The 144,179-nt window shown below is 43.9% G+C and overlaps 4 protein-coding genes across 10 annotated transcripts in view; all 4 read right to left on the reverse strand.

Moving 5' to 3' along the window:
• Positions 1 to 10,338, reverse strand: part of LOC106590075 (transcription activator BRG1) — a 33,174-nt gene extending 22,836 nt beyond the window's left edge. Inside the window, 4 exon segments of the mRNA XM_045707924.1 lie at positions 1 to 306; positions 533 to 845; positions 4,317 to 4,604; positions 10,079 to 10,338. The exon segment at positions 1 to 306 is cut by the window's left edge and continues 5 nt beyond it. Of these exon segments, the coding sequence (XP_045563880.1) occupies positions 1 to 306; positions 533 to 845; positions 4,317 to 4,541 (844 nt within the window). The 5' untranslated portion in view covers positions 4,542 to 4,604; positions 10,079 to 10,338.
• LOC106590125 (cysteine protease ATG4D) lies at positions 8,457 to 17,574 on the reverse strand. 2 transcript variants are annotated; one of them, XM_014180743.2, is made up of 11 exons: positions 17,477 to 17,574; positions 15,204 to 15,567; positions 14,775 to 14,858; positions 14,452 to 14,625; positions 13,713 to 14,076; positions 13,147 to 13,211; positions 12,699 to 12,856; positions 12,505 to 12,583; positions 12,328 to 12,404; positions 12,018 to 12,137; positions 8,457 to 10,779 (listed from the first exon to the last, which is right to left on the reverse strand). In XM_014180743.2, exons 2-11 carry the CDS (start codon positions 15,517 to 15,519, stop codon positions 10,585 to 10,587), a joined length of 1,632 nt encoding a protein of 543 aa, XP_014036218.2. In that variant the 5' UTR covers positions 15,520 to 15,567; positions 17,477 to 17,574; the 3' UTR covers positions 8,457 to 10,584. The 2 variants fall into 2 exon arrangements, with proteins under 2 accessions (XP_014036218.2, XP_014036209.2); XM_014180734.2 differs by having other exon boundaries at positions 17,152 to 17,566.
• A 7,303-nt stretch (positions 17,575 to 24,877) lies between these two features.
• On the reverse strand, positions 24,878 to 114,764 carry LOC106589837 (microtubule-associated serine/threonine-protein kinase 1). 4 transcript variants are annotated; one of them, XM_045707909.1, is made up of 28 exons: positions 113,491 to 114,764; positions 97,333 to 97,361; positions 70,845 to 70,933; positions 70,299 to 70,374; positions 69,181 to 69,253; positions 63,576 to 63,736; positions 62,410 to 62,485; positions 61,184 to 61,393; positions 60,858 to 60,959; positions 51,425 to 51,557; positions 45,963 to 46,033; positions 45,384 to 45,460; positions 44,908 to 45,116; positions 40,644 to 40,782; positions 40,181 to 40,313; positions 38,363 to 38,528; positions 37,867 to 37,968; positions 36,874 to 36,996; positions 36,284 to 36,396; positions 31,603 to 31,763; positions 30,969 to 31,219; positions 29,730 to 29,990; positions 29,148 to 29,392; positions 28,913 to 29,035; positions 28,460 to 28,596; positions 28,046 to 28,236; positions 27,054 to 27,484; positions 24,878 to 26,760 (listed from the first exon to the last, which is right to left on the reverse strand). In XM_045707909.1, the coding sequence occupies exons 1-28, from the start codon at positions 113,527 to 113,529 to the stop codon at positions 25,264 to 25,266; spliced, it is 5,418 nt and encodes a 1,805-aa protein (XP_045563865.1). In that variant the 5' UTR covers positions 113,530 to 114,764; the 3' UTR covers positions 24,878 to 25,263. The 4 variants fall into 4 exon arrangements, with proteins under 4 accessions (XP_045563865.1, XP_045563859.1, XP_045563872.1 ...); XM_045707903.1 differs by having other exon boundaries at positions 97,333 to 97,364; XM_045707916.1 differs by lacking the exons at positions 97,333 to 97,361; positions 113,491 to 114,764 and adding an exon at positions 88,988 to 89,269.
• A 15,368-nt stretch (positions 114,765 to 130,132) lies between these two features.
• LOC123730715 (ribonuclease H2 subunit A) lies at positions 130,133 to 137,972 on the reverse strand. 3 transcript variants are annotated; one of them, XM_045707925.1, is made up of 9 exons: positions 137,871 to 137,972; positions 133,480 to 133,646; positions 133,289 to 133,360; positions 132,952 to 133,078; positions 132,673 to 132,760; positions 132,097 to 132,234; positions 131,712 to 131,799; positions 131,249 to 131,372; positions 130,133 to 130,979 (listed from the first exon to the last, which is right to left on the reverse strand). In XM_045707925.1, exons 2-9 carry the CDS (start codon positions 133,604 to 133,606, stop codon positions 130,814 to 130,816), a joined length of 930 nt encoding a protein of 309 aa, XP_045563881.1. In that variant the 5' UTR covers positions 133,607 to 133,646; positions 137,871 to 137,972; the 3' UTR covers positions 130,133 to 130,813. The 3 variants fall into 3 exon arrangements, with proteins under 3 accessions (XP_045563881.1, XP_045563882.1, XP_045563884.1); XM_045707926.1 differs by having other exon boundaries at positions 137,798 to 137,872; XM_045707928.1 differs by lacking the exon at positions 137,871 to 137,972 and adding an exon at positions 137,671 to 137,805.
• Positions 137,973 to 144,179: the final 6,207 nt, after the last annotated feature.

Raw genomic sequence — 144,179 nt, forward strand, 5'->3', positions numbered from 1 at the left:
AGGCCATAATCTGGGCCCGCAGCTGGTGAAGCTGGTTCTGGTTGAAAGGAGTAGGGCCTCCTCCGGGGCCACCAGGGGTGGTGGGGCCAGGGCTGGGGCCATGAGGGCCAGGGCCGGAGACACTTTGCTGGGGCCCACCGGGCCGGTTCTGCTGCTGGTTCTGGCCCCCCAGGGTTTGGGAGTCCGGGTTGGAGGAGGTGTCTGAGGGGTTTGGACCAGCGCTAGAGGGTTGGAGAGGGCCAGAGGGGGGCCCGTTGGAAGGGACAGGGCTGGAGTGGTCAGAGCCGCCGAGTGGGGAGTGGTAGCCTGGTGAAGAGAGAGGGAGACGGAAAGAGAGAGAGAGAGAGAGAGAGAGATAGAGAAAGGGGATATTTAGTGAGGTGAAACATTACATAAAAATGAATAGATCTGACACAATATCCAATTCTACCATAATAGATAATCATATAGGTTCTATACAATACAGTTAATTCTGAACATTGTTCAACTGTGCACCCTACTGAACAGACCCCTGGTGAGAGTGTGTACCTACCTTGAGAGTGTTGGTCCATGGGGCTGGGAGGAGGGCCCATGCCACTGTGTCCTCCCTGTCTCATAGGCATGCCCTTCATCTGGGCAAAGCGGGACTCCTCACTCATGCCCTTCTCATGCATACCAGTTCTCTCCATGGCAGTCCTCTCCATACCAGTCCTCTCCATGGCAGTCCTCTCCATGGCAGTCCTCTCCATTCCAGTCCTCTCCATTCCAGTCCTCTCCATGGCAGTCCTCTCCATGGCAGTCCTCTCCATTCCAGTCCTCTCCATTCCAGTCCTCTCCATGGCAGTTCTCTCCATACCTTCCAGTGGCTACAGGGAGGGAGACATAGATACAAACAAATGTAGATATATCTACATGGAAACAGGTTTTGATTGTTGCAAGGAATTGTTTCAAAAAAGTGTATGTACTGTATTTACAGGGAGGAGCTACAGTTCCAGTCAAAAATAAGTTCATTAGAGTTACCAGCCTCAGAAATTGCAGCCCAAATAAATGGTTAAGAGAGTTCAAATAACAGACATCTCAACATCAACTGTTCAAAGTAGACTGCGTGAATCAGGTCTTCATGGTCGAATTGCTGCAAAGAAACCACTACTAAAGGACACCAATAAGAAGAAGAGACTTGATTGGGCCAAGAAACAAGAGCAATGGACATTAGACCGGTGGAAATCTGTCCTTTGGTCTGATGAGTCCAAATTTCAGATTTTTAGTTCCAACCGCCGTGTCTTTGTGAGACGCAGAGTAGGTGAATGGATGATCTCCGCATGTGTGGTTCCCACCGTGAAGCATGGAGGTGGTGGTGTGATGGTGCTTTGCTGGTGACACTGTCAGTGATTTACAGTGGGGGAAAAAAGTATTTGATCCCCTGCTGATTTTGTACGTTTGCCCACTGACAAAGAAAGGATCAGTCTACCATTTTAATGGTAGGTTTATTTGAACAGTGAGAGACAGAATAACAACAAAAATATCCAGAAAAACGCATGTCAGAAATGTTATAAATTGATTTGCATTTTAATGAGGGAAATAAGTATTTGACCCCCTCTCAATCAGAAAGATTTCTGGCTCCCAGGTGTCTTTTATACAGGTAACGAGCTGAGATTAGGAGCACACTCTTAAAGGGAGTGCTTCTAACCGCAGCTTGTTACCTGTAAAAAAGACACCTGTCCACAGAAGCAATCAATCAATCAGATTCCAAACTCTCCACCATGGCCAAGACCAAAGAGCTCTCCAAGCTCACAAGGCTGGAATGGGCTACAAGACCATCGCCAAGCAGCTTGGTGAGAAGGTGACAACATTTGGTGCGATTATTCGCAAATGGAAGAAACACAAAAGAACTGTCAATATCCCTCGGCCTGGGGCTCCATGCAAGATCTCACCTCGTGGAGTTGCAATGATCATGAGAACGGTGAGGAATCAGCCCAGACCTACACGGGAGGATCTTGTCAATGATCTCAAGGCAGCTGGGACCATAGTCACCAAGAAAACAATTGGTAACACACTACGCCGTGAAGGACTGAAATCCTGCAGCGCCCGCAAGGTCCCCCTGCTCAAGAATACATATACATGCCGTATGAAGTTTGCCAATGAAAATCTGAATGACTCAGAGGACAACTGGTGAAAGTGTTGTGGTCAGATGAGACCAAAATGGAGCTCTTTGACATCAACTCAACTCACCGTGTTTGGAGGAGGAGGAATGCTGCCTATGACCCCAAGAACACCATCTCCGTCAAATATGGAGGTGGAAACATTATGCTTTGGGGGTGTTTTTCTGCTAAGGGGACAGGACAACTTCACCGCATCAAAGGGACAATGGACAGGGCCATGTACCGTCAAATCTTGGGTGAGAACCTCCTTCCCTCAGCCAGGGCATTGAAAATGGGTCATGGATGGGTATTCCAGCATGACAATGACCCAAAACACACGGCCAAGGCAACAAAGGAGTGGCTCAAGAAGAAGCACATTAAGGTCCTGGAGTGGCGTTTTTCAATCTCCAGAACTTAATCCCATAGAAAATCGGTGGAGGGAGCTGAAGGTTCGAGTTGCCAAACGTCAGCCTCGAAACCTTAATGACTTGGAGAAGATCTGCAAAGAGGAGTGGGACAAAATCCCTCCTGAGATGTGTGCAAACCTGGTGGCCAACTACAAGAAACGTCTGACCTCTGTGATTGCCAACAAGGGTTTTGCCACCAAGTACTAAGTCATGTTTTGCAGAGGGGTCAAATACTTATTTCCCTCATTAAAATGCAAATCATTTTATAACATTTTTGACATGCGTTTTTCTGGATTTCTTTGTTGTTATTCTGTCTCTCACTGTTCAAATAAACCTACTATTAAAATTATAGACTGATCATTTCTTTGTTAGTGGGTAAACGTACAAAATCAGCAGGGGATCAAATACTTTCCCCCCCCACTGTATTTAGAATTTAAGGCACAGTTACCTAGCATGGCTACCACAGCATTCTGCAGCGATACGCTATCCCATCTGGTTTGCGCTTAGTGGGATTATCATTTGTTTTTCAACAGGACAATGACCCAACACACCTACAGGCTGTGTAAGGCTTATTTGACCAAAGAGATTGATGGAATGCTGTATCAGATGACCTGGCCTCCACTATCACCCGACCTCAACCCAATTGAGATGGTTTGGGATGAGTTTGACCGCAGAGTGAAGGAAAAGCAGCCAACAAGTGCTCAGCATATGTGGGAACTCCTTCAAGACTGTTGTAAAAGCATTCCAGGTGAAGCTGGTTGAGAGAATGCCGAGAGTGTGCAAAACTGTCATCAAGGCAAAGGGTGGCTACTTTGAAGACTCTCAAATATAAAATATATTTAGAATTGTTTAATAGTTTTTTGCTTACTACATGATTCCATATCTTTGCAGCAATTCGACCATGAAGGCCTGATTGACACAGGTCTCCTCTGAACAGTTGATGTTGAGATATGTCTGTTTCTTGAACTCTGTGAAGCATTTATTTGGCTGGTAACTCTAATGAACTTATCCTCTGCAGCAGAGGTAACTCTGGGTCTTCCTTTCCTGTGGCGGTCCTCATGAGAGCCAGTTTCATCATAGCGCTTGATGGTTTTTGCGACTGCACTTGAAGAAACTATCAAAGTTCTTGACATTTTCCGGAGTGACTGACCTTCATGTCTTAAAGTAATGATGGACTGTTGTTTCTCTTTGCTGATTTGAGCTGTTCTTGCCATCATATGGACTTGGTCTTTTACCAAATAGGACTATCTTCTGTATACCACCCCTTCCTTGTCACAACACAACTGATTGGCTCAAACACATTAAGGAGGAAAGAAATTCCACAAATTAACTTTTAAAAAGGCACACCTGTTAATTGAAATGCATTCCAGGTGACGACCTCATGAAGCTGGTTGAGAGAATGCCAAGAGTGTGCAAAGCTGTCATCTAGGCAAAGGGTGACTACATTGAATAATGTCAAATATAAAATATATTTTGATTTGTTTAATACTTTTTTAGTTACAACATGATTCCATATGTGCTATTTCATAGTTTGATGTCTTCACTATTGATGTCTTCACTACTTCACTACTATGTAGAAAATAGTAAAAATGAAGAAAAACCCTTGAATGAGTAGGTCTGTCCAAACTTTTGACTGGTACTGTAGATGGCAGACAAAGTAGCATGGAATAGAATAGAACACAACAGAAGAAAAAAACTTTATTGTCCACACAATGTGGAAATGTGACTTTGGTTCTGAAGGGTACAGCTGGTTAGGTACAGTAGCACTCAATAATCCACAAGGTGTCCTTACTTTGTGCAGAGGGTGCATGTTCTCCTGGGAGTATCCAGAGGGTCCAGGCTGAGGCAGGGGGTGACCTGAGGATGGAGGCCCTGGGCTGGGCCCCATCATGCTGTGAGAGGACCCCCCTGGAGAGGGACCAGGGCTGGGGCCAAGCATTGCCCCAGGAGAGGGCCCCGGGCCTGGGGAAGGACCCTGTCGAGGGGTACCCCCTATGGGAGGGTCTGGAGTGGACATCCAGAATGGATGGGTTGGGTGGAGGGGGAAGACCCTCCTGCTATTCGATGATAGTAGGGACCACTGGAGAGCGAGACAGAGGATAAACATGCATTAAGACTGATCATTAATTAATTAGTACTGAAATCCCATTGGGCATAATCCATTAAAATGTGTGAAGTTTGTCATGTCTATAAATAAATAAATTACTATGTAATAAGCGTTTTAATAGGACCCACCCATGATAGCTAAATGGTATGGCCATAATAAAATGAATGGTTGGAATGATGAAATGCCGGAGGTTTATTGAAGAAATATAGAAATATATAAAGCCAATAACCTATCGATTATCTGTCCATCGCTACTAAGTCACGATTTCATGATAGAAAAATAGGATTTCACTAGTTATCCATCCTTTCTGTCTGGCTGTTTGATGCACTCACACCCTGCGCTGCATCAAAGCACTCGCTGCGCACAGCCTCCCGTTCCATAGCAATTACACCGCTGTTTATACACGTCGGACTATCGACTCAACTTGAAAGGGGGGAAACATGAAAATTATATTATCCCTTGCCTATAGAGCATTAAATAGGAGTCTCGATGAAGGGGGAATGGCGGACTGTCTGTGATTGTGCCACAGTCGGACTTACCGGGAAAAATTAAAGGCTCGCCGGTGTCCCGTTGTCCAGAATTTGGTTATATTAGAGACGTCGCGACTGTCGTAATTAATGTTCTCACCCTTGCTCTTTCGTAAACATTGGAGCTGCGCTTGAAGCGGTATTTGAGTCAACGACTTGGCTCGAGCGCCCCCTCCCTCACCGTTGCAGTGATGACCGACTGTAGAGTCACCGCCACCGAGAATTGCGCATGCGTCCCTGTGCAGCAACAGAGCCAAGGTAGCCTATTGTGTATTGTTGCAAACTGACCGTAGGCTAGGCTACGCACTGTACTTTGTATATTAGTTATGTCTTGTCTAGATTTCCAAATCATATGTTATTTGGTGATTGATATTTAGATAAAAACCAAATGCAAAGATGAATCCTTCACACAGACTGAGCAGTGACTATTTTTCCCAGACTGAATTTAGATCAACATCAGTTCCAAGGATACTATTTGATTTGATGCTATTACAGCAAAGGGTCTAGTCTGTGTTACAGATGTTATATCTAAACCAAATACCACTATCCATGTAGGAGCATACAGTGCCTTCAAAACACAGATTCAACCACAACCCTTTACACAATACATTAAGTGTTTATGTAATGTCATATTTTAAATAGTATATAACTGCCTTAACGTTGCTGGACCCCAGAAGGAGTAGCTGTTGACGGGATCCTTAATAAATACAAAGACCAGGGATGTTTTCCAATGCAAAGAAGGGCACCTATTGGTAGAAGGGTAAAACAATAATAATAAAGCAGACATTGACTATCCCTTTGAGCATGATGAAGTTATTAAATTACACTTTGGATGGTGTATCAATACACCCAGTCACTACAAAGATAAAGCGTCCTTCCAAACTCAGTTGCCGGAGAGGAATGAAACCGCTCAGGGATTTCACCATGACGCCAATGGTGACTTTAAAACAGTTTAATGGCTGCGATAGAACACTGAGGATGGATTAAGAACATTGTAGTTACTCCACAAATGTAACCTAAATAACATGCTTCTTGTTTGCAATTAGGCACAAAATGTAAAACATCAACAAAATGTGGCAAAGAAATTAACTTTATGTCCCAAATACAAAGCATTATGTTTGGGGCAAATCCAAAACAACACATCACTGAGAACCACTTAATGTTTTCAAGCATGGTGGTGGCTACATCATGTTATGGGTATGCTTGTTATCGGCCAGGACGAGGAAGCTTTTTGGATAAAAACAAACACGGAATAGAGCTAAGCACAGTCCAAATCCTAGAGGAAAACCTGGTTCAGTCTGCTTTCCAACATACACTGGGACACAGTCACATTTCAACAGGACAATAACCCAAAACATAAGGCCAAATATACACTGGAGCTGTCTAGCAATGATCAACAACCAACTTGACAGAGCTTGAAGAAGTTTAAAAATAATAAATGTGCAAATACTGTACAATCCAGGTGTGTAAAGCTCTTAGACTTACCAAGAAAGACAAGCTGTAATCGCTGCCAAAGGTGATTCTAACATGTATTGACTCAGGGGTGAATACAAAATATTTAGTGCCTTCGGAAAGTATTCAGACCCCTTTACTTTTTCCATATTGTTACGCTAGAGCCTTATTCTACAATATATTTTTCCCCCCTCATCAATCTACACACCATACCACATAATGTCAAAGCAAAAACAGGGGTATTGTGTAGATTGCTGAGGAGTTGTTTTTATTTAAGCAAATTTTACAATAACGCTGTAACATAACAAAATGTGGAAAAAGTCAAGGGGTCTGCATACTTACCGAAGGCACTGTAGATATAGATATACAGTGAAATCAGAAAGTATTCAGATCCCTTTCCCTTTTCCACATTTTGTTACAGCATTATTCTAAAATGCATTAAATACATTTTCCCCTCATTAATCTACACACAATACCCCATAATAAACAGAGCAAAAACAGTTATAATTTTTTGCAAATGTATTAAAAATAAAAAAACAGAAATACCTTATTTACACAAGTATTCAGACCCTTTGCTATGAGACTCAAAATTGAGGTGGTGACCCTCAACCCGATGGTCACTCTGACAGAGCTCCAGAGTTCCTCTGTGGAGATGGGAGAACCTTCCAGAAGGACAACCATCTCTGCAGCACTCCACCAATCAGGCCTTTATGGTGGAGTGGCCAGACAGAAGCCACTCCTGGGTAAAAGGCACATGACAGCCTGCTTGGAGTTTCCCAAAAAGGCAACCAAAGGACTCAGACCATGAGAAACAAGATTATCTGGTCTGAATGCCAAGCTTCACCGCTGGAGGAAACCTGGCACCATCCCTACGGTGAAGCATAGTGGTGGCAGCATCATGTGGGGATGTTTTTCAGAAGTAGGGACTGGGAGACTAGTCAGGATTGAGGCAAAGCTGAACAGAGCAAAGTACAGAGAGATCCTTGATAAAAACTGTTCCAGAGTGCTCAGGACCTCAGACTGGGGCGAAGGTTCACCTTCCAACAGGACAACGACCCTAAGCACACAGCCAAGACTACACAGGAGTGGCTTCGGGACAAGTCTGTGAATGTCCTTGAGTGGCCCAGCCAGAGCCTGGACTTGAACCAGATCGAACATCTCTGGAGAGACCTAAAAATAGCTGTGCAGCGAAGCTCCCCATCCAACCTGACAGAGTTTAAGAGGATGTGCAGAGAAGAATGGGAGAAGCTCCCCAAATACAGGTGTGCCAAGCTTGTAGCGTCATACCCAAGAAGAATTGAGGCTGTAATCGCTGCTTCAACAAAGTACTGAGTAAAGGGTCTGAATAGATATGTAAATGTGATATTTCAGTTTATTTTTAATACATTTCTAAACCTGTTTTTGCTTTTGTCATTGAGGCATTGTGTGTAGATTGATAAGGGGGGGAAAAACAATTTAATTCATTTTAGGATAAAGCTGTAACGTGACAAAATTCTGAAAAAGTCAAGTGGTATGAATACTTTTAGAATGCACTGGTGTGTGTGTGTGTGTGTGTGTGTATATATATATATTTTTTTAAGTGTTAGAATTTTTCCTTCCACAAAAAGTAAATTCATTTTAATCCCAATTTGTAACAAAACATGGAAAAAGTCAAGGGGTGTGAATAGTTTCTCAAGGCACTGTAAGAGATAGTGGTTTTTACACAGGATAAAGATTGTGACGATGTGGGACAATGTGGGACAATAGACACTTAGATAAGGAGGTTGTTACTCGCCAGAATCCTGGCTGGCACAAAACATACACATGTAGGCCAAGAGTTCAATCAATCTTATATTCAGACAATAAATACAAAAAAAAAGTTACCTTTAATAACATTCTATACAACAGTTTTACAAAGTCATGTTGTCCACATGAATGCAGTCCCTTATTAGGGTGGCCATTAGCACATTTAAGACGTCTACACATGACAATTCTTCACTTTATTGAGAAAATAAATGTCACCTTTATGAGATAATATACACATGGACAAGAGTGAAATACACAGATTACTGGGGTGAATCCTAACTCGCCAACCTCGCATTTTCACTTATTCTCCCATTGACTTCAATGAATGATCAGTGAACATTCAGGTTAAGTGAAAGTCAAGATTTGCCCCTTAGAGGATACCTGTTGCACACAGGTCAGAAGCCTAATTAAAACGTGAGATCAAGCATCCAATCAACAGTGTTTTAACCACTGCCCAGAATGCTTCATTTTATTTTGGGGTTGAGGGAGCTTGTGACGTGACTTTGATATCTAACTTGGGGAGTTTAATGCTTAGATCAGGGCTGTTCAATGTCGGTCCTGGTTTTCATCCTCTCCTTCTAATAAGGACCTAATTCAGACCTGGCTGAGACACCAGGTGAGTGCAATTAACTACCAGGTAGAAACAAAAAAACAGAAGTGTTTTGGCCCTCCAGGACCAGACTTGAACAGCCCTGACTTAGATATTAATATGCAGGTCTCCAAAGTGCAAGGCTTTTAACTCTACCTTAATAAATTGAAGTTACACGTGTTCAAAAACACCTTGCACTTTGTCCAAAGTGAGGCATCCCCCCCACCAGTACTCAGCAGCACCACCTTGTTAAAAAAATTATGAGGAGGACTCTAAAAGGAATGGAGTTCAGAATCATTCATTCAACAAGTCTCACTACAACCAAAAGCTGTCTTCACCCAAAAAGGCATCCGATTCTCTATCTAGTGTACGATGTAGGGAATAGGGTGTCATTTTGGACATAGCCTCTTGGTAAAATGGATAATTTCCCATCATCTAGATAGGAGCTAGTGTAACACATTACACAAAAGGGGCTATTGTTGTAACAGTGGATTCCTGTTAGTGTGTTGCAAGTTGATACTGGTAGACTAATTGACAAGAGAGACCTGATGAAATAGTGTGAGAGTGTAGCAGACCTAGGGTTCAATTAGTATTGGTTTTCTGAGCTTGCCTGGTGTTTTCTGAGCTTGCTAGGGCAAAAAGAATAGTCCCAAAAGTGCAAACATTGCCCATCTGGCACTCCAGGCAGGTTAAATCAACTCTCAGTGCCTTTTGGAAAATCAAAAAAAAAAAGCAAGTACTATTTGAACCCAGGTGTGGAAACCAGTGAGCGAGGTTAGGTAGGGAGCCCAGCCCAGGTCATTTACTGTCACCTGAATGGTGTGTCAAAGGACGGCACAACTAAAGGCAGGGTTGGGAATGCTGCAATGAAATTCATATAGCCATGTAGTATGAATGTAGTACTATAGCCATGACACTGAATTAAGATGGCACAGGGAATATAAGAGTACAGTAGAGGAATGTGAACATAACAGCAACTCAACACACCAACAGCTTCAGTTCGCACACACTTAATAGCTCTTACAAAACAGAAATGAATGTAAAAAGTGTACAGCAGTATTTTAATACAAGTCAGAGAGAAGAGGGCTGAGTACCTTGTCTTCCACTACTAGTGATCCCCGTCATGTAGCATGTATCAAACAGGCTCCGTGTTTCCAGTTGTTATTATTCCCAAAATGAAGTCAGAGGCCCCATCCCAAATCCCTACGGCCTTGGAGATCCGAGCGGATTTGATTGGTATAAGCAATATGGTGAAGCTTACACCTAGCCTACTTTATATTACTAACACCTGTCAGATCATCTCAGATCTCCATAAGTGCATAGGGCTTAGGGGTCCATTTGGGATGGGGCAACAGTCCAATTTAGAAATGCCTAGCGTTAGTTTCTAAGACCTGTTTCTTCCCAGACAGACCGACAGTGAGATTCAGTTGAAGCCTCGCCTCGAATATGACGGACACAAATTCCAGAGTTTGTGATATAGCAGAAAGCATATATCCACTTTGAGCTCTATAAAAACAGGGAAATGGAATCCATCCCAAAATTGTAAGTCAGTCTTTCCCCGTTTGCTTACATTTCGTTCCTCAGGAACACAAACCAGTACTCACAGGAAGACAAAGTCGTCAGAGCTGCCTATGGTGTTGCTCCTGCTTAGCTTGCCTTGGGGTAGCATGTGGGCGGGGCCAGGGGAGGTGTCAGAGTGAGGATGGGAGGAGCTGTGGCCCACCAGTCCATAGTCCTGGGCCTGGCCCTCCACGAAGGTAAAGATGGGGTACTTCTCTTCGGGCGACGATAGGGCCTGGGGTGGAATGTGAAAGTGTTGAATTGGTCACTTATTAAAGTCACCCAGAATAAGATAAGATCTTTATGTAAGTGATGTATACAGTAACAATGCAACTGATGCATAAGTGATGTATACAGTAACAGTTAGTGTAACTAATGTATACAGTTGATGTAATCAGTCAAAAGTTTGGACACACCTACTCATTCCATGAATTTTCCATTATTTTTGCTATTTTCTACATTGCACAAGCAAGTCTCTTCTTCTTATTGGTGTCCTTTAGTAGTGGTTTCTTTGCAGCAATTCCACCATGAAGGCCTGATTGACACAGTCTCCTCTGAACAGTTGATGTTGAGATGTGTCTGTTACTTGAACGCTGTGAAGGATTTATTTGGGCTGCAATCTGAGGTGCAGTTAACTCTAATGCACTTATCCTCTGTAGCAGAGGTAACTCTGGGTCTTCCTTTCCTGTGGCGTTTCTCATGAGAGCCAGTTTCATCATAGCGCTTAGTTTTTGCGACTGAACTTTAAGAAACTGTCAAAGATCTTGACATTTTCCAGATTGACTGACCTTTATGTCTTAAAGTAGTGATGGACTGTCATTTCTCTTTGCTTATTTGAGCTGTTCTTGACATAATATGGACTTGGCCTTTTACCAAATAGGGCCATCTTCTGAATACCACCCCTACCTTGCCACAACACAACTGATTGGCTCAAACACATTGAGGAGAGGCACACCTGTTAATTGAAATGCATTCCAGGTGACTACCTCATGAAGCTGGTTGAGAGAATGCCAAGAGTGTGCAAAGTTGTCATCAAGGCAAAGGGTGGCTACTTTGAACAATCTGAAATATATTTCGATTTGTTTAACAATTTTCTTTGGATGCTAAATGATTCCATACGTGTTATTTCATAGTTTTGATGTCTTCACTATTATTCTACAATGTAGAAAATAGTCAAAATAAAGAAAAGAAAACGTGGAATGAGTAGGTGTCCAAACTTTTGAATGGTTCTGAATAAGTGATGCATCACTGATGCGTAAGAAATGTGTAACATATCTATCTATAAGTGACGAATAAGCCATCTAAGTTGCGTCGCTTCAACTCATGCATCTATAAATCATACCAGCGTCAAAGTTACAGAGATCTATAAATTAACTATATGTGATGCATAACTAATGTATAAATGATGCATAAGTGATGAATGTATACATGAGTAAAAAGAGATTTGAAATGAGGCCAAGAGGCTGAGCTCACCACACAGACGGCGGAACACAGAGACTCAAAGTCCTTCTTGTTCTTGGCGTAGAAGCCTATAGTACAACTGGGGTCCATGCGACTGAAGGGCATCTTCCTGGGCGAGCTACAGTGGAACGACTGGGGAGGTGGGGAGGAGAGAGAGGGAGGGAGGGGGGAGAGCATTACAGACAAGGTACACGTCTGAATCTGAAATGACCTACTTTGATCCAGTCAAAACATGCTTATCTGCGTCATAGCACAGACAGACAAAGTCCAAAGACAGATGGAGCGGCAAAGGAGAGATCAAGTGATATCAAGTCCAACCAACCTCCAGTGGGAAGTTGTCTTGAGTGACATCCACCACGGCCTGACAGTAGTGAGGGTCCAGATACAGCAGCTGCTCGTCTGATTGGACAGGAAATAGGAAGAAGGCGAGGTTAGGTTAAATGACAGCCCACTGTCCAATCAGAAGCAACTGAACCAGGAAGTAGAGTGCAGTTCTTACCTTGGCAGCCGATAAAGAACAGCGAATGCTTGGGTTTGCCGCCGATGATTCCGATACAGCATTCTAACCTGAGAATGTTCTTAATACACAAAGAAATCCATATTCATGTTAGAGCGACATCAACCATGGAGAAATAACAAGCTTTGTGACTAAGGTTAGGTTATGAAAGTGTGTGTGTACATGCGTGTACACACCCTGACACACTCGATGTAGGAGGGGTTGAGAGAGTCTCCACCTAGTCGGACTGGAACCAGTATGATGACAGACTTCCAGCCTGGACCACTGGGCTCAGGATCAGATATACTCTGGTTCAATGACTGGTCACATAGATGCACCACGTCCATTTTGTACACTGAAAGAAACACACAATGACACCATGGGCCTAAGTTTCACTAGGGACATGTCCCCCCCACATTCTGTAATGTAATTTTTGCCCTCCCCATTTTGTAATTTAATTGTGATACAGAAATGAGACATAGTTCAGCTCCATTCAAAAGACCAATGACAAAAACATCACTTATGACGAGAACATTTGAGATGGACCAAACATACAATATCTGGTGAATTCGACAAACGATAACACCAACCAACAACACCAACCAACCACCCAGTAGGAAAGGTACAGTGTAAAGTCAAACTCACCGGTACAGTCCTGCGCTACATATACAGCCAGGTTGTGAACATCAGAAGTCTTGGCAACTGCTTTTCTGGAAAACAAACATACATGTTTAATGTCACAACATACTGATGCTACTGGGCATGAAGTAAATATCAGGGTTTGGTTCAATTCCATTTCAATTCAGAAAGTAAACCAAATGTTGATTCTAATTCCAAATGTTCCTCATTGAACGACATTGAAAACAATTGGAATTTCAGTTTACTTCCTGAATTGAGTGGAATTGTAATGTAATTGACTCCAACCCTGGTAAACGTCAACATACAGTCAGGCACACCCCCGAGCCTCCTTAAAAAATATAATAGCAACCAAAACATCTACACAATAAAGGTGCATCCGTAAACATGTCTGCTGGAGATCATTCTGATGCACTATGGCATTACAGACATCTATCAAAAATCTAAGTACAGAAATCAAATGCATGCTGATGCCATCACTGACTTGAACGATGTATGTTCTATAGATTCTACTTCTATGGCTGATGCTCTGACAGCATCATTATCTTGACCACACCCCATGGAGGGCTCCTCACCGTAGTATGTGTGCCACCACTGAGGGGCCGTACCAGTCCCCCGCCTTCTTCCCTGAGCTCTTCCCCAATTCTACCAGCTGGTGCACCCCAAACGGGGCCGGGGGCTCGTCCCCAAACCAGGCCACAACCCTCCGGTGGAGGGGCTCAGCCTGCCTGTCCCTGCCCGACTCGGGCCTCTTCTTCTGGGTATGGTTGAGAGCCGTGCCCCCTGGCATGGAGGTCTTCTGGGGCGTGGTGGGGGTCCGTGAGGAGGAGGAGTGGCCGAAGGAGGGGATGGGTACGCCTCCAGCGCGGGACGGGGAGCGGGGTCTCAGAGCCTCAAAGTCCACGTCGACGAACTGCTGGGCGTCTGGCCACGACCAGTCTAGACAACACAATACAGACAGTTAGTAATGATCGATGGGGAGATGGAAGAGAGAGCGAGAGCGAGAGATGTGGCAGAAAGAGAAACAAGAGTGAGAGACAGACAGGGGCCCCATCCCAAATGGACCCCTACGCACTGGTGGAGATCTGAGAGGATCTGACAGGTGTATGCAATATGTTAATAGCTCCACCCCGCTAGGTGTAAGTTTCACCGATCGTATTGCTTATACCAAACAAATCCTCTCAGATCTCCACAATTGTATGCGCATAGGGGTCCATTTGGGATTGGGCCAGAGTTGGAGTAGTTGTCTCATATGAAGAGGTCCCATCTTTGTATCTATACCCATTTAGAGCCCTCTTTCTAACTCCGTCTCACCTCGTGGCAGCAGATGTAGCAGTAGGCCCTGGGCCAGCAGCATCTGTCCGCTCCGCAGCATGCAGCCCCACCCACAGTCTGTAGTCAAGGTGGAGCCCTCCAGCTGGGGGAACTCCCTACGGTAGGTCAGCCACAGCCGAGACACGAACGCCCGCCTGAAGCGCTCCACCTCGTCTGGAAGGTGAGAGAGATACCCAGTGAGCAGAACTGGTTAAAATACATCTTTCCAACCAGTTTTTCTCACTGGGTATGGAGCAGAGAGTGTCATCTATTTTACCAGGAAGTCTTTTGAAGTTGGAGTGGGGTTGTTGGAGGTTAGCTACCTTCACTATTGAGCAGATATGAGTGGCCCATTACAGTCACTGGAGAGCTCTTGTTGAATGTGGTCTTCGACTTGACCGACCAGCCTAAAGAGGGAAAAGAAACAGAACAGACCTTTTTAGAGGGGATTCTTTGTCTTGATGACTGGTTGAGGAAGGGGGAAGTTGACTTCGGGAGGGCTATTACACATAGCTTTGTATGAGACTTCTGTTAAGAAGAAGAAGAAAGAAAAAAGACCTAACAAAGATTATTCACACAGAAAGTACAAAGACTAGAAAATCCCCCTTGTTGCTATTTCTTAAGAAAATAAAAAAAAGCCATTGTTAAAACTGACTGTATGGAAAAACTGGAAGTTATGTCTGTTGCTGTTAAACAGCTATATAGAACTATCCGCCTTATGGAAAAAAGTTCAAATGAACCCACTGACTGACCGTATTTGACATTATTCCACGCCGACATCAGTTTGGTCTTGAGTTTGTCCACCTCGTCTGGCTCTCCAGCAGTGGTGGCCTCTCTGGTTCCACCCCCACCGACATCAGTACCCTGCCGGTTCCCAAAGCTACTTCCTCTGCCAGGGTCCACCAGCTGGGGCTGCTGGGGCCTCCTGGTCTCCTCTCTCTGGAAGGTGTCATCCTGACCCACCACTCCTACTCCCCCCACCACTCCTACTCCCCCCACCACTCCTACTCCCCCCACCACTCCTACTCCCCCCACATACTGAACTGCACTGGGAGACACGGAGTTCATGGCTCAGGCTTACAGCTGGGCTCTGCAGATCCTCATTGCAATAGGGACCTGACGGAAGAGAGGGATGAGAGAGAGAGGGGTGGGGATGAGAGATAGAAAATCAATGTTCACGACAGTGCATGCATGTGTAATTTGATTAGCTTTGGAGTAAGGGCTATATGTGTCGCTCTCCTCTTGTCTGTCCAGCACTAAGATGACATTTAAACATTAACATTGAAAGACAGAGGTTAAGCTAGTTGTGCTTCTAAATAATGACTGATGTGAGGCAGATTTTCTCTCATTTCATGCAGATTCACAAGAAAGTGGATCTGAAAGTGGCAGGGATTAAACATTTTTGATGACTTTGCTATTATTATGCAGACCAGAACAGCTGTCGCAGTGGTTAGGCTAGTGAATGCTATTGAGAAAAACAATATTAGTCACAGTCAGTTTCAAAGTAAACCACTTCTCCCTCCTTCCCCGATGTGAAACTGCACTGAACAAAAATAAATGCAAAATGCTATAATTTCTACGATTTTACTGAGTTACAGTTCACAGAAGGAAATCCTTCAATTGAAATAAATTCATTAGGCCCTAATCTATGGATTTCACATGACTGGGAATATAGATATGCTGGACTGGCTTAGTTACACGTGGTCTGCGGTTGTAAGGTCGGTCGGATGTACTGCTAAATTCTCTAAAACGACTTGAGGCGGCTTATGGTAGAGAAATTAACATTCAATTATTTGGCAACAGCTGTTGTGGACATTCCTGCAGTCAGCATGCCAATTGCATACTCCCTCAATGAGACATCTGTGGCATTGTGTTGTGTGACAAATCTGCACATTTTAGAGTGGCCTTTTATTGTCCCCAGCACAAGGTGTGGCTTTGTATGCCATTTAATCAGCTTCTTCATATGCCACATCTGTCAGGTGGATGGATTATTTTGGCAAAGGAGAAAATGGTCACTAACAGGGATGTAAACAAATTTGAGAGAAATAAGCTTTTAGCACATGGAAAATGTCTGGGATCTTTTATTTCATCTCATGGAACATAGGACTAAAACTTTACATGTTGCATTTCAGATTTTCGTTCAGTATAGTTGAAAAAAGGCTGTGGGTATCACTTAGTTTAGAGTCATCACAGGATGATGTGCCTGAGTGACAAGAGAACATATGTTACACAGTAACAGACACAGTAACACTGGAATGTTGAACAAGTGACTTAACTTCCTACTCTGTACTGAAACTGGAAATAGTTTATTTAACCTAATGATGAGGAATTTCTGTCCTTTCTGGGAAAACACGATAGAATAGCCATCATGTGATTGGTGTGTGACAACAAACAGCTGGGGGTGACAGTGAGAAGCCTTGGTAGCGGATGGTCAAAAGATGTAGCTAACTAACTAGCCTTTTCTACACTGTAGCCTACCTATTAACTATGATAACCATCCTGTTATTTAAGAAGTAACCAAGCTGTCACGCTTCTTAAAAATCACTAGCTCTGACATGACAGCTAGTTACACCTATTAAGGGGCTACAGGCTGGCTAAACTAGATGATATTGGCTTAACCACTAACTTACCTTGTTAGTTAGCCGGCTAGTTACTAGCTAAACCTCATCCAACACAACATAGCCAAGATCATAACCTTACCACTTTGTGAAGAGTGTCATTGACATGAGAGGTCTTCAACCAAGTAAAATCTTAAAATTGCTTGATAGGAAATGCTCAGAAATGCAGGGTTGAGACCACGTACTACGTAGCTTTGCTGTGGTAACTCAATACTGATAGTTAGCTGCCAAGCTACAGTAGCTAGCTAGCTGTCAACGCATCTGGTTAGCAACTTTGTAGAAAACAGGCTAACGCGTTAATGTCTCGCCTTTCTTGACGACTCCAGGACAACCACAGCCAATGTCAGCGATTAAAATGTATTCTACATCCAACGAGTAATGTTAAACTCAGTCGAATTATAGCTCACCCAACGATTTACTTCGCATGCTAGCTAGTTGCTCTACGTCTGAGCTAGTTAGCTTGCAGGATCAGCGGGTTGACAGCATACAATAAGGAGGGCTCTAGATACTTCCTGACAGACTGTACTAACAACATGATTGGTCAACCTACTGATACGAGCAAATATATTGATTTAAATCCTAACAATAAATCATAGCGCGCGTTTTATTGGCTAATATTTTACACATTGACGTTCGTCATATTATGTAAATAAGCTGGCGTCCATGGGGTGTATAGACCTAGTGTAACTGTGTGAATGAAATGAGATCATGCATTTTATTATGATTAACCTGTACTGCTTATCCTTGGTATGCTCTCCTGAGCATGTCGTGTGACTAATCGTGCAAACTACCAAAAGCCTGTTGTCTAAATATAGTTCAGTCATAATTGTAGAACTCTGTGATGATCTTGTTGTATATTTCTCAACTAGCTAAGTCTCTATATAACTTTACCCTGAGCAAAAATACTTTTTTTTAAATTCCAATAACATAGATAAGAAACTCGAATTCATTGTTAATGTTATACTTATGAGTAAATTCTATATTCATAAATTACCTTTTTTAATGACCCCCAGATTTCAAGCCTTTACATATGACTTTGTAGGTCTTTTGAATTCCCTTAAGTTACAAAAAAAAGTAATTGTACATTAAAATATTATTGTTGATGTATAAAGAAATTGCGATCTCTCATCTCCTTTATTTGATTTATATTATTTATTTAAATGTGTGTGTACAGTGGTGTTTCTAATGTGGGATCTTGCCTGACTTTTATATTGAATTGTTCTTTTTTGTCAATATTTTTAATATGTGTGCACAAAACATAGATAAACCAAAAGTCTTGTTTTTATTTCGCAATCCTGTATTTGCCAGGGAAAATTGCCATTTTACTGGCACTCTGTTGCAACTGTGAGCTTTCTGATATTGAAGAACATTGTGCCATAGCGCGACAGCAGAGCTACATGTATAAGACTGGACCCCTCTAGCTAAGCACCAGTGTTCGATACAGACAGACACATCAGTGACACATAGACAGCCATACAGTAGATAGATACTGTAGATATAGAAATATATAAGATAGATATATTGAGACATAGAAATATATAACATAGATATAGTGATACATATTGTAGATACTATAGATATAGATAGATAGACAGTAGATAGATTTACATCTGCATTGCTTGCTGTTTGGGGTTTTAGGCTGGGTTTCTGTATAGCACTTTGTGACATCGGTTGATGTAAAAAGGGCTTGATAAATACATTTCATTTATTGATATACTGGTGCATAGATATAGTGAGACCTAGACACTGAAGCCATGTTCGCTCTATGTGCCACGACTCTCCTCTGCTTCCTGTCTTTTAGCCAATCAACTCCTGCTGCTCTAGGCTGTGAGGACCTCCTTAAGCCCATGGATCCACCCCAACTAGATCAGCAGCTCTTGGGGAGATGGCCCTCGTCGCAGGAAGCCTGAGCCACCCTGCATCCCTGGAGGCTCTCGACCAAAGGAGGCGATGGATGAGTACAGGCGACAGGTGGAGTGCCTGGGGCTGCTTCTGCCAGTGGTGATGGAGCCTGGGAATGCCCTCTGTGGATATTCTGTCTTTTGTCTAATCTGGAGAGATAAAAGATTGATCAGTGTGATCAGAGAGAGTACCGATGATCAGAGAGTGGGGGCAGTGAGACAAATGTAGACACTTTTTCTGTCATCTGTTTTGTAATACAACAATTCTGTGTTTACTGTTTCTCAATGTACTGTATAATTTGTAATAAAAATGTATGATTTATCATATCAATATATATATTTAAAGGCATAGCGCGCATTTCATAGGATAATATTTTACACTAACGTTATGTAAAACATCTGACGTCCATGGGTGTTGGCTACAGATACTGTACCTGTGAAATTGTGAATGAAATTAGTTTTTTATGATTAACCACTACTACTACTACCAAAGGTCTCTGTTGTCTAGTTTCCTACATTTAGCCTAGTTGATCTGCATATAATTATATATTTTTTTTATGATGGACATAATGTAGTTATGAATGTACATTAGGTTACACTAGATGGCAGAATGGTGAACTTAATAAATGACAGAGTTTGACTGTGTGATATTAGGTTGCTTCTTGTGTAAATATTTTCCATCTGGAGCTGACATACAAATCATTAAAATCCAGACGGAAAATATTTACACAAGAAGTAACCTAATATCACACAGTCAAACTCTCAGTCATTTAGTAAGTTCACCATTCTGCCATTCTCACTGTTAAACATTGCACAGTGTTCAACACAACGGCTCTTTATGTTAATAAATTCACACAAGGTGTTTTGTGGAAAACAAAGGTTGTAGAATATAAAAATGTTTCTGTATCCTTTTGCTGTTGAACATTGACCATCTGGAGTCAGGTTGTGCAGATCATCGGCTGATGTTATGAGCTCCACGCCTGTATTTCTTATCGGCATGTGTAACTGATGTGAAATGGCTAGCTAGTTAGCGGTGGTGCGCGCTAATAGCGTTTCAATTGGTGACGTCACTCGCTCTGAGACCTTGAAGTAGTTGTTCCCCTTGCTCTGCAAGGGCCGTGGCTTTTGTGACACGATGGGTAACGTTGCTTCGTGGGTGTCAGTTGTTGATGTGTGCAGAGGGTCCCTGGTTCGAGCCCAGGTAGGGGCGAGGAGAGGGACGGAAGCTATACTGTTACACATGCACAAGAAAATGACGGTGGCAGAAGTTCAAGTTTGGATAAATTCTCTGAATTGTATTACACATTCTCCCCGTCACGTGTCTAGTATTAGACTGTTGTACTTGTCTTTCTGGCACTAACACTCCCATTTGTCCTTTCTTACTAGCACTAATTTAGCTGATATCTGGTTCATTGAGGAAATACCCGCAATGACTGTAATATGTGATTGCTGTATCTACCTTAGTTGACTATACTGACTGTAAGTAACTCTTGATAAGAGCATCTGCTAGCTAACGGACCAACATGTACAATGTAAATAAGAAACATCGAAATGACAAACAACAAGAGAAAGTTAGAATGTCATCATACTTGCCCTTAATCTACATAACATTTTCAAATGAGGTGAATGAGATATATTAATCGTTGGTGGCCATTGAGAATAAATATAATTGAATATTTGTTTAAGTACAGTTTAGATTTTATTTTCGCCCAGATAATACATAACTGTAGCAATACAGACCAAAACAAACACTTAGAAATGAAGAAAAAAACGCTTGAAAATATAAAGTGCATTTCAAACAATTCATCATAATCATGATTAGGATGTGCATTTTCTGCCATCGTTAACATATAAAACAGATCTCTATATACCACGGAATTCCTCCATGCAAAGTTTTGAGTAAAATATGCCTGCAAAAAAACCTCACATACAAATAAACAAGAGTTTATTATTCAAAATGTGCATGTATTTTCTCTTCACAGACCAGTTTTGACTAACTTATCTACTCCTGATGTTTCAATGATTATAATACGATAAAGACCACCTTAGTGATCAGGTTGATAACATGGGAAATATGACAAAATGTTATCTGGTTCCCTTTATATTTGAAGGTAGAACTAACAGTCACAGAATAACGCTAAAGAGCCACCCATCTCTGAACAGTTAGAGAATAACAAGAAGTGGAATGATTCATATAACAATAAGAATATATTGTAAACTACTGCAAACATTCCAGTTATCTACCAAAACAAGAGACAACTATATATTCAGTAGGGGCCAAATTCAAACTTGAGATAAGTAGTTAACATGGATTTAAGTCAATAAAACCTGGATTTAAGTCCACATTTCTTGACTTAAGTCCAAGTTAAGTGTTCTTATCTGAAGTCTGAATAGGCCACGGCCCTAGGCCTCTTCATTACAACAGCATCCCTAAAATATATCTTGCTATATTAAGTACCTTGACCTGTCGTTACAACAATATGTAGCTCTCAGATATGATGATAATAAACTCCATAATAGTATAAAATGAGATATTTATTTTGAATAAACTATGTTAAATTACATGGCATTATGATTATGATATGGAACAATGTTTTATATATATACACAGTACCAGTGAAAAGTTTGGACACACCTACTCATTCCAGGGCTTTTCTTTATTTTTACTATCTACATTGTAGAATAATAGTGGAGACATCAAAACGATGAAATAACACATATGGAATCATGTAGTAACCAAAAAAGTGTTCAACAAATCAAAATATATTTGAGATTCTTCAAAGTAGCCACCCTTTGCCTTGATGACAGCTTTGCACACTCTCGGCATTCTCTCAACCAGCTTCACCTGGAATGCTTTTCCAACAGTCTTGAAGGAGTTCCCACATATGCTGAACACTTGTTGGCTGCTTTTCCTTCACTCTGTGGTCCAACTCATTCCAACCCATCTTAATTGGGTTGAGGTAGGGTGATTGTGGAGGCCAGGTCATCTGATGCAGCACTCCATCACTCTCCTTCTTGGTCAAATAGCCCTTACACAGCCTGTAGGTGTGTTGGGTCATTGTCCTGTTGAAAAACAAATGATACTCCCACTAAGTGCTACCCGGTTGGGATGGCGTATTGCTGCAGAATGTTGTGGTAGCCATGCTGGTTAAGTGTGCCTTGAATTCTAAATAAATCACTGACAGTGTCACCAGCAAAGCACCCCCACACCATCACACCTCCTCCTCCATGCTTCACGGTGGGAACCACACATGCAGAGATCCTCCATTCACCTACTCTGTGTCTCACAAAGATACAGTGGTTGGAACCAAAAAATCCCAAATTTGGACTCATCAGACCAATGGACATATTTCCACCGGTCTAATGTCCACTGCTCGTGTTTCTTGGCCCAAACAAGTCTCTTCTTCTTATTGGTGTATTTTGGTAGTGGTTTCTTTGCAGGAATTCGACCAATGAAGGCCTGATTCACAGAGTCTCCTCTGAACAGTTGATGTTGAGATGCAATTTCTGAGGTGCAGTTAACTCTAATGAACTTATCCTCTGCAGCAGAGGTAACTCTGGGTCTTCCTTTCCTGTGGCGGTCCTCATGAGAGCCAGTTTCATCATAGCGATTGATGGTTTTTGCGACTGCACTTGAAGAAACTGTCAAAGTTCTTAACATTTTCCGGATTGACTGACCTTTATGTCTTAAAGTAATTATGGACTGTCATTTTTCTTTGCTTATTTGATCTGTTCTTGCCATAATATGTAAGTGGTCTTTTACCAAATAGGGCTATCTTCTGAATACCATCCCTACCTTGTCACAACACAACTGATTGGCTCAAACGCATTAAGAAGGAAAGAAATTCCACAAATTAACTTTTAACAAGGCACACCTGTTAAGTCATATGCATTCCAGGTGACTACCTCATGATTCTGGTTGAGAGAACACCAAGAGAGTGCAAAGCTGTCATCAAGGCAAAGGGTGGTTACTTTGAAGAATCTCAATTATAAAATATATTTTGATTTGTTTAACACTTTTTTGGTTACTACATGATTCCATATGTGTTATTTCATCGTTTTGATGTCTTCACTATTATTCTACAATGTAGTAAATAGTCAAAATAAAGAAAAACCCTGGAATGTGTAGGTGTGTCCAAACATTTGACTGGTACTATATATACACACACACCATAAGGGGGCGGTATGGTCCAAGTTATAGGCTACAGTCAGAAAGTCACCTGAAAAGTAGCCAAGTAATGTATTACATAAAAGCTTGCATATCGTCACAAAATATTCACCAGACTAATTCCAATATCTGATATCCTTCACTTGTTAACAAACATTTGCCAATCATTCGCATAAAGATTATGGGTGTTACATGTTTGAGAGAGAGAGAGAGAGAGAGAGAGAGAGAGAGAGAGAGATCATCATAATTTCACCATTGAAACAATGCACAGTGTATTATCTTAACACACATACAGTTGTAGTGCTCAACTTACAGTGAATCCTACTGTGGTGAGTGAAACATGGATAGTCATATTATTATTTCACAGCACAGACTAGCCTGGTCCCAGATCTGTTTGTGATTTTGCCTACTCCATTGCCATTGTTTGGCATGACAATTCCATACAGAGTTGGCAAGAAACATACTGGCACCCAGGCTAAAAACAGACAGTTAAAATCTCAGATACCTGACACTAGAATTAGGAAGGAATCCAATATGAAAATAAGGTTAATAGAAAAACAGATGGATAAAAGATAACAGCAAGTGAACATTTGACATTAAAGAATGAAAAACCTTATCCATCCATAAAGCCCTTAATATGCATTTTACATCTATTAAATATGCTACCTCCATTTTCACCTGCTTTTTCTTCTTCACCTTTTTGGTTCAAAACAAAACATGATGAGTGACAATTAGAACGTACGAATAGTAGAGCCATAGAATAAATACTTCAGTATAACAATAAGTATTTTTCAAGTCTTTACAGATATTTACAGTATTCTCCTTACTGTAGCTGTGCAGTCAGGATCAAGTAACAGATCATTTTATTCACAACAAAATACAATTATTCTAGTTTATCAATGTTATTCAAGTTTGGATTCTATTCATTTCTTTATAGTTTCTGGCTTACTGAACCCATCCCTGAACTGAGTGTGTGTGTGGGCTGCAGTAGTAGTCCTGTTCTGTAGAGATAAGCGCTCTGAGCTTCAGAACTGTCAGAGGAGCTTTACTCTTCTTTACCAAGGCACCAAACGCACCCTATTCCCTATATAGTGCACTACCACAAGGGCTCTGATCAAAAGTAGTGCACTTTATAGGGAATAGGATGCCATTTCGGACACAATCCATGAAACACAAATGTGCCATAGCCTTCAAGATTCACCCAGAACTAACTCAAGGTTGTTTCATTTCATCCTTCGCTTACAGACATTCACTGACAGCATGCTATGCTAATATGGCTATGCTAATCTGGCTATGCTAATCAACTGAGGACTTCAGTGGGTGTAGTGTTGGACCATCATTCTTTGTCATGGGCCTTACAGTAGTAACAGAAAACTACAGTAGTCATTGGTCCTGTGTGGCTCAGTCAAGGGCTGTGGGTTCGATTCCCACTGGGGTTACCCATACGAAAAATGTATCCATGCATGACTGTAAGTCGCTTTGGAAGAAAGTGTCTTTCTAAAGATAACATCTAGTGGCCGCATCATTGTCTTTTACAGTAGTAATTCTGTCATTTACTTTCCAAAGACAAATCTACAGTGGCCGATTGGATTTTGTGTTTTGTTGTTGTTGCTGTCAAGGTTGTAATGATTTGACTGTGCCTCAGCATACCCTCTGCTTGTGATTACATTTATTTGAGTGAATTACAGAAACAGAAGTGATTGGTCGTTTAGTCGAGATAGAAAAACCGAGTAAGTAACTGGATTTGGTGTTTCACAGTATTCAGCATGTTTTGATCAGTAAAGCACTTTTCACTCCTTTTTATTCTAGAAACACACAAACTGTACCACATGACATGCATTCATTTCACATACATACATACAGATCTGTTATAGATATCTAATAGTTCATAAAGTGGAGCGTTGTCTTAATATATACTAACTGTATAATAGAAAATGGCCGTAAAAGCACCTTTACAATAGTTCTGTTCACTCATGGCTACAGATCAGTCAATACCATGTTGATATTCTCTTCTAGAACCGGAATGTTCCCTTAAGTGCTTGACATGGTGGAATTGTTCTAGAACTCTGAAAAGGCATCTCATTTCTCAATGCCCTCCTCTCTAAACTCCCTTCAGATAGAAGGGTTACAATTTGGGGGGGTTGCTACCTGTGTTCGCCTTATCAGGCTGAGGAGCAGAGTTAGCTGGACTTTGGGCCACTGTGGTGCCACCGCCAACCATCCGGACTCCGAGTCCAGACGAAGCCTCAGACTTTCCTGCCGAGGCACCTTGCTTCTCCTCACCCAGCTTGGGAATGTCTTTCAGCTCCTTCCCCTTGGGCCCCTCCTGGGACTGGGACACCATTGACCCCTTTATAGGCCCCAGGACCAATTTAGCGGCACTGGTCAGCTGGGTAACAAAGCTGGTCTTGTCGCCGGGGGAAACAGGCCTGGACCTGCCCGGACAGAAGGAGGGTGCGCAGAGCGAGGGGGTGACGCCTGTGGGGGAGGGGGAGGGGGATGGAGAGTGTTCTTCCACTACCTCCAGCCGACATTTATCCTCCCAGTCCAGGGTCCCTCGGTAGCAGTTGACAGGCCCCAGGCCCTGCCTCACCTTGCCCAGGGAGAGGGGTTGTCCGTGGGGTGGGACAGCCGGAGCCAGGGCCCTGGCTGGAGGTTTGGGGCTTTTGGGGCTTCTCAACCCCAGTTCTGAAGTTCTTGGAGAGCCATTGTTCTCGGCTCCATTCTTTCTTAGGCTCTCTCCTACTATTCCTGATGGTTTACTACTAGCCTTGAACATACCTGTAGACCCTGACGTTATTGATGATCCACCCATACCCATGCCTCTGTCTGGACTAGTGCCTCTCCCTAGAGGGCCCCCACAGGGCATGCTGGGCCTGGGAGGAGGACACACCTTGTTGTCTCCATTTAGCTTTGGTTCCGTTCTGTACTCTCCGTAATTCTCCTGGGAGTCTTGGCTGAGAGGGCTTGTACTGACGGCCGTTCGGAGGCTCTGTTGCTTGATAGACATGTTTGTCTGACGCTGGCTCTTCTCTGCTCCTTCTGGATGGCCCCTAAAGATACCTGGTGACCCAGTGGGAGTAATGGGACTTGTAGTTTTGGGACTTGTAGTTTTGATGGACTCCAGATTTGGCGATTGGCTGGATTGGGCTCTGTAGGTGGGGCTACTCTGAGGGCTAAAGGTATGCTCACTGGTTGAGGGTTTTCTAGCTATTGATTGGTGATTATCTGTTGTGGCTCCTCCTCCTCGGTTAGGTGACCTCTCTGGGACGGTTGTTGTCCTGTTGCTATAAGCCATAATGATCTCTCCCACCCTCTCCCTTGATCTTTCTCTTTCCCTCTCTCTCTTCCTCTCTCTCTCTCTTTCCCTCTCCCTACCAGCCAGCAGTGTATCCCTACTCAGCGGCGACTCCTGCCTCCCTAACTTCCTCATCGGCTTGAGCACCCCCGTCTCGGGTGTCGTGGTAGTTGCCCCTGTAGATGAACCCTGGGAGCCCGGGGCGGAGGGCAGCAGTGGGGGGTTCGGAGGTGGTAGATTCTCCCCTTCCGTCTCCAACAAACTCTGGAGCCCCAGCTCGCAACAGTGGAACTGGTCCTTGCGGTACAAGTCAGAGTGCTGGACCTAGGATAGGATAGGAAAACTTTTATTTAGGGGGAATTGTCTTAGACACATAGTGATGCTGTATACAATAGGTCTACTAAAAAAGGCTCAAGTTCTTTTAATTCCCAATGTCTTGTTTTAATTGTATTTAAACGTCTTCCCCGTGTATACCTAAACTAATAAATGAGATGAAAAAACTAAATCAACACTATACTGTACATTACAAACTGGACACATTCATAATACACACATGGCACACGTTACCTATGTGTCACACCTCTAATACACATCTCAGACCGCCACATTCACAATACCTCCAGGCTGTGTTTCCTCAGAGGCCCTCCCACCCCACCACTCGACGACTGGGAATGAGACAGTGGCGAGGTGAGCTTCTCTGCCGACTGGACCCTCTTGAGGAGTGGGGAACGGGGCGGCTCGGCGGACTTGGGCCTGGGGCGCACCACGGGTGGTGATGAGTGGAGCTTTGCCCCGGCAGGGAAAGTCTGGGTGGTGTTGGAGCTACCGATGGTGTGGCCCGGGAGTGGGGGAGGGGAGGACTGGGTGGGGGATGGTGTGTGGGCTAAGGGGGAGAGGGGGATGTTGCCGGCGGACTTGCAGCGGGCCGAGCGGTACTGGCGGTGGAGCTTGGGGGAGAGGCCGTGCAGGGAGCTGGGGCGCATGTGCTGGGAGGCGGCAGGGGAGTTGGGGGTGCTGGAGGCAGGAGAGCTGCTCTGAGAGGACACACCTGGGGGAGAGGAAAAAGAAAGACAAGAGAGAGGTTACAGTGAAGATAGAGAGAAAAGAGAGGAGTAGAGAAAGAGAGACAAGAAGAGAGAAGATAGATAGAAAAGAGAAAGGTGAGAGAGGAAGAGGGAAAAACATTCTTCAGTTACAGAGTAATAATCAGTTCAGCCACAACTGGGATTACAATGTTTGATTCAGCTTGCCTGGTGCAATGGAACCAAAACTGGTTCCCAAACCCTGTCCATCTGACACCCATCTGACAATCTCAAACACTCTATTTACTTCAAAGAAAACAAATACTATTTGGAACCCTGAGGGGTATACTACAAAGCGGGATCAATGAGTTAGCCAGCTAACTTCCATAAACAACCAGAAATAACTATTGATTTTCTAGTTCATTAAGAAAGCTAAACCTAGATATGCGTTTTTGGATGCTGAGTCAATTAGACCACGCACATTTCAAGCTTATCTTTCAATTTTTTTATTTCAGAATAGTTAGGCAAGTTAGCTGGCTAACTCATTGATGATGCTTTGTAGTATACACCTCAGGTCTGTTACTCACCCAGGTAGGAGGACTCAGGTGTGGACCTGTATCCCTGCTGTGTAGGGGAGCGGGCTGACAGGTTGTGGGAGGGAGAACCTGGTAGACTGTCACTGGATGACAGAGAGCGGTTCAGAGAGGACAGGCTGCGGCTGGTGTGGAGCAGGTTAGACTGTTTAGTGATCTTCCTGAACAGGGAGCTATGCTTCTTACTGTATGGAGGAGAGAGGGAGGAGGGGGACAGAGGGATAAGGGATGGAGTAGGAGAGGGTAGTAGAGAATCATTTTCATTAAAAAAAAGTTTTGCAATGTATAACATGGAGAGATACTGAAACGTATTAGCAGACTGCTAAATAAATACATGTAACTGTTCTTCTCCATGTTGCAGCATACATGATAACAGCTACTGTAAATGAGAGTGCCATACTACAGTACCTCTCTTGTCCCTCTTTGCCGATGGGCCTCTTATTGCGTCGGGCCATCTTGCACTTGTAGTTGGACTTGCGTGCCGGACCCACCTTGATGGAGGTGTTTTCAAACGGTGTGGTGGTCACTGTCACCTTGTTGCCACTCTGCAGGGGCACACAGAATGATGATGAGCCATGTCTTTGTGACTGACTGGGGATTGATCACAGGTTTTCTGCATGCCACAAGTCTAGGTTAGCGTGCTGAGCTAAAGCCTGGGCACTAGCTTAGGGAGCCAACGCTAGTATGCAGGCAAGTTACTCATCACATGAGTGTGGTCACAGAATGACCTCCTTCACATCTACATTGACAAATAACACCCTTACTCATAGCTTAAGAGACCAACACAGTGCATGGATATTGCGCAAACCTACGAATATCAACAAAGTCTATTGTAGAACCCAGTCTCTTCTTCCATCATACCTTTAGAATGAGTTCCACCACTTCCGTGTGGACCAATCCGTGGACAGACTCCCCATTCACATGGGTGATGAGGTCACCAGCACACAGTCCTGCTTCCTGGGCGGGGCCTCCATCCTCCACGTGCTGCCATTGGACGAGGATACATTGTCAATCAATAAATAGGATAGTGTACACCTTTCAAGTTAATAAATTAATGAATCCACCCCCTCCCCCCTTCTCCTCCCCCTCTCCTCACCCAGATGATGTGATGGACACTGTAAACATCCGTATCTCCCATGTAGACCCGTATCGCCCTGAGGGTAAATCCGTACTTCTTCCCTGAGCGGTGGATGGTGATGGGAGAGCGCAGCACGCTGACGGCAGGGGCCGGACAGTAGTCACGGCTGGGTGACGAGTCCCGGGAGGAGGGGTTGGAGGACAGGGAGAGGGGGGACATGGGGCTGGCCAAGGGGGAGCTGTGACTGTGGATGTACTGGTCTACTGTGGTGGGGGGGAGAATGTTAGGGAGAGGAGTAATGGGAAAGGGGAAAGATGAAGGGATGACAAATTGGGAGAATGGAATAGTGATTGCAGGTAAGAAAAAGAGTAAGAAAGGTTTTAGACATAGAGATACACATATTACAGTGTACTATTGCATCATGTGGTTTGAAGCATGCTGTGTAAACTCAGCATTAGAGTAACATCCCAGCTCACAGCACCCTCTAGTGGCAGGAAGCCATAGTGATTAATTGACTGCCTGATTAAATGTATTTGATTATTAAAATACATATAAAGCTACTCAAGCCAGAGACAACACATAAAAATGCAGCATAGTTACCTGCAGGTATGATGACAGACAGGGCTGTGGCCGAGGCTGACTTGATAACCTTGTTGCCAGGCCGTGAGTTCCTCTTCTCCCCTGTGTCTCCTGACATCTGCTGGTGTCTCGCCCTGCGGAGGACCAGGTCATTCGTGGCCCGGGGGCCCAGGGGGTCATACACAGGCCCTGCCCCCAGCTCCCTATAGGCTGATGTAGGTCCAGGAGTAGTGGAGGGGGTGGGCGTGGCTCCCAGAGTCTCGCCTGGCCTCGGTGGTTTCTCTGTTGGCGGAAAAACATATTACTCTCCAGTCTCAAGTATATTGTTGGAGCTTAGCTAATGTCCTCTCTTGGCTTACTTACAATCTATTGTGGTGGGTAATTTCTGCATTACCAAATGAGGAGAGTTACAAACAAGTCAGAGTTATACTTAAAACTACATCTTTAATAATTAAGATGCTTTTGCAAAAGCACTTGACCTTCAATGAACCATTGAAAAGTGATTACACAAAAGTACAAAGATCTTTTATACCCAAAATCCACCCCTCTCAACGTACATGACGAACAACAGATCTTAGGAACAGTTCACAAAGGTTAAGTTTTGTATGAAAGATATCTATAAAACATAGCAGACAGCAACTGCTGTGTCAACAGTTTATTGTATAGACCAGTGTCTGGCCCTCCTACTCCAAACTGGAACCATCTCTCCCTGGTACGGTATAGAACAGAACCATTAGCTCATCCAATGGCATAAATCAATTGACAACTCTAGATACTCCCATCTCAAGTAAACCCCCTCTTGACTCCACTCCTGGACAAGCTCACTGAGGGGAATGACTTGCGCACAGACATTGTGGAGACAAATAATTGGTTCCCCATTAATCACGCCATCCCTTCACATGGTTTAAGAATAGGTAAAGACACATTCACATATGAAGACAATGTTTCATTCTGACTTCTCCCCTCTCTGGGCCCCAAGTGACTGAGCCCTAGCTAAGGGAAAAGTACAACTGTCAACACCAGAGTCCAAAGGGCACGCCATCCTAATGACAAGTATCTCACATAAGCATATTATACAAATAAAACATCTTAATTATCTATGTTACCCAACTAATTCTGATTCATCCACCACACTATACACATCATCACTTTCTACAGACTTTTCAATTGTCACCTCACCTGATAAAATCACCAGTTTGTCAGGTGACAATACAAGTGAAACAAACCTCTACCACCCCGTAATCTCTCTCTCTCTCTCACCTCCTACATGTTCCTCCTTTGGGTCAGGGGTGGTGCTGGGGGTGGAGGGGGGTGTGGAGGGAACGGAGGCCACCTCCAGTGAAGTCCCCCTAGCCTTGACAGGGGGCTGGCGTGTCAGGGGGTCTGGGTTGTCCTCCTGCTGTGAGGCGAAGCGATGCGTGTCCATGAGGGCGGAGAAACGGCGCCGGGCCCCAAGGGGAGGGCTGGAGTCACCGTCCATGTAGAGGGACTCAGAACCGGACAGACGCTTCCTTTGAGGGGCCAGGAGAAGAGAAGAGGCTATTATTCCCAATGCTAAGGGACTTTTATTTTGAAAACTTCTTTAAACTGATGTTGAATCAATGTGTAGTGAATGTTGGTATAAAGGTGTCATGACTTGTATACATTTCATGAATGCCTATGTATATCCCCTTAAAGTTAGTGTTAACATCTCTCTGTTTGGATGATTTAATGGCTGCTACCACCGTCTTAGGTTCTGACACATCTCCAATACAGGAGCTCAGCGTGAGAGTTCACACAATCGCACTCACTAGAGTCAATTATAGACCGTGGATCTCACTTCTATAAACCAACCTGTGTATGAAACTCAGACATGAAACCCCCATCTCTCTCTCTCTCAACCCACCACACTCACATCTCAGGTGATCCGGTCCTCCAGCTCTTGTCCCTGATAGGGAAGCTTCCCAGACTCTCTCTCTTCCCCTTGTTGTCCTCCCGGGAGCCCTTGTGTTCCCGTCGAGTCACTGAGGGGGCCTTCTGCTCCAACTGGGACAGGTGCTCCATGCTGCTGTACACCTGCAGAGGGGCCATGGAGAGAAAGTCCAAATCTGAGCTACACTGCTGATTCTAGGTCAGCACTCCTACTCTGAAACACTTCATGAATACATGGCCTGAACATAAAGAAAGGAAGCAAGTTGGTTAAAACACTCATCATCAATACCCTTAGCCTTAAGCCAAACATAGACATGATAGTCAGTTACATACTGTAGATAGAAAGATTGCGGAGCTAATTAACTTACAACAACTGCATTTAAATAAGGATAGGCTAGAGTCAATTACTTTACATGTAATACAAAGTAGGTGGGTGCTTCAGCTAAAACGTACAACACACACACACACACACACACACACACACACACACACACACACACACACACACACACACACACACACACACACACACACACACACACACACACACACACACACACACACACACACACACACACGGCAAGGTCTCGTAAATGAGCTGTGAGTAAGCTGGTGTGTGTGGGAGACCAGCTTAACAACAAGAACAGTGCTTTAAATCAAGGCTAAAGAGTATTCAGCACCATGGTAACTGAAGCAGTGGCCATAACATGAGCTGTACTGTGATATGTACATTGGCTTCTAAATCTAAACTACTGTAATAAATCAAATCACATTTTACTACAGTTGTAGACTAACAGGGAAATGCTTACTTACGGGTCTTTTTCCAACAATGCAGTTCAAGATAAAGATACAAAATAATATAAAAAATGTAAATAGTGACATGAGGAATAAATACACAGTGAATAACGAATAAAAATAATGAGTCAAAATAACATGTCTATATACAGGAAGTAGCAGCAGCGAGTCGATGTGCAGGGGTACAAGGTAACCGAGATAGATATGTACATATAGGTAGGGGTAAAGTGACTAGGCAACAGGATAGATAATAGACAGTAGCAGCACCTTAAGTGTAAAAGTGTGTGTGTGTGTGTGTGTGTATGTGTAAACGTGTGTGTGCGTGTGTGTGTGGTGTTAGTATGCACGTGTGTGCATCTTATGAGTGTGTGGGTGTATGTAGTAATGTGTGTGTGTGTGAATGTGTGTGGTGGGGTGTCAGTTTAAGTCAGTGGAGGCTCCTCAGAGGAGGGGGAGGACCATCCTCCTCAGTGAATTTCTGAAAAATAAAAATAATGAAACATTTAAAAAGTTACCCTTTTTAGATAAGATTATACTAAATATATATTTACGTCACCAAATAATTGATTAAAACACACTTTCTGCAATAAAGTTCTACAGTAGCCTCAACAGCGCTCTGTAGAGTAGCACTATGGTGTAGGTGGAGGACAGCTAGTTTCCGTCCTCCTTTGGGTACGTTGACTTCAATACAAAACCTGGAAGGCTTTGTATGAGGACCAATTGTCCTCTGAGTCATTCAGATGTTCATTGGCAGACTTCTGACGGGCCTGTATATGTATTCTTGAGCAGGGGGACCTTGCGGGCGCTGCAGGATTTCAGTCCTTTACGGCGTAGTGTGTTACCAATTGTTTTCTTGGTGACTATGGTCCCAGCTGCCTTGAGATCATTGACAAGATCCTCCCGTGTAGTTCTGGGCTGATTCCTCACCGTTCTCAAGATCATTGCAACTCCACGAGGTGAGATCTTGCATGGAGCCCCAGGCCGAGGGATATTGACAGTTCTTTTGTGTTTCTTCCATTTGCGAATAATCGCACCAAATGTTGTCACCTTCTCACCAAGCTGCTTGGCGATGGTCTTGTAGCCCAGTCCAGCCTTGTGTAGGTCTACAATCTTGTCCCTGACATCCTTGGAGAGCTCTTTGGTCTTGGCCATGGTGGAGAGTTTGGAATCTGATTGATTGCTTCTGTGGACAGGTGTCTTTTTTACAGGTAACAAGCTGCGGTTAGGAGCACTCCCTTTAAGAGTGTGCTCCTAATCTCAGCTCGTTACCTGTATAAAAGACACCTGGGAGCCAGAAATCTTTCTGATTGAGAGGGGGTCAAATACTTATTTCCCTCATTAAAATGCAAATCAATTTATAACATTTTTGACATGTGTTTTTCTGGATATTTTTGTTGTTATTCTGTCTCTCACTGTTCAAATACACCTACCATTAAAATTATAGACTGATCCTTTCTTTGTCAGTGGGCAAACGTACAAAATCAGCAGGGGATGAAATACTTTTTTCCCCCACTGTATGAATTTATTGCCACCAGGATCCACTGGTGTAACTGCTAACTGCTTGCTGACTATACAATGTGCTGTATGATTGTAGCAGGTTTATATTAATGCGTTAGTTGTAGTAGCTATGTTGACTATGATGTTAGCTAATATGGCGACAATGATGTAGGCTGTGTGTAGCAGTTAGCGGTTATGATATTAAGGTTTGGCTTGGAAAGGTTTTTTCACCTGATCACAGACAGCTGATGTGTTATGCACTGTTGTCCACAAGTGAAGGGAAAAGGTGAGAGGAGGAGAGTGCGTAGATGCGAGAAGGAATTAACAAGCAAAGTGATCATGCTGTTTGTATGTGGCTGCTATGAAAGTGAACTGTGTTTGCGTGTGATCAGGGATGTGTTAATTCTGCCGATTCTGTTGTAAAACCTTTCTTAAACAGAACGAAACGGGAATAAACATACCTTTATTTGCCCAATAGAAACTCTCGTTTGCAACTGTTGGACTAATGATTACACTCAAAATAAGCTAGATGCAGGCAAGAGTGAGCAAGGTGGTATTGAATGTGTCACTGTCTGTCAACTTGACTACTCACATTTTTCTCTTGACCTGTGCACCTACATTGTAAACTTTCATTCATAGGCTAGGTTGTAGCAACCTCATGATGGGTATAGAGAAACTGTATCATGTAGTAGCCTAAACCTATTGATGTTACATTGAGCTGGTTGAATGGAATATTCAACTGAATGGACAGTCATCCAATATGTTGTAAAAGAAATAAGGCCATGCCTCATCTTAAATGGCACCGACCGCCACTGGTGTAAATATCTGTGAGTCTGTGTGTAGAGTCCAGTGTGTATGCATAGAGTCAGTGCAAGAGATGGTTAATGCAGGTAGTCCGGGTAGCCATTTGATGAGCTATTTAGCAGGCTTGTTTAGCAGTCTAATGGCTTGGGGGTAGAAGCTGTTCAGGGTCCTGTTGGTTCCTGACTTGGCGCCTCTGTACCGCTTGTGCGGTAGCAGAGAGAACAGTCTATGACTTGGGTAGCTGGAGTCTGACAATTTTTTGGGCCTTCCTCTAGCACCACCTATATACAGGTCCTGGATGGCAGGGAGCTCGGCCCCAGTACCACCCTCTGTAGTGCCTTGTGGTCGGGTGCCTTACAGTTGCCGTACCAAGTGGTGATGCAGCCACCTGTGTGTGTGTGTGTGTACATGCGTCCGTGTGTATGCTTTGAGACCAGCAGGCAGTGTTCTAGACTCTAATCAGGTCTCTCCATCAATGTACTGCTACTGTAATAGAGCCCTTAGCCCTCTCCATTTATACAAGAGACCCTTCACACCCACACATGCACACACACAGCCCTACCCATTCCCACAAGAGACCCTGCATTAGTCCCCACCCATACAGGAGAACAGAGAGGAGGAGGAAGGGACAGATGAAGGACAAAAGGAGGGCAGCAGAGAGAGAGAGATAATATAGAAGGAAAGATGGTGTAACGACAGAATGACAGGATAAAAGGGATTCAAACTATGAGGTGGACAAAAAGAGGAGGGATAAAGAGAGAGTGAGGGAGAGGGAGAGAGAGAGGATGAAAAATGAGATGGGATAGCTTGAAGACACTGATAAGTAAGGGGAGATGAAGAGAGAAAATGACCTTGCTGAAGCGAGGGCAGCCAGAGGAGTGTGTGTCCCACGTGTGTGTGTGCAGGGTTGGGTAGGTTCCTTTTTAAATGTAATCCACTACAGTTACTGGTTACCTAGAGTGGGAGGTAGCCTAACGGTTAGAGCGTTTGGCCGGTAACTGAAAGATCACTGGTTCGAAGAGCCGACAAGGTGAGAAATCGGTTGCTGGCCCTTGAACTTAACTCTAATTTGCTCAAGGGAAGCCGTACTTCTATGGCTGACCCTGTAAAACAACACATTTCACTGCACCTATCTGGTGTATGTGACAATATAAAAATGTATGTTAACCTGTCCAAATTGGAATCTGTAAGGTAACTTTTGGATTGCCCAAACTCAGTAACATAATCTTTCAGTTACTTTCCCCTTAAGAGACATTAGAAGAAGACAAACATGATCCATCAACCACATGTGGTGTGTCATCATAGTGGTCTCTGACTTGTGGTCAGACTCTCTCAGGTGGAACAAAGTTAAACTTGCACCTTTTTTCAATGCTGAATTGAATGTCATTGAGAAAACAGAAAGTTGTCATAATGGATATTTTTTTCCAGAAAACATCCTTTCTGAATTTAAAAGTAATCCAAGAAGTAATCATCTAGTTTATCAAAAGTATCTTTAATCTGTTAGTGTTTTGTAATGTAATCAGTTACTCCCCAACCATGTGTGTGTGTGTGTGTGTGTGTGTGTGTACCTTGCTGAAGCGAGGGGAGCAGGAGGAGAACTGTCTGATCTCAACAGGCTCATCATCATCGTTGGTGTCATCCTCATCGTACGCATTGATGTGGTGATAACGATCTGATCGGGCTGAGGGAGGACAGGGGAAGAGAGAGAGAAACAGAGAGACAGAGAGAGAGATGGCGAGAAAGAGAGAGATGGCGAGAAAGAGAGAGAGATGGCGAGAAAGAGAGATGGAGAGAAACAGAGAGAAAGAGAGAGAGAGCGAGATGTAACATCTTAGTTTTCATAAATAATTTAACGGTCCTAGCCTTGGCGTTCTCTCTCCTCTGCTTACACTTTTCAAAGTCGCTGTAAGACGCTGCAACACTTTGGGAGAACCACTCTCTGGCTTGGCTGAGTTTTACCATGAGATAACCCCTATTAAAGATCAAAGACTCACTGGCTTTACACATGGAGCCTAATTCTGATATTTTTCCAATTATATGTATTTTGATCAATCAGATACGTTTTTGGCCAATTGGGCAAAATATCAGAATTGGGCTGCCTGTGTAAATGCAGCCAGTGTGCTTTATTGGCATTAAATACACAGGTAACGGCACTCACTGTCGAAGTAGCTGGTGTCCTCTTCTGACTCCAGGTGAGGTATGAACTCTGCCTTCTGTCTCAGTAGACTGTTCCAGTCCAGGTCAGAGAAGAACGAGTGCTGCTTCACTTCAAACGCTCCCCCTGGGGGCACGGAGGAATAATACCAACAACAAGATCAGCTGTGAGAATGTAGGCCTCGGAAGAGCATATGGCTCTGGGCCATGGTAGTTGGAGTAATACATAAACAAAGGTTAAAATGTGAATAATTATGGCATGATTCATTACACACAGTAAGCAGGAATATTTTCTGACTCATATCAGAGAGCTAGGGAGAGTAGCCTGCTGTGTGCCAGACTGTTGTTATTATAATTTTAAAAAAAAATGCACCTCCCTTTTCAATCTTGTCTCATCGCTGCAACTCCCCAATGGACTCGGGAGAGGTGAAGGTGGAGTCATGTGTCCTCCGAAACATGACCTGCCTAACCGCGCTCCTTAACACCCGCCAGCTTAACCCGGAAGCCAGCCGCACCAATGTGTCGGAGAAAACACAGTTCAACTGGTGACCAGGGTCAGCCTGCAGGCACCCAGCCTGCCAGAGGAGGTGCTACAGCACGATGAGCCAAGTAAAGCACCCCCAGCCAAACCCTCCCCTAACCTGGACGACGCTGGGCCAATTGTGTGCCGTCTTATGGGACTCCCGGCCACGGCCAGTTGTGGCACAGCCTGGGAATGAACCCGGGTCTGTAGTAAAATCTGTGTTCAACAATGCATTGCCTTGACAAACAAGGTTGTGTTTGGTAAGATTTTGACAGTAGACTACAGCAGAAACAGGAGGAACATTCTTAAATTCTAGCACATTGGTTCCGAAACTCGGTGTCGGGAGAGACCAAGTTGAAATTAGGTCCCCTGAGAAAATCTTCAAATGGGTATAGAATACAAGCTAAACTTTTAGTGTCAACTAAGGGCCTTTTGTCGTGTGCAGAACAAGTTTGAGAAGCCTTGTTGTAGTACCTGTACCCAGCCTCATCAGTGGATTGGTCTGTAACAGGGTTGATATCAGTCCCTGGGCATCAGCAGGCAGGACCTCATCTCCATCAGGCCACACTATGTCATCTGAGAGAGACAACAGAGCCAGTTACAGAGAGAATGAACAGCAAGGATTTGGAACTGGACCAACATTGAGTCAGGTACAAGTTAGTACACAGACAGAGGCCTTGGAGTCAACAGTCACCTACAGCAGTGGTTTTTAAACCTCTCCTCGGGGACCCCCAGCCATTCATTTGATCTATTCCAGAGCTAGCACACCTGATTCAACTTGTGAATTGTCTGGGGGGTCCCCGAGGAGAGCTTTGAAAACCCCTGACATACTGCACAGAACAAGAGGCACTGGGGGGGATTCAAAAAGACAACAGGTGCAGGCACAGAGGAAAGGCCAGCCCTCATGTCTCAATCACCTGTGATGACCTGTCCAAAGAGCTTTTGATTGATTGAATGATGGCAGACTCACCTGTGATGACCTGTCCAAAGAGCTCCTCAGGCGTGTCTCCAAAGAAGGGCACACAGCCCACCAAGAACTCATAGAGGATGATGCCCATGGCCCACCAGTCCACTGGCTTCCCGTAGCCCTGTCTCAGGATCACCTCCGGGGCTATGTACTCTGGGGTGCCACACACCTGGGACAGGGAGAGAGATCCACCAATCACAAGTCTCGATCACGCTCCTTGCCTCTATTTTCCTCTCACCTACACGTACCGGATGCAATGGAGCAGTCCCAAAAGTGCAAAACCTGCCCATCTGCCACGCCAGGCAGGCTCAATAAAAATGAAAGACAACAACAAATACTATTTGAACCCAGGTCTGGCCTGCGTAGCTATATGCAAGCCCAAGAGCTTGAATATTCTTCCATCTGTCTCTGACAGCAGTACTGTACAGTAATCACGAATCAAGGACCCAGATTGTATAATGCTGATAATCAGAATTCTAATTCTAATTGGGACTGTTGCTGTACACTGTTGAGGCAGCAGGGGCCTAGTTCATTACAGCTGAGTGAATAACCCATGCCCTCTAATCAAGAGTCTGCACAGACCACAACGTGAAATGATCTTCATGTATTTCATGTGCAGATGATGTGTGTTCATTAGAACCCATTAAAAAGCATGAGCTGGCGCACACCCCAAACAGTTGGTAGAGCTGCTGACTAACGGAGAGTAACTGTAGGCTGAAAAAATTGAATAAAGAGATTTGCCCACTCTACATACAAGGTCCCAGTAATGTACTGGGTAAACCACCAACGTTTCAGCATCCCTGTGCCTTCTTCAGGGTAATGTCATGAATGCTTGAACCAGGTTATGTAGACAAACACTGCAATTAGTGCAACCAATGACAATAGCGAGGGGTGTGTCATAGTTACTGTTAAAAGACAATAGTTTACAGCATGTTGAATATATTAGGCTATTGTTATCATATGGCAACATAATTAGATATTGTGCATAGTAATAGCATCAACATACATCATTATTTTATTTAATACACATATTTAATTGTTTCCATTTCATTTCATCTTTGTTGTTACATGTCATCTTTTGGTTCAACAGTAATGCACAATAAGCATCATGAACATCTTGGGTGCACGCTGATACGCTGTAGAGCACAGGAGGTTGGTGGCACCTTAATTGGGGAGGACGGGCTCGTGGTAATGACTGGAGCGGAATAGGTGGAATGGTATCAAATACATCAAATGTCCATGCTAAAGCAGGTTGTATCCATCTAGAGTCCTCTTTCTACCTCTATGTGAAACAACACAGCATTCAGTCTGGTTTAACCAGGCTAGATGCCCTACTGCTGGAGATGACACTGTATTGCTGCTGGCCTAACAGCATCATTCATTAATATGGGGAGTTAAATTCAAAACCTGAGTAAACAAACTGTAATTGCAAAATAAATAGGGAGCAGAATATAATTTATTTTGAGAAATGATGATGATTCAGTCTGTATGATAAATATTATTAGTGACTGTGTGTATTGCTCTTGTTTGGCAAATTATGCGTTTTTGCAAGGTTATTTTGAGATTCTCAATTCGTTGATGCATGAGGCAAGTCAAGGGATCCTGAATTCAACTCACTCACTCACGCAACTTTCATGACTGTAGGCTATCTACAGAGTTTCTAACATACTGTATGTGATTGGCTCTTCATTGAGAAGTTGTCTGTATACTACCTCTCACAATATGATTCATTGTTTGTTTGATTGGCTGAGTGACTGACTGATCATGACTGACCGACTGACTAACTGACTGATTGATTGACTGACCAATCAATCGATCTACCTGTTTGTCCAGGAACTCGCGTGCGTCCTTCTCGATGTGTCCCTCGTACAGGTTGGTGGTGAGGCTCATCAGACCCATCTTAGACAGGCCAAAGTCAGTCAGCTTGATGTGGCCCATAGAGGTGATCAGAAGACTGGTGGAAACAGGAACAACACATGGGCTGTTAGACATCAACTGCACAGCAAACCCCAGGAACAGCCATTATTCTATTCCAGCCATTACAATGAGCCCGTCCTCCTATAGCTCCTCCCACCAGCCTCCACTGGTATGTATGACCAATAGGAGCCTGTAGACAGTATTCCTAGAACCTTTCACAGTACACACATTTTGGCTTAATATTATTAGAGGATGTCCCAAATTTTCCTAAGAAATTACATTTATGGTGAATATTGTATAGTCTGAATGCAACTTAAGACCTCCAATCCACCAGGGGAGTGCCAGGGTGGCAGTGCAGCCCACTCACTTGTCAGGCTTGAGGTCTCGGTGCACGATGCCATAGTTGTGTAGGTACTCCAGTGCCAGCACGGTCTCCGCAAAGTACATTTTGGTGAGTTCCACGGGCAGCGCACCGATGTTCTTCAGCAGAGTGGCACAGTCTCCCCCTATAGGAACACAACATGGTTGGTTAGGCACAGTCTCCCCCTATAGGAACACAACATGTTTGGTTAGACACAGTCTCCCCCTATAGGAACATAACATGTTTGGTTAGACACAGTCTCCCCCTATAGGAACACAACATGGTTGGTTAGACACAGACTCCCCGAATAGGAACACAACATGGTTGGTTAGACACAGTCTCCCCCTATAGGAACACAACATGGTTGGTTAGACACGGTCTACCCCTATAGGAACACAACATGTTTGGTTAGACACGGTCTCCCCCTATAGGAACACAACATGGTTGGTTAGACACGGTCTCCCCCTATAGGAACACAACATGGTTGGTTAGACACAGTCTCCCCCTATAGGAACATAACATGGTTGGTGAGACACGGTCTCCCCCTATAGGAACACAACATGGTTGGTTAGACACAGTCTCCCCCTATAGGAACACAACATGGTTGGTTAGACACAGTCTCCCCCTATAGGAACACAACATGGTTGGTTAGACACGGTCTCCCCCTATAGGAACACAACATGGTTGGTTAGACACGGTCTCCCCCTATAGGAACATAACATGTTTGGTTAGACACAGTCTCCCCCTATAGGAACACAACATGTTTGGTTAGACACAGTCTCCCCCTATAGGAACACAACATGGTTGGTTAGACACAGACTCCCCGTATAGGAACACAACATGGTTGGTTAGACACAGTCTCCCCCTATAGGAACACAACATGGTTGGTTAGACACGGTCTCCCCGTATAGGAACACAACATGGTTGGTTAGACACGGTCTCCCCCTATAGGAACATAACATGGTTGGTTAGACACAGTCTCCCCCTATAGGAACACAGCATGGTTGGTTAGACACTGTCTCCCCCTATAGGAACACAACATGGTTGGTTAGACACGGTCTCCCCGTATAGGAACACAACATGGTTGGTTAGACACGGTCTCCCCCTATAGGAACACAACATGGTTGGTTAGACACGGTCTCCCCCTATAGGAACACAACATGGTTAGTTAGACACGGTCTCCCCCTATAGGAACAAAACATGGTTGGTTAGACACGGTCTCCCCCTATAGGAACACAACATGGTTGGTTAGGCACAGTCTCTCCATATAGGAACACACCATGGTTGGTTAGACATGGTCTCCCCCTATAGGAACACAACATGGTTGGTTAGGCACAGTCTCCCCGTATAGGAACACACCATGGTTGGTTAGACGCGGTCTCCCCCAACACGGTCTCCCCCTATAGGAACACAACATGGTTGGTTAGACACGGTCTCCCCTATAGGAACACAACATGGTTGGTTAGGCACAGTCTCCCCATATAGGAACACAACATGGTTGGTTAGACACGGTCTCCCCCTATAGGAACACAACATGGTTGGTTAGACACAGACTCCCCGTATAGGAACACAACATGGTTGGTTAGACACAGTCTCCCCCTATAGGAACACAACATGGTTGGTTAGACACAGTCTCCCCCTATAGGAACACAACATGGTTGGTTAGACACAGTCTCCCCCTTTGGGAACACAACATGGTTGGTTAGACACGGTCTCCCCCTATAGGAACACAACATGGTTGGTTAGACATGGTCTCCCCCTATAGGAACACAACATGGTTGGTTAGACACGGTCTCCCCCTATAGGAACACAACATGGTTGGTTAGACATGGTCTCCCCCTATAGGAACACAACATGGTTGGTTAGACACAGTCTCCCCCTATAGGAACACAACATGGTTGGTTAGACACAGTCTCCCCCTATAGGAACACAACATGGTTGGTTAGACACGGTCTCCCCCTATAGGAACACAACATGGTTGGTTAGACACAGACTTCCCCTATAGGAACACAACATGGTTGGTTAGACACAGACTCCCCGTATAGGAACACAACATGGTTGGTTAGACACGGTCTACCCCTATAGGAACACAACATGGTTGGTTAGACACAGACTCCCCGTATAGGAACACAACATGGTTGGTTAGACACGGTCTACCCCTATAGGAACACAACATGGTTGGATAGACATGGGTTATGCCTCGGCTCTCTACCCTGCTCCTAAAGAATGGACTTGTACACACTTTCTGTCATGGATTCAAACAATGGTGGGGACTTCATTGACCTACAGACAAAGCTTATACCACAACAACGCTTTTCAATTTACGACGGGCAATGTGCATGTGCACACTTCTATACCCTTTGGGAAGAGAATGGGGCACAGCCTGAGAGTCAGTCTGAAGGGGTTAAAGGAGTTCACAGTGTCGGTCGGCCCTATCTGTGTTCGTTTGTCTTGGGTTGTTTCTCCCCTCCTCCTTTGGCCTGGTAAACCTATGTTTGGCAGAGTCCTGTCTGACTCACACACTACTCTTCATGTCTGGCTGTGTCTGTAGGCTGACTCTGAACACTAACAATCAGGAGAAAAGCAATCTGCTTTCTGCTATATAGTTGGGTTGAGTATGTTGAGTTGCCCTCGAGCACCTAACACGCATTAAGGAAGATGGTTTGGCTATGGCTGCTGTGGGAAGTGACCCCGTTTTACATTCTACAACTGAATTGACTATGGTAAAATAACAACTTGACAGTTATTTGAATCTCTGGCCCTCGGTCAATCCCCTATGTAGATAGGATAGATGTTTTTAAGTTTCCACCATTGGTGTTGGTTAGACACAGTCCCCGGAAGTTTATAAGAAATCCTGCTATGCCCTCCGACAAACCATCAAACAGGCAAAGCGCCAATATAGGGCTAAGATTGAATCGTACTTTACCGGCTCGGACGCTCGTCTTATGTGGCAGGGCTTGCAAACTATTACAGACTACAAAGGGAAGCACAGCCGCAAGCTGCCCAGTGACATGAGCCTACCAGAGGAGCTAAATCACTTCTATGCTCGCTTCGGGGGAAGCAACACTGAGGCATGCATGAGAGCATCAGCTGTTCCGGACGACTGTGTGATCATGCTCTCCGTAGCCGACGTGAGTAAGACCTTTAAACAGGTCAACATTCACAAGGCTGCAGGGCCAGATGGATTACCAGGACGTGTGCTCCTGGCATGTGCTGACCAACTGGCAGGTGTCTTCACTGACATTTTCAACATGTCCCTGATTGAGTCTGTAATACCAACATGTTTCAAGCAGACCACCATAGTCTCTGTGCCCGAGAACACTAAGGCAACCTACCTAAATGACTACAGAACTGTAGCACTCACGTCCGTAACCATGAAGTGCTTTGAAAGGCTGGTAATGGCTCACATTAACGCCATTATCCCAGAAACAGTAGACCGACTCCAATTTATATACCGCCCAAACAGATCCACAGATGATGCAGTCTTTATTGCACTCCACACTGCCCGTTCCCACCTGTACAAAAGGAACACCTACGTGAGAATGCTATTCATTGACTACAGCTCAGCGTTCAACACCATAGTACCCTCAAAGCTCATCACTAAGCTAAAGATCCTGGGACTAAACACCTCCCTCTGCAACTGGATCCTGGACTTCCTGACGGGCCGCCCCCAGGTGGTGAGGGTAGGTAGCAACACATCCACCACGCTGATCCTCAACACTGGAGCCCCTCAGGGGTGCGTGCTCAGTCCCCTCCTGTGCTCCCTGTTCACCCATGCCTGCGTGGCCAGGTACAACTCCGACACCATCATTAAGTTTGCAGACAACACAACAGTGGTAGGCCTCACTTTAAATGAGGAGGACGGGCTCATAGTAATGTTTGGAATGGAATGAATGGAATGGTATCAAACACATCAAACATATGGTTTTCCATGTGTTTGATACCATTCCATTCACACCACTCCATCCATTATTATGAGCCACCCTCCCCTCTGGTTTCCACCATATTGCTTTCACCTAGCCAGTCCTATCAGATACCATGAAGGGCAAATGAACAAGGGCAGAAGGGAGGGTACTATTTTCCAGAATGAGAATGAAATCCAACCGGGTTTCCTGAGAAACTCTTTCACCTCAAAGGAAGTGAACAAGATCAGAACGGAGAGAACTTTGAAAGAGCTAGGTGTAAGATATGTGAAGTTTCTTGGGACACCCTATGAAGCCTTTATTGTAATTCCATTAAAGAAGTACAGTTTCCTCAGAAACCCACTAACCTTCAACATACTCCATGACCATGCAGAGGTGCCTGCGAGTCTCGAAGGAGCAGAACATGGAGACCACAAAGGGGTTCTCAGCGAAGGTCAGGATGTCTCTCTCTACGAAGGCCTGCTGGATCTGGTTCCTCAGGATCAGGTTCTGCTTGTTGATCTTCTTCATGGCAAAACGCTGACGGGTCTCCCTGTGACGTACCAGGTACACCGCACTGACGGGGGACGGGAGGAGGAGGGACGGAGGAGGGAAGAAGGAGGGAGGGGAGAGAGGGGAGTGGACAAGGAGGGAGGAGGGGAGAGAGGGGGAGGAGGGAGATGGGTAAAGGGTAGAGGTGCAAGAAGCCAAGGGTATGGTTGTGGTAAAATTAGATGGTCAGAGAAATCTACCTGGAGCCTCATGTCTTTGAATGAATGTGAGGACTTTGTGATGTACATGAAATGCATAGTCATTCATATTGCTTTGACCAGACTCTACTCACCCATATGCTCCGTTGCTGATCAGCTTGATTGTTTGAAAGTCTTCTTCACTTGGCGGCTTCATGGCTTTCATCTTCCCCTGCATAAACAAGCAGGCAAGCTCAGTCACTCCCAACTTAAGCTAGATACTTTTTGAAGACAGATCTGGTGTGTCTGTGAGTGTATTTCTCATTAGAGATGGAGGGTCCTCACCTCTGATCTGCTGTGTCTGTGAGTGTATTTCTCATTAGAGATGGAGGGTCCTCACCTCTGATCTGGTGTGTCTGTGAGTGTATTTCTCATTAGAGATGGAGGGTCCTCACCTCTGATCTGCTGTGTCTGTGAGTGTATTTCTCATTAGAGATGGAGGGTCCTCACCTCTGATCTGGTGTGTCTGTGAGTGTATTTCTCATTAGAGATGGAGGGTCCTCAGCTCTGATCTGCTGTGTCTGTGAGTGTATTTCTCATTAGAGATGGAGGGTCCTCAGCTCTGATCTGGTGTGTCTGTGGGTGTATGTATTTATCATTAGAGATGGAGGGTCCTCACCTCTGATCTGGTGTGTCTGTGGGTGTATTTATCATTAGAGATGGAGGGTCCTCACCTCTGCAGAATCGTCTGGCTCTGGGGTGTGGGGACCTTCACTGTCATAGTAGTTGTCCATGCTCACAATGTCTGGACAAAAGCACATGATTTAACACTCAATACAGTATCTGGTGTGTACTGTTGCTGATCAATAGCATTGTTTATACATACAGTGCCTTCAGAAAGTGACTTATTCCACATTTTGTTGTGTTACAGCCTGAGCAATGTAATGGCAATTCACTTTAAAGAGGGTTGTTTAGGTTTTTCTCTACAATAACACAATCACTTTGACATGTGAGTCACTCTGGATAATGGGGAGAGTGCTGAACAAATCAATGCAAATATGTTAAAGGCCCAGTGCAGTCAAAAATGGGATTTCAATGTTTTATATATACAGTGCCTTTGGAAAGTATTCAGACCCCTTGACTTTTTCCACATTTTGTTACATTACAGCCTTATTCTAAAATGGATTAAATAAATGTTTTCCCTCATCAATATACACACAATACCCCATAATGACAAAGCGAAAATAGGTTTTTAGACATTTTTGCAAATGTAATAAAAACAGAAATACCTTCTTTACATAAGTATTCAGACCCTTTGATATGAGACTCAAAATCGAGCTCAGGTGCATCCTGTTTTCATTCATCATCCTTGAGATGTTTTTACAACATGATTGGAGTCCACCTGTGGTAAATTCAATTGATTGGACATGATTTGGAAAGGCACACACCTGTCTATATAAGGTCTCACAGCATGTCAGAGCAAAAAAACAAGCCATGAGGTCAAAGGAATTGTTCGTAGAGCTCTGAGACAGGATTGTGTTGAGGCACAGATCTGGGAAAGGGTACCAAAAAATGTCTGCAGCATTGAGTGTCCCCAAAAACCCAGTGACCTCCATCATTCTTAAAAGGAAAAAGTTTGGAACCACCAAGACTCTTCCTAAAACTGTCTGCCTGGCAAAACTGAGCAATCGGGGGAGAAGGGCCTTGGTCAGAGAGGTGACCAAGAATCCGATTGTCACGCCCTGACCTTAGAGACCCGTTTTATTTCTCTATTTGGTTAGGTCAAGGTGTGACGTGGGGTGGGCATTCTATGTTATCTATTTCTTTGTTTTGGCCGAGTGTGGTTCCCAATCAGAGGCAGCTGTCTATCGTTGTCTCTGATTGGGAATCATACTTAGGCAGCCTTTTCCCATCTGTGTTTTGTGAGATGTTTTCTGTTTAGCATTCTGTGCCTAACAGAACTGTGCGTTTTCGTTTTTCCCTTTGTTATTTTCTTTGAGTGTTTCGGTGATTAATAAACAATATCATGAACACTTTCCACGCTGCGCTTTGGTCCACTCCCGTTACACCGATGGTCACTCTGAAAGAGCTCCAGAATTCCTCTGTGGAGATGAGAGAACCTTCCAGAAGGACAACCATCTCTGCAGCACTCCACCAATCAGGCCTTTATTGTAGAGTGGCCAGATGGAAGCCACTACTCAGTAAAGGGCACATGATAGCCCGCTTGGAATTTACCAAAAGGCACCTAAAGGACTCAAACCATGAGAAACAAGATTCTCTGGTCTGATGAAACCAAGATTGAACTCTTTGGCCGAAATGCCAAGCATCACGTCTGGAAGAAACATGGCACCATCCCTACAGTGAAGCATGGTGGTGGCAGCATCCTGCTGTGGGGATGTTTTTTAGCGGCAGGGACTGGGAGACTAGTCAGGATCGAGGCAAAGATGAACAGAGCAAAGTACAGAGAGATCCTTGATGAAAACCTGCTCCAGAGTGCTCAGGACCTCAGACTGGGGCGAAGGTCTCTGAATGTCCTTGATGAGTGGCCCAGCCAGAAAATCTCTAGAGAGACCTGAAAATAGCTGTGCAGCAATGCTCCCCATCCAACCTGACAGAGCTTGAGAGGATCTGCAGAGAAGAATGGGAGAAGCTCCCCAAATACAGGTATGCCAAGCTTGTAGCGTTATACCCAAGAAGACTCGAGGCTGTAATCGCTGTCAAAGGTGCTTCAACAAAGCACTGAGTAAAGGGTCTGAATACTTACAGTATGTACACTACCGTTCACAAGTTTGGGGTCACTTAGATATGTCCTTGTTTTTGAAAGAAAAGCATTTTTTTTGTCCATTAAAATAATATCAAATTGATCAGAAATACAGTGTAGACATTTTTAATGATGTAATTGACTATTGTAGCTGGAAACGGCAGATTTTTTATGGACTATCTACATAGATCTTCAGTTTCTTGGAAATGTCTCGCATGGAATAGCCTTCATTTCTCAGAACAAGAATAGACTGACGAGTTTCAGAAGAAAGTCTTTGTTTCTGGTTATTTTGAGCAAATGCTGATGCTCCAGATACTCAACTAGTCTAAAGGCCAGTTTTATTGCTTCCTTAATCAGCACAACAGTTTTCAGCTATGCTAAAATAATTGCAAAAGGGTTTTCTAATGATCAATTAGCCTTTTAAAATTATAAACTTGGATTAACTAACACAACGTGTCATTGAAGACAGGAGTGATGGTTGCTGATAATGAGCCTCTGTAGATATTCCATAAAAAAATCTGCCGTTTCCAGCTACAGGATGACCTGGTGTCAAGAAGGGCAGCAAAGAAGCCACTTCTCTCCAGGAAAAACATCACGGACAGACTGATATTCTGCAAAAGGTACAGGGATTGGACTGCTGAGGACTGGGGTAAAGTCATTTTCTCTGATGAATCCCCATTCCGATTGTTTGGGGCATCCGGAAAAAAGCTTGTCCGGAGAAGACAAGGTGAGCGCTACCATCAGTCCTGTGTCATGCAAACAGTAAAGCATCCTGAGACCATTCATGTGTGGGGTTGCTTCTCAGCCAAGGGAGTTGGCTCACTCACAATTTTGCCTAAGAACACAGTCATGAATAAAGAATGGTACCAACACATACTCCGAGAGCAACTTCTCCCAACCATCCAGGAACAGTTTGGTGACGAACAATGCCTTTTCCAGCATGATGGAGCACCTTGCCATAAGGCAAAAGTGATAACTAAGTGGCCCAGGGAACAAAATATCGATATTTTGGGTCCATGGCCAGGAAACTCCCCAGACCTTAATCCCATTGAGAACTTGTGGTCAATCCTCAAGAGGCGGGTAGACAAACAAAAACACACAAATTCTGACGAACTCCAAGCATTGATCATGCAAGAATGGGCTGCCATCAGTCAGGATGTGGCCCAGAAGTTAATTGACAGCATGCAAGGGTAGATTGCAGAGGTCTTGAAAAAGAAGGGTCAACACTGCAAATATTGACTCTTTGCATCAACTTCATGTAATTGTCAATAAAAGCCTTTGACACTTATGTAATGCTTGTAATTTTACTTCAATATTCCATAGTAACATCTGACAAAAATATCTAAAGACACTGAAGCAGCAAACTTGTAAAAATTAATATTTGTGTCATTCTCAAAACTTTTGGCCACGACTGCACATGTGATATTTCAGTTTTTATTGTTTAATATATTTGCAAAATTTTTTAGTTTTTCCATTATGGGCTATTGTGTGTAGAATGATGAGAGAGGGAAAAAACAATTTAATCAATTTTAGAATAAGACTGTAACATAAAATGTGGAAAAAGTCAAGGGGCATGAATACTTTCCAAAGCACTGTATATATTTCCACACTATGAAGTTGGAGTAAAAGTTAGTGTTAGAGCTGTTTGAAACGACCGCCTGAAATTTCAGCCTGTTTTGGTAGGATGGAGCCGGTAAATGAGTGAATACACCAATAACAGCTCGTTTTCAGTTTTCCCCTCCCCACTCAGACCACTTCCAGACGGTGCTCTTTGCTAAGACAAATTATTTTTGAACAATTTTAATTGAAAACAATCACAGTAAGGTACTTCACTGTTACCAGAAATGATTTGATATTGAGATAAAAACGGCTGCATTGCACCTTTAAGTAAACATCTCGTTAATTTGAACTAGATGTCACACAAAGTGATGTGAAAATAATATATCTTCTTGTCACCTTGGTAACAACATTTCTAAAACGAAACGGTTGTGTTTGGGGAACCGAGAGAGGGAGGGAAGACAAGAGTGTGTGAGAGAGAGAAAGAGAGATCAAGCTGTGAATATTTGTGTGGGTGAAAAACAGAAAGGTGCTAAACCAAGTGATGGTTTGTAAAAAGTGTCACATTGTTAGCCGAGACAACCCACTAAAACTCAAAGTCATATTTCTTCAACCAGACTGAAGGTAGCTGACAAAGAGCAGCCAGTCGGATTCTGAATAGTCTTTCTAACCCATTTACATTGTGTAGCTTAATGAACAGCTTGTGATGGATGTGCCACTGTGAGAAGTGGAGCTGGAATGAATTGAAGGAGTCAGAGAAGGAGTTTGGGGGCTGGTGTGTGTTTAGACAATATGTAGATTAATGACTGCGACCAGCTTCATAAACAGTAAAGGGAGTTCTCTCTGCGTCTCAATAATGTCTACAGGTAGCCTGGTCACAGGTCTGTTTGTGCTGTCTTGCCAAGGTTCAGTGTGACAATGACAAGGTGAGACAGCACAAACAGAGCTGGGACCAGGCTAGTTGACAGGTGGATTACTGCCCACATGCTACAATGCCAAGATGCTGTTGTTTTTCTCATGCCAAAATGTATTGTTTTTTCTAAGGTTATTTTTGATAGCTTTATAGTTAATTACCTACAATAAACACCCGAGGGGAGTGTGGCTGTCAAAATGTGGGTAGAGAAATCTCAACCATCAATCTTTCATTTTCTCTTGTTTGGCTTCTACAGGTACATGATGCCCTAAATCTGTCTCTTTCTGTTTCCGTCTACTGTCTCTCCCTCCCCCTATCCCAACATCCACACGGTCGCAGGTCAGTCCCAGCTGTCTGCTTGTCTCTTTCTGTTCCTCTCATCCCTCTCTTCCTTACTCTCTTCTTCATTAAATGTCTCCCATCGACATCTCTCTCACCCTCCAGAGGGTGCTTGGTCTGTCCCAGCCATCTGAATCTGTCTATTTCTGTTCCTCTCTTCTCTCTCCTCCTCCCTCTCATCCTTCTCTCTTACCCTCCAGAGGGTCCCTGGTCTGTCCCAGCCTTCAATCTGTCTCTTTCCATTCATCTCTTCCCTCTCTTCCTCTCTCTCTCGTCCTCCCTCTCATCCTTCTCTCTCACCCTCCAGAGGGTCCCTGGTCTGTCCCAACCCTCAATCTCTCTTTCTATTCCTCTCTTCCCTCTCATCATCCTACTTCCCTCCCTCCCCCTCCCTTACTCACCCTCTAGTCTAGGGGTATTAAACTCTTACTCAACGAGGTCCGGAGCCTGCTGGTTTTCCGTTCTACCTGATAATTAATTCTACCCACCTGGTGTCCCAGGTCTAAATCAGTCCCTGATTGGAGGAGAAGAAAGGAATAAAACCAAGCGGTTCCAGAGTTGAGGGCTCTAGAGTGTCCTGACGTAACAAGGAGTGTCCATCTTCATTAATTGTATGGGTGTCTCACCCTCCAGAGGGTCCCGGGTCAGACCCAGCTGGCTGATGATGTAACGAGGGATGTCCGTCTTCATCAGGTGTCCCTCCTTGGCGTGGTCCTCCGCTGCCTCCAGCAGGTGATAGAACTCCTCTGGGTTGAACTCCTACGGGGGAGGTGAAAAAGGGTGTGACACACAAGGAACCATATATAAAGTTACACAAAAGCTGTCAGTCTGCCACATAAACTTGATGTAGTATTGACTTTTATGGATTGAACTCCTGTACATTTATTTTTTATATTTCACCTTTATTTAACCAGGTAGGCTAGTTGAGAACAAGTTCTCATTTACAACTGCGACTTGGCCAAGGTAAAGCAAAGCAGTTTGACACATACAACAACACAGAGTTACACATGGAGTAAACAATAAACAAGCCAATAACACAATAAACAAGTCAATGACACAGTAGAAAAAAAGAAAGTCTATATACAGTGTGTGCAAAAGGCATGAGGAGGTAGGCAATAAATAGGCCATAGGAGCAAATAATTACAATTTAGCAGATTAACACTGGAGTGATAAATGAGCAGATGATGATGTGCAAGTAGAAATACTGGTGTGCAAAAGAGCAGAAAAGTAAATCAACTAAAAACAGTATGGGGATGAGGTAGGTAGATTGGGTGGGCAATTTACAGATGGACTATGTACAGCTGCAGCGATCGATTAGCAGCTCAGGTAGCTGATGTTTAAAGTTGGCGAGGGAAATAAAAGTCTCCAACTTCAGCGATTTTTGCAATTCGTTCCAGTCACTGGCAGCAGAGAACTGGAAGGAAAGGCGGCCAAATGAGGTGTTGGCTTTGGGGATGATCAGTGAGATATACCTGCTGGTAGGATAGTCAGTTTTACTAGGGTAAGTTTGGCGGCGTGAGTGAAGGAGGCTTTGTTGCGAAATAGGAAGCCGATTCTAGATTTGATTTTGGATTGGAGATGTTTAATATGAGTCTAGAAGGAGAGTTTACAGTCTAACCAGACACCTAGGTATTTATAGTTGTCCACATATTCTAAGTCGGAACCGTCCAGGGTGGTGATGCTAGCCGGGCGGGCAGGTGCGGGCAAGGAATGGTTGAAAAGCATGCATTTGGTTTTACTAGCGTTTAAGAGCAGTTGGAGGCCACGGATGGAGTGTTGTATGGCATTGAAGCTCGTTTGGAGGTTTGTTAACACAGTGCCCAAGGAAGGGCCAGAAGTATACAGAATGGTGTCGTCTGCGTAGAGGTGGATCAGGGAATTGCCCGCAGCAAGAGTGACATCATTGATATCTACAGAGAAAAGAGTCGGCCCGAGAATTGAACCCTGTGGTACTCCCATAGAGACTGCCAGAGGTCCGGACAACATGCCCTCCGATTTGACACATTGAACTCTGTCTGCAAAGTAGTTGGTGAACCAGGCGAGGCAGTCATTAGAAAAACCAAGGCTATTGAGTCTGCCGATAAGAATACGGTGATTGACAGAGTCGAAAGCCTTGGCTAGGTTGATGAAGACGGCTGCACAGTACTGTCCTTTATCGATGGCGGTTATGATATAGTTTAGTACCTTGAGCGTGGCTGAGGTGCACCCGTGACCGGCTCGGAAACCGGATTGCACAGCGGAGAAGGTACGCTGGGATTCGAAATGGTCAGTGATCTGTTTATTAACTTGGCTTTCGAAGACTTTAGATAGGCAGGGCAGAATGGAAATAGGTCTGTAACAGTTTGGGTCTAAGGTGCCACCCCATTTGAAGAGGGGAATGACCGTGGCAGCTTTCCAATCTTTAGGGACCTCGGACGATACGAAAGAGAGGTTGAACAGGCTGGTAATAGGGGTTGCAACAATGGCGGCGGATAGTTTTAGAAAGAGAGGGTCCAGATTGTCTAGCCCAGCTGATTTGTACGGGTCCAGGTTTTGCAGCTCTTTCAGAACATCTGCTATCTGGATTTGTGTGAAGGAGAAGCTGGGAAGGCTTGGGCGAGTAGCTGTGGGGGGGGGGAGCTGTTGGCCGGGATTGAGTAGCCAGGAAGAAGGCATGGCCAGCCGTTGAGAAATGTTTATTGAAATTTTCGATTATCATGGATTTATTGGTGGTGACCGTGTTACCTAGCCTCAGTGCGTGGGCAGCTGGGAGGAGGTGCTCTTGTTCTCCATGGACTTTACAGTATCCCAAAACTTTTTGGAGTTAGAGCTACAGGATGCAAATTTCTGCTTGAAAAAGCTAGCCTTTGCTTTCCTGACTGACTGTGTGTATTGGTTCCTGACTTCCCTGAACAGTTGCATATCGCGGGGACTTTTCGATGCTATTGCAGTCCACCACAGGATGTTTTTGTGCTGGTCGAGGGCAGTTAGGTCTGGAGTGAACCAAGGGCTATATCTGTTCTTAGTTCTGCATTTTCATGCTTATCTAAGATGGTGAGGAAATTACTTTTAAAGAATGACCAGGCATCCTCGACTGACGGGATGAGGTCAATATCCTTCCAGGATACCCGGGCCAGGTCGATTAGAAAGGCCTGCTCGCAGAAGTGTTTTAGGGAGTGTTTGACAGTGATGAGGGGTGGTCGTTTGACCGCAGACCCATAGCGGATACAGGCAATGAGGCAGTTACTGTCTGTGGTATTGAGGAGGGGGGACAATATTGACAGTACTGTCTGTGGTATTGAGGAGGGGGGGACAATATTGACAGTACTGTCTGTGGTATTGAGGAGGGGGGACAATATTGACAGTACTGTCTGTGGTATGAAGAAGAAGGGGGACAATATTGACTGTACTGTCTGTGGTATTGAGAGGAGGGGTGTCACGTCCTGACCAGTAGAGGGTGTAGTTGGGTCAGGACGTGGCAGAAGGGAGTAAGTGTTTTATTGTTTCATTTAATTTTGGCCGTGTGACTTCCAATCAAGCACAGCTGTAGAGGGTTGTGGTTGATTGGGAGTCACACATAAGTTGCCTACGTTTCCGTTGTGTGGTGTGGGTAATTGTGCTTGTCACTGTTGTTGCACCTGACAGGACTGTGTTGGCTGTCAGTTTTTGTTGTTTTGTTAATTGCATAGTGTTCGTAACATTAAAAATGACGAACCCTAACTCCGCCGCATTTTGGTCCACTTCTTCCGTAGACAGCCGTTACAGAATTACCCACCAAACCAGGACCAAGCGGCGGAAGAGGAAGGAGCAGCAGGACTACTGCGTTATGGACAAATGGACATGGGAACAGATCCTGGACGGAGAGGGACCATGGACTCAGGCTGGGGATTATCGCCTCCCGCAGTGGGAGATTGAAGCGGCGAGAGCGGAGAGGCGATACTACGAGGAGAGAGAGCGCAACGAGCGCGAGAGGCAGCCCCAATATTTTTTTGGGGGGGGGGCACACGGGACAGTCGGTGGAGCTGAGGTCGGAACCAGAGCCAGTCGGGATGACATTGGAGGTGAGCGAGGGCTATGAGACAGAGACTGTGACGGGGTTAATGGGAAAATTAGGAGAGAGAGAGATGAGAGAGCTGCTAGTGTGGTGCATAAAGTACGGCATTCGCCCTAATGAGCGTGTCGTGGGTATGATGTCACCTGAGGCAGCTCTCCATACTCGTCCTGAGGTGCGTGCTGGTTGTCTGGTAAAGACTGTGCCTGCGCCCAGAAACAGGCCTCCTCCATGTCTTCCCAGCCCTGCACATCCTGTACCTACGCCCAGAACCAAGCCTCCTGCATGTCTTCCTATCCTGGTCAAGCCCGTGCCTCCTCCACAGACCAGTCCTCCAGTGGGTCTCCCTATCCTGGTCAAGCCCGTGCCTCCTCCACGGACCAGTACTCCAGTGGGTCTCTCTATCCTGGTCAAGCCCGTGTCTCCTCCACGGACCAGTCCTCCAGTGGATCTCCCTATCCTGGTCAAGCCCGTGTCTCCTCCACGGACCGGTCCTCCAGTGGGTCTCTCCACCCTGGTCTCTCCTGTGCCACCTCCTCAAGCCAGGCCTCCGTTATGTCTCCCCAGCCTGGTGAATCCTGAGTCGGAGCTGCCCGCCAGTCAACAGTCGTCAGAGCTGCCCGCCAGTCAACAGTCGTCAGAGCTGCCCGCCAGTCAACAGTCGCCAGAGAGGTCAGACTGCCCTGAACTGCCGGAGTGGCCAGACTGCCCTGAACTGCCGGAGTGGCCAGACTGCCCTGAACTGCCGGAGTGGCCAGACTGCCCTGAACTGCCGGAGTGGCCAGACTGCCCTGAACTGCCGGAGTGGCCGGACTGCCATGAACTGCCGGAGTGGCCGGACTGCCCTGAACTGCCAGAGTGGCCGGACTGCCCTGAACTGCCAGAGTGGCCGGACTGCCCTGAACTGCCAGAGTGGCCGGACTGCCCTGTTCTGCCGGAGTGGCCGGACTGCCCTGTTCTGCCGGAGTGGCCGGACTGCCCTGTTCTGCCGGAGTGGCCGGACTGCCCTGTTCTGCCGGAGTGGCCGGACTGCCCTGTTCTGCCGGAGTGGCCGGACTGCCCTGTTCTGCCGGAGTGGCCGGACTGCCCTGTTCTGCCGGAGTGGCCGGACTGCCCTGTTCTGCCGGAGTGGCCGGACTGCCCGGTTCTGCCAGAGGTGCCCGCCTGCCCTGATCTGCCAGGGTGCCCGGCCTGTCAGGATCAGCCCGAGTGGTCCTCCTGCCCTCCGGTCCAGCCCGAGTGGTCCTCCTGCCCTCCGGTCCAGCCCGAGTGGTCCTCCTGCCCTCCGGCCCAGCCCGAGTGGCCCGCATGCCTTCCGGCCCAGCCCGAGTGGCCCGCATGCCTTCCGGCCCAGCCCGAGTGGCCCGCATGCCTTCCGGCCCAGCCCGAGTGGCCCGCATGCCTTCCGGCCCAGCCCGAGTGGCCCGCATGCCTTCCGGCCCAGCCCGAGTGGCCCGCATGCCTTCCGGCCCAGCCCGAGTGGCCCGCATGCCTTCCGACCCAGCCCGAGTGGTCCGTCTGCCAGGGTCAGCCCGAGTGGCCCGTCTGCCCGGCGCAGCGATCGGCGCCAACAGAGTGGGCGACGCCGAAGGTGGAGCGAGGTCCACGTCCTGCACCTGAGCCACCTCCAGGATAGGTGGGTTGGGGAGGGAGGGTGTAGCACAGTGCCGTCGGTGACGGCAGCCACCCTCCCTTCCCTCCCTTATTGTTTAGGTGTTCCTTTTTGTTGGGGATTTTTTTTGTGTTTTCCTTTTTTTTAGGTGCATCCCGGGGTCTGCACCTTGAGGGGGGGGTACTGTCACGTCCTGACCAGTAGAGGGTGTAGTTGGGTCAGGACGTGGCAGATGGGAGTAAGTGTTTTATTGTTTCATTTAATTTTGGCCGTGTGACTTCCAATCAAGCACAGCTGTAGAGGGTTGTGGTTGATTGGGAGTCACACATAAGTTGCCTACGTTTCCGTTGTGTGGTGTGGGTAATTGTGCTTGTCACTGTTGTTGCACCTGACAGGACTGTGTTGGCTGTCAGTTTTTGTTGTTTTGTTAATTGCATAGTGTTCGTAACATTAAAAATGACGAACCCTAACTCCGCCGCATTTTGGTCCACTTCTTCCGTAGACAGCCGTTACAAGGGGGGACAATATTGATAGTACTGTCTGTGGTATTGAGAGGAGGTGGGACAATATTGACAGTACTGTCTGTGGTATTGAGGAGTGGGGACAATATTAACAGTACTGTCCGTGGTATTGAGAAGTGGGGACAATATTAACAGTACTGTCTGTGGTAATGAGAAGAGGGGGGGACCATATTGATAGTACTGTCTGTGGTATTGAGGAGGGGGGACAATATTGATAGTGCTGTCTGTGGTATTGAGAGGAGGGGGGGACAGTATTGACAGTACTGTCTGTGGTATTGAGAGGAGGGGGGGGACCATATTGACAGTACTGTCTATGGTATTGAGAGGAGGGGGGGACAATATTGACAGTACTGTCTGTGGTATTGAGAGGAGGGGGGGACCATATTGACAGTACTGTCTGTGGTATTGAGATGAGGGGGGACAATATTGACAGTACTGTCTGTGGTATTGAGAAGAGGGGGGACAATATTGACAGTACTGTCTGTGGTATTGAGAAGAGGGGGGACAATATTGACAGTACTGTCTATGGTATTGAGAAGAGGGGGGACAATATTGACAGTACTGTCTGTGGTATTGAGAAGAGGGGGGACAATATTGAGTGTAACAGACAAAATCTGCCACATCGACTGCCATTGTGTACGGTACTGTGTGTGCTGTTTTGAGTTTAACTGGGGAATCCTATAGGGTGAAATAAGGAGCTAATACACTGCTGGGTACTAACATGGTCGTAACTTTGAATTGCTGCTCCAATAAGCCCTACAGCTGATTAACATAGCCTTTTATTCTGTCCTCTGGGCATCTCTTTCATTCACCCTTTGTGGAGGGATATAACACTGTTATTAGAAACCAGTGCACCTGGGGCTGGGAGGGGAAGGTCATTTCCTGGTTTCAGTGTTCCGATGTTCAACTGTTCCCTGGCCTTGCCAACTAAGATACAGATGAGAGGAGTGAACCCATAGAAATAGAAGGACTAGAATAGATTATATTTCTTTGTAACGACCGTCGCAATGAGGGGACCAAGATGCAGCGTGGCACGTGTTCATGATTATTTCTTTAAATCAGAACACTTAAACAAAATAATAAACAATGGAAACGAAAGCGCACAGTTCTGTCAGGTAAAACACAAAACAGAAAACAACTACCCACAAAACACAGGTGGGAAAAGGCTGCCTATGTATGGTTCCCAATCAGAGACAACGATAGACAGCAGCCTCTGATTGGAAACCATACCTGGCCAAAACATAGAAATAAAATACATAGAATGCCCACTCCATATCACACCCTGACCTAACTAAACAGAGAAAAACGTCTCTCTCAGGTCAGGGCGTGACATTCTTTGAGTAAATTTACAAAATTCCCTGGATTGCCAACTATGATGAGTGGAGTGATCATAGATTAGAGACACAATATAAGACTAATATAAGTCTTGTACTTGATTCTGTGGGAGTGAACCTCTCGGCACAGAGTTCTACTCTGCTCTATGTACCTCTATGTGGGATAATGTTCTCCCACCATGGCTCTGACATTTCACCAAATCAGTGGAGACTGTGACTAGAATGCCAAATGAACTCAACCCCCCCCTCTCTCACTCTCCCCTCCTTTTCACTTTCTCTCTCCTCTCTCCCTCCATCTTTCCCTACCTCTTTCATTCTCCTCCCTCTCTCTCTCCATCTCTCCCCTTCATTTCACTATCTCTCTCCCAGATTGGTTGCTTCCATCCTTCCCTACATCTTTCCTTCTCTCGCTCTCTCTCTCCCCCTCCATTTTACTTTCTCTCTCCTCTCTCTCTACCTTTCCCTACCTCTTACATTCTCCTCTCTCTCTCTCTCCATCTCTCTCCTCTTCATTTCACTTTCTCTCTCCCTCCATCCTCGTCTACCTTTTCCCTCTCACTCTCTCTCATATAACTGACACAAGGAGAAGCATCCAGCCTGACCCTATCGACCTCTTCCGCCGGTCGCCCTGGCAACGGGAAGATGAGACGCAACGGCAGAAGGAGGCGGGACCAAGCGTTTGACAGGCAGGAGAAGCCATCAATCAGAGTGTGTAAATCCAGGGACACTCCAGTGACTTATGTACATATAGCTTTGAATGTCAACTGGACAGTTGGAGGAGTTCATTTCAACTGTCATTGAATGTGGTGTTGGTCCATGGCAGCAGTGTACGTTGGTGGACGTTTTACAGTTAGGAAAATATCCTTAGGCATTTAACATAATGCTGTGTATGTAATGACTCATATAAAGACATCTTTGACCTATATCTATGAAAACAAGGGATGTGTTTTGGTTAAATAAACCACACCATCTGTCATAAAGTTAGCCTCTAGTATTGTTGATTTAGCTACAGTGAAAAATGAGAGAGGGAGACAGATTACAGGGGATGAACAGTATCAAATGTGGTATGTCCCAAATGGCATCCTATTCCCTACATGGTGCACTTCCTTTGATCAGATCCCTATGGGGCCTGGTCCAAAAGTAGTGCACTATATAGGGAATAGGGCGCTATTTGGGACCATAGAGTTCTGGTCTAAAGTAGTGCACTATAAAGGGAATAGGGTGCCATTTGGAATAGTAGGCAAAACAAATATATTTTTCATGATTTCAGCTATATTATCAAAATCAATAAACCAAAGCACGTTTTGGGGTTCATTCATTAGTTTTTACGTGATTAAGTAGAATCCTGTTGAAAAATGATGCTGAAAGTATCATTTATATTCCTAAAACATAAGTTGAAAATGTTACTGTTCCTGCTACCTATTGTTGATTATGAATTTGGTTTTAAATGTCCAAATTCATAATCAATATGCTGTAATAAGTTGTGATATTTTGAAGGCCGAACATAAACATTAGTCCCAACACATACATATGTCACACTTGTGTTCAGATTAGTTCTATTTAGCTAAATGAGTAGCTTATAAACTGCACACACACCAACACTTACCAAGCAGCCACTCTACACTTTGATTGGCTTGTTCTACTGTAAACAAAAGCTAGCGTAAATGAATCACATCACTGTTGTCTATAAAGATCAATGGAACTGGGACAATAACCGGGGTGACGTGTACCGTTTGCGCTCTTCTAAAAGATAAAACCACAACTAACTTGGGTAAACTACATATAGCTGTCGATAGTGAGAACCTGTAGCAGCCATTTATCAACTCATCTCTTTGTGTCACATTTACAGTAGATGGCCAATACGAAAAGGAAACATAACACGTTTTTGACTGGAACATTTCAACAAATCATCACCTCACAGGTAGACCTACATAGTGACAGGGGTTTCATTTGAGTGCTAGCTTGACTGTCAAATACGTGGATTTGTTTGTGGCCAGCAACTTTTTTTTAAAGCAAAATCAATTTAGTATAATCTTGATATTAACATCACCAATCTGAGGTAAAAAGATGTGTAATTCTACTCAATTCATGTGTTGAAAATTCAAGCTTGTACAAGGTAGTTAACACACTTTCCACATTAGGGGAATTAGCGCAATATGAAATCATTTTATATGACAAAATAATTCAACATGTCAATTAAGGGATGATAGTACAGTATATATTGCCCACTCACAAGCTATTGCAACAATTCCACATATTTCTAACTCATTGAACTATTTAGAGAGTGAACTGCTCTGAAACCCATTTGAACCAGGTGCTCTAGAATTGTCTCCAGAGTGTCTGAGTCGCAGCCTGAACATTCAATGTCCCTAGTAATAGACCTGTAATAGACCTGTAATAGAGCTGTAATAGACCTGTAATAGACCTGTAATAGACCTGTAATAGACCTGTAATAGAGCTGTAATAGACCTGTAATAGACCTGTAATAGACCTGTAATAGAGCTGTAATAGAGCTGTAATAGACCTGTAATAGACCTGTAATAGACCTGTAATAGAGCTCACCAGACATTCCAGGAGACGGGCGGGACGAGATATGATGATGAAGAGCTTTTTGACCAGCTCAGTGACGAAGGTCAACTCAGAGCTCTCAGAACGCTCATAGGCCTGAGAGCGAGAGAGAAAGAGAGAGGGCTTCAGCACCAGGGACAGCGATAAACAAATTCTTAGCAATTAATAGGTTCTGCGCCAATAAAATTGAATGACAGTTACTTTTGGAAGACCAGAAGAGGAAGACTAGGGGTGCGTGTGTGTGTGTGTGTGTGTGTGAGCATGTATATGTGTTGTGTATGTGCGTCCGCATGTGTTTGCAACGATGCATGATGACTCACGTCGTTGAGCATCTTCTCCAGATTCTCCTGCAGCTCAAAGAAATACACCGTTGTGATGAGTCCGTCCTGTGATTTGGTCAGGCAGTCTCTGGACAGCTCTGCTATCTGGTGGTGGATGAAGCTGAGGACCCCGTCAGCCAGCGGCAGCACACTCTCCGGGGAGAAGTTCTGGATGAACTCTGACAGACGCTCCTCCATCTGGGCTGTAGCCTGGGAGAAGAGGACAACATGGTAGAATACACTATAGGTGAGTGACTGGGGTTCGAACCCAGGCCACAAGACAGTGTTAACCAACTGAGATAAAGCCTTTCAGGGGAGAAGCTATCAATGTTCCTTCATCTGGGCAGTTGACAGATATACAGCATAGACTACATATTATCAATACAGGACCGATGGGGTTCGACCCAGGCCTTTTACCAGCTACATGATTGTGTTGGTGTGTTCAGCTAAAGCCTAGGAGCCAACACAAGTCTTCAGAACTCAGGTAAGGTTACTTAACACGCGAGCGTGGTTCACCCACCCATTGACCTCCATGTGAAGTCCATGTGGTCAGTATTTTAGTGTGAGACTAGCAATATAGTCAAACAAACAGACACCATCAGCAAACTGCTGAATCCAAATAAATCTCTCCATACCTTAGTGTTTGTACTACTATAGTATGTGATGTGAGTAATACCTTTTCTCTGTTTGTCTGCTTCTGTTTGGTTTGCAGCTTTACCACAGCGGCTGCCTGCCTGTCATACAGCCTGCCTGTAAGTCATTGATATCGGTCAACACAAAGCCAGAAGTGGTTGCAACAGTGGATGGGGAGATATGCTGTATTAGAGAGAGAAACTGCACTGCGCTGGGCTCTGTCTAAGTGGCTCTCTGGGGCCATTTTGGATCAGTCACTGCATGACATGACTGTCTCCATTTTGGGGATGCGACGGTTGCAACCATCTTGTTGTGTTTTTATGCAGAAGCAAGTAAAACTGTGCAGGCAGTCAGTGACACTGTGGTTAGCACTGCTTCAATTCCCATTCATGTTATGGGATAGGGCCACTGTGTGTGTGAGTGTGTGTGTGTGTGTGTGTGTGTGTGTGTGTGTGTGTGTGTGTGTGTGTGTGTGTGTGCGCGTGTGTATGCGTACCTGCATACGTGTGTGCATTTCTGTGTACTAGTTGTGCGTGCGACCGTGTGTGTGTGTGTGTGTGTGTGTGTGTGTGTGTGTGTGCGTGTGTACTGACCTTGGGGAAGCGCTCCTTGTAGACATGGTTCATCATTACTATCTCGTTGTCATAGCAAGACGGTGAGCGCCCCGGGCTGAAGAGAGAGAACGAGACAGAGACAGAGAGGAAGATTGACAAGAAAGAGTGATAGACAATCAATTTTTAAATGTTTCACTTGAATGCAGGCTTAATTTGCAGCAGCCAGGACCCAGTGTGTGCATGTGTGCATGTGTGTGTGTGTGTGTGTGTGTGTGTGTGTGTGTGTGTGTGTGTGTGTGTGTGTGTGTGTGTGTGTGCGCGTACGTGTAGACCCCTGTCTGTACATTATGTAAATCAGCCAATCAGAGATAGCATCACTTTCAGTCTCTCTCTAAAATCAACCAATCAGGAATTCTGAACACTCCGTCTCCCTCTAATGGATGCACTAATTAGGACCCCACTCCTCAATCAAGGAGGAGCATTGTTAAAGACACAGGAAGTTACTCCGTCATTCTACAGTGCATCAAGAGAGGAGACCGCCAGACCCCATTGGAACAAGCTACATGCAACCATGCCAAGCACTAATACAAGACTTGGGTTCAAATAGTATTTAAGATATGTTTAATACTTGGAGCTTCCTGGAGTGCCAGATGGGTGGGGCTTACACATTTTTGGGACCACTCCATTGGTTCCATTGCGTCAGACAAGTTTAATCAATTGCAGATAAAGTTCTTGAAAGAAAATGTACATTCTTTTGAACCCAGGTCTGCTGTGTATGGAGCAGATATTTTAGTCTGGTCTAGAAGTCTCCATGAACTCATCACTGGGGAGACAGAAGAGAGGAGGACAAGCTAATGGAGAAACACATGCACTCTGGAGACCGCCTGGAGGATACTGACTTGTATAAAGACCACAGGGAACTCTAGAGAGGGGCATGCTGAGAGAGAGAGACAGAGAGAGAGAAAAAGAAAGAGATAGTGAGAAAGAAAGAGATACAGAGACACAGAGAGAGAGAGAGAGATACAGACAGAGAGAGAGAGAGAGACAGAGAGAGAGAGAGACCAACTGTAAAGCAGAGGAGTTTGTTAGGAGATTGGGTTTGTATTCATATCTTTGTGTATAAAGCTTGTGTATAAAGCTTCGAGGAGATACACAGGGCGAAACTAGTATCCCCACCCCTTTCCCTGACCCTTGACCCCTCTAACCTGAGGCTGCGGGAGCGGGGGCGCACGTGTGGCGAGCGGCGGCCCCCGTCGTCGTCGGTGATGCTCCCGGTGCTGCCGAAGTGCTTGGACAGGAAGTGCAGCTCATCCATGGTGGGCTGGAAGGGCAGCTGGTGCAGCCGCTCCTGTGACGAGGAGGAGGACTGGGGGAGAGAGGAAAGACATGAGGAGAGAGCAGGAGAGAGAGGGTGGGAGAGAGGGAGCGGGAGGAGGAGGAAGGGAGAGAGTAATTAGAAATGTCAATGTACAGTAACAACAGCAAGAAACAATCATACCTCATGATGTGTTTCATAAAAGAGAGAGAGACAGAGAGAGCGAGAGAGAGAGAGAGAAAGTGGGGAAGTGAGAGGGGTAGAGAGAGATGGAGAGAAAGAGAGGCGCAGAGAGTGAGCCCTCAAGCATTAATAAGCCTTTATTGTACAAATAATGCGTTAGATGCAGAGCTTCTTGGCTGCTGGACAAACGTCAATATCACAAAACAAAAAATGTGATGAAAAGAGAGTGGGAGGGAGAAAGAGTGTGATGAAGAGAGAGAGAAAATAGACCAATTCTAAGAGACTGAAAACTAAAACTGGACAACAAGCTAAAGTGGCGCCTCAGGGGTCTTAGCACTAGCAGACCCTACTCTTAAACAAACGTGTTTTTCTGTTCTAGAGCTACAGGAAAAACCAGGCTGGATCAATCAAGGGCTTTAATGAACACGTCTCCCATAGGGATGGGGAGATGGTGTGTGTTCGCGAGTGTGTGAGTGTGTGTTGGGAGGTTAAACAATGATTTCTGCTATGAAATCCATTAGAACCTGGCCTACTTCTGGTTCCAATCCAAACCACTTCAAATTGCTAAATGCACATCAACATTATCAATTATGAGTAGGGTGGATTGAAGGAGGATAGAGGGATACAAGGAAGGAGAGATAGCAGGATAGAGGGAAAGTATTATGTCCTCCCCTGTTGTGGTTCTCTCTCTTTCTCTCTCTCTTACTCCATTAACTCTGTCTTACTTCCTCTCTCCATCTCTCCCTCCTCTCTTCCTCTCTCCCCCTCTCCCTTTTCCTCTCTCTCAATTCAATTCAATTTAATTTAAGGGACTTTATTGGCATGGGAAACACATGTTAACATTGCCAAAGCAAGTGAAATAAACAAAAAATGTACAGTAAACATTACACTCACAAAAGTTCCAAAATACATTTCAAATGTCATATTATGTTTATATACAGTTTTGTAATGTTGTGCAAATGGTTAAGGTACAAAAGGAAAACAAATAAACATAAATATGGGTTGTATTTATAATGGTGTTTGTTCTTCATTGGTTGCCCTTTTCTTGTAGCAACAGGTCACACATCTTGCTGCTGTGATGGCACACAGGTATTTCACCCAATAGATATCAAAATTAGATTTGTTTTCTAATTCTTTGTGGGTCTGTGTAATCTGAGGGAAATATATGCGTCTAATATGGTCATACATTTGGCAGAAGGTTAGGAAGTGCAGCTCAGTTTCCACCTCATTTTGTGAGCAATGAGACCTGGCTCTCAATGTCTTCTCTTGAGAGCCAGGTCTGCCTTTGGTGACCTTTCTCAATAACAAGGCTATGCTCACTGAGTCTGTACATAGTCAAAGACTTCCTTAAGTTTGGGTCAGTCACAATGGTCAGGTATTCTAGCACTGTGTACTCTCTGTTTAGGGCCAAATAGCATTCTAGTTCGCTCTGTTTTTTTGTAAATTCTTTCCAATGATATCGTTTTGTTTTCTCATGATTTGGTTGGGTTTAAAGGTGTCTCTCTCTGTCCTCCTGCCCTCCTTTCATCCCCTCTGTACTCCTTTCATCTCCTCTCCCCTCATCCCATCCTTTCATCTCCTCTGCCCTCATCACCTCCTTTCATCTCCTCTGTTCTCATCCCCTCCTTTCATCTCCTCTCCCCTTATCCCCTCCTTTCATTTCCTCTCCCATCCTTTCATCTCCTCTGCCCACATCACCTCCTTTCATCTCCTCTGCCCTCCTTTCATCTCCTCTGTTCTCATCCCCTCCTTTCATCTCCTCTGTCCTCATCCCCTCCTTTCATCTCCTCTGTCCTCATCCCCTCCTTTCACCTCCTCTGTGTATGCGGACCCTGCAGTAGCTAATCAAGCAAGTAATGGTTCGTGTAAGAGCCGGAGGAGGTCTGAAAACTGATGTCTGCACAGGAGGAAGAGAGGACGGGGGAGAGAAGAGAGGAAGGTGGAGAGAGGAGAGGAGAGGGGAGAGAGGAAGAGAAGAGAGGGGGAGAGAAGAGAGGAGAGGGGGAGAGAAGAGAAGAAGGTGGAGAGAGGAGAGGAGAGGGGAGAGAGGAAGAGAAGAGAGGGGGAGAGAAGAGAGGAGAGGGGGAGAGAAGAGAGGAAGGTGGAGAGAGGAGAGGAGAGGGGAGAGAGGAAGAGAAGAGAGGGGGAGAGAAGAGAGGAGAGGGGGAGAGAAGAGAGGAAGGTGGAGAGAGGAGAGGAGAGGGGAGAGAGGAAGAGAAGAGAGGGGGAGAGAAGAAAGGAGAGGGGGAGAGAAGAGAGGAAGGTGGAGAGAGGAGAGGAGAGGGGAGAGAGGAAGAGAAGAGAGGGGGAGAGAAGAGAGGGGGATGTTTGTGGGGGGGTGTTCTCGTTCTTTCCTGTCTTTTTTGTCTCTCTTTTCCCCCTCTCTCTCTCTTACACACATTTCACTATTCATTGACTCTTTCTGTATTCTCTTTCAATCTCTGTCTGTATCCCCCCATCCCTCACTCCATCCCTCACTCCATCCCTCACTCTATCCCTCAGTTTAGCTAACTGAATGATAGCAATGGATAGAGGAGGAGATGTTTTTAAGACCGGTTGACTTTCTGTTTCTACTTTATTATCTCTCTCACACACACACACACACACACACACACACACACACACACACACACACACACACACACACACACACACACACACACACACACACACACACACACACACACGTTCTCTTTGAGCCAAGTCATCAGCCACAGTGATAAATCAGGTTATGAACGTACATCTTAGCAACCGATCTGATCCAAGCCGCTGGTTTATTTTTAGTTCTGTTCTGCATGGGTAGTATTATGGGATAGATCCATGTTCACTAGCGGGAAGGGACCTTTTAACTATTCAGCTGAGATCTACAGCACAAATTATAGATGGGAAGGCTTTGGTACGTGTGTGGGAGGGGTGTCTCTGTCAGTGTGTGTGTGTCTGTCAGTGTGTCTGTCTGTCTGTGTGTGTGCCTGTCAGTGTGTGTGTGTCTGTCACTGTGTGTCTGTCTGTCTGTCAGTGTGTGTGTGTCTGTCAGTGTGTGTGTATCAGTGTGTGTGTGTCTGTTGGTGTGTGCGTCTGTCAGTGTGTGTGCGTCTGTCAGTGTGTGTGTCTGTCTGTCAGTGTGTGTGTCTGTCTGTCAGTGTGTGTCTGTCAGTGTGTGTGTCTGTCTGTCAGTGTGTGTGTCTGTCTGTCAGTGTGTGTGTCTGTCTGTCAGTGTGTGTCTGTCAGTGTGTGTGTGTCTGTCAGTGTGTGTGTCTGTCAGTGTGTGTGTCTGTCAGTGTGTGTCTGTCAGTGTGTGTGTCTGTCTGTCAGTGTGTGTGTGTCTGTCAGTGTGTGTGTCTGTCAGTGTGTGTGTCTGTCTGTCAGTGTGTGTGTTTGTCTGTCAGTGTGTGTGTCTGTCAGTCAGTGTGTGTGTCTGTCTGTCAGTGTGTGTGTCTGTCAGTCAGTGTGTGTGTCTGTCAGTGTGTGTGTCTGTCTGTCAGTGTGTGTGTCTGTCAGTGTGTGTCTGTCAGTGTGTGTGTCTGTCTGTGTGTGTGTCTGTCAGTGTGTGTGTTTGTCTGTCAGTGTCTGTCTGTCAGTGTGTGTGTCTGTCAGTGTGTGTCTGTCTGTGTGTGTCTGTCTGTCTGTGTGTCTGTCTGTGTGTGTGTGTCTGTCAGTGTGTGTGTCTGTCAGTGTGTGTCTGTCAGTGTGTGTGTCTGTCTGTGTATGTGTCTGTCAGTGTGTGTGTGTCTGTCAGTGTGTGTGTCTGTCTGTCTGTGTGTGTATCTGTCAGTGTGTGTGTATCTGTCAGTGTGTGTGTCTGTCAGTGTGTGTGTCTGTCTGTCAGTGTGTGTATCTGTCAGTGTGTGTATCTGTCAGTGTGTGTGTCTGTCAGTGTGTGTGTCTGTCAGTGAGTGTGTGTCTGTCAGTGTGTGCGTCTGTCAGTGTGTGCGTGTCTGTCAGTGTGTGCGTCTGTCAGTGTGTGCGTCTGTCAGTGTGTGTGTGTGTGTGTGTGTCTGCCAGTGTGTGTGTGTGTGTGTGTATCTGCCAGTGTGTGTGTGTGTATGTGTCTGCCAGTGTGTGTGTGTGTATGTGTGTGTGTGTGTGTGTGTCTGTAAATGTGTGTGTGTGTGTGTGTGTGTGTGTGTGTGTGTGTGTGTGTGTGTGTGTGTGTGTCTGTCAGTGTGTGTGTGTGTGTGTGTATCTGCCAGTGTATGTGTGTGTGTGTGTGTGTCTGTCAGTGTGTGTGTGTGTGTGTCTGTCAGTGTGTGTGTGTGTGTGTGTGTGTGTGTGTGTACGTGCGTATGTCTGTCAGTGTGTGTGTCTATCAGTGTGTGTGTCTGTAAATGTGTGTGTGTGTGTGTGTGTGTGTGTGTGTGTGTGTGTGTGTGTGTGTGTGTGTGTGTGTGTGTGTGTGTGTGTGTGTGTGTGTGTCTGTCAGTGTGTGTGTATCTGCCAGTGTATGTGTGTGTGTGTGTGTGTGTGTGTGTGTGTGTGTGTGTGTCTGTCAGTGTGTGTGTGTGTCTACCAGTGTGTGTGTGTGTGTGTGTGTCTGTCAGTGTATGTGTGTGTGTGTGTGTCTGTCTGTCAGTGTGTGTGTGTGTGTACCTGCACATGGCACCAGAAGGCTGCTAGTGTGCCGTGTAATCGTTTTAAGAGCAGAACAAAACAAGTAGAACATCAACTCCACAGAACATGAGTTTCCTAATGGCATCTTGCATACCAAGCAGGGCATCATTTAATATATGGAAATACATTCTAGCGTATAAATACATATTCATGCATGGAATGTCAAGTTTCACTAATGTAATTTGCATGAATGAGAGCTAGAATAAAAAATGATTTTCGCCCTATCAGATGTCTCATGACTTATAGGAGCAATCTGCAATTACTACTTCCACTGATTATGGTTTGAATTGCAGATTGCCCCTTTAACAGTTATATGGTGGTTATTATGAAGAAAAAGACTGGATAGTTTTTCCTCTGTCCTGCTTTCAACTGTCAAGTCTACTCAAATCAGGGACCAAGGCATGAAGCAATGGAAGTGCCTTGAGGAAAGGAACAGTAACTCTGATAACAAGGCCATAGAGCTCCATGCTGCTAGATCATGTCATGTTGGTAATATGAAAGAACCTCTAGAGTGTGGTGTTCAAATGGACAAGTTATTACAATGATTTTAGTCTTTTTATTTGAGTTTTCTTTTGTCCGTTTCAGACACAGATGAAACAACATAAATAGTTAGGACAATAAATGATAATAAGGACAACTGTCATTAGAGATTGTTGTTCTTACACATTTTACCGTCTGTGTAAAAATGGGTCAGTTGTAGTTACCGTTGAGCTGGGTGTGTTGGTGCCATATCCAGAGGAGGGGAGAGAGGCCAGGGACCATCTTCGACCGTCCGCCCTGCAAAAGATAAGAGGGAGAGAGGGGTAGGGTGGGAGTGAGAGAGAGAGAGAGAGAGAGGGGGGTTAGGAAGAGAGCAGGAAGAATTGCGTCATGTGTTACAATAGATTGTTCCTTCTGTCCAAAAAGTCAGAAAGCTTAATGTTTCACATTTCTTTCACACCACCTGGATTGCCTTTTGCGCCAATAATCCCTTCCTTTCCTCTGCTTCCCTGGGGACCTGCTACACATATCTCTCTCCCTCTCTCTGTGGGTCCTTCTATCTGTCTGATACTGCTGGAGTCATGATGGATGTTGGTTTTGGCTACATCCTGGCACTCAGAGGCCCATCCGTCTGTGCGCGCACATAAACACACACACACACACACACACACACAACACACACACACACACACACACACACACACACACACACACACACACACACACACACACACACACACACACACACACACACACACACACACACACACACACACACACACACACACACACTTTGTCATGCCGTGTGACAGGGGAGTGCAAAGAGGGGAAATTGTCTCTGTCCAGCATAATGGAGTAAATAACCTTACTGAATTCCCTTTCACTGTGTGTGTGCCACTGGAATATTGTCACTGCTTAAATAAATGGTCAGTCGAGGCCTAGGGTGGTCTAGCGTTCTAAGCTACTGCCTCTGGAGCACATATACGGCTGCAGCAGGGGTTCAAATCCAGCCTACTGCTATTTCAGCAACTCTCTCTGTCTTTCCTCTCTACTATCCTGCCTGCCCACAAAACGAAAAATATTCCTTCAAAAAAGAATGGCCAGTTGATTGCTACTATGGCGGTATTGGTATGACAATGTGTTTGTTTATGCAGTGTAGCCAAAGGCTTTTTGGTTGTAGTAGGATTATCTGATTTAGAGATATTGCTGCTAGATTAGATTATAGGATCATAAAAAGGGACCTGCTAAGAGCGTTTGCTGGTTTTTAATCCCTTTATATAACTTGATAAAATCTCTTTATATGTAAACAGCAGATGTATTGAGTATTCCAAACGCTATTTACCTTCTAGAGGAGGCAAATGAGAAGTGGGCAGGGCCACTGGGGGAGAAGTTCCTTGGGCTGTCCAATGGACTACTTCCTGTGGAGAGACAGGAAACAAACATGAAGTGCCATTATAATAGTTAATATATTTAGCAGAAATGTTTATCCAGAGCAACATACAGTCATGCATGCATACATTTTAAGTATGGGTGGTTCCGGGAATTGAACCCACTACCCTGGCCTTACAAGCACCATGCTCTACCAACTGAGCTACAAAGAACCAAACTGGCCCATTATACATCACTGTAAATAGAATATTAACTGTTATTATAAACTGGGTGGTTTGAGCCCTGAATGCTGATTAGCTGATATCCGTGGTATATCAGGCCGTATACCATGGGTATGACAAAACATTTCTTTTTACTGCTCTAATGACATTGGTAACCAGTTTATAATAGCAATAAGGCACCTCGGCAGTTTGTAATATATGGCCAATATACCGTGGTATATTGGCCATATACCACACCCCCTCATGTCTTAATGCTTAATTATAACCAATTTCCTTACCTATGTGTCCAGGGAGAGGTGAGTGTGGTCGAGGGAGAGTGGGTGATGTACTGGTTAGAATGAGGCTCTTCCGGTTACTGGTCCGGCAACTAGAACACACACAGCCACAAACACACAGGCCATCATTATCTGAAACACAGTCAAAGAGGTGATAACGTCACCATCTAACAGCATCTACCACTCTTAACGTAATATCTATGAGAAAGTCGGGTGTGATCGTGTGTACTTTCATGTGTGTGTGTGTGAGTGCGTGTTTGTGTGGCTGTGTGCTTCTGAGCTTGAACGCATGTGTAAGCGTGTGTGTGCGCGCTTCTGTGTGTAAATGTGTGTATGCATGCTCATACAAATTGGGCCAGAGAACATGGTGTATTGAAGTCAGCCCACCACGTGGGGAGAGAGCCAAAGCAACAAAGCCTTGTGGATCACACACACAAACACACACACACACACACACACCACGAGCCACGGCAACAAAGACTTCCAATTTCCTTCACTGTCAACTTCGACGAGACACCTCTCATGCGAGATACTGATGGGAGCGAGGGAGAGATGGAGAGAGAGCGAGAGAGAAGGAGAGGGGCAGGTAATGATGTGTTGAGATTATCATATAAATGAGGATTAACCCTCCTGATGCAAGAGAAAAAAAACATGGACACACACACACTGAGTGTGACACAGATGGTGTTATGCGGGAGGAGGGCTTTAAAAGGTGTGATTCTACCATAACAACCATACTTCCTGTAGTCAGGGAACCGTACGTAACGGTGTTATGTTGTAGTTGGCTGAAATCCCTCACTAATATCTATTCTCCATATTATACACCACTATCAGCATTGGAGAGAAATATGGTATAGCCTTGAAAAATCACCCACAGTAGACTGTTCCCTTTCTCCTCCTTCTCCTCGACCTCCTTCTCCTCCTTCCTCAATCTATGGTCGACCAATGATGACTTACTACACTGTATTCCCCACTAATAATGACTCCAGAATAACGACTTACAACACTGTCAGCATAGCACAATAGTAATAGGAATATGGCATACTGTAGCCTCGAAAAATGACCCCGAGTAAAAATGTCACTTTTCTCCTCTGTGTGTGTATGTGTGTGTGCGTGTCAAGTCTGTTTCGGTTGCTCTGCCAGATCGCTCCAGTGTGCTGGTTTTGAAGGGTAGCTGTCAGCCAGATGAGAAGCGGTAGGGAGCTGCACAGCGCTAACACAGCATGACAAAGACCTGGGCTAGGCTTGTTCCACATTGCATCAGATAGCATGCTGCTCTATACAGCTGGGATGTAAATTACACACACACGCATGAGCAGGTCAGTACACGACACACATGCACCCTACGTACGCACGCACGCACGCACATGCACGAGCGGTATACGTACATGTCTCAAACAGGAGGACAATTTCCATAATGCATTGATGCATTTCAAATACAGCACTCCCTCCCCCTTCCTCCCTCCCCCCTTCCTCCCTCCACCGCCATATCCGTTCTTTTTTTTTTATTGTCATGTGTTTGTTCCTCGTCAGAACAGCTAACACAAGGAAACAGCCAAAAACCACCTAGTGATCTCTCTCTGTGTCACTCAGGCACCAGGAGAGGCTTGTCAAGGAACTCACACACACATTTGGAGAGAAGGGGTGGTGAAATATTTAAGGGAAATGCATTAGGCTTGGTTTTGGAAGTGGCTTAACACCATTACACTACAACTCTCTGAGGACTGGAGAAGAACCAGACAAAAATACTGAGAGACAGAGAGAGAGTCATCCCAGTCCTTGCTCTCCTTTATCTTTCTATTTTCTATCTATCTTTTTTTCATCTTACATGTTTATTTAAATTTGGTTGATTAATAGTATATTAACCTTCACAATTGATCACACAATCAATAATACAGTGTAGAATACACAGTACTTAAATTGGCCAATGTAAACATGACCTTTAAATGTGTCATTATCTTAATGATGAATCTAGTTTCTTTATGAAGGAGGACTGGGACTTTATGGGTTCAGACTGGTCCCTCTAAGTGGGATTCTATTGCACGCTGAACGTCACTGTCCTCTCCTGTGGCTTGATTAAATGAACTCTCTAACCCACATATAGAGATAGAGAGAAGGGGTGGGATGGGGAGGAGAGGAGGGGGGGAGAGAGGGGGAGTACGTGTGACAAAGAAATCGAGTGTGTGAGAACAAGTGAGAGAGAAAGGAGAAAGAGAGACTACCAGGGTTGAGAATAATGAGTGAAGGAGAATAGAGAGATGCCTCGTTTTATTTCTTCAGAGTTCAGTTCCACTACATTAGACATTTCGCCTGAGAATGAATTCAAGTGATGAGTCATCCACAGACCTAACTGGAACTATGTTCAGGCGATGACATGCTGTGTCTTTCATAACGTTTCTCATGACTTTAGTCTGACGGAAAAAGATCTGCGATAGAGCTGACAAATGAAAAATTGAAGGAAACATGGGAAAGAGGGAGATGAATATAGAGAGGCAGGGGTGAAAGAGAGAAATGGAAAGGAAAAGAAGACAAGTGTGTGTGTTTTCTCTCTCCTCTCTGGTGTTGCTGAGTGACAGGGTAAATCTCAGTCACGGTTATGGTCATGTAGTGTGGGCTCAGCCGCTCTCCATCTGGTTTAGATTGTGTGTGTGTGTGTGTGTGTGTGTGTGTGTGTGTGTGTGTGTGTGTGTGTGTGTGTGTTGTATGTTTATGTGTGTGTATGCTGCTGGCTTTATCCCAAGACCACCATAAATCAAGAGCAGTGTCCTTACTATATCACACAACATAAAGGTTTTGATAGCATATCATATGGCATTTCTGTTCACCTTGTTGATTGAGGTGGACAAACATTTTCAGCATGATCGCGTTCAGTTTGGTTTATCCTTAATGCCCAGTCTCCAGACTAGACACATCTCTAGAAAGCGTTAGCTACATCTGTCAGAATTGAATTGAATCATTCATTTATTTAACCAGGTAAATAAATGAGTAATACATGCTTCCTTGCTTCATTCTGCAATGACCCGTCCACGAAGCAGTAAGAGGGGGGGGGGTTACTATAGCAACACAAAAGAGTCACACAATATGAGCGGTGAAAACATCTCGAGCTGGTTTCCCTTTTCTACAAGTCCCATTGATACACAAACAACATCCAGCCCCTTCCTTCCTGTAACAATACTGTAGTTACAATAACAGCTCATTATTATTCCTTTCTTTAATAGGATCCCCATTAGGTGTAACGAAACAGCAACTACTCTTCCTGGGGTCCACAGAGAACATGACATAATACAGAACATTAATAGACCAGAACAGGTCAAGGACAGAACTACATGTAAAAACAGCACACATAGTCTACATATCAATGCATACACACAATATCTAGGTCAAATAGGGGAGTTGTGCTGTGAGGTGTTGCTTTATCTGTTTTTTAAAAAAAAACAGGTTTGCTGTTCATTTGAGCAATATGAGTTCTATGCAATAATGGCTCTATATGATACTGTACACTTTCTTGAATTTGGTTCTTGAATTTGGGGGCTGTGAAAAGACCCCCGGTGGCATGTCTGGTGGGGTAAGTGTGTGTCAGAGCTGTGTGTGTCAGGGCTGTCGAAAGGAGCGGACCAAGGTGCAGCGTGTTTGTAGTTCCACATTTTATTAAATCCATGAAACCTTGCAAAACATAAATAACTGAAATTGACAAAACAACAAACCGTGACGCAGAGAAAAACAAACACTACTCAAAATATAACAACCCACAAAACCCAGGAAGAAAAACCCCTACTTAAATATGATCTCAAATCAGAGGTAACGAGGACCAGCTGCCTCCAATTGGAGATCAACCCAAAAAACAACAACATAGAAATAGAAAAACTATAACTTAAACGTAGAAATAGAAAACATAGAAAAACACAAAACACCCTCTGTCACACCCTGACCTACTATACCATAGAAAATAACCTCTTACTATGGTCAGGACGTGACAGTGTGTAAATTGACTATGCAAACTATTTGGAATTTTCAAAACATGAATGTTTCTTATAAAAAGAAGAAGTGATGTGGTCAGTCTCTCCTCAACTCTTAGCCAAGAGAGACTGGCATGCATAGTATTAATATTAGCCCTCTGATTGCAATGAAGAGCAAGACGTGCCGCTCTGTTCTGGGCCAGCTGCAGCATAACTAGATCTTTCTTTGCAGCACTCGACCACGACTGGACAACAATCAAGATAAGATAAAACTAGAGCCTGCAGGACTTGCATTTTGGAGTGTGGTGTCAAAAAAGCAGAGCATCTCTTTATTACGGACAGACCTCTCCCCATCTTAACAACTATTGAATCTATATGTTTTGACCAATCTAAGGGAACACCAGGTCTAGAACTTACTTTATACTTTGCACTCTGACTTTATGACATTTGACCCACATCCCATCTCAATACATGACCCTTGAACTTCTATGACATCACATTATACTAAAACATGCAGATGAAACATCAAATAATCTGGTGTGTGGGCAGTTTCATAAAACATCATAATCTGTCATATAAAGCGTTTTAATCTACTGTATCATAATCCATTTAATCCAGATGTCAGGCTCAGCCAGTAGCAGGCAGGCAGTCAGCCAGTCAGCCGGTGGCAGTCAATCAGTCAGTTTGATAGTCAGTCAGTCAGTAGTTGACAGTAGTGTTAATTAACAGTCAGTCAGTAGTGTTGTCTGTCTTGTGTGATCTGTGATTTCTAGACATCAATAACCCATGCTGTGTCTTCTGACTCTACCTCATGAGGTCACACTGTAATAAAAATCCCATTTGGTAAAACATGATGATGAAGCAGCAAATCTGCTGTGTGGGCAGCAGTTCATAATCCATGATAATCTACTGCATCACATCACCAGGCTACAAACTCTTCCGGTGGCAGGCAGTCAGTCACTCCGACAGTATTTGACAGTAGAGTTGCCAGTCAGTGTGTGGTTGTGTGATTTATAGAGAATCAATGGCCCATGCAGTCTCTGTCTGTCTGTCTGTGGGTTCTGGTGATCAGTCAGAGTAACAGCGGAGAAAGCTGTGATAACAACTGATGAGAAAAAAGGCCAAATGGCAGTGTATGTGTGTGTGTGTATGACTAAATCAAAAGTTCTCCCATGTCACCCCTTCTCCTCCGCACACTCCACACTGACTTCCAGTCGAAGCTCGCATCCACTACAAGACCATGGTACTTTCCTACGGAGCAGCAAGAGGAACTGCCCCTCCCTACCTTCAGGCTATGCTCAAACCCTACACCCCAACCCGAGTACTCTGGTCTCTTGGCTCTCCCAACCGTACAGGAGGGCAGCTCCCGCTCAGCCCAGTCAAAGCTCTTCTCTGTCCTGGCACCCCAATGGTGGAACCATCTTCCCCTGAAGCTAGGACATCAAAGTCCTGCCCATCTTCATAAAACATCTGAAACCCTACCTCTTCAATGAGTATCTTTGGAAGGTTAACAGAAGCCTGATGCTGGTGGCAGGAAAAAGAGGGACCGACTGTTTGATATCTCGACCCATCCTCGGTGCCATGTTGCACTGCGCTTGCTGTCCAGGAGAACACAGACAACACTGTGGAGGCCCGGCTCTTATGAAGACTCAACTGATCCAGGATCGCCAGAGTTCTAACTATCACTGTTGTGGCTGAACCGACAAAGCAGTCAGTGACTTTTCCCAGGTCATATCCATAGACTTGCGCTCCATGTCTACGATGAAGTCAAGAACAAAGTGGACGCGGCGGAGCTCCCTTATGTGAAGATGCTGAACAGAGTCCTGCCCCAGGACACCAGGATTCTTGACTGGTCACCTGCTGCGGAGGGATTCAGTGCACACTGCGACTGTCAGTCCAGAACATACCGGTACTAGTAGTTCCCATGTGGTGCTCTGGATGTAGTGTTGATGGCAGCGGCTGCCAAACGCTATGAGGGCACCCACGACTTCCACAACCTGTGCAAGGAGTGCTGCAGTTCCGGAGGACCATCCTGTCTGCCACGGTCCAGTCTGTCCATCAAGCTCACCCTACCATGCCCACTGCCACAGACCCATAAGACCTATCATATTTGAGATCAAAGGACTGGCCTTTCTCTATCACCAGGTGCGGTGCATGATGGCTGTGCTGCTGATTGGCCAGAAGCTGGAGGCTCCAAAGATAGTGGATCAAGTCCTGGTTGTGGAGAATCCCTGGCCACGCTGCAGCAACACTGGACCCAGATAGCAGTCAAGACCCAGGTCCCTTACTATAACTGAGATATGTGGTTGTACCACCTAGCTATTTTAAGATTTAAGTCGCTCTGGACAAGAGCGTCTGCTAAATGACTAAAATGTAAAAATGTAAATGTAAAGGAAAGTCAATGGAACATGTAGCTAAAATATCACGGCTCAGTTCCATCTGTCTTAGCCTGGAACTCACTGTGATGCTCTCACAGCCTCTCTTTTAAATCTGCCTTTGAATGAGGACGAGCGTGAAACCTATTCTCTATTCTGTGAAAGAGAAGGTAACCCACTGGGCACACCACATCATTTCAATGTGGAAAATTGGGTAATATTTGGTAGATACGCATCAATAAGATTCCAACCTATTTTCACCCACTCAAAACGACAGCCAAACGTTTGGGAATTCAACAATGTGTTATCACTATGCTTTCAACCATCTAAAAGCACAACCAAATTCTAATGGAAATTCAATGTCGGATTTTTGGTTTTGTTGTCACCTAAATGTGTTATCACTGCGCTTTCAACCATTTAAAAGCACACTAAAGTTCAAATGGGAATACAATGTCAGATATTTTGTTTATTTATACAACAACTTAATATTATTTTTTGGATGTGTTATCACTGTGCTTGATCTAATAGCACAATCTAATAGCATGGCGCAAGTGATCAATGCACTTGTAACGGTTGTCGTCTGGAATGGAGGACCAAAACGCAGCAGGAATGTGGATGCTCATCTTGTATTTATTTTAAACCAAGAAAACACCAAAATAACAAAAGAAGAACTCACGAACAACAAAACAGTCTTGTCATGCTCACACACACAAAACAAGAAACAATCTCCCACAAACACTTAACCAAACACATACCCATATATAGGACTCTCAATCAGAGGCAACTAGAAAACACCTGCCTCCAATTGAGAGTCCAACCCCAATAAACTAGACATAGAAATACAAAAGACTAGAGACCACATAGAAATACAAAAACTAGAACATAACCCCAAAAACCCTGGAAATAATAAATCAAACACCCTACTACATAAAACACCACCCCGAACCACATAAACAAAATACCCTCTGCCACGTCCTGACCAAACTACAATAACAAATAACCCTTATACTGGTCAGGACGTGACAGCAGTAAAGCCTTACATCAGGCTATTTACTGTCTTACAAAAGTAATATAGAATTATGTTTGGTTGACAACGCAACGCAACATTTAAAGGAGAAGTATCTGCTGCTTGGATAGTTCCAACTGGCTTAATCCTGTTCTTTAACTTTTATTTTTGGTTGAGATGGAGACATGAATCCAACATATCATTTGTTAACTTGTCGACAAGGTAATAGGCTATTTACCGTATTGAAAAAGTGAAATTGAATTGTGTTTGATTGTCAACGAAAACAAATATCAACTTTTGAAGGAGATCTTCTGCTTGTTTAGCTCCATCTATGCCACTGAGTCTGGTATTTAATTCCAGTTTATCTACAAATGAATAATTGATCTGTTGGCGTCACGTCTCCATTTCAACCCAAAATGTATGTTTAGGAATAAATCAAATCAAATTTTAAATGCACTTTAAATACAGTTTGATTTGATTTGATTTAATCCTATTCTTTAACTTGTATTTTTGGTTGAGATGGAGATGTGAATCCAACATATTTATGATTAACTTGTAAATTCTATTTGAAATTAACCAGAGCTTGAAACCCAAGGCCTTTATTTATTGGCTATTTTTAGTTGAATCCTGAGCTGAATTTATAGAATAGCTGTTGATGACTTCCCAAATGTTATATAGGCCTAAATAGCATCATTGATGTTATATGATTGATATGTATGATAAGTATGGTTAGAGTTAATTTGCTCTGTTGAACCTACCCTTTGGAATGACTTCGATAGCAAGTGAATCTTTTAAAACCGATTAAGGATCGGATCCTTTTTTTCAATTTTCACCTAAAATGATATACCCAACTAACTGCCTTTAGCTCAGGACCCGAAGCAAGGATATGCATATTCCTGATACCATTTGAAAGGAAACACTTGGAAATGTGGAAATTAATGTTGGAGAATATAACACATTAGATCTGGTAAAAGATAATACAATGTATTTTTTTGTACCATCATCTTTGAAATGCAAGAGCAAGGCCATAATGTATTATTCCAGCCCAGGCACAATTAAGATTCTGGCCACTAGATGGCAGCAGTGTATGTGCAAAGTTTTAGACTGATCCAATGAACCATTGTATTTCTGTTCAAAATGTTGTATCAAGACTGCCCAAATGTGCCTTATTGGTTTATTAATACATTTTCAAGTTCATAACTGTGCACTCTCCTCAAACAATAGCATGGTATTCTTTCACTGTAATAGCTACTGTAAATTGGACGGTGCAGTTAGATTAACAATAATTGAAGCTTTCTGCCAATATCAGATATGTCTACATCCTGGGAAATGTTCTTGTTACTTACAACCTCATGCTAATTTCATTAGCATATGTTAGCTCAACCGTCCCGAGGGGGACCCACCAATCTTGTAGAGGTTAGGTGGAGATTTCACAACAATAATTCTCACGATAGCAGGTCGTAGTCAGTGACAAATATCAAAAATAAGCTGGGCTTGGTTAAAACCCTGGATGTGAGACCAAAGGGATAGCTGCAGATCAATCAACACTCCAGTAAGAGATGCTGTCCAGCCTATTGCATTCTTATAGTGGATATTACCTTGAAGATCTGACGTTGTTTCAAAGGTACACTATATATACAAAAGTATGTGGACACCTCTTGAAATTAGTGGATTTGGCTATTTCAGCCATACCTGTTGCTGACAAGTGTATAAAATCAAGCACACAGCCATGCAAACTCCATAGACAAACATTGGCAGTAGAATGGCCTTACTGAAGAGCTCAGTGACTTTCAACGTGGCACCGTCATAGGAACTTGACTGGCCTGTACAGAGCCCTGACCTCAACCCATCAAACACCTTTATGATGAATTGAAAGGCCGACTGCGAGCCAGGCCTAATTGCCTGACCTCACTAATGCTCTTTTGACTGAATGGAGCAAGTCCCCGCAGCAATGTTCCAACATCTAGTGGAAAGCCTTCCCAGAGTAGTGGAGGCTGTTATAGCAGCAAAGGGGGACCAACTCCATATTAATGCCCATGATTTTGGAATGAGATGTTTGACGAGCAGGTGTCCACATGCTTTTGGTCATGTAGTGTACAAATTCAACATAGTTTGTCTGTGTTGAAAATTGGTTACAATGATGACATGTGTTTGACATTTTGAGGGAAACAGTTGAGGGAAATTTTACCCACAAAACAACGTAGTTGATGACTTTTTTCAAATCCAATGTATTTTCCTCGTAGATTCCAAATCACAATACGTTGACAAATTACATTTAAAAAACATTGCGAGAAACAGAGAGGGGGACTGACAGGACATGAAAAAGAGTAAGGAAGAGACATAAAAGGGGAGGAAAGAACCATGAAGAGAATAAGGGGAAGGATGACATGTAGAGGGAATGATAGCTAGTTAGAGGAGAGCTGCATGTTTCTCCAAATAGTAGAGCAACCAATCCTGTCGTTGTTTCCTACTGTACCCAATCTGGTGGCTGTCACCAGGTCAAAGGTCAAATCAGTGGTAATGACTCGTGTGAAGAGCGATTATCCCCTGTGCAGGCCCCTCACTGGTACACTGCCATTAGTCTCACATATGAGTGCACAAACACACACACACACACACACACACACACACACACACACACACACACACACACACACACACACACACACACACACACACACAGACACACACACACACACACACACAGGATACCAACTGAGCGTATTGTGCTCTTTGTGTGGGGAACAGTGAATAAAGTAGAGAGAACAAAAGAGTAAAAGAGAAAGTGAAAGGTGAGAGTGCACCACTTCTCTTCTCACATCATTTCATTTCTGTCAATTGCAGAGCAGACAATATTTTATTTACTCTACAATCATAGGAAGATACTGACATTGACACTTCTGATGCAAACACACCGACCCATCCACCCACACAATCCTTGGACGACAAACCAGCTTGTGTTTAAGTTCACTATGTTTTGTGGTCTGGTTAATTGCTTTCTAAATAACTGCTCAACATGACTATATGACTATAGTTCCTATACCAAGGCCATGTCCACAGAGACAACACACAGAGGACAGCTACCATTACGTCAAGATAAACAGTGTGTGTGTGTGTGTGTGTGTGTGTGTGTGTGTGTGTGTGTGTGTGTGTGTGTGTGTGTGTGTGTGTGTGTGTGTGTGTGTGTGTGTGTGTGTGTGTGTGTGTGTGTGTGAGACTTAATGGATGTCCATAGATACTGTATGGGCAGCATGGTGATCTGTAGCTTCAGTAGTCCTACATCTTATGTAACCGCAGTTAAAAGAAGATGAAACAGAGACTGGATGTCTTCCCAAACTGCGTGTCTCAGGGAGGGTGGGATATGAAAAAACACATTTGAAATAAGACAAATATAAGCACCCACCAAATTATTATAATAATTATTATATTGATGATTATTATCATTATTATAATGATAATTATTCTTATTCTTATTAAAGGGACTGCTAGTCTAGTATATCATAGTAGACTGTTCTAAAGACTATGTGTAGTAATTCCCAACCCATCTAAACGGGTATATCATCATGGTGGACAGTGTGTGTGTGTGTGTGTGTGTGTGTGTGTGTGTGTGTGTGTGTGCCTCTGTATGTTTGTGTGCATACGTGTCTATACAGTAAGCATGAGTGTGTGCTGATGTAACGTTAGTGTCGTCTTCTGCATGCTGAGTCACAGGGCAGACAGGACACCATGCAGACCTTTCTGATCGTTAGAATATTGATCGACCCGAGGCAATTTCCTGTCAGGTGACCTTTCTATGACACTCCGGGTTTCTTAATGTTTACCGCTGTCTGATGTGAAGCAGTGAAATCAGAGGTCACAGTCAAGCCACAATATGAAGTTTGTGTGTCAGTCCATCACTATTGTCTATTGACTTTCTCTGACACTTCCTCGGGATTTCTTAAAGGGGGACTGCAACATTTACAGCTGTCTGGAGTCAAGAAACTGAGTCAGGGAAAGGGAGGGAGGAAGGGGGGTATAGAAAAACTCAGTCAGAGAAAGGGAGGGAGGGGGGTAGAAAAACTAAGTCAGGGGGAGGAAGGGAGGGAGGGAAACTGAGTGAAGGAAAAGGGAGGCCAGGCGGAAGGGAGAAGAAAGATAAGACAAAAACGTCAATGAAAATCCGAGTGCTCCAACCTTCCCATCTAGACCAATTTAGTGAGAAACATTGTAAAGTCCTTTGAGGGCCTACGCCTGCTCACAGCAGGGTGTTCTTTCACATCCACTGATAAAAGGGAAGGAAGACATGGACCTTGTCCCAAATGGCAACCTATTCCCTATACAGTGCACTACTTTTGACCACGACCCATAGGATCTGGTAAAAAGTAGTGCACTCTGTAGAGAATAGGATGCCATTTGGGATGAACACATGTTGTCCCCTTTACACTATAAATAGAGGATGCCAACAGACAGAGAAAAGTCTGGCCCTGCTAGATAGCTACAGTCAGACCTGGGTTCAAATACTATTTAAAATCAGGTAAAATACTTTGATTGTTTGCCTGCCTGGAGTGCCAGATGGACAGGGTTTAAAGTATTGGGACTATTCAATCAAGCACAGATGAAGTATTTGAAATTATTTCAAATAGTACTTGAACCCAGGTCTGGTAGCTACATCATCTAAGAGGATGTCTGTCTCTGTCTGTCTATCTAGCTATTTCTCTGTCTGTTTGTCTGTCTAGCTACAGTAGCTAGCATGGCGACAAGACATGACAACTCTGGCCTGTAGGTCTGCCTGTCTGTCTATTTAAGATGACGGGGCCTGGAGCTGTCAGAGAGAGAGAGTAGCCTTCCAGGGGAGTTCTAGTTAGGAAACACATCAGTGAGTCTGACTACAACACATCTGGAGCCCAGGCTGTTAAACCAAAATATACTGACTGAGCTAGTCACGACGGAAGCTAGCAAAATGCTACAGCTAGCACACTTTAACAGTAATAGGATAGTCCATAACAGTGATATTAGGTCCATGTCATAGCTCTTTAAGCCCATACAATGAGCTAGTGACAATGCTAACAAAATGTTAATGAAAATGTTCCTCCACAAATGTAGAAAGGCCTATAGATATTTTTCTCAAAAATGAAAGGACTATCATGACCCTTTATAAAGGTGATATGCCTCTTTAAGAAACTATTTTTGTTATGTTATTGTTATTCTTTTGAAACAATGGGTGGGCAACTGCGCTCTATTATAGTCTTTAATTCAAAATGATGTCAGTCACAGGCGCGTAGGTTTAAAACAAACAGAATAATGAAAAGGCTATGTTATGCCTTGTGGTCATACTGTGGGCCTCAGGCAGTCGGTTACCCCGTTTGAACTCTCCTATCATGATTTATGACGAAGTTATGTAGGATATTCTTGAGGTGTCAAAGCGTGCCTTCAAGGCAGCCATAGTGACACAGCAGAATCAGAAGCGAATTGAGGCACTGAAATATCTTTACTGTAATATCTATTGACTGAACTGAGGTAAATGTTTTCCCCCTTTTGAACGGTCCTATTATTACTGATGACAAGGTTAGGCTTTTTTTAGGTGTAAAAAATAAAATGTGTCTTCGAGGTAGAGTGACACAGCAATCATCAGAAGCTTGGAGGGACAGTGCTATCTTGTGTACTGTGTATTGACTGAAAGCTATATTGAGCTGAGACTGGGAGGTGGTGCATTGAATCAGCTATAGCTTTTGTTAACAGACCCTTATGCAGGCAGGGGGTTGCATCCCAAATGGCACCCTATTCCCTATAGTGCACTACTTTTGACTAGGGCCCATACGGTGGCAGTGCACTCTCTAGGGAATAGGGTGGCATTTGAGACCCACACAGGGTAAATGACCTGGAACTATTACCTCGTTAAAATATAATTGTCTACGTTCCAAATGTCACCCTATTCCCTATGTAGTGCACTATTTTTGACCAGGACCCATAGGGAATAGGGTGCTGTTTGGGACACAGACGCAGACAGTGTCATACACACGAAGTCTAAAGGACATTTAATATCATTATTGATGATGCGTATGGTTAAGTGGTTGTCAAATCCTCCACTACGGAAAACCATGTTCTTTGAATAATACATTTATGTAAAATACTGTACTAGTGTATATTAACACTAATACTTTTCTTATTATGACAATGATTGATGAATAATGCTTAGCCTTGGAACATGGACTCCTTTCCATCAACAAGCCACATACGCTACAGTCAGTTGTTTAAAGAACAAAAATAGGACAGCACTCCGGAGAATAAACTTAAATGAACATATTTTTATTGCCGCGGGTATGAGCCTTTCCTCAGCGTGCATGGGGCAACAGCAATCAATATCACCACAATTCGACAAGTACCCAGCACCTGATCTAAGTTTATATAAGGTGGAGTGGAGCACGTTGTTTATCTTTACAGTCAGTTGTTTACCATTTCTGTCACGAATCCCACCGAAGGCGATTCCCCTTCCTGTTCGGGCGGTGCTCGGTGGTCGTCGTCACCGGTCTACTAGCGGCCACCGATCCCTTTTTCCCTTTTCGGTTGGTTGGGTCTGATTGTTTTCACCTGTTCCTTGTTGGGGTTTGATTAGGAGCTATTTAAGCTGGAAATGCCCGCTTGCTGTTGTGCGGGCTTGTTTCTCCTGTGTAGTGTTGGTGGACGTGTTTATTTGCTTTTACGCAGTACTGTAGTGGGTCCTGTTTTGGCCCGGTCTAGGTTTTGCGCCTAGTGTATTTTGGCGTGATCGTATTCAGTCCTGTATTAAATTGCATTCGTCCTACCCTCTGCTCTTTGCGCCTGATTCCTGCACCCATGCGTTACAATATCAATGTTGTGAAATCCAGATGGATAAGAAGATTATTACTCAGCTATCATGATGAGAAACCAAGTAATTACCAGTACACTGAGTCACTAATGGTTTTGGGGGAGTTAGTGTGTACACCTGCTATCAAAAAAACACCCAAAGTGATGTACTCCCTGCGCTCTGTTTTGACTACTGCCCACCTGCTAGTACAGAGGTAGGATATTAATTTGAACCGGTTGCTACAGCAGGAAAATAATCCTGCAGCAACAGGAAAGGTGAATTATTACGTGGATTATAATGAATGGTTGATACATTTTTCGTGAGGGGAAATCAAGTCTGTTAAACATTTCCTCCAGCAACAGGATGATCAAATTAAGATCCTACATCTGTAGCAGTCAGATTCCAATAGCGCACAGAGAGAACTACACCAATCTGCTTTCACGTTAGCTAGTCTGCTAGTGTATGTAGCTTAACACAGAGGAGAGAAGGCTCTGTGCATAACCATAACATCAATAGCATTGATTGACTGGGGGCGTAGGGTTAACAACATGGTGGCACACAACTGATATGACTGCAATGTAAATCTGGACTTCAACCACGTTGCAATGTAAATCTATAGAACACACAACTGATGAGGGGTTACATACAAACACACTCTTTCTTTCTCTTGTTCCCTCTTTCCTTTATACTAGCTTTCAAATGATATTCTTTGAGGAAGACAGAAAAGAGAGAGCGCGAGAAAGAGAGATCGAGAGAGAGAGAAAGAGAGAGAGAATGAATTTTGAGTATAGCTAAATTTTGAGTACAGCTAAAAATAAAAGAATAAAGAGTGGAAAAAAAACTAAAGACTAAAGAAAAGAGAGAGTCTCTTTAGAGTGCTGAGTTAACCCCAGTGGGCTGCTGTTAAATGTAGGCCCAGACTGTACCTCAGGCTCTGCCTTTCATTTTACACCCCACTCATTCTTCCCCTCTCCTGTTCTACACTCCTCCTTCACTTCGTTCTATCTATCCTTCCGGGCACGGGCACAAAGCATCTTCCTTCTCTAATCAATCTCAATTATTGAGACAGCCTGAGAGAGTCGGCCAAGAACGAGCGGCTTGCAAACACACACACACACACACACACACATGCAGGCAGACAGACAGTGACACACACTCACACTCACACACAAGCACGCACACACATACTGTACATAAACACTGATATACCCTGATAAGAACATAAGACACACTACCACCCACGTTATGCTAGAAGCTACACACATAAACATGCCTTGCATGACAAGTAAGTACAACAAATCTCTGACCTACTACATGGAGTGTCATTTAATGAAGATTATCATCATCAGATCAGAGAACAATGTTTCCTCCTGGGGGAGATTCATACAAAGAGATTACAGAGATGGAGCTGTAGAAGAAACCTTGAGACAGGGTGCTGGAGGTATTATCACACACACACACACACACACACACACACACACACACACACACACACACACACACACACACACACACAGATGCACACCCACACACACGCACACAGATGCACACCCACCCACACACACACACACACACACACACACACACACACACACACACACACACACACACACACACACACACACACACACAGACAGAGAGATAGAGACACACACACACACTGCTGCCATCGGACAAAGGGATTTATACTAATCCTCCTATGAGCAGATGAGATGAAGTCGGAAATAAAACGCTGCAGGACAACTGGGATTGTGTACTATGGCAGATAGAGAGAGAGAGAATGATGGGAGGGAGGGAATACAAAATAGTGGTAGAGATGGGGAAGGCGCTCTAACCCAGACACCACAGTATATGTAGCACAGCATTGACCCTCCTCTACAGAAGCCTCTAACCCAGACACCACAGTATATGTAGCACAGCATTGACCCTCCTCTACAGAAGCCTCTAACCCAGACACCACAGTATATGTAGCACAGCATTGACCCTCCTCTACAGAAGCCTCTAACCCAGACACCACAGTATATGTAGCACAGCATTGACCCTCCTCTACAGAAACCTCTAACCCAGACACCACAGTATATGTAGCACAGCATTGACCCTCCTCTACAGAAGCCTCTAACCCAGACACCACAGTATATGTAGCACAGCATTGACCCTCCTCTACAGAAGCCTCTAACCCAGACACCACAGTATATGTAGCACAGCATTGACCCTCCTCTACAGAAGCCTCTAACCCAGACACCACAGTATATGTAGCACAGCATTGACCCTCCTCTACAGAAGCCTCTAACCCAGACACCACAGTATATGTAGCACAGCATTGACCCTCCTCTACAGAAGCCTCTAACCCAGACACCACAGTATATGTAGCACAGCATTGACCCTCCTCTACAGAAGCCTCTAACCCAGACACCACAGTATATGTAGCACAGCATTGACCCTCCCCTACAGAAGCCTCTAACCCAGACACCACAGTATATGTAGCACAGCATTGACCCTCCTCTACAGAAGCCTCTAACCCAGACACCACAGTATATGTAGCACAGCATTGACCCTCCTCTACAGAAGCCTCTAACCCAGACACCACAGTATATGTAGCACAGCATTGACCCTCCCCTACAGAAGCCTCTAACCCAGACACCACAGTATATGTAGCACAGCATTGACCCTCCCCTACAGAAGCCTCTAACCCAGACACCACGGTATTTATAGCACAGCATTGAATCCTATCTCTGACAAGTGGCTAGGCCACTGACCAGACACAAACCTCCAGAGTCCTGTGTATGACTGCCTGTTTGTGTGTGTAACATGTCTATCAATCATCTACAACAGTGTTTCCCAACCCTGGTCGTCCAGTTCCCCCAACAGTACACATTGTCATTGTAATCCTGGACAAGAACACCTGATTCAACTTGTCAATTAATCATCAAGCCCTCAATGAGTTGAAGGAGGCGTGTTTGTCCAGGGCTATACTAACCTGGAGGACCAGGGTTGGGAAACTGACCTACAACATCCCAAATACATGTGCATCACCAACATGCTCACAAAGGGAGGTTCATTACATCATATGGAACAGAGAAAATCATGCACACATGCGCGCACACTTAGGGTTAAGTGCTCAAGGGCACATCAACATATTACTCACCAAGTCGACTCGGCATTCGAACCGGCGACCTTTCAGTTACTAGCCCAACGCACTGAACCGCTAGGCTACCTGCCGCCTCATGCCTCATTATACTTGTGATGACTTCTTGGGGACCAACAATTGATTCCCATTCAAAATCCTATCTTCCCTAACCTCTAACCCTAAACCTAACCTTAAACCTAACCCCTAACCCTAATTCTAACTTTAACCCTAACCTAACCCCTAAGCCTAAAATAGCCTTTTTAAAAGTGAGCACCGGCAAAATGTCCTCCCTTCTCTGAATTTTAGTTGCTTTACTATTCTTGTGAGGACTTGGTGCTCACAAGTATAGTAAAACACACACACACACACACACACACACACACACACACACACACACACACACACACACACACACACACACACACACACACACACACACACACACACACACACACACACACACACACACACACACCAGTGCCAATAGGAGACAGAGGGACAACTGTGACACAGCATGAGAGCTGGCCGGAGGTTGACAACCATCAAAACAACAACAACAACAACACCTTTATTAAACCTCCACCTAATGCTATGACAGAAAGAGAGGGAGATGAAACCAGGTCCACGGTGAGAGACAGAGAAATAAAGAGAGAGAGAGAGAGAGAGAGAGAGAGAGAGAGAGAGAGAGAGAGAGAGAGAGAGAGAATTCAGAGAGCTTTGCGGTTAACGTTATCACTACACAGAGAGACAGGGGGAGACACTAGAAAAGAACTGAGAGAAGACAGACCGATAAGCAATGAGATAAAAGGAGAGAGAAAGACGGATGACATTAGGTCTACAGTAGAAGGGGAAAAAAACAGAGAAGCTCTGCCATTACCTTTTCGTGCGTCGAAACATGTTGCTACAGGATGCGCTGTGCTGCTTTGGCAAACCCACAGGAGACTAGCTGAGCCACACAGACAGACAGACACACAAGCAGCTAGGCAGTCAAGAGGTTGAATACACACTCCACAGCACCAGCATGGCAGCCTGACGGGGAGTGTGTGTGTGTGTCAGAGAGAGGGTGGAGAGGAAATGTCAGCAGAGCTACAGACAGCGAAAGAGAGAGAGAGAGCGATAGAGAGAAAGAGAGAGGGAGAGCGTGACAGAGAGGAGAGAAAAAGAGGGAGGGAACAGACTGCCTTGCTTCCCTCTCGGAAAGAGGGAGGATTCCGGGGCTGCTCTCAAGGGCAGGAAGTGTAGAACGATGGAGGGGGGGGGTATAGAGAGTAATAACAGCAGGGATGTGTGTGAGTGTGAAAGCTATCTGAGGGAGGAGAGCAGAGAGCAGTGGACTGTGGACTAATGTAAATGACAAGACAGAGGAAGAGAGAGAGGGGGAGAGAGAGCAAGAGAGGGAGGGAGGGATGAGGTGACAGCTTGGTGTGTGTGTGTGTGTGTGTGTGTGTGTGTGTGTGTGTGTGTGTGTGTGTGTGTGTGTGTGTGTGTGTGTGTGTGTGTGTGTGTGTGTGAGATGACAGCAGCACGGGTGGACAGCTACCAAAACAGAGACTGGTACTTATTGGAAAGCTTGAAACAGCAATTGCAGTAGGAATCGAATGACAACAGCAATAGGATATGTCATTTTGTACCTTACCCCTCTCCTCCCTTACCCCTCTCTTTCATTCCCCTACCTCCCTCTCCTCTCATCTCTTGCTCTCTCTCTCCAACAAACAACCACCCTGCCATTTCATAAAACCCTTCCTTTTCTCCAACAAATGTATGATGATCTGTGACATCATACATTTGCACTAGATATTGCAGAAATGAGCATTGAGTGCAACAACCCTACACACACTGCCAAGGAAAAACGTCATCATGAGGCCACACATACTGCCAAGGAAAAACGTCATCATGAGGCCACACATACTGCCAAGGAAAAACGTCATCATGAGGCCACACATACTGCCAAGGAAAAACGTCATCATGAGGCCACACATACTGCCAAGGAAAAACGTCATCATGAGGCCACACATACTGCCAAGGAAAAACGTCATCATGAGGACACACACAAGTGCACAGGCACACGGACACACACACACACACACACACACACTCGACAAAATAATTAAACAAATCCGACAGTCCAATTACAATACTACACACACACGCAAAACACACACAAACACACACAGTCAAGGGAGAACGTCATCATGGAGCGCTAAGATAGGAACAGAGAGCACAAAATGATTCAACAAATCTTATCCACATAGCAAATGAGATGATACTAAATGCTGACCAGGACTGACAGTTGCACAGCAATGCTGATGGGACTAATTCAAAAATAGATGTCCCTCTAATGTAGACTAGGGCTGCATCCCAAACAGGACCCGATGGGCCCTGGTCAAAAGTAGTGCACTATATAGGGATTAGGGTGCCATTTGGGACACTACCTAGTAGGGTGTCTGAGCTGAGAGATAAAGGCTGTGGCTGAAATATACAAGAGGGGGAGACAGCACTCGTGCATATCAGTGAAGGGAGGTTAATACGGTTGCAAAATTCAGGGAACTTTCCAAAAATCCCCAGGTTTTCCAGATATCCCAGAATCAGGAAGGAATAAGCAGGTAATCCGGAACCTCAAACCAGGATTTATGGACACTAATGATGACTAATGTACAAGTATGTGTGTATCTGTACTGCTTTGCTGACATGGTAGTTTGGGAAACACAGTAAGCAAAGATACAGAGAGACAGAGGGAGGAGTCTGATCTTACAGAGAGAGAGAGTGACACTGGGAAAGCGACACAGGAGTACCTAGCTTCACCCATGTTCAGTGTCCTGTTGTGACATCTGCTGCCCTGAGGTAAAGGTCAGAGGTCATGGACAACACCCACCAGGAAGTGACCTGACATGGTGGGGAGGGTCACCGATCACCATGATGATAAAAACATATGGTGAGTCACTGGTCCTTACACCAACTTCAATTTGCTTACTGCCCCAATAGATCCACAGACGATGCAATCGCCATCACTCTGCACACTGCCCTATTCCATCTGGACAAGAGGAATACCTATGTACGAATGCTGTTTATTGACTATAGCTTAGCATTCAACACCATAGCACCCTCCAAGCTCATTATAAAGCTTGAGGCCCTGGGTCTGAACCCCGCCCTGTGCAACTGGGTCCTGGACTTCCTGACGTGCCTGCCCCCAGGTAGTGAAGGTAGGAAACATCACCTCCACTCCGCTGATCCTCAACACTGGGGCCCCACAGGGGAGCGTGCCCAGCACCCTCCTGTACTCCCTGTTCACCCATGACTGCGTGGCCAAGCACACCTCCAACTCAATCATCAAGTTTGCAGACGACACAACAGTAGTAGGCTTGATTACCAACGATGACGAGACAGCCACAGGGAGGAGGTGAGGGCTCTGGGAGTGTGGTGCCTGGAAAATAACCTCTCACTCAACGTCAACAAAACAAAGGAGAAGATTGTGGACTTCAGGAAACAGCAGATGGTGCACCCCCCTATCTACATCGACAGGACCGCAGTGGAGAAGGTGGAAAGCTTCAAGTTCCTTGGCGTACACATCACTGACAAACTGAAATGGACCACCCACACAGACGGTGTGGTGAAGAAGGCGCAACAGAGCCTCTTCAACCTCAGGAGGCTAAATAAATTTGGCTTGTCACCTAAAACCCTCACAAATTTTTACAGATGCACAATTAAAAGCATCCTGTTGGGCTGTATCACCGCCTGGTACAGCAACTGCACCACCCGCAACTGCAGGGGTCTCCAAAGGGTGGTGTGGTCTGCCCAACGCATTACCGGGGGCAAACTACCAGCCCTCCAGGACACCTACAGCACCCAATGTCACAGGAAGGCCAAAAAGATCATCAAGGACATCAACCACCCGAGCCACTGCCTGTTCACCCCGCTATCATCCAGAAGTAGGGCTGGGCGATAAATATTTTTTTCCCCCCGATATATTCGAGTTTATGTTTTAGCTCGATATGGAAAATGCCTGTATCGCAAGAATTGAGGTTTTGTTATAACGTTGTAACGTTTTACGAATGCAGCATCTCACGGTCTCTTCTCTGTCAGCCCAATGTCGAATCATGTCCCAATTGCGTGCCGACACGTGCACAGAGCTTATCCACCAATCACAACCCTAGACAGCCTTTCACAAATTATAACCACGCCGTAGAAGTGTAGCGACAGTAAGAGTTCCACCAAAATGGAAAGTGAGGAAGCCATGAAATCATCCCCAAAAAGGGCAGCAATGTTTTTTTAGTAATATGGAAGTGGTTCGGATTTAAGAGGTCTGATGTTCAGCAAACAAATGTCCTGTGCAAAATGTGTTGAAAGACAATTTCTACGAAAAGCAGCAGTAATACCAACCCCTTCCATTACCTGCAACTGAAACATGCGGTGGAATGGGAGGAATGCGTGAGACTACGCAATGCTGATTCCAGTCGCCCGTTTCCCAAAACGTCTGCTAAAAGACTAACTACCATAGCCGCATCCTTTTCAAACATAATCCCTTATGACAAGAAATGTTTGAGGTGAAAGGAGATAACGGATGCAATCTTTACAGTAGAAAAGCTAGGCTTTAAAAAGCTGCTAGGTACAGTTGACCACAAATATCAGCTGCCAAGCCGCAAGTATTTCACGGAAGAAGCCCTGCCACGATTATACACTGCTACCCACGAAAGAGCCACAGAGAAGCTGGCTAGTGTTTCTTATTTTTCCACCACAGCCAATCTATGGTCGAGCAAAAAACAGAGCCATACCTAAGTTTGACAGTCAACTACATAAATGAAGACTGGAAATTGCAAAATGTCTGCCTCCAGATGTCTTACTTCCCCGATTATCATACAGGTGAAGTAATAGCTCAGGGTCTCAAAGGCTCTCTGGCATCGTGGAAGAATAGAGAAGATCGACAGGTGTGCATGACAACGGACAGCAGGAGCAACATGATAAAAGCATTGCGCTTGAACAACTGGACCTGCCTGCTGTGCTTTGGGCACAGGTTTCAACTTGCCATCGGTAAGTGTGACATTGGATAATTAAAGTGAATTCAAGAAAGTTATGTTCAGGCCAGCTGTAGGCTAATGTGTTAGTAGTTGTCATTCTGCCAATCCAATAGCAAATAACCACAGGCTGTTTTAATTATAACAACAAATTAACTAAATGAATACATTTTCAATCAAAATTATTTTATCAATTACATATTCAAACAGCTAGTGGTCAAACATTTCCTAAACAATAGAATAGACGCGTGGGTGTGTGTTGTTCATATGTTTTGCACAAATAGGCCTTGAGGCCTTGTTTATTTTTTATTTTAATAAAGAAAATTCCGTTAATAATTATGTCTTGGCCTTTTTTCATTTGTTTAGAGAAAAACAAGAAATCGAGATATATATATCGTGAATCGTCCAAACCTCTGAAAAGAAATGTACTTTTAGGCCATATCGCCCAGCCCTATCCAGATGGCAAGGTCAGTACAGGTGCATCAAAGCTGGGACTGAGAGACTGAAAAACAGCTTCTATCTCAAGGCCATCAGACTGTTAAACAGCCATCACTAACACATTAGAGGCTGCTGCCTATAGGTATAGACTAGAAATCACTGGCCACTTTAAGTAATGGAACACTAGTCACTTTAATGTTTACATATCTGGCATTACTCATCTCATGTGTATATACTGTTTTCTATACTATTCTACTGTATCTCATTCACTTAATAATACTTACATATCTTGCATTACTCATCTCATATGTATATACTGTTTTTCTATACTATTCTACTGTATCTTAGTCCGTTCCGCTCTGACATCGCTCGTCCATATGTATATAGTCTTAATTAATTCCTACTTAGATTTGTGTGTATTGGGTATATGTTGTGTAATTTGTTAGATATTACTTGTTAGATATTACTGCACTGTCGGAGCTAGAAGCACAAGCATTTCCCTACACCTGCAATAACATCTGCTAACAACGTGCATGTGACCAATAAAATTTGATTTGGGTCATTTAAACATAGCGTAAATACCACACTGATAGTGACTCACTCACTGGCCACTCAAACCCTTGTCCAAATTGATTACTAGAAAATGTCACACACACACAGATAAATACCAGACATGTCAACGAGTCCGGAAGATGTCACACACAACAAATACCTCAGCTTTTTGAAATGCCTAACACCTCCAGACAGCATTCGTGCCCAGAGGCAGAACAGGAAAGACTGCAGACTGCAGAGCACGCAAAATCAAACAAAATGCAAATGAAATGCTTTTTGAAAAACGCCTCTGCAAATGCTTTATATTCATTCCGTATTCATATCATATTAATTTCACCCATACAATAACAAGTACCTTCGGTGCTACAATGGGATTTTACAGTAAATGTGATGTATTGAGATAAATCTATGTGGCTAACATACACACAGCACAGCAGCTAGCTAGGCCTAAATACCACAGTGGCATAATAGCCAGTAGCCACAGATTCAAATCCAGAGAAAATAAATTTTAGCATTTACCAGCAATACTACTCTAAATCCATCTCTACAGGTATAGAGGAGGGAACTCACTATCTACTCCTATAAAAGATGAGGATATTTAAAACTAGTGCTGGTCAAAATGGCCAAAATATATCACCGTATTTTTTTTAAATTGACGGAATGACAATATTTGACAGTATTTATGATTTTAAATTATTACATTTCTAAATTTTCTTTATAAGTAGTGCATGACCTTAGGGTGGCAACACATACATTCTAAGTGATGTCAATGGGTCCTTCTCCATTCTGATTGTTTTATACTGTTCAATTCAACTTCAACACAAAATATTTCTTTGCATTTTCATAAATTTCTGCATTTCCTGCACTCATTTGAGATAATTTACACACTGCCATGTAGGGCTGCACGATATGGGCTAACAATCTAAACCTGATTTTGAACCAAATGTTGCAATAGCGATTTTACTTATGATTTAGAGCAAAACACTTGGGTTATATGTTGGAATCATGGAAATAGAATGATTATTCTAATTCTATAGATAGAATACAGTTGAAGTCGAAAGTTTACATAGACCTTAGCCAAATACATTTAAACTCAGTTTTTCACAATTCCTGACATTTAATCCTAGTAAAAATTCCCTGTTTTAGGTCAGTTAGGATCACCACTTTATTTTAAGAATGTGAAATGTCAGAATGATAGTAGAGAGAATGATTTATTTCAGCTTTTATTTCTTTCATCACATTCCCAGTCGGTCAGACGTTTACATACACTCAATTAGTATTTGGTAGCATTGCCTTTAAATTGTAGCCATTTGACTAGATGTTCAGGAGTCTTATGGCTTGGGGTAGATGCTGTTTAGAAGCCTCTTGGACCTAGACTTGGTGCTCCGGTACCGCTTGCCGTGCGGTAGCAGAGAGAACAGTCTATGACTTGGGTGGCTGGAGTCTTTGACAATTTTTAGGGCCTTCCTCTGACACCGCCTGGTATAGAAGTCCTGGATGGCAGGAAGCTTGGCCCCAGTGATGTACTGGGCCGCTCGCACTACCGTCTGTAGTGCCTTGCGGCCCAACTTGCTAAGAAAAGACAAACTAGCTGTTTGCAGATGTAAGCAACACAAACTAATAGTGTAATTATAGAACACTAGTGGATTTATATTAAGAAGCAAAGTTAACAGCATTGTTGTCATCAACATTGTTGCATGTACTGCATTGACCATGCAGACTGAACTCAAGTGTCTCCTGGTCAAGGAAAAACAAATGCGCTCCTTGAGTGCGGGGCTAGGTCTGTGTGGAAAACGGCATTGAGAGAGAGAGAGCGAAGAGATGACTCAAGTAGCGAAGTAAACTATAAAAATGGACGTTAAACACGGCATATCACATTTAACAAACCAAACATTCAAATACCATTATAGAAGGTGAAGTAAAAACCCAAACCGGTCCATGCATCAATACCGGTATATCGTAAAATACGGTATACCGCCCAGCCCTATTTAAAACCTACCTTAGCCTAGTTTAGATATAGTACTATGGTGCAAAATAAAACAGTTTAGTCATACTGACTCAGCTAATAGATAGAGGACTTTCCATCACTCAAATCTTCATTCAGTTCTGTTTTGAATACAGTACTTAATGACTGTTTAGTAACTGTGTGCAGGTGTACTACTGATATACATGCATTTTCCTCCTCACTTCAATTAGTGAAAGAGACACACACTGAGGGAAGGGAAAGCCACAGACAGGGAGAGCGAGAGAGATGAGTCAGAAGAACGATGTAAGTGAGGGAACGCTTCAGCGCCATGGAGAGAGAGAGCGGTTGAGAGAAAGGAGGGAAGCCCGGAGTGAGGGAACGCTTCAGCGCCATAGAGAGAGAGAGCGGTTGAGAGAAAGGAGGGAAGCCCGGAGTGAGGGAACGCTTCAGCGCCATAGAGAGAGAGAGCGGTTGAGAGAAAGGAGGGAAGCCCGGAGTGAGGGAACGCTTCAGCGCCATAGAGAGAGAGAGCGGTTGAGAGAAAGGAGGGAAGCCCGGAGTGAGGGAACGCTTCAGCACCATGGACAGAGAGAGCGGTTGAGAGAAAGGAGGAAAGCCCGGAGTGAGGGAACACTTCAGCACCATGGACAGAGAGAGCGGTTGAGAGAAAGGAGGAAAGCCCGGAGTGAGGGAACGCTTCAGCACCATGGACAGCAACACACACAAGCTCTCAGAAATTCAAGCTACACGTCACTACGATCCCGAGTGTGTGTGTATGTGTACGAGAGTGAGTCTGCATCCTTTCAAAGCCCCCATTTCTCACATGCTGACAACTTCTAACCCCTCTCTCCAGAAACATGTGAAGTGTGAAGAGACTTCCTATAGTGCTGCTATTTCAGAGCTCAACTGTGCATGAGATTGTCAGTGTGTCGGGTTTACAAGAAGAAAAAAAAAGAACAAAAGTTGTGTGGGGTATAAAGCTTCATGGGGCAAAACCGATTTCTGTCCAGTGAACTGACGTTAGAAGACTGCATACAGGCACATTCATGTGGAGGCAAATCAAATAAACCTCAAACTTGGAGTCACCTGAGTGTCAGTTTAGATTTACAATTTAAATAATCCACGGGTAAAGAGGTTCACAGGGGCTAAAATATGTTCCCATTTACAGAGTACTGCTTTTCTATGTTTCTCCCAAACATAACACACGTACACATACACACCAAGGCACTACTCAATGAACCCAAAACGTAAACTCACCTGCTACTTTTTCGGGGCAGAGGCAGATCCTTCTGGAGAACAAGTGAGAGGGACAGAGAAAAAGGAGAGGGGACACAAATAAAATATCAGATTAGTGTTATACACTCTTAGAAAAAAGGGTTCCAAAAGGGTTCTTCAGCTGTCCCCATAGGATAACCCTTTTTGGTTCCAGGTAGAACCCTTCAGAACCCTTTGTTTCTTAGTGTATAGTTATACATACTGTACATTGCACAATATATAGACACAATTAACCCTTTAGTTTAGGGTCCATTGGGGCAATATACTGTTGAAAGAAGGTGCCTAACCCCAACAACCTCTTGCCATATCTGTAACGTCAAACACTTCATGCTCTAAATCCAGCTTCCCCAACCCTTCACTGATGACATATTACATTATTATTACCACACTCACAGGCTGAGTGGAGCCAGTCAGATCCAAAATGGTCGCCCTGTTTACAACATTGGGGACAGAGAAGCAGGAAGCTAACGTGATTACGATCCATTGGGATTGATCTGAGAGAGAAACACTCTCCTATAGTCTTCATGTTGTGCTCCCTTAACACGATCCCCAGTCCAGGATCATATTACAGTACTGTTTCTATTATAAAGCAATAAAAGGACATTTTATGAAGTTATTCTATAGATAAACTGCTGTTCTCCTGACGCTCTTGTCAGTTTCTATCAGGGACAAGGACAGCATGCGAGTTTATCTCCTCCCACGCAGAACCAATACCGTGTGTGTGTGTGTGTGTGTGTGTGTGTGTGTGTGTGTGTGTGTGTGCATGTGTAGTGTGTGTGACCAGAGCCCTCATCAAAAGTAGTGCAAAATATAGGGAATAGGGTGCCATTTGCAATGCAACCATAGTCTAACCTCGTCCCCAGACTAGTGTGCATTAGGGAGGAAGTGTGGGTGTGGAGACTACATACGAACTACAGTGCATACAGACTACAGGTGGCTGGTTGCACCTTAATTTGGAGGATGGGCTCATAGTAATGGCTAAAACAGAATAAATGGAATAGCATCAAACACATCGTTTCCATGTGGTTGATAAAATTCCATTCACTCCATTCCAGCCATTATTATGTGTCGTCCTCCCCTCAGCAGCCTCCTGTGATAAGGACATAGCCCCAGCTAGGAAACATTCTCTGTCCCTTCTGAATCTCCAATCCACGTCTCCTCTCTTTGCCCTTGTTGACTTGCCCTCTAACATCAGCGTCAGCTATATACAGATGTAGGATCTTAATTTCAGCCAGTTTGCTACAGCAGGAAAATATTCCAGCAGCAACATGAAATGTGAATTATTATGTGGATTATAATTAATGGACCTTTTTGTAGGGGTTGATACATTTTTCATGAGGGAAAATCAAGCCTGAAATTTCTAAATGGAAATGCCAAACTTCATAAGCCTTTTTAAACCCGCAACAGGTTGATCAAATTAAGATCCTACATCTGTATGATGCTATAAGCATGATCTCTTATACCTATTCTAAAGCTTGTAAATCCATGAGGGGCCAGTCAACAAAGGCATAGACAGGGTGGGGACTGGGGAGTGGGGCTAGAGAATCAGAACACTCCACTTCTCTCAAATGAAGGTGACATCATTCACCATCTTCGTTCTCCCTGGGATATGTTACATCATCAAGGCCACAGACAGGAAGTGACCTAAACTGATGTGACTAAAATGGAGCTCTGCGTGGCGCCTTGGAGCAGGACTAATGGATGGGGGGAACATTTGTGTGTGCGTGAGTGCATGCATGTGTTTGTATATGTGTGTGTGCATGTGTGTGTGTTACCATAGGCCTTTGAAATCCACCTTGACTACAGTATCAACCTTGAGATCTCTCAGGTCTGTTGAATGGAGAGAATGTATAAAAGAATGGATGAAGAGAATACGAAAGAAAAGCCAAGCTGTATGAAAAGGAAAAGAAGGACAGCAGCAAACAAAGGAAGGACACACTGACATAATCTAACTTGACTAGGAAGGATAACATGGCAACATATTAAGTAATGGCTAGGAAGGATAACATGGCAACATATTAAGTAATGGCTAGGAAGGACAACATGGCAACATTAAGTAATGGCTAGGAAGGACAACATGGCAACATATTAAGTAATGGCTAGGAAGGACAACATGGCAACATATTAAGTAATGGCTAGGAAGGACAACATGGCAACATATTAAGTAATGGCTAGGAAGGACAACATGGCAACATATTAAGTAATGGCTAGGAAGGACAACATGGCAACATATTAAGTAATGGCTAGGAAGGACAACATGGCAACATATTAAGTAATGGCTAGGAAGGACAACATGGCAACATATTAAGTAATGGCTAGGAAGGACAACATGGCAACATATTAAGTAATGGCTAGGAAGGATAACATGGCAACATATTAAGTAATGGCTAGGAAGGACAACATGGCAACATATTAAGTAATGGCTAGGAAGGACAACATGGCAACATATTAAGTAATGGCTAGGAAGGATAACATGGCAACATATTAAGTAATGGCTAGGAAGGATAACATGACAACATATTAAGTAATGGCTAGGAAGGACAACATGGCAACATATTAAGTAATGGCTAGGAAGGATAACATGGCAACATATTAAGTAATGGCTAGGAAGGATAACATGGCAACATATTAAGTAATGGCTAGGAAGGACAACATGGCAACATATTAAGTAATGGCTAGGAAGGATAACATGGCAACATATTAAGTAATGGCTAGGAAGGACAACATGGCAACATATTAAGTAATGGCTAGGAAGGATAACATGGCAACATATTAAGTAATGGCTAGGAAGGACAACATGGCAACATATTAAGTAATGGCTAGGAAGGATAACATGGCAACATATTAAGTAATGGCTAGGAAGGATAACATGGCAACATATTAAGTAATGGCTAGGAAGGACAACATGGCAACATATTAAGTAATGGCTAGGAAGGACAACATGGCAACATATTAAGTAATGGCTAGGAAGGACAACATGGCAACATATTAAGTAATGGCTAGGAAGGACAACATGGCAACATATTAAGTAATGGCTAGGAAGGATAACATGGCAACATATTAAGTAATGGCTAGGAAGGACAACATGGCAACATATTAAGTAATGGCTAGGAAGGATAACATGGCAACATATTAAGTAATGGCTAGGAAGGACAACATGGCAACATATTAAGTAATGGCTAGGAAGGATAACATGGCAACATATTAAGTAATGGCTAGGAAGGACAACATGGCAACATATTAAGTAATGGCTAGGAAGGATAACATGGCAACATATTAAGTAATGGCTAGGAAGGACAACATGGCAACATATTAAGTAATGGCTAGGAAGGACAACATGGCAACATATTAAGTAATGGCTAGGAAGGATAACATGGCAACATATTAAGTAATGGCTAGGAAGGATAACATGACAACATATTAAGTAATGGCTAGGAAGGATAACATGGCAACATATTAAGTAATGGCTAGGAAGGATAACATGACAACATATTAAGTAATGGCTAGGAAGGATAACATGGCAACATATTAAGTAATGGCTAGGAAGGATAACATGGCAACATATTAAGTAATGGCTAGGAAGGACAACATGGCAACATATTAAGTAATGGCTAGGAAGGATAACATGGCAACATATTAAGTAATGGCTAGGAAGGACAACATGGCAACATATTAAGTAATGGCTAGGAAGGATAACATGGCAACATATTAAGTAATGGCTAGGAAGGATAACATGGCAACATATTAAGTAATGGCTAGGAAGGATAACATGGCAACATATTAAGTAATGGCTAGGAAGGACAACATGGCAACATATTAAGTAATGGCTAGGAAGGATAACATGACAACATATTAAGTAATGGCTAGGAAGCGAAACATAGGATTAGGAAAGGCAAGTGATGGCTCCCTCTATATGAAGTCAATCATCTATTAAACCTCTCACTTTTCTAGTGTATCTGTGAAATCTCCCATGAATTTAGGTTCCGTCCCAAATTGCACCCTATTCCTTATTTAGTGCACTACTTTTGACCAGGACCCATAGGGTTCTGGTCAAAAGTAGTGCACTTTATAGGGAAAGGGTGACATTTGGGACGCAAATATTGGCATTATCCGGATTGTGTGTTGTCACGCCCTGACCTGAGAGAGCCTTTTTATGTCTCTATTTAGGTTTGGTCAGAGTGTAATTTGGGTGGGCATTCTATGTCCTTTTTTCTATGTTTTTGTATTTCTTTGTTTTGGCCTGGTATGACTCTCAATCAGGGACAGCTGTACATCGTTGTCGCTGATTGGGAGTCATACTTAGGCAGCCTGTTTTTCCTTTGGGTTTTGTGGGTAGATGTTTTCTGTTTAGTTTTGTAACCTGACAGAACTGTTGCTGGTCGTTTTTGGTTTATTTTATTTTGTAAGTGTTCATTCGGTCCATTAAAATCTTTCAAGATGAACACATCCTCCGCTGCACCTTGGTCTCATTTTGACGACGGCCGTTATGTGTGCTGTCATACAGGTCATACAAGCACCCTGGACAAACGTTAGAATGGACAATACAGAACACAGACCACTAGACCCTAGTAATATATTCAGTCATGTCTAATAAACATGGGCAAAATAACATCAACTACTGTAGAACTAAATGTATTAGCAAATAGAAGAACATAACTACATGTATTGGTAGTACAGTACATTAACTGAATATTTCATGGGTTAAACTGTTGAAACTGGAGCAACTTTGCATGAATTCAGTGAGTCATCATGGGAATGCCTAATTGTGAGGAGCCATTTCCTGATTTCCTGATAGTGGATAAGAACCCCGTCACAATGACAGACCTTCTGTGTCTCTGCATTTCAGCCTTTCCACATGTTAATCAATGAACACACACACCCACTTTAGTGTACACACGTACAGACACACACACGCACACACTGTAATGTACACAAATACACACACGGACAGACATTTTAGTGTACACACATAGACACACACACTGTAGTGTACACACATACAGACACACACACACACTGTAGTGTACACACACACAGACACACACTGTAGTGTACACACATACACAAACATCTCCCCACACCCCTCTCAGGCTCTCTCACTCAACTATGCATGTGGACCTCCATGCTATTATTTGTCATTAGTGGTTAAGTGTGAGTCCTTTCTGTGAGTTCCCCCCTCAGTCGCTCTGTTCTTTCATAAAATGAAACACCATCCAAAACAGATTCACTTCTTAGCTAAGACACTCACAAAAAGTATCGCAACTCCTACAGCATTTAATTCCTCAACATTTCTTTAGCTCATAATTACCCACAGAGAGAGAGACAGAGAGACAGAGGTGTGTTTGAAAAGAAATAACCTCTTTTCAGTAAAATGCCAACTGCCAACACTTTGAAATAAATGTGGACATAATCATAACGTTTCTCTGTAGTTGGTACGCTGGGGCTCTGAAACTAACAGTTCTTTTCTGGCAGAAAAGATTACACTATGGGCCCTGGTCAAAAGAAGTATGCTATATAAGGAATTGGGTGCCATTTGTCATTTGAGAGTTTGACAAAAAACTAACCTTTTTCAGTAGTAATATGCCAACACTCAAATAAATGTAGCCAGTTACAGTTCCTTGATTTTGTGAATGTCATCCCTGTTCCTCAGCTTAATATTCTAACAGCTCACTTGTACAAGTATATTTAATTACCTTCAGTGGAAAAGATTAGACTATGTCTGCATTTCAAGTGGCACCCTATTCCCTACATTGTGCACCACATTTGACCAGGGCTCGTAGTGTACCATATAGCAAATAGGGTGCCATTTGGGTCGCACACTGAATGTGGGCGTGAATTCATGTAGCACAAGTCTCTCTGACACTGTCAAGAACCAATAAATGAGCATTACCTGATATAATAGAATATCACTATGCTAGCACTTTCTTCTCCCCTGCAGAACAACTTTAGCTGTCTGATGATAATCTTAGGCTACTAACACCTAAAGGAATCCTATAAGAAGACGAAACAGCAGATAAAATATTCAGTGACAAGAGCCAGGCACAGTAGCCATTTTATTTCCTTTCAACATTCCCGACGGTGAAATTACAAATGAATTAAGGGTTTTTAACTTCAACAATCAATTTTTGTATTGGATAGTCTATGTCTTACAAGTTTATCCACTTTTTTTTTTTTTTATCAGTGACTGACAGTAGTATACTGGCTGCGTCCTCTCTCCTCTCAAATGATCCAATTCTTATCCCTTCCTGTTAAGGAAATTGAAAGTTGGCAGCTTGCCCAGAACAGAGTTTTGGACCACCTATCATCCCACTCTAGATTGTAACTACAGTACATACAGTTTAACATAATGAAGACTGATGTAGTGAGAAGAGTGACTGCTGCTGCTGCTACTGAGTCAATCAGTCCTAAAGCAAACACTGTAACCTATATTGACATGATCATATTGTCATTACCGTAATATGACTAACTGACTGATTGACACACATCGGGTTGCACATTTTTGGGAATATTCAGAGGTGAAATTAACGGGAATATATGGGAATTAACAGAAATCTATGCAAATTAATATTAATACCATTTAAATGTAGATGTTTTTTGCATTGGATATACACTGCTCAAAAAAATAAAGGGAACACTTAAACAACACAATGTAACTCCAAGTCAATCACACTTCTGTGAAATCAAACTGTCCACTTAGGAAGCAACACTGATTGACAATACATTTCACATGCTGTTGTGCAAATGGAATAGACAATAGGTGGAAATTATAGGCAATTAGCAAGACACCCCCAATAAAGGAGTGGTTCGGCAGGTGGTGACCACAGACCACTTCTCAGTTCTTATGCTTCCTGGCTGATGTTTTGGTCACTTTTGAATGCTGGCGGTGCTTTCACACTAGTGGTAGCATGAGGCGGAGTCTACAACCCACACAAGTGGCTCAGGTAGTGCAGCTCATCCAGGATGGCACATCAATGCGAGCTGTGGCAAGAAGGTTTGCTGTGTCTGTCTGCATAGTATCCAGAGCATGGAGGCGTACCAGGAGACAGGCCAGTACATCAGGAGACATGGAGGAGGCCGTAGGAGGGCAACAACCCAGCAGCAGGACCGCTACCTCCGCCTTTGTGCAAGGAAGAGCAGGAGGAGCACTGCCAGAGCCCTGCAAAATGACCTCCAGCAGGCCACAAATGTGCATGTGTCTGCTCAAACGGTCAGAATCAGACTCCATGAGGGTGGTATGAGGGCCCGACGTCCACAGGTGGGGGTTGTGCTTACAGCCCAACACCGTGCAGGACATTTGGCATTTGCCAGAGAACACCAAGATTGGCAAATTCGCCACTGGCGCCCTGTTCTCTTCACAGATGAAGCAGGTTCACACTGAGCACATGTGACAGACGTGACAGAGTCTGGAGACACCGTGGATAACGTTCTGCTGCCTACAACATCCTCCAGCATGACCGGTTTGGCGGTGGGTCAGTCATGGTGTGGGGTGGCATTTCTTTGGGGGGCCGCACAGCCCTCCATGTGCTCGCCAGAGGTAGCCTGACTGCCATTAGGTACCGAGATGAGATCCTCAGACCCCTTGTGAGACCATTTGCTGGTGCGGTTGGCCCTGGGTTCCTCCTAATGCAAGACAATGCTAGACCTCATGTGGCTGGAGTGTGTCAGCAGTTCCTGCAAGAGGAAGGCATTGATGCTATGGACTGGCCCGCCCGTTCCCCAGACCTGAATCCAATTGAGCACATCTGGGACATCATGTCTCGCTCCATCCACCAACGCCACGTTGCACCACAGACTGTCCAGGAGTTGGCGGATGCTTTAGTCCAGGTCTGGGAGGAGATCCCTCAGGAGACCATCCGCCACCTCATCAGGAGCATGCCCAGGCGTTGTAGGGAGGTCATACAGGCACGTGGAGGCCACACACACTACTGAGCCTCATTTTGACTTGTTTTAAGGACATTACATCAAATTTGGATCAGCCTGTAGTGTGGTTTTCCACTTTAATTTTGAGTGTGACTCCAAATCCAGACCTCCATGGGTTGATAAATTGGATTTCCATTCATTATTTTTGTGTGATTTTGTTGTCAGCACATTCAACTATGTAAAGAAAAAAGTATTTAATAAGATTATTTCATTCATTCAGATCTAGGATGTGTTATTTTAGTGTTCCCTTTATTTTTTTGAGCAGTATATTTACCATATCATATGGGGACAGAAACATAAACCTTTAATTAAAGTTAAATTCGTAACTAAATCGTTTTTTATTTCTATTGGAAGGATTTAATCATCTGCAATTATGTCTACTTATGATAAGGTAAAATGAGTTGACTCTTCACATGGATGATTTCACTGAACAACAAAAGAAAAGGAATATTGAATGATCCCCAATGATCCATCGCATCTCCCCAAAGAAATGTCAACATACATCTGTAAAATGATAGTCTAGAAACTAAAGCTTTGATTGTCTTCCTCTCAGGCTTCCATGTCTTCTCCCTGGACCTCCTTAATGTCCACCTCTTGAACATCAGACTCTGAGGCCTCATCTTCACTGTCACTTTCCAACCTTGTTGAGGATGACTCGTTGTCAGGCTCAAAAAGCCTCCAATTTGCCCGGATGGCCACCAATTTTTTAACCCTTGTATTGGTCAGCCTGTTCCATGCTTTGGTGTGTGTGTTCCCAAACAAGGACCAGTTGCGCTCTGAGGCGGCTGATGTTGGTGGGATTTGGAGGATGATGGAGGCAACAGGGGGAAAGAGCCGCAGATCCACAAAGTCCCTTCCACCAGGTGGCTGATGAGATATGTTGGCACGACTGCCATATTGCATCTCCATCCCAAAAGCCATTGCTTGGAAGTGTACTTCTCCAGACTGCCAAGAACCTTGCCCTCATCCAGGCCAAGGTGGCGATACACGGTAGTGATGACCCCATAGGCCTTGTTGATCTCTGCACCAGACAGGATGCTCTTGCCAGCATACTTGGGGTCCAACATGAACGCTGCGGCGTGTTTGGGCTTCAGGCAGAAGTCTTCACACTTTTTAATGTATTTCAGAACTGCAGTTTCCTCTGCATGCAGCAATAGTGAAGTGGCAGGGCAGTACGGATTTCTTCTCTTACATCTGCAAGCAAAGTCTGAACATCAGACAAGATGGCATTGTCTCCCTCAATCTGTGCAATGGCTACTGCTATAGGTTTCAGGAATTTCAGGCTGCTTACCACTCTCTCACAAAATACATCCTCCAGGAGGATCCTCTTGATGGGGCTGTCCATATCGTCAGACTGTGATATGGCCATTTCTTGGAGAGACTCCTTCCTCTCCAAGAGACTGTCAAACATGATGACAACACCATCCCAATGGGTGTTGCTGGGCAGCTTCAATGTGGTGCTCTTATTCCTCTCACTTTGCTTGGTGAGGTAGATTGCTGCTATAACTTGATGACCCTTCACATACCTAACCATTTCCTTGGCTCTCTTGTAGTATATCCATTGTTTTCAGTGCCATGATGTCCTTGAGGGGCAGATTCAATGCATGAACAGCACAGCCAATGGGTGTGATGTGAAGGTAGGACTCCTCCACTTTAGACCAAGCAGCCTTCATGTTCGGAGCATTGTCTGTCACCAGTGCCAATACCTTCTGTGGTCCAAGGTCATTGATGACTGCCTTCAGCTCATCTGCAATGTAGAGACTGGTGTGTCTGTTGTCCCTTGTGTCTCTGCTCTTGTAGAATACTGGTTGAGGGGGGGGAGATGATGTAGTTAATTATTCCTTGCCCACGAACATTCGACCACCCATCAGATATGATTGCAATACAGTCTGCTTTCTCTATGATTTGCTTGATCTTCACTTGAACTCAGCATCCAGCAAATGAGTAGATAAAGTACGTCTGGTTAGAGGGGTGTATGCTGGGTGAAGAACATTCCGAAATCTCTTCCAATACACATTGCCTGTGAGCATCAGAGGTGAACCAGTTGCATACACAGCTCGAGCAAGACATTCATCAGCATATCTCTGACTACGTTCCTCCATTGAGCCAACAATACTTCTGATTCCAGGAGGACGATGAGCTGTTGCTATCGATAAGATGTCTGATTCATCATTTTCACCTCAAATAGAAGTAGAGGGACTTTTGTCAGAGGTTGCTTGTTGTGAGCGCTTAGGGAACTTTATGCACTTGTCCAGATAATTCTTCACATATGATTTGGCACAGTATTTGCAAATGTAAACAGCTTTTCCTTCTATATTAGCTGCAGTGAAATGTCTCCACACATCAGATAGTGCCCGTGGTATTTTCCTGTAAAGATTTGAGAAAAAAAAAGAGTAAAAAAATAACAAATTATCCATGTACAGATAAATAGTTAAGCAGTTAGATTAAAGAATTCCTTTGTAAAATACATGTTTTAAAATGAAACATGTATGGAAACAGGTGAATTAACACTCTTCAGTTAGCAGGCTCAAGCAAGCTAAAACCCACATGGTAGCAAAAACTAACTAGCAGAAATTGTTAACAAGTTAGAAATTATTTAAACACACTTTGCTGTAGGCTACTATTTACTAGTTAACAAAAAAATAATGTATGTCATATAAAATATATTCATCCCACCCAGTATTGTAATCAAAACTTACCAGAAAGCATGTAGTCCTTGGCTCAGACAGTGTAGTAGTGTGGGCTCAATAGCATCTCATTAGTGTGCAAGATCTTGAGAATCAGCTGTACATGTGATGAAAGAATGCACTGTGCATGCAGAGGGTTGCAATTCCATTGAATTGAGGATAGTTTAGCCAAAATATGCCACAAGACCTAGAATTGCCTTATGTGTATCCCACAAAAAAGGTTCACTGTTAAAAGCAAACTTTTTTGATGAATTGAAGCAAAAATCTCCAAATTCCCAGGCTTAAAACTTCTTTGGGATAGGGGGCGGTATTTTGACGTCCGGATGAAAAGCGTGCCCAAAGTAAATTGCCTGCTACTCAGGCCCAGAAACTAGGATATGCATATAATTGGTAGATTTGGATAGAAAAAACTCTAAAGTTTCTATAACCGTTAGAATAATGTCTGTGAGTATAACAGAACTGAAATGGCAGGCAAAACCCCAAGGACAAACCATAAAAATAAAAATCAGCATAGCACTGATTTCAATGCCTGGCACCTTTATAATAGGGTGAAATCGTCCCCGATTGCAGTTCCTAGGGCTTCCACTAGATGTCAACAGTTTTTAGAAAGAGTTTCAGGCTGGTTTTTGGAAAAATGAGGGAGAAGTTGTAGTTTTTCTAATCGGCTCCCATTTTGGCTGTAGTTTCCAAGCGCATGGCCGAGACAGCGCATTCTTTTTGTTTATCTCCGGTAAAGACAATAACGATTCTCCGTCTTAAATTGTATTGTTTATTTGCGTATTAGGTTACCTAAGGATTGATTATAAACGTTGATTGACTTGTTTGGATAAGTTTATTGGTAACATTTGGGATTCATTTTGTATGCATTTTGAAAGAGGGAAACCGAGTGGATTATTGACTGAAGCGCGCCAGCTAAACTGAGTTTTTATGAATATAAAAAAAAGGACTTTATCAAACAAAAGGACCATTTGTAATGTAACTGGGACATTTTGGAGTGCCAACAGAAGAAGATCTTCAAAGGTAAGGCATATATTATATCGCTATTTCTGACTTTCGTGTCGCAACTCCCTGGTTGAAAATTATTTGTTATGCATTTGTGTGCTGGATGCTGTCCTCAGATAATCGCATGGTGTGCTTTCGCCGTAAAGCCTTTTTGAAATCTGACACCTTGGCTGGATTAACAATAAGTTAAGCTATATTTTGATGTATTGCACTTGTGATTTCATTAAAGTTTAATATTTATAGTAATTTAATTGGAATTTCGCGCTCTGCAATTTCACTGGATATTGGCCAGGTGGGACGCTAACGTCCCAATGAAAAATTTCGGGAAATTCACCGGAAAGTTTCCGACCCTTTGCAACCCTAGACACACACAATATAGTGAAATTTAAACTGTCATCTACAGTGCCTTCAGAAAGTGTTCAGACCCCTTGACTTTCCACATTTTGTTACGTTACAGCCTTAATCTAAAATGGATAAAACATTTTTCCAAAATCCTCAGCAATTTACACAAAATACCCCATAATGACAAAGCGAAAACAGGTTTTTAGACATTTTTGAAAATGTATTAAAACAAAAACATAAGTATTCAGACCCTTTGATATGAGACTCGAAATTGAGCTCAGGTGCATCCTGTTTCCATTGATCATTCTTCAGATGTTTCTACAACTTGATTGGAGTCCACTTGTGCTAAATTCAATTGATTGGAAAGGCACACACCTGTCTATATAAGGTCCCACAGCTGACAGTGCATGTCAGAGCAAAAAACAGCCATGAGGTCGAAGGAATTATCTGTAGAGCTCCGAGACAGGATTGTGTCAAGGTACAGATCTGGGGAAGGGTACCAAAACATTTCTGCAGCCTGGACGGTTCCCAAGAACACAGTGACCTCCCTCATTCTTAAATGGAAGAAGTTTGAAACCACCAAGACTCTTCCTAGAGCTGGCCGCCCGGCCAAACTGAGCAATCAGGGTAGAAGGGCCTTGGTCAGGGAGGTGACCAAGAACCTGATGGTCACTCTGACAGAGCTCCAGAGTTCCTCTGTGGAGATGGGAGAACCTTCCAGAAGGACAACCATCTCTGCAGCACTCCACCAATCAGGCCTTTATGGTAGAGTGGCTAGACTAAAGCCACACCTCAGTAAAACGGTACATGACAGCCCGTTTGGAGTTTCCCAAAAGGCACCTAAAGATTCTCAGACCATGAGAAACAAGATTATCTGGTCTGATGAAACCAAGATTAAACTCTTTGGCCTGAATGCCAAGCGTCACGTCTGGAGGAAACCTGGCACCATCCCTACGGTGAAGCATGGTGGTGGCAGCATCATGCTGTGGGGATGTTTTTCAGTGGCAGGGATTGGGAGATTAGTCAGGATCGAGGCAAAGATGAGCCGAGCAAAGTACTGAGAGATCCTTGATGAAAACCTGCTGCAGATCACTCAGGACCTCAGACTGAGGCGAAGGTTCACCTTCCAACAGGACAGCGATCCTAAGCACACAGCCAAGCTTAATGACATGATGTGCCAAGCTTAATGACATGATATCATTAGCATAACTTACTACAATATACATGTGGATGGTCATCTATACAGTGATCTATCTTGACATGAACATATTGCCACTGACATGACTGACTTATACAATATACATCCAGTTATCTATACTGACACACACCATGTGTCTGCCTGATCTCCTTCTGTGTTTCCTATGAACAGCTACTAGTGGATAAACCTGAGAGAGGCATTCAGGGCAGCCAAATTACATGTTGTCACTGTGAACCACCGGCCATGCAGTGATGTTGTACACACATACACACACACGCACACAAACACACACGTGGGTGGTTGGACGGGTCAATCTGGAGCCTGACAGGAGTCTTCGTTGCTCCTAGTGATTACTTACCCACACACACAAACAAGCAAGCAAAGACACAGAGATGCCTGTGTTATACTGGCATATGGAAGTGGCCTAGAGAGAGGATTAGATTTGAGAATACACGCTCACACACACACACACACACACACACACACACACACACACACACACACACACACACACACACACACACACACACACACACACACACACACACACACACACACACACACACACACACACACACACACACACACACACACACACACACACATTACACTGTCTGTCTAGGTTTGAGTCCATGACCTCTGCCCCTTCCTTGTCCCCTGGCACTGACTACCCCTTGCTTCTCTGGCTTCACCCACCCCCTCTACACCCTTTGGCAGTGACAAGTGAAAGTGGAGCCAGCCTGGGGAATTACCAGCCACTTTACTGAGGCTAGGGTCTAGCCAACAGAAGCTGCCCCTGCCCTCTATGTGTGTATGTATGTGAGTGTGTGACGGCCCCTTGGCTGTTTTGGTTGGCCTTCCCTCTGGGCAAAAAGCTGTTAGCCTACATTAGTCCTATCATTAGTCCTCCCATTAGTCTTACCATTAGTCTTACCATTAGTCCTATCATTAGTCCTACCATTAGTCTTATGTTTGATGTATTATAATAATTGATTATGCTTATGTTATATTAATAGAAGGGGAGGGGTTATAAGACCCCTCCCTCCTTACATTTATAGGGTCCTAGACTACAGATTAACAATATATATATTCATTATATAGTTTTAGAATTGTTCCACAGTTGCTCTCACTCTCTCTCTCTCTCTCTCATAATGTGTGACTGAGACAGAACTTTGCAGAGGAGTGTGGGAGATAAGAGACTACTCAGACATTCCACAATAAATCAACTTTGGGGAGGGGACATTTATTGCCTAGCTTTTAGATAAACACTGAAACTCTATGTTTGTATAGCTATGGATGCAGGGTTTTGGTCTCAGGAGTAAAAAGGTAATGACGTAGTCAGTGACATCACTAAGGCGGGACTTCGGTTTAATAAAACAACTTGAGACCTTTTGTTTGATGCAGAACTTACTCAGCAACATTCGTGCTTTGTTCCTGTTTGTCAACTTCTGTCTGCAATTGCATTAATAAAGGTTTTTGAATTATTTAATTAAAGATATTGTCATAATGCTAATTTCACCAATGAGTAACTGATTGATAAGGAAACGAGGAAACTAACCCTAACAGTCCTATCATTAGTCTTACCATTAGTCCTACCATTAGTCCTACCATTAGTCTACTAGTGCCTAGTAATGGGCTTTAAGAGTAGAGGAGGACCATATCCTCACATCTCCCACTAGCATTTAGCCTGTGTGTGGATATTGATGTCTTGAATGGGAACGGGTTTCCACTCAACACACACACACACACACAAGCATGAATGTGTATACACACACGCATGCACGAATAGACACATCCACGCACGCGCACACACACTTCACTGAGAATTTAGCTAATGATCATATGTGCTGGTTTGACTTGCAAATGCATGTCTGTCTACGTCCTGTTTGTGAGAGAGAGAGAGAGAGAGAGAGAGAGAGAGAGAGAGAGAGAGAGAGAGAGTGATTTTGTGTGGAGAGAGTGTGTGTGTGTGTGTGTGTGCGCACGTACGCACATATGTATGTGTATATACTGTTTGTCTGAATGCATACATTCTGTGTGTATGGCTGCCCGAAAGAGATTCTGATTATTATGATTGTTTTTTTACAAGAAAAGGCCATAAGGGCCTCATGGAATAACAGGAACATTCATAAGCTGTTCCTAGAATTCAGCATCTCTGCTCAAACTTCTAAGAAAATGTCTTCTAGAACATTGTCACATTTTATGGTGTTTAATCAGGTGGAATTATCTCTGATGGTCACAGGAGACAGAAGGGTCCCATAGAGCAGGGTTCTGCCCCCCCCCCCCAAAAAAAATGTGCAAGCAGGGAGGGGGCCCAGGACCTAGGAGGGGGAGGGGGGAGATTAACTAGACATGATTTGCTTCCTGTTGTAAGTGAATATAATCCCCTTAGGAAAAAGTAGTTACTGCCTTCTGTCATGCAGCATGAGCTAATGCATCAAACTGTAACTTGATATTCCATTAGTCTCCTGCATTAGGCATAGGGGCTAAGGCTAGCCAATTTAGAACATAGTTTATTTTCATTTGATTGTAAAATATTATGTACCTTTGACTATATCATTTTACTAGTTTAAAGCTTAGTTGCTACATCCACTTTTGGAACGATAAATTAATAATGCCAATTGATTATTGAAGAATATAATTTGCTTCATGAGTTTAGTTCAACTGTTGTGGGCCTACCCCATCAGAACCCAAAATATAAGCTTGTTTTACTCCAATGTTTGTAAACAATATAAATGTAAACAAACACTGTATAGCCTCAAAACATGGTTAAAACTATAATGTTCATGGATGTTCAGTCTTTGCATCGATAGATCTAACGTTATGAAATTGATAGTAGTTACATTTCTCCAGGCCCATCCCTAAACTGTTTACCAAAACAAAGCAGGGGGTCGCTTTGTTTTTGTTTCTTTTAAGGACTCTTGCTTTAATGTCATTTTTTTTCGTGATCCACATTTTTACCGAAAATATTTGAAACAAGAGAGTTCTCACCTGGAGCCTCCGACGTCGAATGATTCCAGAGTCATCCATGGCACTGGCGGGAACATGCGAGTCGCGTGCTTTGGAGTAGTATCACCTGGTCTCGTGGCCCCAGTGTGGTCACCTGGTGTCTCCAGGTAACGGGACAGGGCATGGAGTTCCCGCGTGGCACTGGCTGCGGTACCCTGGCCAAGAACACTCCCGTCTCTCTCCTCTTCACTGGTGCGACAAAGCCTCTAGTCTGCTCAACTCACAAACCAAAAACCCATTCCGCCCGACTAACATCTGGTCCTGTACCCTAAGCTACAACTCTAACAAGTGCTAATGAAGCAAGTTCCTGAAGGTACCAGCATGTCCTAGTGTCCTTAATACATTGGACTATAGAGAGGAGCCTGAAGTAGGCTAGTCGAATTTTAATTGTAGCCTACTTTTTAAAATGTAGGCTAACACACACATTCAATTAAAATGTATAGACAGAAATAGCGTATCAATTATGGAAAGTACTTTAGGTTAAAAGTAGTGCACCTTCCGTAGTGGTTTTAAATATGCATGTTCATATGATTATAATTCTTCAATTATTTGATTGAATGCCTGTTTTTTTGTGTGTGTTTATTCCTATGGTGATGTTTTCATTGCACTGTGGCTGTCCATTCACTTCAGCACTTCGGGATTTCTGTCCTGTGTTTATTAATCTGGTGTCCAAAAGCCCCCTAGCGCATTTGTTGTTATAATAGCCTAATGTAGACTACTGTAAACTACTAGCATATGCAATGGAGAAACACGCCATATAGGCTACAATCATAGCTACAGTAAAATGTATGTCGATTGAACCTCAGCGCGCAGATCAAGCGACACGTGTACGCATCTTCGAATCCTCCCAACACGCAAACCCCATCCGGTACACTCGTTTGACATCTGTTCGATGTTCTATGGATTCCCATAAGGAGCAAAACACGCAACCGTATACATTCATTTCTGATCCATGCTGAATACTACCCCAGAGTTTACTGCTATAAACAAAAGCGCTTTGCTCGCTTTTTCGTTTATAATCCTTGTGTTATCCCACAAGATTAGGGCTATTAGCTACATACCGTTTCCTCATCTCATCCGCGCGCAGGTGCTGCCATATTATTTTCTGAACGTGTCACTCTCATCCCTTATAGTTTTAATATCCACTGTATAATGATTACCCTGAAGACGAGGTGGTTTGTAATATATATCGTGATATATCTCTCGACATTCCATTCCCTACCTCCCACCTCCTTCTAAACACAACGGAATCACTTTTGGTTTTTAACCCCTCAGCGACCAGATTTCCCCTCCCTCCCTTGAATCTCCTCGCCATTCTCCATAGTGGAGAGAAATGTAGGTCGTATAGCCAGCCATATGTAATGTAGGTATGTATCACTTTAAGGGACAGGCGTTGTTGTATTAAACCTTAATATAAAAGAAAGAAGTCAGATCCATCTAAAACTATATAAATCATGATGTGAAATGTTAAATAGTTAACAGTCAAGTTAATTGAACATAATGTCCTACGAAAAATAAAGCAAACCTTCAGTTGCATAAAATATGAATTATTAACCATAGATAAGACTTCCATTTCATCCCATGACACTGCAGTATTACATATTACTGTCTCACAGAGTTTAGGTCTACCTTCAGAACATTCACTGTCTGTCACCTTAGGAGGAACATTATATAACAAAACTCCCACCATTTGTTAAGGTTAAAGGGTTAAAGGATTATGAATATTGTTAGATATTAACAAGGCTATATCTATCTCCAAGTGGGCAGCTTTGACCTGTTTTTAGCCCTGATTTGGTAATTGGATACATAAACGAGTCATAAACAGTACAGTTTAATTAGATCTTTAGAAAGAGGAGAGGCTCTGTGATACAATGTGTTTTTTTTTTATCCGATTTTTTAAGCTAAACTTGTTGCCTGATTAACCTCTGGTGGCAGAGCATTCCATGATGACATAGCTCTATACATACACTACAGGTCAAAAGTTTTAGAACACCTACTCATTTAAAGGTATTTCTTTATTTTTACTATTTTCTACATTGTAGAATAATAGTGAAGACATCAAAACTATGAAATAACACATATGGAATCATGTAGTAACCAAAAAAGTGTTAAACAAATGAAAATATTTTTTCTATTTTATATTCTTCAAATAGCCACGCTTTGCCTTGATGACAGCTTTGCACACTCTTGGCATTTTCTCAACCAGCTTCACCTGGAATGCTTTTCCAACAGTCTTGAAGGAGTTCTCACATATGCTGAGCACTTGTTGGCTGCTTTTCCTTCACTCTGGGGCCCGACTCATCCGAAACCATCTCAATTTGGTTGAGGTCGGGGGATTGTGGAGGACTAGTCATCTGATGCAGCACTCCATCAATCTCCTTGGTCAAATAGCCCTTACACAGCCTGTAGGTGTGTTGGGTCATTGTCCAGTTGAAAAACAAATGATAGTCCCACTAAGATGGGATGGCGTATCGCTGCAGAATGCTGTGGTAGCCATGCTGGTTAAGTGTACCTTGAATTCTAAATAAATCAGTGACAGTATCACCAGCAAAGCACCCCCACACCATAACACCTCCTCCTCCATGCTTTACTGTGGGAAATACACATGCGGAGATAATCCGTTCACCCACACCGCGTCTCACAAAGACACGGCGGATGGAACCAAAAATCTCAAATTTGGACTTCCACTGGTCTAATGTGTTTCTTGGCCAATTGTGTTTCTTGGCCCAAGCACGTCTCTTCTTATTATTGGTGTCCTTTAGTAGTGGTTTCTTTGCAGCAATTCGACCATGAAGGCCTGATTGACACAGTCTCCTCTAAACAGTTGATGTTGAGATTTTTCTGTTACTTGAACTCTGTGAAGCATTTATTTGCGCTGCAGTTTCTGAGGCTGGTAACTCTAATGAACTTATCCTCTGAAGCAGAGGTAACTCTGGGTCTTCCATTCCTGTGGCGGAGAGCCAGTTTCATCATAGCACTTGATGGTTTTTGTTACTGCACTTGAAGGAACTTTCAAAATTCTTGAAATATTGACTGACCTTTATGTCTTAAAGTAATGATGGACTGTCATTTCTCTTTGCTTATTTGAGCTGTTCTTGCCATAATATGGACTTGGTCTTATACCAAATATGGCTATCTTCTGTATACCCCCACTACCTTGTCACAACACAACTGATTGGCTCAAACACATTAAGAAGGAAAGAAATTCCACAAATTAACTTTTAAGGCATACCTGTTAATTGAAATGCATTCCAGATGACTACCTCATGAAGCTGGTTGAGAGCATGCCAAGAGTGTGCAAAGCTGTCATCAAGGCAAAGGGTGGCTATTTGAAGAATCTCAAATATAAACTATATTTTGATTTGTTTAACACTGTTTTTGTTACTAAATGATTCCATATGTGTTATTTCATAGTTTTGATGTCTTCACTATTATTCTACAATGTAAAAAATAGTAAAAATAAAGAAAAACCCATGAACGAGGAGGTGCTCTAAAATGTTGGCCTGTAGTGTAACTGAGCGACACATTAAATCTGTTTTTGGTTTGGGTACTGTGAAGAAACCCATAGTGGCGTGTCTGGTGGGGTATTCGGAGAGTATTCAGACCCCTTAACTTTTTCCAAATTTTGTTACGTTACAGCCTGATTCTAAAATGGATTTTTTTAAAAAAGTATAAATTACCTCATCATTCTCCACACACTACCCCATAAAGACAAAGCAAAAACAGGTTTTTAGAAATGTTTGCAAATGTATTAAAAATAAAAAACGGAAGTATAACATTTACATAAGTATTCAGACCCTTTAATCAGTACTTTGTTGAATCACCTTTGGCAGCAATTACAGCCTTGAGTCTTCTTGGGTATGACGCTACAAGCTTGGCACACCTGTATTTGGGGAGTTTCTCCCATTCTTCTCTGCAGATCCTCTCAAACTCTGTCAGGTTGGATGGGGAGCTTCGCTGCACAGCTATTTTCAGGTCTCTCCAGAGATGTTCGATCGGGGTAAAGTGCAGGCTCTGGCTGGGTCAATCAAGGACATTCAGAGAATTGTCCCGAAGCCACATCTGCATTGTGTTGGCTGTGTGCTTAGGGTCATTGTCCTGTTGGAAGGTGAACCTTCGCCTCAGTCTGAGGTCCTGAGCCCACTGGAGCAGGTTTTCATCAAAGATCTCTCTGTGTTCATCTTTCCCACGATCCTGACTAGTCTCCCAGTCCCTGCCGCTGAAAAACATCCCCACAGCATGATGCTGCCACTGTAACAGTGTAGGTTCCGTCCCTCTCTTCACCCCAACCTGGGCTCGAACCAGGGACCCTTGCACACATCAATAACTGACACCCCACGAAGCATCATTACCCATCACGCCACAAAAGCCGCGGCCCTTGCAACGCATCAGGTCTCAGAGCGAGTGACGTCACTGATTGAAACGCTATTAGCGCGCACCATCGCTAACTAACTAGCCATTTCACATCGGTTACACCACCATCATGTTTCACCGTAGGGATGGTGCCCGGTTTCCTCCAAACGTGACGCTTGGCATTCAGGCCAAAGAGTTCAATCTTGGTTTCATCAGACCAGATAATCTTGTTTCTCATGGTCTGATAGTCTTTAGGTGCCTTTTGGCAAACTCCAAGGGGGCTGTCATGTGCCTTTTACTGAGGAGTGGCTTCTGTCTGGCCAATCTACCATACTGGCCTGATTGGTGGAGTGCTGCAGAGATGGTTGTCCTTCTGGAAGGTTCTTCCATCTCCACAGAGGAACTCTGGAGCCCTGTCACCATCGGGTTTTTGGTCACCTCCCTGACCAATGCACTGGTGGTTCCAAACTTCTTCCATCTAAGAATGATGGAGGCCACTGTATTTTTGGGGACCTTAAATGCTGCAGAAATGTTTTGGTACCATTCTCCAGATCTGTGCCTCGACACAATCCTGTCTCGGAGCACTACGGACAATTCCTTCGAACTCATGGCTTGGTTTTTGCTCTGACATGCTCTGTCAAGTATGGGACCTTATATAGACAGGTGTGTGCCTTTCCAAATCATGTCCAATCAAATGAATTGATTGGTCGGTCGGTCGGTCGGTCGGTGTGTGTACAACATCACTGCATGGCCGGTGGTTCACAGTGACAGCATGTAATTTGGCTGCCCTGAATGCCTCTCTCAGGTTTGATAGATTGGCTCTTGATAGATTGGTCTGGGTCTTCTGTCTGTGAACAACCGACTTTCACAGACACAGACACACACACACATTCAGGAACTGAAATTAACCTGGGCTGCTATTGTAATAAAACCATGACAATGAAAAAAAGTTTAACAGTTTAGCAATATCGAACTGTTGTTGTCTTAACAAAAGCTTCAACCTCCTCCTGCATAGACTGTCTGCTAGTATAAAAAAAATGAAATGGGATCCTAGACTACTACCAAGTTGCCTGTTTGTCTAATTCATCCCGAATATGTAGCAACACTTTTCCTCATCAATAATGAATAGGAGACACATTTATTTGACATTTTCATGTTCATTAGGAACTATTGGGATGGAAGGAAACCCAGCATACCCGCATGGCCCAATGGAATAAAGCCTTAGTGAAAGTCCCCATACACCGCATTCCAACTAGGTCACAGTGCACACCGTGCCATAGTGCTCAAAGGGGTGATGTCATCCCCTAAATGATGCATGTGGGGGTTGGGGTAACAAAAAACTTGACAAGGCAAAGCCCTTGGAATATTTAGAATGTGTTTTTTGATCCTTTCTCCCTCTCCTCATTCAGTGTCTTCAACAAGGGCCATGTCACCTCACATCACTTCAGAAGACAGCTGACATTCTTCCCTTTAGTTTGTATTGGAAACCCTTTTTGGTTCCAGGTAGAACCTGTCGTGGTTCCAGGTAGAACTCTGGGTTCTACCTGGAACGAAAAGGAGTTCTTCAAAGGGTTCTCCTATGGGGACAGCTGAAGAACTCTTTTAAGTTCTAGATAGCACCTTTTCTTCTAATAGTTTAGCAACAACAAGTAACATGATGCAGAGCGTATTCAGTGAATACAAGTACAACAACAACGTTGTCAGGTGGGCTAATCAGAGCTAGTGGAGTGTGTCAGTGAGTTAGAGCAGCAACTAGCTTTTTGTTACAGTGATGTTCTGTACATTGTGTTCATTGTGTGTTCTTTTCATTGCGCTCTGATTCTAGTGTTTGGCAGTGCGCATACACAGGCACGCATATACAGATATTGGATCTTAATTTGAGCCAGTTTGCTACAGCAGGAAAATAATCCTGCAGAAACAGGAAATTTGAATTTTTATGTGGATTTTAATTAATGGACATGTTTTTGTAGGGGTTGATACATTTTTCATTTTTTGCAAATCAAGTCTGACATTTTGAAGTGGAAATAACAAACTTTACAAGCCTTAAATACACTACAAGTTTTCATTTCCTGCGGTGCATGAAAATTCTTAGGCACACACACACACAGACACTAACACAGGCCACACAGGCCACACACACACACACACACACACACACACACACACACACACACACACACACACACACACACACACACACACACACACACACACACACACACACACACACACACACACACACACACACACACACACACTCACTCTTCTTCTTCCCTGAGTGGAAGTGGGTCACAGACTACAGCCTTGCTAAAAGCCTGTGAGAAGAGAAGAGGCACTAAATAAAATACCAGCAGACTACAAGTCCCACGGGAGAACCATCGTCAGTCAGACTCCATAGACTAGAGGGAGAAAGAGAGCGAGAGAGAGGAGGGAAAGATGGAGAGAGAGAGGGAAAGAGGGAGAGAGAAACAGAAAGAGAACAAAGGGGGAGGAGAGGGAAAGAGAGATAAGGGGAGATAAATACAAAGAGAGAGAAGGGGTGGAGAGGAGAGAAACAGAGTGAGGAGATGATGGAGTTCAAAATAAAACTGGCTTCCTTCCACCTCGTTTCCTTTCCTTGATCTGCAAAAGCAGCTGGCATAGTTGACATCTGACATAATGCTCAGACCTATCAAGGAGACTGTTAGTGAATCAGATGCAGAAATAGAGGAGAGGGTGGAAGAGAATTGGAATTGGACTAGAACGGAAAGGTAGATTTGAAGAGTTTATTTACAAAACTCTATTTTACATCAAAAATTAATGCTTATGGGTAGCTTTATTTGTTTGTAAAATATTTCTGTTTCCAGATTTTAAATGAATAGGTTTCAGATGTGTATTAAAATGGGTTTTGTTGCAAAATGCTTTATATCCATTGTTTAGCTGGAATGGAATGTTTGTATCCTATATATTTAACATAAACATTCAATTCATCATAAATCTAGCCTCATGCTATAGTGTTTGGTTAGACTTGGTTAGGCCTCGTCCCAGATGGCACCCTATTCTCTATATAGTGCACTACTTTTGACCAGAGCCCAGATCTCATATTACTGTTTCGATAAATGTTTAAATACACTATATATATATATATATATATGAAAATATATATATATATACAGTGGGGGGAAAAAGTATTTGATCCCCTGCTGATTTCGTACGTTTGCCCACTTACAAAGAAATGATCAGTCTATAATTTTAATGGAAGGTTTATTTGAACAGTGAGAGACAGAATAACAACAAAAAAATCCAGAAAAACGCATGTCAAAAATGTTATAAAATGATTTGCATTTTAATGAGGGAAATAAGTATTTATATATATATATATGTTTTAAATATTGATGTCACAAATGTATTATTTGAAAATGTAACGAAGAAATGTATAATTTGTCTCCAGTCTTTTGTCTCCAGTTGTGACATGGTTGTAGGCCTCTACCTGGCTGTGACATCTGTTGTAGGCCTCTACCTGGCTGTGACATGTGTTGTAGGCCTCTACCTGGCTGTGACATCTGTTGTAGGCCTCTATCTGGCTGTGACATCTGTTGTAGGCCTCTACCTGGCTGTGACATCTGTTGTTGGCCTCTACCTGAATGTGACATCTGTTGTAGGCCTCTACCTGGCTGTGACATCTGTTGTAGGCATCTACCTGGCTGTGACATCTGTTGTAGGCCTCTACCTGGCTGTGACATCTGTTGTAGGCCTCTACCTGGCTGTGACATCTGTTGTAGGCCTCTATCTGGCTGTGACATCTGTTGTAGGCATCTACCTGGCTGTGACATGTGTTGTAGGCCTCTACCTCTACCTCTCACGGAGGCTCTCCGCACTGCTAAAGCTAACTCTCTCTCCTCTGCTCTCATCCTTCTAGACCTATCTGCTGCCTTTGATACCGTGAACCATCAGATCCTCCTCTCCACCCTCTCCGAGCTGGGCATCTCCGGCACCGCGCACGCTTGGATTGCGTCCTACCTGACAGGTCGCTCCTACCAGGTGGCGTGGCGAGAATCTGTCTCCGCACCACGTGCTCTCACCACTGGTGTCCCCCAGGGCTCTGTTCTTGGCCCACTCCTATTCTCGCTATACACCAAGTCACTTGGCTCTGTCATATCCTCACATGGTCTCTCATATCATTGCTATGCAGATGACACACAATTAATCTTCTCCTTTCCCCCTTCTGACAACCAGGTGGCGAATCGCATCTCTGCATGTCTGGCAGACATATCAGTGTGGATGACGGATCACCACCTCAAGCTGAACCTCGGCAAGACGGAGCTGCTCTTCCTCCCGGGGAAGGACTGCCCGTTCCATGATCTCGCCATCACGGTTGACAACTCCCTTGTGTCCTCCTCCCAGAGTGCTAAGAGCCTTGGCGTGACCCTGGACAACACCCTGTCGTTCTCCACCAACATCAAGGCGGTGACCCGATCCTGTAGGTTCATGCTCTACAACATTCGCAGAGTACGACCCTGCCTCACACAGGAAGCGGCGCAGGTCCTAATCCAGGCACTTGTCATCTCCCGTCTGGATTATTGCAACTCGCTGCTGGCTGGGCTCCCTGCCTGTGCCATTAAACCCCTACAACTCATCCAGAACGCCGCAGCCCGTCTGGTGTTCAACCTTCCCAAGTTCTCTCACGTCACCCCGCTCCTCCGCTCTCTCCACTGGCTTCCAGTCGAAGCTCGCATCCGCTACAAGACCATGGTGCTTGCCTACGGAGCTGTGAGGGGAACGGCACCTCCGTACCTTCAGGCTCTGATCAGGCCCTACACCCAAACAAGGGCACTCCGTTCATCCACCTCTGGCCTGCTCGCCTCCCTACCTCTGAGGAAGCACAGTTCCCGCTCAGCCCAGTCAAAACTGTTCGCTGCTCTGGCACCCCAATGGTGGAACAAGCTCCCTCACGACGCCAGGACAGCGGAGTCAATCACCACCTTCCGGAGACACCTGAAACCCCACCTCTTCAAGGAATACCTGGGATAGGATAAAGTAATCCTTCTAACCCCCCCCCTTAAAAGATTTAGATGCACTATTGTAAAGTGGTTGTTCCACTGGATATTATAGGTGAATGCACCAATTTGTAAGTCGCTCTAGATAAGAGCATCTGCTAAATGACTAAAATGTAAATGTACCTGGCTGTGACATCTGTTGTAGGCCTCTACCTGGCTGTGACATGTGTTGTAGGCCTCTACCTGGCTGTGACATCTGTTGTAGGCCTCTATCTGGCTGTGACATCTGTTGTAGGCCTCTACCTGGCTGTGACATGTGTTGTAGGCCTCTACCTGGCTGTGACATCTGTTGTAGGCCTCTACCTGGCTGTGACATCTGTTGTAGGCCTCTACCTGGCTGTGACATCTGTTGTAGGCATCTACCTGGCTGTGACATCTGTTGTAGGCCTCTACCTGAATGTGACATGTGTTGTAGGCCTCTACCTGGCTGTGACATCTGTTGTAGTCCTCTACCTGGCTGTGACATCTGTTGTAGGCCTCTACCTGGCTGTGACATCTGTTGTAGTCCTCTACCTGGCTGTGACATCTGTTGTAGGCATCTACCTCGCTGTGACATCTGTTGTAGGCCTCTACCTGGCTCTACCTGGCTGTGACATCTGTTGTAGGCCTCTACCTGAATGTGACATCTGTTGTAGGCCTCTACCTGGCTGTGACATCTGTTGTAGTCCTCTACCTGGCTGTGACATCTGTTGTAGGCATCTACCTGGCTGTGACATCTGTTGTAGGCCTCTACCTGGCTCTATCTGGCTGTGACATCTGTTGTAGACCTCTACCTGGCTGTGACATCTGTTGTAGTCCTCTACCTGGCTGTGACATCTGTTGTAGGTCTCTACCTGGCTGTGACATCTGTTGGAGGCCTGTACCTGGCTGTGTTAAAGACTCGTACTACTCCGTCCCTTCCCCTCATTTCTGACTGTGACTGAATGTGAAGGTGTCCCTTTGTACACAGTCTGGTACCATAATGCACTTTAATCTCTCTCTCCCTCTCTCCCACTCTTTCTCTCTCTCCCTCCTCCCTCCCTCCCTCCCTCCCTCCCTCCCTCCCTCCCTCCCTCCCTCCCTCCCTCCAAGACATCAGGACATCACAGGAGTAGTGACTAACAGCATGTCACCATAACCCACTGGGCTTTATTGATGTCTACATCATCCACAGTGATTACTGTATTACAGTGTCACACAAGGTGGTTCACACACAATACATGTTCACTACAGTGCAACAGCAGCACCTTGTGGTAGAGGGGTGTCCCTGCAGTAAGACTGAGACCATGGGGTTATTCATCTCGGAAATACAGCATTTCAATTTCGCGTAATTCCGCAAATTAGATGTTACCTAGTCTGTCCACACAAGATTCTCATGAGGTGAATCTCAATTGAAAATCAAATCATCAAAGTATTTTCTTGACATGTATATTTTCTAAGGGTTTTATGTATGTTTGGTATAGTGAAGAGGACACAGGAAAGGAGGGAGAGTTTGCGAGTCAGAAGACCATGGGTCAGATTCGAACCCATGCCGACTCCGGTAGCACTAGGAAGTACATGCGTGTCGGGTTTCACAGAACTAACCGCTAGGACAGCAAAACTATTTTATTGCGTCCTCTCTCCTCGCCTCCATCTCGCCATCTGTTGGAAGGCAACGATGAGGATAGCAGGGCTCTTTCAGTAGGCAATATATTGACACTACAACATGTCATAGATCGGAGATCTAATAGGAGGATTTAACCAGATAGATCCATGTCTTCCAGATCATTTGCCTGAGTCAGTGTGGACCAGGTGGTCCTTGGCACAGAATCACTTGGAATTTCACTTGGAATGTCTACTAATGTCTCTTAACCTGGGACTCTGTTCTTTAACTTGAGATCTATGTAACTCATCTCTATTCTTTTGAACTGGGCATGACCTGATCTGACCCCCAGAGTATGTATTGATAGCAGCATAGGCATATCTAGCTAACTGGAAATGTTCCCTCTCTTCTATTCCATCCAAACCAACAGATTACCATGGTGGCCAGTGATGAATTGGATATGGCGTGCATGCCATGGACACAATACCGCCAGAAAGGATGGAGAAATCAGATACTCTATGGTGTGTCTGAAATGGCACCCTATATCCCATTTAAGAGAAATGGGGATACCTAGTCAGTTGTAGAACTGAATGCATTCAACTGAAATGTGTCTTCCGCATTTAACCCAACCCCTCTGAATAGTGCATTACTCATCTCTGAATCCCGACTGATCATGTATCGTGTTCATAGCTCCTGTGTCATCAGTGTTGTCCTACTCATACTATTTGATCCTATCTCCAGGGTGGTTTCATAAAGGGACTTTAAACATAGGCCTATGCATCAGTGGTCAGATTTAGCCTGTTGTTCACAATGCCTTGATCATCACTTGAATCCTAACACATCTTCTATGGGCACCACCTTTCTGGTGATGTATTATTGCTTGTAGCTACATTATGAAAAACTGCAATCATGGTTGGGGTCAATTCCCATTTCAATTCCAGTCAATTCAGAAAGTAAACCAAATTCCAATTGCACATTTTCCTCATTGAAAATGGAAAAGCATTGAAGAGAATTGGAATTGGGTTTACTTTCTGGAATTGAAATGGTATTGACCCAAACCCTGACTGGAATTAATCTGATGCTGAGACAATAGATGGTGGCGTATGATAAACTGGGTAGCATAATGGTCGCTGGTTCGAATCCCAGAGCCGGCTAGGTGACAATCTGCCAATGTGCCCTTGAGCAAGGCATTTAACCCTCATTTCTCTTGTAGGTCGCTCTGGATCAGAGCTTCTGCTAAATGACTAAAATGTGCAAATGTGATACACACTAAAACCTGGCGATGTGTAATTTTCCGTAACAGAAGGTTCTCCCAGATTCAGAGGCCTGATGTCATGACTCATGATGTGTTCAGTGTTCTATACCAGAAGCGGAAAAGAACAGCCAACATACCAATCTCATTACGACAATTAAGAGCCGCGGGGATTAGGGACCGTGGACCCGGTGTTGCCTAGGTTACCGAGGTAGCCCTATTCCTGGCGCCATGACACTGTCCTCGGTGTTGAAAGCATGAGCTAAGGACCGATGTATCTGCTGTATTGCAGCTATATAACGGCCTACGATTCGAACGTTGCACCTGGTGAGTTATCGTTTGGTTAGGTTCCAACTTCCCAGTCACCTCGATGCACCTTCTGGTCCCAAAACCGTACTTTGCCTTGTTTTCTGTGAGGGGAGCATTCCACTGATTAAATTCACCCACTGTTTTTATCAAGTTCTGTTCAAGGAAGAAAAAATGTGGCTTGTAGGGGAATTTATGACTGTTAGACAAGACACGTGATATAATCTCACCTATGCCACTGGTTTTACATAAGTACATAAATATAGACATTAGCCTATATAAAACGAGCAATATTAGATTATAAAGCCCCTCTTTTGGATGGCTAGGTAGCCTACTCTCTTGACCTGACCTGTACCATTTCCTTCTCTCATTTTCTGTGGTTTGTTAGTGTGTTATGTTTTCCACTTTATGAACCCCAGGAGGACCACCAGAGGGGTATACTACAAAGCAGGAGCAATAACTTAACCAGCTAACTTGCCTGAATATTTTAAGATTAGAATAGGTATGGTCTAACTGAATCAACAACCAAAAACACATATCTAAGTGTAGCTTTCTTAATGAACCAGAACATCAATAGTTATATCTGGATGTTTAATGAAGTTATCTGACTAACTCATTGAACCTGCTCTGAAGAATACCCTCTTATGTCTCTACCAGAGGTTAGGTCAGGACGATACTGGATCGAGAGGGCCAGGTGGTCCTACTCGCATTAATACAGTGGACAACACACAAACACCCACAGCAACAGAAGGAAATGCTATCCTCTGATCGTCTCCATTCACCTCTGACAGTTTGGCACAGCAGCGGTTCTTCCAGTACTATTAAACCCATTGAGTGACTTTGGCCACTGGTGCTGGTGTTGTCACCTTACTTTTATTAATCTGATGACTGTTATTTATCTAATCAGCTAACTACGTTTAATTGTTACCTGATTCAATTAATCATGTAACAATTAATTCATTAGGATTTGGGGCACCACGAGAGGGGTTCTTTAAAGCGTTACCATCTACCGAATTAAACTCTAAAGGTCTTTACCTATCACATCCATAAACAGTCAACGTATTAATCATTACCTCGTATCATATGATCATTCTGAACAGTCATAACCTTGTATCTGCAAAAACCCGAGGCTTACTTATGATTCAGTACTACATAAAATTGTTTAATTATTTATTTACTAGTTAACTAAATGGTAACACAGGATAAACATACACACTTAATACATAAGAAACATGTCCCTAGCGGACTGACAACAATATGGCTGCTTGTTACAAAAAGACATGGCGAGGGCGAGAGAGAGAGGGACAGACACTTAACGTTGGTACATTTAGAAACTACTCTCACTTTGCACACGAACCACCGCCGCTTGGAGTAAGCAATCATGAATGTATTTACGTGAAAATCCTTTGTTTCTCTCGGTAGACAGGGCCTACTTGGAAAGGGTGTTGGGCCTTTTTGCAGCACGCTTGTAAGGCTCTGATTGTCCAAAAGGGGTCTCCACCCATCTTCTACTGTTGTTCTCTGCAGTCGTCCGGTATCCGGTGACTTGTTGTGTAGTCCTGAACAGAACTACAGAGTTCATTCTACTTCCATTCACTCTGGAAGATGCTTCTTGAAGATAGGCTAGCCAGCTGTGTTGATGGTTCCCAGTGGGGTGATGAGAGTAACAGAATCTGATGGTTTGAAGAGAGTAGTAGAATTGTCCCACTTAAATTCGTTTTTCTAGATACTTTACTTAGGACAGCTAATCAGCCGTACCTGTGATTGTCTGGGAGGGGAGTTTATCATCTCTACCTCGTGTTGAGATTCAGAGTTCAAACCACTTTAAACGTGAGCTGCAGCTCAATGTCTCTCTGGTCTGATATGTTAATTCTTAACCCATAATTTTATACAGTTTGTTAGAAAGGGCAGTTCCGTCAGGCTGACACGCTCTCTGACCTCACTCAGGGGCGTGGCTTGTCACTGTGCAAAGTTATGTAAAACTATTATCTCTTATGGCTCCTAAAATCATGTCCCTCTCTTAACAAAAATACTTTCATCATTTTTTCATATAGCATGCACATCGCAGAGGATGGAAACTTCGTACTTATCGTGTGTATACTTTTCAAGTTACAGTATTTCCTTTATAACATTTGCAATGACATCACAATATAACATTAGTGTTCTTTTAGGTCACCTCTGCCCATTCCCCATGTTCTATGTTAGAAATATTGTTCAATAGTTGCATTTGAAAGTTTTAGATTTTTGGTGGGGAAAATCTTCTTAGGACAAAGGCACATTCCTCTGGTGAACATTGGAGAGGGAGATGCTGAATGTTCGGTCCTTGATTTACAATTAACCCCCACCGGTCCCCCCCCTGCAGGTGAGAGAGGGTCTGGTTGAAGTTATTTATTGCAAAGCTGATCTGACCTATTTGGATCCTCACAGGACAGTCATGACACTGATAAAGCTTAGCCCTCTCCAATGTCAGCCAGTTGTCCTAATCTATTTACAATCACATTGACGGAGCTGGACACAGACAGCGCTAACTCAGAGGGATTTGAGGTAGAGCTCCATGGGAACAGGCTTGGGAGGTTATAAAAGGCAGACAGGAGAGACTAGAGGGATCAAGGCTGAACTAGGACATTACTTACTGTGTGGACTGTAGACTGGATGTTTACCTGATTTGAGGCTTCCAGAAGAGGCAGTCAGTGTTGAGTTTCCAGGCCCAGAAACAGCTCTCGAAGTTGGCCGGTGGACCTAGCCTTCAGTCTCTGGATGAATGCCTGACTGAGCTCCAGCTGAGAGAGAGAGATCCAGGCAGAGCCTGATGAACGCCAGCTCCAGAAGCAGCTCTCGGAGTGGGCAAGTGGATTTAGCCTCCTCCAGTCCCCGGATGTTTGCCTGAGCTCCACTGGACCAAAGAGAGTCCCAGCCCCAGAAGCAGCTCTTTGTGGGGCAAAAGGACTTAACCATCAGCTCCAGAAGTATCTGAGCTCCAGTCTCTAACAGACCACCAGAGAAATCCATGAAGCCCATTGCCCAGACCATGGCGGCCCAGGCTGCAGACCCTGACTCCCTCCCCAGGAGGGCCATGAAGGTAGCCCCCAGAGGGGCCTCCACACAGTTTGTAGGCACATCCATCATCATCCTCTCCTCCTTCGCTGTGTCCACTGTGGCTATGAACATGGGGAAGAAGATAGTGGATTCCAAGCAGAAGGGCAATGAAGGCTAACGGACGATGAATAGGTTAGCTAACGCCTTAGATACGTAGCTGAAAACTTGTTATTGTGTGTATTTTGGTCATACCTATAGACACCTGTGTTGACTAGTGTCTGCTGAATAAAGCCTAGAAGAAAACTTGGTGAGATGCAGGGAATTTCAATTTACCCGAGTCACACTCAACTCCCCAGGGGGAAAACAGAAGATGGAATTTCTGAAGATTATAAGACGCATGATGTAAGCCCGGTTGCCATGTCAACAACAGAGGATGCCCAAGAATGTATGAGTTGAGTTCAGAGATTCAGAGACAGAAAATTACCAGCGGACACTTGATGCAATGCCAAACTCGCTATCATTTTAGTTAACAAGACAATAGTCAGACTTGTGTACCCAATCTATTGTGTATAAATGTCATTTACACAATGGTCACTTTATTTACTCTATGCAAATATCACTGGTATTTTCTCAGGGAAACTCAGTATAGTATATCTTGCATTAATATGCATTTTGCATGATAACTGTAGGCTTATGTATTACTTGTCTTAAGTCTGTCACTGAGTATGAAGCATTAGAATAATAGTAGGCAGTCATAATAGGAGCTGTACTTATGCTTATACAACATATTACCTTTAAGACTTCCTGAACACTCCTAATTATTCAAGTAGAAGGTGATTTCCAGTGCCTATGGAACGTTGTGGTGTATAACTCGTATAAAGGCAACAGCAAGATTGTTCGGGAGAGGATTTACATGAAACATATCTTGAAGTGTATGTTTTTCACCACATGGGGGCAGTGTGGGAATATGAAAGTTGAGCACTACCTACCAACCGCAGTATTCACTAATGCAATAATAAAAACATACCTGAACTAAACACCATTTCCTTTCCTGAACTCTATGAAAGAAATAGACAATTATTTAGAAACAATATATATTTATTGTTCATTTCACATTAGTATTATTCAAATGACAACAAAGTTCATGAAGTTGGGCTCCAAGTCCTTTTCAATCGATCATTCAGTCAGTGGTCTTCACAGCAAACGGTCTATAGAAAGGTTTGTGGTCATACACACAGCCTTAAAAAAACGTTAGTATTCTACATCTGCAGTTAAGTATGTGTGTGTTCCTCTACATATCTTTAAGTAACTGTCCAGTGAAAATGTCACTTTTTTTAAAGTTAATATTCTGTTAACTCATACACAAATAATGTTGTTGACTCGTCCTATACTCGTATTTGTGGCCAAATAATAAATTGGAGAAAAATAAAACCCACAGAAAACCCGCCTCCTGAGGAGGAGGAGCTGGCAAGTAGGCGGTCTACTCGCATGAATATTTTTTATGACCAGTATACAACCACACCCTTCTGCTGTTGGGGTACACCCACACCATTCCAACACAGAAAAGCTGCTTTTTAACACACCTAATACCCATTTTTTGGAAGGAACACTATTTCAGTAATATTGTAATTAAGTATAGGTCACATTTCATATACATCTGGAAACAGTGGACAGAGACTTCAAACAGAATATGTGTGTGTGTGTGTGTGTGTGTGTGTTCTGCACCATGTCTCAGTGGGTGTGTGTATTCCTCTCCTTGTCTCAGAGTGTGGCCAGGCTCTGCAGTCTCCTCTCTGTGAAGAAGCGGTGTGTCTGGTGTGTGTTGCTCTGCTGGGCGGAGGTCTTGGAGCCTGCCTTGAAGTAGGAGAGCATGGAGGTGTTGTTCTGACGGGCTGCAGCCTTCTCCCCATCCTCCTCATCATCATCCCTGATTACACACAAATAGTTATGTGAACTTGTTCTACTGAATGTAAACAAACACAGCTCTCACATTACAATGGCCTCTTCCGTTTTCACAAAGCTGAAACACTTGTATAGTACTAAAATACATTAGTAGAATATAGGGTAAACACTGAGTACTTTTCACCATCTACCACTCCCTTCCCTGGCCCCTCTCCAAACCCTTCTTCACCTGTACCCCCTCTTTCAACGCAGACCCTCATCCCACCCCAGTCCCCCTAGCCCATCTCTCCTCACCAGTGTACGGTGACAGCCTTGCTGTCCAGCAGGGTCTGTGTGGTGCTCCAGCTGAACCTGACAAACTGAGGGTAGCCAAACACCGGGTCAAGCTCTTTCAACAGCCATGCCTTCGTCTTCGGGTCTGGAAGACACACAACAAAAACAAAAAAGTCAATTCTACCATTACAGCACTAAAACACTACTGTCTTTCTACAAACGTCTATTTAACACAAAAGATGGGCCTCCATCCTTTACCAGCCATGACTTTTACAATTTCAGAATAATACAACATTTAAACGATGGTCTCTGCACTTCTAGTGTTAAAACACATTCTACCATTAAAGGACAACATTTTTTGTCAAATTTGACTAAACTGGGATTCAATACAAGATGCTGAACTTCATATATTGTTCCAGTGTTGCCAAGCCATTAAAGAGTGTGTGATGGGTGAAGATTTTCCCTAACGTGTTTCCCTACTGACCGTTGGGGTAGCCGGAGCCGTAGTCTGCATCCACCTCTCCTAGGGCTTCTGGAAAGTTCCAGTCTTTTACTGAATGGTCCCTGGCCACCTGAGGGAGCAGCAGAGATCATTTAGGCCAGTGATCCTCCTCCTTATCCTGGTCCCAGGTCTGTTTGTACGCCTGTCAACTTAATCGCTGTCAAGGGTTGACAAGAAGTTGGCATGATAGCACAAACAAACTGGCACTCAGGCTACCTCAGCCTGCTCCTGAAGAGGACTACTAATCTGGGACAAAACCCTTCACTCCAGTACTTTCAGATCCCTGGTCTCGAGGTACAGGAGACAGAGAAAAATATATATTTTTTAATTTAAAAAGGAAGAGTTTGGCATTAGCGTGACATATAACCTTGGCACAGATACTGGCAGCACTGACTATGGGGAAGAGGGAGTCAGCTTTGGGTCGTACGGTCACTTCCACCCCGGGGAACCGCTGGGACAGCTTCTCCTGGTACTTCTCTGCAGGACCCACCGTGTCCACAAACACCTGTCACACACAGGGAGAGGGAGGGAGGATAAGGGACAGGGACAGGGTAGTAATAAAAGGTTGGTCAAGTCAATCAAATTACATTTCATTTGTCACATGCTTCGTAAACAACAGGGAAATGCTTACTTACAGGTCCTTTTCCAACAATGCAGTTAAAGATACACAATAAAACAACAAAAACAGAAATAGTGACAAAAGGAATAAATACACAGTTAATAACGAGTCAAAAGAACATGTCTATATAGCTGGAAGGGTAGTGAATACGATAGAGAGAAAGGGAGAAAGCGAGGGAGGGAGACATAAAATAGAATATAGAAAGACAGAGCGAGAGAAAAGAGAAGGGCAGAAAGAACATTTAGAGGGTTTGTTATGTTGTATTGACGATATTGGTGTGTTTGTATGTATGGTTTAAAATAACCAAGATGCTTTGTACCGTACCTCTTTGAGCTGTACTCCGCTGTCCAGGGCGAACTGTACCAGGCCAATGGCTGCGTCATGAGAGAGAGCATTCAGGTTGTATTTTGACCTGTGAAAGAGCAGAACGGTTAGAATCATCTGTGTGTGTTCGGTTGTTCGCTCTCTGTCTGTCTGTCTGTCTGTCTGTCTGTCTGTCTGTCTGTCTGTCTGTCTGTCTGTCTGTCTGTCTGTCTGTCTGTCTTCCTGTCTGTCTTCCTGTCTGTCTTCCTGTCTGTCTTCCTGTCTGTGTGTTTAAAATACCTCTGCAGCATGCTGGTAGAGATGGTGTTGGGTGAGAGAATCTGAAGAGCCCAGCCTACAAAGCTCTTGGCCTCGTCCAGCTTGCGGAATAGATCCTCTCTCTGTGCCTCTGTCAATGTCTTCGAGTCTAGAAAGGGAGACACAGTAACTCATCTTTGTACAACAAACAGATGCATGAATCAACTTTGTTGATCCTCAAAAGGTTTGTCACAAGAGACACAGACACAGACAATACAGCCACACAGGCATCCTTCACAACACGTATATGGATTCATTATTTAACGGATTCCTCTTGAATGTTATTGTATATCTTTAAATAACATAATCATGAACTTACCTGCCACTTTTAAGTCCTTCAGATCTTCCTTTTTGGCGACGGGACAGAAACATATTCCGTAGACCATGGGTCCTGGTGGAGCGAATGCACGATATTAGCAAGCAACATCAAATGATGACCAAGCAGCTAGATAACAGACATTCAGTGATCTACTAAGTGATCCATGACATTTGAAAAGGAGGCCCACTCACCCAGTACAGGCCCCCTGCCGGCTTCATCGATACCCAAACAGCAGTCTTCTGTCTTGCAGACGTCGGGTATTGCTGAAGCCAGGCGACAGCTCACCGAGTTGTCTGCTTCAAACTCACCGAGATCCATGGTGACCTTCCACTGTCTGTTTCTGGAAGTCTGTAATCAACTGTAAACAACAAGAGCTGTAAACAACTGTACAGAGAAAGAACACTGTAAACAACAAGTGATCTGTAAACAACTGTAAAGGATAAGTAGCCTAAACAACTGTAACTTACATTTCAAGGGTCTTGGTGAGTAGCTATGTTGACATTTTGAAACATGAAATAGCAATCAAATTGTAAGCAAGCAATTACAAGATATAACCAGCTAGAAATAACAGTAGAATAGTGATGGGTGGGTTGACTCATAATGGTTATATCCGCAGGGAGGGGCAGGTTTAGGGTCAGGTGGACACAGCTTTCGATATCCTTACAACTGATAAAACTGGGATAATTTTGAAATGTTGCACAGAAAATCATCCCCGTTTTGTTGTTGTTATAAAATTCTCTCACTGGTCCCTAAACGTCTTTCCTCTGTGAAAGAAGCAAAAATGACAAAGAAAACTGTACTGATGTCAACTAGATTGAAGCATTCATTCTATCGATATATTATTCTGGTGAGTAAGGGTTTACTTTTAGGGCATCATATAATGACAGAAGAGAAGCTGCATGTATCTAATTACAGACAAGTTGACAAACAAATAGCCAACAAAAATGTCAGAAATTATAAGCACAAACATCGGCTTAAAAAAAAAAAACTTGCACCCCCTGACAAAAAAAATTGTTCCCCTGTCTCTGTAGCCTACACCACATTTTCTATAGAGGGTTTGGGTCGGATGCGGGCCTCAAATTTTCACTTTATCACATATAGTCAAGCGGTTGTGGATGGCTTATTAGTAACTCCGGGCGGGTGAGGGTGAACAAACAGCTGACCTGTGAACCATTCACAGTAGAAGTAACACGTGCATGTGTCGGTAGTACTGCAAATCCAATGCACGTGGACTTAAGCTAGTCTGTGGCAGTATGCAAAGTATTTTGGAGAAATGACAACCGTGACCCAGCACGCCAACATCTTTACTTTGGTGAGTTACGAAAGTACATTTAAGCCAGTCACTAAAAGAAGTCAGGGTGATAGTGAGAGTGCAGCCGAACGACGGCATGGGCCAGAGCTAGCTCTCAAACTCTAGGCGGCATTCTGCCTTACAGTTTTCAGCGGTTAGCTTCGCCCACGACTGGCCCATGTCAACTATACTCAACAAAAAACATAAACGCAACATGTAAAGTGTTGGTCCCCTGTTTCATGAGCTGAAATAAAAGATCCCAGAAATGTTCCATACGCACAAAAAGCTTATTTCTCTGTTTACATCCCTGTTCGTGAGCATTTCTCATTTGCCAAGATAATCCATCCAGCTGACAGGTGTGCAATACCAAGAAGCTGATTAAACAGCATGATCATTGCACAGGTGCACCTTGTCCTGGGGACAATAAAAGGCCACTCTAAAATGTGCAGTTTTGTCACACAACACAATGCCACAGATGTCTCAAGTTGAGGGAGCGTGCAATTGGCATGCTGACTGCAGGAATATCCACCAGAGCTGTTGACAGAGAATTGAATGTTAATTTCTCTACCATCCTCATTTTAGAGAATTTGGCAGTACATCCAACCGGCCTCACTACTGCAGACCACGTGTATGGCGTTGTGTGGGCGAGGGATTTTCTGATGTCAACGTTATGAAAAGAGTTCCCCATGGTGGGGTTATGGTATGGACATGCATAAGATATGGACAACAAACACAATTGCATTTTATTGATGCCAATTTGAATGCACAGAGTGCCCATTGTCGTGCCATTCATCAGCCACCATCACCTCATGTTTCAGCATGATAATGCACGGCCCCATGTCACAAGGACCTGTACACAATTACCGAAAGCTGAAAATGTCCCAGTTCTTCCATGGCCTGCACACTCACCAGACATGTCACCCATTGAGCATGTTTGGGATGACCTGGATTGATGTGTATGACAGTGTGTTCCAGTTCCGCCAAAATCCAGCAACTTTGTGGCACAACATTCCACAGGCCACAATCAACAGCTGGATCAAATCTATGCAAAGGAGATGTGTTATGCTGCATGAGGCAAATGGTCACACCAGATAGTGACTGGTTTCCTGGTCCACGCCCCTACCTCTTTTGTTAAAGTATCTGTGACCAACAGATTTATATCTGTATTCCCAGTCATATGAAATCCATAGATTAGAGCCTAATACATTTATTTCAATTGGCTGATTTCCTAATATGAACTGTACTTCAGTAAAATCTTTGAAATTGTTGCCTGTTGCGTTTATATTTTTGTTCAGTACACAATCCCCACGCTGTGTTTTACCATTTAGAAACGTCAATCAGCGCTTGCGATACAGCTTTCGAAATATATGGCCCTTAATAGGGTGTCTAATCAAAAACGCATCATTTCACCTCTAGGAAAACCAATGGTCCAAACCTCATGTCTCTATCATAATTCATTCAAAAGTTATTGGAGTTTTTACCCTTGTCCAAAATTAGGGTGAATAATTCAATGGAGGCATGAGATAAAAAGTGGTAAAGAACAATGGAAATCGCACTGCGTCAACTAGGCTGGATGCTGTGCGAGAATTAAGGCTAACTGACAGGGTCAGCGTTGAACTAGTCATCCTTCTCAAATCCGGGGGACATAAAACAATATAGAGGTAAGATAGATATCGATTTTAAGACATGCATTATTTTTATATTTTAGTAAACGCTTTTCATATTAATGCAAAAATCAATTTTTGTAAGATTTTTCACAAGAACAAGCGTATCTCTGAAATGTCAACGGAGCACCGCAAGCTTTTTATTTTCAAAGACTTTGACATTTAATTCCGCTCGTGTCATGTTAAATTTAGCTTTTTGTGACCAGTGGAAACAACTTTGCAGAATACCACAACAACATGTAAATCCTCTAAAATCGCTGCGAGAAATCTGCACGGCTCTAACAGAGCTCGGTGCTTATTATCGGATGTTTAGGTTACGAAATCTGACTTTTTGGATATAATGGTATGGTAGAGAAAGACCCCACTGGACGATTCAGAACATGAAGAATCATATGTGTCTTGGTAAAATGTATTTTATACCATAAATAAGTGACATTTCATCACCAAACCTCGTGGGTGGACAGACACCCTACCCTTATTTTTCATCAGCAATACAGAATCTTTCAAAGAAAAATATACACTTACTGTAGCAGTTTTGCACAGATCCATACAACTATGGGTGGCTCCATCCAAAGAAACTACACTTCCCAAGTTACGCTTACACACAGGGGTTCTGCATCATGCTAGATAGCGAATTGACCCAGGTGGTCGCCTCTGTCTTCCATAAATGTCCCATAAACAAGCGCTGTAACATGGAGATATGGCCTTGTGGGAACATTAACCCTATAAAAATTTGTATCAATTCAACCTTTCGTTTTTTGAAAATTATTTCTCGCTGGTAAGAAAGATAAAGTCCTTATGATTCCAAAACCGTACCTCAAGCGATGCATGTTAATGTTCAGACCAAGCATCGTGGCTCTTAAAACTACAATATGTAACTTTTTAGGCGACCCGACCAAATTCACAGAAATGTGAGTTAGAGATGTCACTCATTGAAAGTTTGAACAGATCTGTCGCTTACTAGACTATGTGCGCTATTTCTATGCTTCCCGTTCTTAAGTTTCGTTTTTGCATCTTACTTTTGGTTTTGAACACCTGCTTCAAACAGTTGAATACATTATTTTTGGTTATGGAAAATATATTTTACAGCAGTTTAGAAGGTACATTGATTCTCTGCACTATACTTGCTTATGTTGTCACAAACGAACAATGCAAACCATTCATTTTAGCAACGAGGAAATGGCAGAGCGATAGTGCACCTTTAAAAGCGTCATTGTGCAACTTTTTGGGTAACCCAGATTCACATAGAAATGTAAGTTATAGATCTGTCACTTTCATTAAAGCAAGTCAAATTAGCGGTAGACCTGTTATGTGCTCGATTTCTATGCTTCCCGTGCTTGAGTTTCGTTTTTTTACTTTCGGTTTTATGCACCAGCTTCAAACACCTTGAAAAAACAATATTTTTGTTTATTGAATATATACTTCACCCCATACAGAAGACGCCTTCGTCAAATGACTTGTGTACTAGTAATGGAACTGAGAGTCGTGATCTAGGGCTAACTGTCTAGCTAAGCAGTTTGTTTAATGCATGTTAGAAACATTTTAGTTTCTTACTTGCGTTGAGTTGAATAATGCACGCCGTTTAGCAAGTGAAAAGGAAAGATAAGCACATAAAATTCCCACTCACCCCGTGTGTTGTTGATGTTCCTGTCTGGTGGTCAGTCAATTTTGGCGCGGAATCTCTGACGTGACCCTCATGCGGGGCTTCGTGGGATTTGTAGTGCCATCTACTGTATCCCTGGGTTGTATGCCTATTCTTTTAGTGCAGTACCTCTACACTCGGAGGATGGCAGCAACAGTCTTCCACCTTACTGGTCTAACTCAAGGGCTTGCATGTTAATTAAGCATTTCCCTACTTGTGCATGTGACAAATAAAACCTGAAACTTGAACATTTAGTGACAACAACAATGTCACTCTGTTGAACGAGATGCTTAGTGTGTGTTCTCACACGTCGGCCCCTGTGAACAACAAATATTTCACATTGTAGGTACGTACACATGACCGAATCACTTAGGTTGGTATTCAAGCGAAAGTTAACATGGTACAACAACAAAAAACACGGCCTTCCCTAAGTGGTTCCCTCCTCCTCCCCCGCCTCCCCCTCCCTCTTGATGGCCCCGCTGTTGAGATTACACGGTGACATCTAGATTTAATGTAGCCTCATTTACCTGCAGTCCAGATATGTTAGTGGTTATAACCATGTCACAGGATGTCATCTCTGAAAGAACACACTTCTCAAGTCTCTTTTCATGTTTTGTCTCTTTTCAGTCTGATTGTACAACATGTCAAACTATTAACCCTCCTAATTACACCAACCACCATGATGACTGATATCATTTATTAACCTACATTCATTTGTTGTTCCCACTTGAACGTTCCAATTTCATCCAACGGAACGACAAGTCCCCCTCAATGGGTGCTAATTAGTTAGCAGTGGTTAGCACACGGCTAGCAGCCTAGTGTTCTGTGTGTGTGTGTGTATGTGAGAGAGAGCGGTGGTGACCGTGAGGACGTACTCATGGAGCATTAGCGTCGTTAGTCATGTTGACCTCTCTGATCCTACTAGATGGTGTGTGTGTGTGTGTGTGTGTGTGTGTGTGTGTGTGTGTGTGTGTGTGTGTGTGTGTGTGTGTGGTCTTTCTCTTCCTCCTGTTATCTCTCTAGTTCCACCCCCCCATCCCTCTGTAATTGACCACTGTGTGTATGGAACTAAGAAGGAGGGCTGGAGGGGGTGACACCCCTACTAAGTGGACCGTCTTCCCTCCTCCCTCCCTCCTCTCCCCCTCTCGAGGGTCAGGTCCACTCTCTAGTGGACCCTCTCCCCCCTCCCTTTTTGAGCTGTATTGCAATAGTGAAAACCAAGACTGTTCTCAGGGCAGGTCTGCTGGTTTTGATTAGCAGAAGTGACTTTTCATAGCAGGTTAGGAGAATTAACGTGGCAGGTTAGGACAATTAACGTGGCCTGTTAAGATAATTAGGAAAAGGGTTAGCTAAAATGTAACATGTCTAGCTACAACCAGGCCTGCCCAGAGAACAGTCTTGGTTTCCACTAATGCGATGCTGCTCTTTTTGATGGCCTCGCTGTCGGGTCCCTGTAATGTAGACGAGCACCTGCTGAGGTGATGTCGTAATCCCAGGTCACGTGCGGGGGAAAATGACTTCCCTACTCAGCAAGGGAGGTAAAAAAACAAGCTAATGGGCAGTAGCACACCTCATCAGGTCGCTGAGTGGCTCGGTCTACGTGACACAGACGTACTCTCTTTCTCCTCTCTTCCACCGTACCAAGGGCAGACATCTCTTTCACCTCTCTTCCACCGTACCAAGGGCAGACATCTCTTTCTCCTCTCTTCCACCGTACCAAGGGCAGACATCTCTTTCTCCTCTCTTCCACCTTACCAAGGGCAGACATCTCTTTCTCCTCTCTTCCACCTTACCAAGGGCAGACATCTCTTTCTCCTCTCTTCCACCTTACCAAGGGCAGACATCTCTTTCTCCTCTCTTCCACCGTACCAAGGGCAGACATCTCTTTCTCCTCTCTTCCACCTTACCAAGGGCAGACATCTCTTTCTCCTCTCTTCCACCGTACCAAGGGCAGACATCTCTTTCTCCTCTCTTCCACCTTACCAAGGGCAGACATCTCTTTCTCCTCTCTTCCACCTTACGTGAGGGAGTGCCCACGGTACACTCTGTACATTAGTGTTTGTGTGTCACAGGGGGTTGGTGGCACCTTAATTAGGGAGGATGGGCTCGTGGTAATGGCTGGAGCGGAATAGAGTGGAATGGTATCAGATACATCAAACACATGGCTTGATGCCATTCCATTTGCTCCATTCCAACCATTATTATGAGCTGTCCTCCCCTCAGCAGCCTCCACTGGTGTGTGTGTGTACGTGTCTGTGTGTAGTACATTAAGTTGTACTGCTGCTACTGTGTCAGGTGATTATTAAGTAGAACCAAGTAGCACATGGACAGAATACAAAAAACACACTTTTCCCTTGATTGTCACTTAGCTCTTACAAAGGCAATCCTTAGGCAAGTCATTACATTTATATGTTAGTCCTTTAGCAGATGCGCTTACCCAGAACTACTGACAATCAGTGCATTCAACTATAGGTAGTATAACCACATATGGTAGTATAACCACATACCACAATCATTGCAAGTAAAACTTTCTGCAAAATCAGTGCTCATGTGTCAGTGCTGCTGGCTAGTGGGTACAAAAGGTGAGAGAAAGCAATTCCTGGGTGGAAACACTGTGCTCTTTTCCTGGAATTATCAGAGAAAAATACCCACCATGCACCACACTGCGGAACAGAACAGATTTGAGCTTGTGCTGTATGTTCCCACAGAGGGTGACTTTTATCACAAAGTTTAACTGGATTAAAGTCTTTATCCATAAATGACTGAAATTTGGAACGACGTGTAGATTGGTACCATGAACCTTTTTACTCCCATTAAAGTTACAGGGATGTTTCCTGCTGGTGAAAATACAGTAAGATATCCCTGCAATTCAGCTCCAGATTGTTGATTTAATTTATTTCCCCCTCCCTTTAAGCCTTAATAAAAATACGGATAGGCCTGTGGGTTGATATGGGTCTTAAACCTGAGTCTTAGCCAAACAAAAACACAGAAGAAGCCATTTAAACAGGGAGACCAAATCTGTCTGAACAGCAGTGGAAAACGTAAGGCTGAGCCAAGCTAGCCTAAACCAAACGGAATGCTGTGTTCACCATTATGAGAACATCATTCACGTTGGTTTAACCAGGCTAAAGCCAATCCTCAGAGAGGAGGAGACGTTTTAAGAGTGGGCCAAATCTTATCCAGAAAATGTGGAATGAGCATGCAGGACCGAGCAAAATGTTAATCATTTCTGAAACCTTATTATATAGTTGAGGCATATGAGACACACAACAACAGCAGGAGTGAACCAAACCAACACAAGCCACAAAGAGTGGAAGACATTTAATAGGGGGCCAAATCGAATAAGGGCTGCTGTGTGAAAAATGTCATTTGTCAGCCGGTGAGTATTTCATTACCCTGGGCTGGGTTATCAGCTCTGTGAATCACTGATGTGAATCAGTCACTCAGAGAGAAGCAATCACATTGATACATATTTAGAATGGTGTGTGTGTGTGGGGGGGGGGGGGGCAGGTGTGTATGGGGGGTATATGTGTGTGTGTGTGTGTGTGTGTGTGCGTGCGCATTGTATGTGTGTGTCTGTGTTTTGGGCAGTCACACACAGAGGTAGTCATAATGATAGGCAGAAGAGTGGGAGGGGGTGGATGGAAGTGAGCTTTGAAAGTATTATTCTTTTTTTATTGTTGAAACAAAACCAGAAACATTAAATAGCTATTGTTTCACATAATTATAACCACCTTCCGGAGACACCTGAAACCCCACCTCTTTAAGGAATACCTGGGATAGGATAAAGTAATCCTTCTAACCCCCCCCCCCAAAAAAAAAAATATATATAGATGTACTATTGTAAAGGGGTTGTTCCACTGGATATCATAAGGTGAATGCACCAATTTGTAAGTCGCTCTGGATAAGAGCGTCTGCCAAATGACGTAAATGTAAATTTAATTAGGCAGCTGCACTCAGATAATCATTATGATGGAGATATAAAAGCAGAAAGAAGGGATGATGAAGGGGGAAAAAGGAGGATGATGAGGGAAAGAAAGGGGGATGATGAGGGGGGAAAGGAGGATGACGAGGGAAAGAAAGAAGGGATGATGAGGGAAAGAAGGGATGATGAGGGAAAGAAAGAAGGGATGATGAGGGAAAGAAGGGATGATGAGGGAAAGAAAGAAGGGATGATGATTATGGAAAGAAAGGGGGATGATGAGGGGGGAAAGGAGGATGACGAGGGAAAGAAAGAAGGGATGATGAGGGAAAGAAGGGATGATGAGGGAAAGAAAGAAGGGATGATGAGGGAAAGAAGGGATGATGAGGGAAAGAAAGACGGGATGATGATTATGGAAAGAAAGGGGGATGATGAGGGAAAGAAAGAAGGGATGATGAGGGAAAGAAGGGATGATGAGGGAAAGAAAGAAGGGATGATGATTATGGAAAGAAAGGGGGATGATGAGGGAAAGAAAGAAGGGATGATGAGGGAAAGAAAGAAGGGATGATGAAGGATAGAAAGGGGGATGATGGCAGTTGGATAGTAGATGACTGGAAGTCAGCTCTGAAATGAATATGTTTTAATTGTCGAAATAAAACCAGAACAGTGAAACAGTTATTGTTTCATGTAACTACAGTCAGAGACAAAACCAATTGTAATGATAGGGAGAGACATGTTTAAAAAGGGGTGGATAGTGGATAGGAACCAGACCATGATTACTTACTCTGTGTTTTTATCTCTTTGGAAAACTAAAATAATTAGGAGATGATATATATGATTGCGACAAACAAAAGTATGGCTTGAGCGCAATTTGTTGTAAAAAGAAAACGTTTGAAAGCCTCAAAGATGAATTATTTAACTGTCTACTTTAGATCATGTAGGCCTATATGTCAACTATCCCCCTACTATGTTACAGAAATGTCTGTTGATGCCAATATTAAATTATGAAAACAACTTCACAATGTCCTGTGAGATGCTATACGGCACTGTTACATTCTCATTGTGTCCACTGCTCACAAGGTTGACTCGGAAAGAGATACAAGATGAAAACATTTGAAGATTATTTAGACATACACTGAGTATACAAAACATTAAGAACACCTGCTCTTTCCATGACAGACTGACCAGGTGAATCTAGGTGAAAGCTATGATCCCTTATTGATGTCACTTGTTAAATCCACTTCAAGTCACTTTAGACGAAGGGGAGGAGACAGGTTAAAGAATACATTTTTAAACCTTGAGACAATTGAGACATGGATTGTGTGTGTGCCATTCAGAGGGTGAATGGGCAAGACAAAAGATTTAAGTGTGTTTGAACGGGGTACTGTATGGTAGTAGGTGCCAGGCACACCGGTTTGAGTGTGTCAAGAACTGCAACATTGCAGGGTTTTCCCGCTCAACAATTTCCAGTGTGTATCAACAATTCCCACCACCTAAAGGACATCGAGCCAACTTAACACAACTGTGGGAAGCATTGAAGTCAACATGGGCCAGCATCCCTGTGGAATGCTTTCAACACCTAGAGTCCATGCCTGGACAAATTGAGGCTGTTCTCAGGGCTAAAGGGGAGGGGGTGCAGCTGAATATTAAGGAAGGTGTTCCTAATGTTTAGTATACTCGGTGTATATTGCAGATAAGCTCATTCACAACCTTCAGCTTGGCTTTGATTCAATTCAAGAATTGATCACCGACCTTAAACTTGGTTTTATCAACATTTAACACTAATTTATGTTTTTATACTAAATACCTCTATATCTGTACCTTGAGTAGAGCCCAAATTGAGCTGGTCCCCCATTATAAGTATGTAGGTATTTGGAATGATGATAAGCTGTCCTTTAAAACACACATTGATAAGCTGACTAAACAGTTGTGAGTAAAGATTGGTTTCTTGTATAGAAATAAGTCCTGTCTCACTTTTGAAAATAGGAGGAAGATTGTTCAAGCAACACTCCTCTTAGTAATTGACTATGGCGACTCAATCTACATGCAGCCACTGTGTTAAAACCTCTAGATTCAGTCTACCACTTAGCCTCTGTGTTAAAACCTCTAGATTCAGTCTACCACTCAGCCTCTGTGTTAAAACCTCTAGATTCAGTCTAACACTCAGCCTCTGTGTTAAAACCTCTAGATTCAGTCTAACACTCAGCCTCTGTGTTAAAACCTCTAGATTCAGTCTACCACTCAGCCTCTGTGTTAAAACCTCTAGATTCAGTCTACCACTCAGCCTCTGTGTTAAAACCTCTAGATTCAGTCTACCACTCAGCCTCTGTGTTAAAACCTCTAGATTCAGTCTACCACTCAGCCTCTGTGTT

Source organism: Salmo salar, chromosome ssa02 (genome assembly GCF_905237065.1).
Source record: "Salmo salar chromosome ssa02, Ssal_v3.1, whole genome shotgun sequence".
Taxonomy (NCBI): domain Eukaryota; kingdom Metazoa; phylum Chordata; class Actinopteri; order Salmoniformes; family Salmonidae; genus Salmo; species Salmo salar.

What these genes read in the sequence shown, in the direction of transcription:
- LOC106590125 (XM_014180743.2), bottom strand. Translation starts at nt 15,519, where the DNA reads ATGAACTCCGTGTCTCCCAGTGCAGTTCAGTATGTGGGGGGAGTAGGA. An exon ending in GTGGAATAATGTCAAATACG is followed by an intron (nt 14,859 to 15,203) that starts GTCAGTCAGTGG and finishes TTCCCTCTTTAG; the next exon opens with GCTGGTCGGTCAAGTCGAAG. An exon ending in TGTAGCGCAGGACTGTACCG is followed by an intron (nt 12,857 to 13,146) that starts GTGAGTTTGACT and finishes TGTTTCTTTCAG; the next exon opens with TGTACAAAATGGACGTGGTG.
- LOC106589837 (XM_045707903.1), bottom strand. Translation starts at nt 113,529, where the DNA reads ATGGATGACTCTGGAATCATTCGACGTCGGAGGCTCCAG. An exon ending in TCATTTGCCTCCTCTAGAAG is followed by an intron (nt 69,254 to 70,298) that starts GTAAATAGCGTT and finishes TATCTTTTGCAG; the next exon opens with GGCGGACGGTCGAAGATGGT. An exon ending in GGCAAAGAGGGACAAGAGAG is followed by an intron (nt 28,237 to 28,459) that starts GTACTGTAGTAT and finishes TCCTCCATACAG; the next exon opens with TAAGAAGCATAGCTCCCTGT.
- LOC123730715 (XM_045707925.1), bottom strand. Translation starts at nt 133,606, where the DNA reads ATGGATCTCGGTGAGTTTGAAGCAGACAACTCGGTGAGCTGTCGCCTG. An exon ending in GCGGAGTACAGCTCAAAGAG is followed by an intron (nt 132,235 to 132,672) that starts GTACGGTACAAA and finishes TGTGTGTGACAG; the next exon opens with GTGTTTGTGGACACGGTGGG. An exon ending in AAGGCTGTCACCGTACACTG is followed by an intron (nt 130,980 to 131,248) that starts GTGAGGAGAGAT and finishes GTGTGTAATCAG; the next exon opens with GGATGATGATGAGGAGGATG.